This window comes from Perissodus microlepis, chromosome 18, assembly GCF_051167445.1.
Source record: "Perissodus microlepis isolate ML-2025 ecotype Zambia chromosome 18, ASM5116744v1, whole genome shotgun sequence".
NCBI classification, from domain to species: domain Eukaryota; kingdom Metazoa; phylum Chordata; class Actinopteri; order Cichliformes; family Cichlidae; genus Perissodus; species Perissodus microlepis.
Genome location: NC_140478.1, coordinates 22,264,429 through 22,386,897, shown reverse-complemented (window position 1 = coordinate 22,386,897; position 122,469 = coordinate 22,264,429). Strand labels below are relative to the sequence as shown.

The 122,469-nt window shown below is 38.5% G+C and overlaps 7 protein-coding genes and 1 long non-coding RNA gene across 13 annotated transcripts; 3 read left to right on the top strand and 5 right to left on the bottom strand.

Annotated features, from left to right (window-relative positions):
- Nucleotides 1-965: 965 nt before the first annotated feature.
- Nucleotides 966-19,699, top strand: lrrcc1 (leucine rich repeat and coiled-coil centrosomal protein 1). The gene is made up of 19 exons (XM_084913081.1): nt 966-1,366; nt 2,899-3,104; nt 3,274-3,339; nt 3,446-3,613; nt 6,760-6,926; nt 8,009-8,227; nt 8,873-9,066; nt 9,771-9,945; nt 12,734-12,882; nt 13,786-13,990; nt 14,301-14,440; nt 14,865-15,066; nt 15,609-15,794; nt 16,085-16,259; nt 16,645-16,808; nt 16,974-17,182; nt 17,388-17,525; nt 18,074-18,209; nt 19,500-19,699. Exons 1-19 carry the CDS (start codon nt 1,323-1,325, stop codon nt 19,608-19,610), a joined length of 3,054 nt encoding a protein of 1,017 aa, XP_084769207.1. The 5' UTR covers nt 966-1,322; the 3' UTR covers nt 19,611-19,699.
- Nucleotides 19,700-21,094: 1,395 nt separating this feature from the next.
- e2f5 (E2F transcription factor 5) lies at nt 21,095-30,242 on the top strand. 2 transcript variants are annotated; one of them, XM_084913391.1, is made up of 8 exons: nt 21,095-21,398; nt 22,618-22,727; nt 22,907-23,060; nt 23,594-23,710; nt 24,169-24,487; nt 27,789-27,926; nt 28,170-28,208; nt 29,148-30,242. In XM_084913391.1, the coding sequence occupies exons 1-8, from the start codon at nt 21,270-21,272 to the stop codon at nt 29,222-29,224; spliced, it is 1,083 nt and encodes a 360-aa protein (XP_084769517.1). In that variant the 5' UTR covers nt 21,095-21,269; the 3' UTR covers nt 29,225-30,242. The 2 variants fall into 2 exon arrangements, with proteins under 2 accessions (XP_084769517.1, XP_084769518.1); XM_084913392.1 differs by having other exon boundaries at nt 22,907-23,068; nt 23,602-23,710; nt 24,175-24,487.
- Nucleotides 30,243-30,281: 39 nt separating this feature from the next.
- ackr4a (atypical chemokine receptor 4a) lies at nt 30,282-39,757 on the bottom strand. Its single transcript, XM_084913245.1, has 2 exons — nt 39,680-39,757; nt 30,282-34,155 (listed from the first exon to the last, which is right to left on the bottom strand). The coding sequence occupies exon 2, from the start codon at nt 34,138-34,140 to the stop codon at nt 33,034-33,036; it is 1,107 nt and encodes a 368-aa protein (XP_084769371.1). The 5' UTR covers nt 34,141-34,155; nt 39,680-39,757; the 3' UTR covers nt 30,282-33,033.
- Nucleotides 39,758-43,834: 4,077 nt separating this feature from the next.
- On the bottom strand, nt 43,835-45,157 carry LOC146367861 (uncharacterized). The gene is made up of 5 exons (XR_014797652.1): nt 44,949-45,157; nt 44,719-44,823; nt 44,458-44,498; nt 44,223-44,302; nt 43,835-44,104 (listed from the first exon to the last, which is right to left on the bottom strand). It is a non-coding gene; the product is annotated as an uncharacterized LOC146367861 (long non-coding RNA).
- Nucleotides 45,158-49,534: 4,377 nt separating this feature from the next.
- On the bottom strand, nt 49,535-59,799 carry LOC146367860 (uncharacterized). The gene is made up of 7 exons (XM_084912731.1): nt 59,695-59,799; nt 54,163-54,267; nt 50,756-50,878; nt 50,520-50,612; nt 50,365-50,391; nt 50,038-50,120; nt 49,535-49,933 (listed from the first exon to the last, which is right to left on the bottom strand). The coding sequence occupies exons 1-6, from the start codon at nt 59,797-59,799 to the stop codon at nt 50,070-50,072; spliced, it is 504 nt and encodes a 167-aa protein (XP_084768857.1). The 3' UTR covers nt 49,535-49,933; nt 50,038-50,069.
- A 7,437-nt stretch (nt 59,800-67,236) lies between these two features.
- LOC146367859 (uncharacterized) lies at nt 67,237-69,927 on the bottom strand. Its single transcript, XM_084912730.1, has one exon. It carries the CDS (start codon nt 69,490-69,492, stop codon nt 67,237-67,239), a length of 2,256 nt encoding a protein of 751 aa, XP_084768856.1. The 5' UTR covers nt 69,493-69,927.
- A 13,559-nt stretch (nt 69,928-83,486) lies between these two features.
- myripa (myosin VIIA and Rab interacting protein a) lies at nt 83,487-113,656 on the top strand. Of its 4 annotated transcripts, XM_084912614.1 has the most exons (17): nt 83,488-83,713; nt 84,560-84,730; nt 91,813-92,034; nt 95,357-95,493; nt 99,912-99,992; nt 101,626-101,723; nt 102,724-102,804; nt 102,956-103,102; nt 103,660-103,786; nt 104,760-105,295; nt 105,573-107,618; nt 108,471-108,527; nt 109,069-109,248; nt 110,826-110,987; nt 111,208-111,306; nt 111,412-111,472; nt 112,258-113,656. In XM_084912614.1, the coding sequence occupies exons 2-17, from the start codon at nt 84,621-84,623 to the stop codon at nt 112,272-112,274; spliced, it is 4,161 nt and encodes a 1,386-aa protein (XP_084768740.1). In that variant the 5' UTR covers nt 83,488-83,713; nt 84,560-84,620; the 3' UTR covers nt 112,275-113,656. The 4 variants fall into 4 exon arrangements, with proteins under 4 accessions (XP_084768739.1, XP_084768740.1, XP_084768742.1 ...); XM_084912613.1 differs by having other exon boundaries at nt 83,487-83,713; nt 111,412-112,529; XM_084912616.1 differs by lacking the exon at nt 108,471-108,527.
- Nucleotides 112,611-121,889, bottom strand: LOC146367857 (plexin domain-containing protein 2-like). 2 transcript variants are annotated; one of them, XM_084912618.1, is made up of 14 exons: nt 121,559-121,889; nt 119,345-119,571; nt 119,048-119,191; nt 118,770-118,839; nt 118,264-118,386; nt 117,998-118,116; nt 117,827-117,926; nt 117,630-117,725; nt 117,390-117,471; nt 116,439-116,499; nt 116,135-116,354; nt 115,294-115,329; nt 114,679-114,833; nt 112,611-113,683 (listed from the first exon to the last, which is right to left on the bottom strand). In XM_084912618.1, exons 1-14 carry the CDS (start codon nt 121,647-121,649, stop codon nt 113,468-113,470), a joined length of 1,740 nt encoding a protein of 579 aa, XP_084768744.1. In that variant the 5' UTR covers nt 121,650-121,889; the 3' UTR covers nt 112,611-113,467. The 2 variants fall into 2 exon arrangements, with proteins under 2 accessions (XP_084768744.1, XP_084768745.1); XM_084912619.1 differs by having other exon boundaries at nt 114,679-114,830.
- Nucleotides 121,890-122,469: the final 580 nt, after the last annotated feature.

Here is a 122,469-nt window from a genome sequence, read left to right as displayed (position 1 = left end):
GGGCCTTTTCGGGTTGAGGATGGAGTCAAGCTCAACTCCCAGTCCTACTGCCAGTTTCTGGAAGACACCTTCTTCAAGCAGTGGTACAGGAAGAAGTCTGCATCCTTCAAGAAAAACATGATTTTCATGCAGGACAATGCTCCATCACACGCGTCCAAGTACTCCACAGCGTGGCTGGCAAGAAAGGGTATAAAAGAAGAAAAACTAATGACATGGCCACCTTGTTCACCTCATCTGAACCCCATTGAGAACCTGTGGTCCATCATCAAATGTGAGATTTACAAGGAGGGAAAACAGTACACCTCTCTGAACAGTGTCTGGGAGGCTGTGGTTGCTGCTGCACGCAATGTTGATGGTGAACAGATCAAAACACTGACAGAATCCATGGATGGCAGGCTTTTGAGTGTCCTTGCAAAGAAAGGTGGCTATATTGGTCGCTGATTTGTTTTTGTTTTGTTTTTGAATGTCAGAAATGTATATTTGTGAATGTGGAGATGTTATATTGGTTTCACTGGTAAAAATAAATAATTGAAATGGGTATATATTTGTTTTTTGTTAAGTTGCCTAATAATTATGCACAGTAATAGTCACCTGCACACACAGATATCCCCCTAAAATAGCTAAAACTAAAAACAAACTAAAAACTACTTCCAAAAACATTCAGCTTTGATATTAATGAGTTTTTTGGGTTCATTGAGAACATGGTTGTTGTTCAATAATAAAATTATTCCTCAAAAATACAACTTGCCTAATAATTCTGCACTCCCTGTAAATTTAACTGCAGTGTTAAGTACTGTTTATCTTGTATGAACTGTTGTGGATAGTCTTACTAAACTTTAACACACAGGAGCATTGACTGAATTAACCATCTTTGCTTCTAGTTTTGTATCATATATAATGCATTTAGGTACATGTTACGTTTCTAGAGGTGGGCGGAGCAAAGAAGCTGTCCCGGATGTGCCCGTTAGCGACGTCTAGTAAACAGGAAGTATGATGCGAGAAGCGGTTAGTTCAACTGAACTCCAACGAACAATAAATTTACAACACTTTGTTAGAAAATGAAGTACGAAAAGCTTTTGGGCTCTCCCAGAAGTTGCAGTTGTTCTCTGTTGATGGCCTATAATAAGTTTGGCTCCTTTGAGGCCGCTCGGTAGTCGCTAAACTTTGGCTAGCCTGCTGGGTAACTTAGCAGGATTGTTCAGAGGATGTGTTCGTCGACTTTTTTTTAGCGAGTTTTCTACGTGTTTAGCCTGATGTCGGTAGCGGTTCCTTGGTTTATTTTGTTAGTTAGCAGACTTTACGCGTAGCTACATGTCGTCGTTATGGCAGGCAAGGAGCTGAGTCTTATTGACAAGAACATAACAAGGTAAAGTTACCTATTCACAACTAACGTATCAAAATTTACATTACATCAGCCAATAAGGGACTACTATGTACCACTGACGAACCGATTAAGTCTGGCATGAATATTTACTTACTTCATGACGAGCTTTACGTTACAATTTTAATCTGCTGATAAACGTGATGTTTATAAGGAACAATAAGACCCCATACAAAGTAAACTATAACTCATTGCTGTATGAGAATGACACGTGTGAATAACATATGAATAACATTTTGTTGACATCAGTACCATTCTTCAATTGTATAGATCTGATTCTAGATAAGATAAAATAAGATGATACATTCCTGCGAGTGCAGACAAAGAATGCTGTAAATAATGTTGAATTGCGAAATGAAGTAACACAAATATTTTATTTATTTAAAGTAAAGCCTAGATAAGTTAAGCACTGTGGGGAAAAGGCCTATATAGGTTATTAGCGTCATCTACTTCATTATCTAGTGAATACAGATTTTAAAAAGACTGTATGTTAGGTGGACAAAAGCTTTACTACCAAGAATTCAATATCACTGTCTTGCAATATGCAGACAAACAAGTGCAAATAAAAAAGGGCTATGTGGTTGTCAGTTTTAAATTAGTTCTAAATTCCCATCTTCTGTATATAATATGAACTTTCTAGTCACTGTAATAGGCACACCTTTTCATTGCAGGGTAAGATGCATTTTCTCTTAATTCATTGTGGCAATTCATTATTAATATTTTGGTCCATATTGAAATGTTGCAGATGTACAGATCCACATCATATCTCCAATATTCTGTTGTTCAGGTCTGGTGACCATGTATGAACTCTATCCTCAATTTCCTCGAGCCCTACTGGAATGTGATTGGCTGAGTAAATATTTGTGTTAAATAGCAGTAGGACAGGTGTAACTAATACAGTGACTGATGGGTGTATGACAGACTGAAAATCCAAACCCAGAAATATTTTAATAACAGAAACCTATCCTCTTAGCTGAAAAGCTGTAACCAGAGGGCTTGACATTTCTTAATTTATTCGCTGTCAGCACTTGACAGTTATTCTGTTTGATTTCTAGTATTTCATGTTTGATTGCTTTTTCAGTTCTCACAGTTTGCGTAAAGACTATAACTCGTGAATACGGAGAGAATAGTAGAAGTACAAGTAGAATCATCAGTCAACTGAGAGACACTTAGGCAACAGAAACTGTATTTGCATAAATGCCGCGTTTTTAGTACTCCACAAGAGGTTGCTTATCTGGAATATTTTCTTTGTAGTAAAATATGAGAATTGTCTTTAATGTCATTGAAAACTGAATACCTTCTAAGTTTTAAACACTTGGATTGAGTTTTTAGAATTTTCAGAGGAGATTTTACATCATTTAAAGTAAACTGTTAAGCAATTGATTAAATAAATTAACAAATGTATTGTTATTGTTATAATAGTCATTATTTGGTACACATTTACCTTCAGAACATGTACTTATTTGCACAAAGTTTTACCTTCCGCTGTGAATCTGACCTTGTTGCCCTCTTTCTAGCTTGCTAGATATTTCCCTGATACCCACTGTAGCGTCACTTAATCTGCACTGCAATCACATCCCGAGGATCGAGGGCCTGACCTCAGCTTGGCACCTGCGACACTTAGACCTTTCCTCCAATTGCATTTCTAAGATTGAGGGTCTGAGTTCCCTCACTTCCCTGAGGACTTTAAATTTATCCTGCAACTTAATCACCAAGGTTGAAGGTGAGTCTTTAGTCACCATTTAACAGAGATAATAAATGCCTCTGCTCTCTGTGAGTTCTCCAAGTAATAATTCTTTATTAGTGGATCTTGTGTTTACCCTGACATTGCTGTCACTGCTCTATGAGCTGTAAAATCACTCAGTTGTTAATGTCCTCTCCCTTCACTCCAGCACTGAATGGGCTTGTGAATTTAACGAGATTAAACTTGTCCTACAATCAGATAAATGATCTCAGCGGTGAGTTGAATTTTGCCTGAACAGTGTTTTCTTTTTCTGCACCCAAATGAGAATGCTAACAAGTGAATGATGCTTCAATGCTGTCAATTCTTCATGCCTTCATTAGGCTTGTTGTATCTCCATGGCACGGAGTACAAACTGAAACACCTCAGTCTCCATAGCAACTACCTGGACAGCATTGATCACCTCCTGCAGTGCCTTCTGGGAATACAAGGCTTAAGAGAGGTGACTTTAAGTCAGGATGGCAGAGACAACCCTGTCTGTAGGTCACCAGGTAGGAAACCTTAACACTTATAGACAGGAGCCCTGTTCACATCTATGACAAAAAACTGGTACTTAATGATATTCAGGGGGTGAACAGTGATTGTAGAAATACAGATTTAAAATGCTGAGAGAAAGGAAGCAACAAACAAGCCAGAAGCTTTGTTATATGTATTCAATATCTTATCTGAACCACAAGGCCAGCAGACACTTCAGCTGATAGAGTCTGTGACCACTTCTGTATTGGAGTGCAGTTGTATCAAGCAGCTGATTGATGTGATAGCTGTACATGTTGACCTATCAGATGTGTAAATGCACTGGCCTGATGTAGGAGAACCAAACAAGAAGGCTTATGTTTGTTGGAATGGAATTTTCATTAAAACACAACGCATTGAAAACATGGTTTATCTAAAAGGGCATTAACTCAGCATTGAAAGTCATTGTACTTGTATATTTGAGCTGTTTCCCTCTGAATTCATTTGTTTCTGTTCCTTTCATTTTTAGTATGAACCTGTAGCTACACTGAATGTGTAATAACATACGCCCAGCAAGTGCAGCAATACGTTTTCACTGACATCAATGTAAATGGCTATATTAGAGCAGCGCCCTAATGGTGCGTGTGAGACTTGCTCCTCAAGCGGAAAAATATACAAGTCTTCCATATATTTATTTTTTACGCAATTTGTTCAGTCTTTTTTGCATTTAAAAAAAAATGTTTGCGTGTGTGTATGTGTTTTTTAATGGAACCAGCAGTATACAGGAAATGACTTTGGGACTTATTTTGCCAATAGGAGCTCACTGTTGCAAAGTAAATTTGTCACTTAAGTAGTGATAAAACTGTAGTCTGTAATTCAGACTAAATTAGCTTACTCATATTGCATACATTCAGTGTCAAATTTAAAGTTTTAAATATCTACAAATGCTGTGTTGTCATTGTTGTCCAAGTGTATGTTAGTTAGCTAGATGAAACATATCTTGTGGAAGCTTTTTTAGGTGCTTTTTCAGGTGTTACAACAGTGGGGTGAGCTAGTTGAGGTTGGTCTGATCCCAGCTTGTGTCCCACAAGGAATTGTCCATAAATCCACCCTCGTAATTGAAAGCCACATAGTTGCTCTCTCTGTGGTTTTGGCAGCTGATTTAATGGTCCTCCTTTTGTCAGCGGGATCACCTGCCTTTCCTTCGGCACGCATTCACTTGACATGCTTTCAATTTCCTCATCCATATGATGTTCCCAGAGTACTATTATTTCCAGCATAATTACTTCCTTGGTGAATGTGGACACAGCGGTCACGTCTGGCTGCAGTTTTGATAGTAAAATCTGGACTGAGAACTTCGGCTGCTTAACCAAGGCGGTAGTTTCAGCTTAGGGGCGAGATTTCTCTCCAATTCTTATAAAGGTGATAGTCATTGGCAGATGGTTGCATCTGGTGTTTCTAAAAGCATTTACCTTGAAGACCTGGTCATGGCACCAGCAATAGTGCTTGCCTCTAAAGGCTTTTGGACAGCTATTAAAAAGATGCTCGTTGGAACACCTTCCAGAGCAAAGAGGGCAGGGAGGTGTCTCTCTGTTGGCCCTGGAGGTTTTCTAGAGTGGATAGGACATCAAATACACCTTGGACAAAGAAGTCCAGTCTCTCCTAATGCCTTAGGTCATTGTTTTGAGTAAGAAAAGCATCTGGCAAGCTGCTTGGTAGCTGTTCATTCTTTGTTTAAGAACATCTCAAATTCACCTTTTGTCAGGCATTTTGCATGTATCACATAGTGATGTAGATGAAAGTCTGGACTGTCAAAAAGGTGTTTGCTAAGTAGCAAAGAATGGATATAAATTCAGAAGAATAGGGGAAGAAAAACTCCCTTTGACACTTTGCAGACATTTAACATGTACCAACAAAGTCCTATAACACACTGAAGGAATGGAAAAATCCCAGGAAACATAATGAGGGCACTTAAATGGAATGTCAACCATCTAATCTCACAAGTCAGTGAGAAATCATCACATCAGCTACTATGAAAGATTATTATTGCTATTATTATTATTGTAAGATGTTCATTTTGTAATAATACTCTGTTAGTTGTGCTTTATGGTTGTGTCTCTGTTGTGTGCTCCTGGGCAGAGTTAGGCTAACTTCAGATTTGTGCGTAGTTTTGTAAGAAGGAAGACTAGAGTGCAGATGGCACTCCAGGGGGTATGATATTTTGGCTTTATTGATGGAGATAAGCGCTAATGAGGTTTCCTGTTGTGGTGAACCAAAGACTATGATGTGATGTTTACTGCAGACTGGCTGTGGTAACAAGGCCAGGGTCTCTGATGGCAGGGGTGAGAGGAGATGAAAAGTTGGAATTGTAACTTTGTTCCAGGTCTTCCAGGATCGCTTCTTTGGATTACACTTTATTTTGAGCATTTCCGCATCAAATGCTAGTATGTCAGTTCGCTGAATTTGCAAAAAGCAAAAGTTTGTTGTACGTTATCCAATTACAGAAAAAAATAGATCGATACATAAATGATATATATATAATAAAAGATAAACAATTTAATTCATATTTTCCAACTGCAGTTGGATCAAACTTTAATAATAGCACCCAGCATATCAGCTATGAACAGCAGTTTTAGAGGATATTTTTTCCAATTTTGCAGAATAACTGATTTAAAACTCCCCCTGTAATGAAAGTCCAGTGAAAATCAGTCAAACTGACAGCCGCTATTAGTAATGACTGTGATCTTTTAATCTCTTTGTTTATCTTATATTTGGCTTCTTCATTAATTGGATTGGCTGCAGTTAAATTAATGTAAAAAGCTTTTCAGTGATCCTTTGCACCCATTATCCATATCTTCCACTTAATGATTAATTCACAGCACTAGTTGTTGAAGGCGTCTCTTTTCATGTTGTTAAATATGAGAAGGCACTCTTGCAACTCTTGCTGTCTGTATGCGTAGATATACTTGCATAAGTTGTGCTCACTACCTATTAAATAGGGTACATCAATAGTGCATATGAAGGTGACGCACAAAGGTTATTCATTCAGACGTATTTATTTGATCTTTCATGAAGGTCATATGCACCACTGATGTGACATTACTGAATAAGAGGCTCATGGCAATCAGGCAGCTCTAGCCTCGACAGGTTTCTCTGATACACCTGCGTTCCTATCTTACTGCAGGTTACAGGGAGATTGTTTTGCAGTCACTGCCGCAGGTCTCTGTTCTGGATGGCCTAAACCGACTGGGAAACCGATCACCTCAAAGTCTCAGTAGTCTCTGTGATATCCCCGGTCTAGAAGATTACGTGGACCTCCTACTCTCATCTGACACAAGTCACAATGAAGCGGTAATTTTTTATGCTAAGCTACTATCAATTCCAGTGTAGTTCTTTTATTTGTTTAGATATACTCACCATGCTTTAGGGACTTTTGTTATTAAATCCTGTTTTATTTGACCGGAAAGTCTCTCGCAATATGTTTGCTTTTTTGCAGCTGACACAAACAAGTCAAATGGAGCATAAAGTTATTTCCCAACAATTAATTTACAGCTTTCATAACGCAACAGAATGTGAGACGCATGAGAACAAGAAAGTTGTAGAACAGTTTCCACTTATTGTATGAGTGATGCTCAACTGCCTGATAGGCAGCGTATCAAAATCCTGGGCTCCTGATACAAAAGAAAGAAAAACTGAGAATTTTATTGTCATATACACCACAAATAACTGTGGGTATGTTGAGCAATGAGGTTCTTACTTTTCGGGTTCACTACACACAAATAAATAAAATAAATAAATAAAATAGAATAATAGATTAATAAGCACAGAAAAAATTAAATAAAGCACGTACTATTTACAGAAGAGTAGAGTGTGGTTAGTTATGCAAAAAGGGCAGGATGCAGTGTACAGGTCACCAGTCCATCAGAGAACAGACAGACAACCATTCACACCTTTACCTTTGTCCAATTTAAAGTTAACATTTAATGCACCTCTTTGTACCGTCGGAGGAAACTGGTTCACCCGGAGAAACCTCACACAAACACTTTGTATTAACCTAAGACAAAATATCATAATTACACAGCTTTGCTTATAGAAGACCTAGTTATGTAGGTCTGCTTCGCTGCAACGAGGAATATCATCGAGCCAAATAGATTTCCCGGTTGTCACTGAATTATTGGAACATAATGAATTTATGTATACTGGGATGATGAAAGTTTGGTTGCTTTACAATATACTACTTTGCATATTCATTGCACCAGATGGCAGTTTCTGTCTGTTTTTCTACAGGAAAACAAACTGCAGTAGAAGCCATTTGGCTTGCCGTTATTAACTCTTTTCCGCCTCTGCAATGAAGTCCTGTAAATACATTATAATTCAAAACCACACTTTTGCATTTGGAAACTGTGAAATAAAAGTGAAAGTTTCCATTGCAGGTCAGAGGCGATGCTCCTCTCACCACACCCCGCATTGACCAGCTGCTGACCCAGTTTCGTCAGAGGAGTGCTACCTCAGAAGTAATCACAGACCCAGTCACACAACCAGAACCTCCGCGCACACAGCCGGTTCGCTCCACTGTGACTGATAAAGGAGACCCCGTTAATGAAGAGCGCATCAGGAAACTGGAGCACCAGATGTCCCAGCTCATCCAGCAGGTGTACACCTTTTTGAAGATTAATTTTTTGCGCATATGTGCCTTCTTGTTTTTTTTTTTCTTTTGTTTTTTGGCTTTTTTTAAAATAATGAAAGTAGGAAAAGGTGGGAAAGAAAAAGTTGTACTAAATGTTAATGTAATTGATGTTCTCTTAATCTACTGCACTTTGAAGTTATTTGTTCAATATAAATTATTCATGGCAATATTTTGAAGTCATCTTTACATAAATTAATTTTTACACGTTTGGCTCTTAAATGGTGATTTATCCCCAAATAAAGTAGTGTGCAAAAGTCCGAAATCACCTCTCTGCTCTTTATATTTTGCTTATAATGAGCCAGGCTTTCTTGTAATTTTTACCCCTCCCAGCTGTAAGTAGCCTATCTGTTAAACACAGTGGAGGCTCTATCATGGTTTCGGGCAGGGTTTCAGCCACTGATGTTGGGGATCTTGTCCCCAACAAAGTATATTCATATTTGATCCACCATCTGAAAAGAGTCTGATCACAGCTTCAAACTGTAAAAACTCTGTTTTTGTCTTAACTGATGTTGGTGTACCTATTTCCCACTTTTTTTATATTTCCTAGAAAAATATAAAGAACCGGGGGGTGACAAAAAAACTTTTAAGTATTTCTTTGTTATTTACCCAGAACCCTGCAGATAATAAATCCAGAAGATCTGCCCATTCTGTGGTGATGGTACGGAAAGCCAAGCGGGACACAGACCGCACTTCAGAAAGTGAATGTGACAGCGGGAAGGAAAACAGGAGGCAGACGAGAATTCCCAAATACCATGACAGCATAACATCGTCGACAACCACCAAAGAGACCAAGAGATCAGAGAGGTGATTCTGCACCAAAAGAGATTTCTGGTGTCATGTTAGCTGCTTTGAAATGCCATCATGTTTACATTTGGACTCCCTGATTTTGTTATAGCAGCTGAGATCCAACTCAGCAAAGCCTAAAACTTGATGAACCTAAACTATGTGAAGACATTTTCAGCACTGGTGGGCACTACATCAAAATCAGAGAGTGTACCTCTAAGCAATGATAATCACATTCATACATTCACCAAACAATATGCAGCAATGGGTTTTTCCATATTGTTCATCATGCATCAACTTAATATTATCAGGTATCTTGATTAGGGAAAATCCTTTTACCTCCCACTTGAGAGGGGGTGATAAATTTTCCTCAGAGAGATGATATGTTATAGACTTTTCTCCTCTGTGTTAGAAATTACCGCCGGCAGCTCACTCGCATGATTAATGGCCACGCTTCTCCGGTCAACCCCCTCATCTTACTTCATCATCCACTAATGACGTGCTTAAGATTCAGAAATTTAACTTAAGTAATCTCACAATAGCCCTCATCAAAAAAAGGTTACTTTGAAATATTACTTCAAAATTCAAAGTTGTTCAGACTTTGCTTCCCTATAAAACTCAGTAAATTTTCTGCTTTGACCTTTGTTTAGCCAGACATTAGCTGGAGGGTTGTTTAGAATCTATTTTACAGCCAGTTTAATACTTGTGATTTGTTTTATGTGCAGCGATCAGGAGAATCATAAACGGAGGGCTTCAAAGTCTGCCGTTGGATCCAGGACGAAGGCTGGTAGCACAGGGAGTGCAGAGGCAGTGAGGCCAACAAGGAAAGGACCTTTGAGAGCAGCTAAGGCCTCAGGCGATATGAAAACCAGATCCACTGAAGAGGAGGAAACCTACAGGGTACACGATGGACGGGTCACCTAGCTGCTTCTGTTTTTATTGAGTGACTGTAAAATAGAAACGGTTCTGTCCCCATTCAAAAAGAGAGTAAATTGGTGTGTTTGCAGAAACATTTGTGTAAACAAAAAAAAATACAGGAATAGAATAAATGGATAATGCTTCTAGAAGGTGACAGCAGAAATAGGACCACAGTAAACAAAAGGTTTTTCATGTTTTGCTCTTTGTTTCTGAGAGCTTTGTTTCAGTAACCTTGACTTTATCTTTGTGATGTCAATAACTTCTTTGTGGTAACTTTGTTAAATTACGCGCAAAATAGAGTTCAAGCCAGTAGTCCATCATCTTTTTGGTTATTTAATTTCAGTACATTTAATGAAACTCTTGGCTTTTTGTTGTGATAAGAAAACATTCGATTCCTTTCCACAAAGAAAGTTTCTATTTTTTCAATCATTTATTCAACAAAAATATCAACAGATCCAACATTCTTCTGTCAAAGTAACAGAACAAACTTCTTGTAGGCATTTCATGTAGTTCTCTACAAGTCTCTTACATTAGTTTGCTGATATTATTTGACAACCTCCATGTAAAATTCATTCTATTGCAAGAGATTAATGATTTTTCATACTTATACTGTGTGCCCCCAACATCTGAAATGATTTAAATCTGTGCTTCTTGTTCTTTGTCTGCCATTCTTTATCCTGCTGACGGGTCCACTTTTACTTCAACTTTTGGACAAACGCTCGTCTGTTATCTTCAAGCAGAATTCACAGTTCAATCAATTCCTGCAAACTCCCCAATCCTGAGTAGAGATGGACCGATCCGATATTACGTATCGGTATTGGTCCGATACTGACCTAAATTACTGGATCGGATATCGGAGAGAAATAAAAAATGTAATCCGATCCATTAAATATCAAAAAAGCACCTCACAAAACTTGCGACATGGCGTAACTCGGATCATAACCGTAGCACGTTGGAGCAGTATGCATCACGTGATAGAGGGGCTGTGTGTATTTGTAGCCTCGCTACCAATCCGGCATTTCATCTCCGAGGAAGTTATCCCAGAGAAGTAAAGCAAGCCTGTAAGTTCATCTCTGAATGTTTGTAAAGCATTCCCGCGTTAAGCTTAACAACCAATATATGGAGCGACTGCCTCTCTCTCTCTCTCTCTCTCTCTCTCTCCTGTTGCTACTTCAATCGTGAAACTGATCAATGATCAGCTGATCGGCTTTTCTGTCGCGAGTCCGTCTCTCTTGTTTGTTTATCGCCCACTTCGCGCCAGAAAGAGGAAACCAGCGGCTGAACAACAGCAGCACGTTTAAGCTTGATAAGCTGTTGTTAGAATTTATTTAATATTACTTTCTACACCAGGATCCTTGTCTACGTAGCTGACGGCTGGTAACTGTGCAGGGGCGGATCTAGCAAAGTTTAGCCAGGGGGGCCGATAGGGCATGAACAGGGAAAAGGGGGGCACAAAGACATACTTTTCTTTCTTATTCTCATTAAAAATGTCTAGCTTTTAATAAAAAATTATCCCAATCTTACACCCAAAGTTTTAATCTGATGTAAAATGTATAGAAGTCCATTACTGTTTAAAGTAACTGTTAAGTCTAATATACCCTAGTAAGCTATAGTACTTTTTCCTTTGGGAAGGTACCATCTGTGCAGTCTGCAGTTCTGTTGAAGAAAGATGTTGAATCTATTTAATTATTCTTGAAAAATAATTTATTTCTGTGCTTTTTTTTTCACACTGCATCAAATTAAAGTTGATTACGTCGATTAAGCATCATGAGGTGGAGGGTGGGTGGTTCCCTATTTTTTTTTTTTGCTGGGAGTTTGCAGCCCTATTAGTTAGGTTGCTTACTCTTTAAAATACCGGAATAGGGAGGATGGAGTAGGTTTAAGTTTATTAGATTGATCAGTATTGCTGAACTATGAAATATTTTGGGTGCAGTGTATTTTTCGCATACAGGTATAACAGAATAGCTTTAGTGTTTTTTTTTTTTTGTTTTTTTTTTAACTTGAGTATTAACTTATACAAAAAGCAGCAAGATATTAAAAAAACAGTTTTACTGATTAAAAAATACACTATATCGGATTCATATCGGTATCGGCAGATATCCAAATTTATGATATCGGTATCGGTATCGGACATAAAAAAGTGGTATCGTGCCATCTCTAATCCTGAGGCAACAAAGCAACACCAGTCATAATATTTCTACAGTCATAATTCACAGACTCTTTCAGGGTCTCTTCCTGAAAAACTGTGATTCATATGCATCGAGCATATCTGCTGCCACTGTGGTCAAACAACTCTTTTATTTGATCTGCCCGTTCAGAGCATATTATTTAAAAAAAAAGCAGTGTCATGTCCTCCATGTTTATTGGCAGACGGTAGTTGTTCTTTAATGTTTTTTTGGACAGCACAGGCTTTTGTTTCTGGCACGTATCCCATGCAGTAATTTCTAATATTGGATTTATCCTCAAAGCAGATGTAACACGAGAGAAAAATGGTGGAAATATCTTTTATTCCTAATAATATATTTTGGGGGGTACTCACTTGTTTATACAGGGGGGTAAAAATCCTCAATGTTGTTTTCATTGTTCCTACAAAAACAACGAGATGCTTTAAATAAAACTGTAAAAAACACTTGAGCTGTAAGAAGAAATTGGTATTTCAACTTAAAGAAAAAATAATGATGCCTTTTTTTTTCTTCTTTTTTTTTTTTTTTTAAGCGTTCAGTGTGTGTTTACTCTGGAAATTCATGCTTTGTGTATGTGTTCTGCTCAGACGATTGTGGAGGAGCGTGACCAGGAACGGGAAAGACGCTGGAAGGCAGAACAAGCTGTGAGAAAGCTAACAGAGGAGCTCAAGTGCCTGCAGACCAAGGTCAGCGAGGAAAAGGACCTTCAGAGCATGGCCCTGCACACTACAGACAGGTAAGAGGGAGGCACATTTACTGTGGATGCCTCTCATCACAAACCACTTGAATCTGTTAGGCAGCTCTAAAGCAGATATCATGCTGGAAAAAAAAGCGATAATTGAACTCTTCTCTGTGGATTTTAGTTGTCAGCTTCATAATGGATCCTCATCTGTTTCTACTCTCTTCATCTTTTGTATTGGCTCTCTTGAGACCAAGGCCTGCTGCGTGTCTCATTGTTGAACAACGAGTATCCATCCCACCATTAAAATGTCTCACTATCACGGTGCCATAGTCTCTTTAGAAATCATGCTCACATTTTGGCTCCATTACACCATAACTTTCAAATTTCCAGAGGCTTTGATTAAATATTCCTATCTCTGCTGCCACAAGGCCATTTTACTTCTGCTCTGTACGGTCTTCGCTGGCACCACATCCTGCTTAGATAAATCTGCATTATGGTTGTAATTAGAGGCCCGATGACGCGCATATGTCAGCAGAATTACACAAATCAATCTTAACTGTCACTTTCTAATGACACTGAACACGGCTGTTACTGTTGCCGTCCATGCTCAGCGAGAGACAGATTACAGTGACTCATCAAAGCACATTTTAATAGTGGACTACTGTGCGTGAGCTGCTTCTACTGTTTTGTAGTTTCTTAGTTGTCCCCTGTGTGCCTCATTTCCATTTCTACTTCTATTGTCTCTCCCATGAGATAAGATTTTGACTATACTATAGCGTTAGAGTTCTTCAATTTCAAAAGCTATCACATATTTGACACTATGGAAGGACAGCCAAGGGCATCACAGAATTGGGGAGTGCTTTCTGGTACCAATTTCTATATAAAGTGAAAAGAGAAATTCAGGGTATTACCGCGGCTTCTCTTGGACACCCTTATCGTATTTTTCTCCCCGTCCAGACTGAAAGAATTGCTGCTGAAAGAGCGATCGGGGCACTCTGAGCTGCAGGCTCGTGTTGAGGAGCTGGAGGGGAGGTGTCGATCCCTAACCCAGCAGCTGGAGCAGGCCCGCAGCTGTGAGGAGCAGCACAAAACTGCACTGCATAGACTGGAGGAAAGCGTTTCCCACGGAGAGGCGCTTAGGGCTCACCAGCAGGCTGAAGAGGTACAGATGTTCGCTTATTTCCCCTAGAACAAATCATGTTGATAAAGATAAGGTATATTCAGTCAGGCGGTGCTAATCGATGCTCGACATGCAGTTTTTCTCCCATCAAAGCAAGTTTATCACACTGCTTCTGCTACATTCGATTACCTGCCACTGAGCTCCCCTTATCGCTCTAATTTTTGATTGTAACGACGCATTAGTTCACTGATCCAGCCTGGAGTGAATACATTCAGATAGATAAAAGGATTCAGCACAGAGAGGTCATTCAGCTCTGACAGGCTGGTATAAAACATGTGCTGACCTTCCTCAGATAAAAAGGCAACAGGAGCTGCAGAACAAGGCAGCAGCTCTGAAGAGAGAGTTGGACATCCAGAGAGCGTCAGTACGACAGCACAAAGACAAACTGCAGCAGCTGCATGAACTGCTGGCAGCCAGGGAACAAGAGCACAGGTACATCTAAGAAGAAGAACCCATGCTAAATATAAAGTTCATCTTTAGATGCCATGGAAACCATTTCTGTAAAAGAGTTGCTTCTCATGAGCAGTGTGATCCTAGATAAATGCAACATTTTCTCATAAATTTTGAAATATTATAAAATGCTTAGAAGTCTGGAAAAGTTTTATTATTGCTTATTTGTCACGAATCCCCCAAGGTACCTGATTTAATGCCAAGTTTCAAGGGGTTCTAATATCTAATGTTGTTTAATTTAGAAATTTGCATCTAAATTAAATATCGGATGCAAATGCAAAAAAAGATGCAAATGCAAAAACAGATTACAATAAGCAGTTACATGCCTTTAGAGTTTCTGTTGAGGACACAGTCGCCATTTAAAGAGGCTAATGCCTTATCGTCGTTTTCTTCATCCTTCCTACAGAAAACAACTAGAGTTGCGATTACAACCCGGTGGGGCAGATTTTCGTGATGCTGTGGCGAAGGAAGTGGCATCAGTGGAAGAAAGGCACAGCCACAGGGAGGCGGAGCTGCAGGAGAAGCTGGCAGAGGGCAGGAAACAGTACACTGCTCTGGAGGACGAGTTCCGCATGGCGCTAACCATCGAGGCTGCTCGCTTCTCTGAGGTCTGCTAAAAGATGGACCCCTGCCATCCAGATGGCCTATAATCACTGTAATGTTGCCCTGAATTTTACACTACAATCTCTGAGCAGTCCAGCTGATAAATGATTACTTTGAACACTAAAAAGTGAAATGATTGAACTTGATTTCACCCAGTTGGGAGAGACTTGGCTGATGGGTTTTTTTTTCAGCACGATGGGGAAAACTGGTATTGAATTAGGATCTTTTGCCTCTGGACAAGTAGTCTTTGATTGCCACATGGACAGAAGCTTACAAAAGGATTGGGCTCGAATCAATTCAGAATGTTCAAAAATGTAATCTAATTTTTGATTGCTACTGCTTGCACAAATTTCTGCTCTGTCACCCAAACTTTTGACCTTTGAGAAAAGTGTGAAAAAGCTATTGCTGGCCACGTGTTTCTGTAAAGCCATGGCTCTGAAACTGTTCTGACCGATTAAAGTGTCAGGTAATGCTCGGACCTACGCTTTGGTTAACTCCCAAGATTTCTTATTAACATTCAGTTCCACACTCTCACTTTTTTCTGTAGGTAAAGGAGGCGTGTGATCAGATGACTGCAGAGCTGATGGAGCTCAAGGCAACCCTGGCCCAGTCCCAAGAGAGGGAGAGGAAATCAGGCTCTCTAGTGCAGGAGCTCACTGCTATGGTCAAAGAACAGAAGAGCCGCATCTCTGAGCTCATCAAAGCCAAGAGAGACGCTGTCACTGATCTAAAGGTGTGCAGCATTGCAGTAAGAGAGGGAGATGTGGGTGATTTTTATTCCAGCATTTCAACTGGATTTGAGCCCAGGTTGCAGGATTTAAAATATTGAAATATGACTTCATGTGAGATAGCATGGGCACAGATTCATCAGTCACTGCCTTTTCAAAAACATGTTAACCCTGGTCCTGTAGGAGACTGACTACTTTGAGACATCATGAATACTGAATGGTCCAGCTGCCTTCCCATCTGCCATCCATGACAGATGGCCATTGATCATTAATACTGTCTGTCTCTCTCTGCCAGAGCCGTCTGCATTCCTTGGAAGCAGAGGTAGGACAGGACCGGCGTCTTGGCCTACAGCTAGAGTTGCTTAAGAAAGATAAGGCTAGAGTGTTGTCTCAGCTCATGGCTCAGGAGTCGGTGATAGACGGCCTCAAGGTAGAGAGGAAGATTTGGGGCCAGGAGCTCGCTCAGCAAGGTGGGAAAAATTCAGGAGAGTACTTGTTTTGCACCTTGAGTCTGCCCTGCAGTGCACAGAAAAAGCTGATAATGCAGTTTTAGCTGTTTATTGGCAATCAGTGGTGCGGGTCCTCCCTGGAGCCAATCTAATGCACTGACTTGTGCTTAACTCGTAAAATTTTGGAGATTTCCACCTTAGAGGTAATTTAAAAAGAGGCTCAATACAGTACGTGCTGATTTACATTTTTATCAGGTAAAAGTCTGCCATCTAGTGGTTATAGCCCAGATGCACAATTAGAAAACACCGGGCCAGCTTTATTTTTTATATCTCTCTTAACGTTTGTCTTCCACATGTGTTTACATAGAGAGTTAAAGCGACATTTTGATGGGTTATTCTTTTCCAGGAGCGTCTTTGGCTCAGGACCGTGGTCGTTTAGAGGCCAGGATAGAGGTGCTGAGTGCTGAGTTGGAGGCTCAAAGGAAACAGAATGAGAAGGACAATGATACTCTTAGAATCAAAATCAAAATCATGGACGACCAGACAGAAACCATTCGCAGACTCAAAGAGGTAGGTTGAGAACTTGTATTACTCAAGCCAGAGGGCTCAAACTCCAAGCAAAACAACAACAAAACAAAACTTTTGAGTTTTAACCGTCATTGTTGTGCTTTGTAATCATTTATGCATTTATTCATATTATCATGCAGTTTCTCATTATCAGTCACTGCTTTGTAGTCCTTGCAGGAGCGTGATGATCAGATCCGAAGGCTGAAGGAGGAGGCAGCAAAGGCTCAGAAGAGGCTTCAAGAGCAGCTGGAGGAGGAAACAACCCAGCAGGCTGAACTGAAAGAGCGAGTGGAACATCTGAGCCTGCGCAAGGAGGAACTGAAGCAGCAGCTGGAAGACAAGGAAGCAGAGCTCGAGCAGGTCAAAAGAGTTTACAGGCAAGTACCCCAGCATAACCACAAAAAGGAAAAGGGCCTGCTTTAGGCAGAGTACCTTCTGACATTTTAGGGTAACAATTGTGTTTAAATCAAACAAGTTCCAATGTTAGTGCTGCTACTGGCGACCCGAAGATGATCAGACATTAAAGTTTTAAGCTGTTTCTAAACCAGTATGTTTTATGCTTTGTGTCTTTCATCTTTTTAGTGAATCCACTAAGAAGTGGCAGGAGAAGGCAGACTTGCTCACTCGGCTGGAGAGCCAGGTGAAGCGTATGAAGGAGAACTTTGATTCCAGGGAGCGCTTGCTGCTGGAAGAAAGAGAAAAGGCAACAGAAGCACACAGGTATGTTAAATATCAAGTTATTCTCTCCCGGTTGTTCAGAGACTGCCCTTATCAGGGACTTTCAGTGATACTTTTGCACTGCTGCTGGTTCACTCTCTTGGGTCAGACATGTTGAAATGCATTTTATGTGCCTTTCTTGGTGTCTAGAGTGCTGTTGTTTGGTTTCTATCATTGATTGTTGTGTGTTTGATGTTTGCCTGCCTGCTGGGAAGAAGTCAGAAGAAAGATGATATATAGCTTTGTAGATTTTGCACCAGTAAGAAGTAGTTTTTAACAAAGCCCTTATGAAACTGTAATGTTATGGTACTTAAAAAGTCTCAGATGTCATATCAGGATTAGGAAAGTGTTTGAGTCTTTTCCCCATAAAGCAAGGCAAGGTGAATGCTTTTGTTGTAAATAAATGATCACATAAGGCGTTAGTACTTTATACCTGTGGCCCTTCACCTTCAAAAACGCAGACATGTATTTTTCCCAAGGCAGCATTTGGAGAGCATCCAAAGTACCACTCCTTACGCAACCTGTCACGTTTGTGTTGGTCTGTTCCGCAGAGCTGCACTAGAGAAATTACACTGCGTGGACGATGCTTTCCGTCGACAGCTGGAGTCCGTCCAGGCTGCCCATCAAGCTGAGCTTCTGGGACTTGCTAATGAAAAACACCAAAAGATAGAAGAGGCCAATCAGAAGGTAAAATGTGGGCAGCTTTCCCACAAATGTTTTTTCTCCAAAGTGGAAGAAAGAAACTGGTATGTCTTGGTATGAGAAAGGGGAACGCAAGCGTTGGTTCGCCTCCTCTGTGACAGTTCAAAAATAAGGTGTAAGAGAGGCTGCAACGGAAGCATTTCGTAACAGACTTTAGTCGCTTGCTTCACTGTTGGATTCATAATTCGTTATAAATTATGGGGAAGATTCAGTCACTGAAAAACTGAAATTCTTCTCATACTGTAACGGTTTGTTGTTATGCAACAGTTGATGACATTCATCACTTTTTCTGGTCAAAATAAAAGTGACTGTGACAGCGTTAGATTAAAAAATAATGATGAGGAAAATGTTTTAAAGTAAAGCGTGTTTTCTTTTGTCATACCTCCAGTCAAGGGGTGGGTTTTCTTCAGAGGGCTATGTTGTCTAACATAAAGTAAGTAAAGTGCTGCACTTTGATGTAAACATGGTACACACAGCATTGAATGATAGTCCACGGATTTTTGTACACATTACAAATAAGAATGGGACCTCAGTCCAAAAACCAAGAAGTGAGCTTGTGCAACATAGTTTTGTTCTGCATTACATTTTTGAAGTAGTGCTGAATGACAATAAAGTAAATCTTGACACCCCCCCAGAAAAATATGAGTAAAAAGTGCTGTAGTGCACAGAAAAGCTTTGTTTGTTTGGCACACATTCATTTGGAGTCTTACTGAATGGTATTATTGGGGGCGATCGTGGCTCAAGAGTTGGCAGTTCGTCTTGTAATCGGAAGGTTGCCGGTTCGAGCCCCGGACAGTCTCTGTCGTTGTGTCCTTGGGCTGTGGCTGCAATGTAGCTTGCCATCACCAGTGTGTGAATGTGTGTGTGAATGGGTCGATCACTGAATATAGTGTAAAGCGCTTTGGGGTCCATAGGGACTAAGTAAAGCGCTATACAAATACAGGCCATTTACCATTTACAGACATATAAGACTTATTCATCTCAACATAAAATATACATAATAGATAAAATTGATACATAAAATATGCCATTTCCTTTTTTTGTTGGATTGTTTATTTTTCCTTTTAAGACACCCAGGGCCGGGTTGAGATGGTTCAGCGACCGGTTCTGGCCCTCTGGTCATATGTTGCCAATGTGTGCTCTGGTCATAGCCTGGTTTTAATTGCATTTTACCCATCAAGACATGGTTAATAAAATGCTAGTTAACATACAAATGTTTTGAAAAGCAGTTTGTGTTTCTGCTGCTGATGTTGTCTGTCTGTGCTTCTTCCTCAGGTATTTGAAGTGGAGGAGGAGATGCGGCACCTCCTGGAGGAGACAGAAACTAACAAGAGAATCATGGAAGAGAAAATGAAACGTCTCAGCAGTGTACTAAAAGACTTTTAACAAATAACGGGTTTTTTTGTATTTTTGTTTTAGAATAAGTTCTATTTTAGTACTGTATTATTTATTCAATAAATTCTTCTTTGATCTTATTTTTGTTTTCTGTTTCTAACCAGAGACCACAAAAGGCTAATGAGACATAATGATTTAACAGTTTGTGGTTATTTCAGATAGAAAGAAGCTAAATTGTGTTCTTAAATACAGAGTTGCATTAAGAACAATCATAACTACTCCAGTTCCAAGTAAACACAGGAAAGCACAAAACTGACTGCTTTAATGTTATGTCACTACGTTATGCAAACCTGCAGTTTTATTTAAGGCTGAAATGGTTATTAAATTACAGCTTTGTGGTCTAACTGCCCCAAGATTGCTCATGAAAGGCGGATAGACAGAAATTAATTCAGAAGGTTTTCCTTTCATTTAAAATTAAGAAATACAACCTTAATTCCAAAAAGTTTGGGTGCTGTGATGAATGTAAACAAAAACAGAATGCAATTATTTGCACATCTCATGAAGCCATATTGTAGTCATAATAGAAAAAATAAAATACATTAATTGTTTCAAGTGAAAAGATATAATATTTTAAGAAATAAAAAAATAGGATAATTTTCAATTTGATGATTGTCACACATCTCAAAAAAGATGGGCTAGGGCCATGTTTACCACTGTTTGGCATCCATTCTTCTTTAAGCAACAGTCTGTAAATGTCTGGGAACTGAGGAGATCGGTTCTTGCACTTTTGGGAGAATGGTGTTCCATTCTTGTCTGATTCTAACTGCTCAACAGTCCTGGGCCTTCTTGTATCAGATGAAAGGTCTGGACTGTAGGAGGCCAGTTTGGCACATGGCTTTTATTGTCCTACTGCTGTCCTTTTTGGGATATGTTGCTGCCGTCCATCAAACTCAAAATAAGCTAGAACTTGTCATTATAAAACAAAATGTCTCAGTTGTGAATGACAAAAAACCCCATTGGATCATGAGATTTAAAAGTCACTTCACTGTGATTTTACAGATGTCCAAATATTTTTGTAATTTGTGTTAAATAGGTGCTATATATAATCCTGTATATAGGATTAGTTGTTAGGATTAGTTGATTTTCCCCATTTTAAAAATAAAAATGACAAGAATGTTAAGTTACTATGACTTATCAAGTAAAGCTAAAAAAAAAAAGTTAATTTCAATATAGTGTTTGGGAATTTTACCAAAATATGATAAGATATACTTAGATGGTATGAAATCCTTGTTAGGAAAGCTAAAATTAAACACGACCTATAACAAAATAATTTAAATAAGTAGAATAGCTCAATAAAATGTTATGTTTTTTTAATTAGTTAAAAAAAGTTAACCTATATTTTTGGCTGCTATGGGCTTCCATACTAATACTAATCGTACCGATTGGTCAGTGATGTTTGATGTGCGGGGAGGCGGGACTAAGTTGGCACGAGCTCGGCGGTGGGGGTCGACCGTGGCACGAGCCGCAAATGGGTTGCCATAGCAACAGGACCCTAACGTAACGTCCGTTCATTTAAAAACCCTTCAGGTGCTGCTGTCGTCCCGTTAAGGGATCCGACGTTATCTGCTAACTTAAAGAAATTATCGTTATTCGCATTAAAACGTAGGTGGCTGAGTAAAAACAAGTAAGGGTTTCTTTTATAAAAAGAAGATGGAGTTTGAGACGACTGAGACGGCACGCTCGACATCGAGTCGCCATGAGAAAAGTTTGGGGCTCCTCACTATTAAGTTTGTCAGCCTGCTCCAAGAAGCCAAGGACGGCGTCCTTGATTTGAAAGTGGTCAGTAAAACGGAGACGACGGGTTTTGTGGGTTGTTTTGGGGGGAGCATTAAGTGGTGTTTTCCACTGACAACATTAATACAACAGATGCGAACAAAGGGCTGTCGGTCATTACGGGTCCAGTCAGGTATACTGATTTGTTTAACAGGTGGACTAGCAAGCCGCCATTACCCGGACTCCTCCTTTATAGTTCCACTGATACTCAAAAGGTTTTTTTTCTTCATTAAAAAGAAAAAATATTTTTAGAGTATGTGTTGACAGAAAATTAGCTAATCATTGTATTTCATATGCTTTATCAATTTATCGTTTGTTTAATGCTAAATCAGGCCTAATTGAATTGCACTAAAATACACTTAATAAGTTTAATAGCAGACTCCCTTGAAACCTACTTTTAATGAGCGACTGGGGAGATGCCAGAGTGGCACCCTGATCCCCAGTCTTTTTGCATTATGATTAAACATGGCATTATTATCCTGTGACCCAGTGTCACCAGGTTCATATGTCCATGGGCTATAAGATGAAATAGGAATCATCTTCTTTTAAAACAGAAGGCTAAGACTTAACTCCTGAAATTAAGGTTTCTGCCTACCTGTCTTTATGCTCCTGAGACCTAGCAGATATCAATTGACTCCCTGTGGGATCCTGCAGTAACATATAACAATGCGGTACCCAAATCAAGTTTTTTTCCAGTCAGTTTTATATATGTAATTGATTTCATCTATTCAATTTCCCCACTAGCAATGTCCTTAAGTATTGGGCATCCAGTAAAATTTGTAAATGACTTTCACACTCCAGTGCTCTCCTTAGAGACTTCTGTTTCATGTTAACTGCCTTTGTCAATCTCTGATCTACTTGAAGGTTTAATTACTGCAGCTGTTTAGTTATTTATTTATTTATTTTTATCATTGGTAGCATTTTCCCTCTCTTCTTACCCGCCAAACTTGGGCAATGTTTACACAGCAGGTTCCTCAGCCCTTTCCCTCCTCCCTTCGCCTCTGGTATTGTATAACTGGATTCTTCTGCCAAGGAGTTTGATTTGTTATTTTGTGCAGCTTAATTTGCCAAATTCCCTATTTCTTGGATTCACCGATGAAGCATTTCCTGCAGAAACTTCCTGGTATCTATGATGGACCTGCAAGTGTATATCTCAAGATGCTATAAATGAACAGCTGATATGGAAATATGGATGTGATGTTGATATGTCTGTCTGAATTAACAGGCTGCAGACAGCTTGGCAGTGAAGCAGAAGAGGAGGATATATGATATCACCAATGTACTGGAAGGGGTGGGGCTAATTGAGAAGAAAAACAAGAATGTAATCCAGTGGAGGTGTGAGACAAAATGTTTACTATTTCAAAAAGTTGTTATTATTGTAATGTTTCTGTAGATTTAAAAATGCATGCAGAGTTGGTGCTTACATTAATTTAAAGATAAACACACTTTAATTGAAGATGAAGCAGATGGAGCAAATGCTGAGAAAACATCCTTATCCTGTACATTATGTTAAGGGGTGAGAACATAGCCAGCCAAACTGAGGAGGCTTTGGAGCAGGTAAATGTCTTAAAGGCCCAAATTGCTCAGCTGGAAGCCCAAGAGAAAGAGCTGGACAACCAGAAGGCCTGGCTGGAGGAGAACATCAAACACTTGAACCATGATCCCATTGTCAACACATATCCTTTTTATGACTACATTTTTGAAATAAATGTTTTTCTTTAGTTCACTTGGAGACACTGCTTTTGTGCATCTCATGTCATCGCTCTGCCTTTTCTATCATATGTTGGCAGAACAGTAGTTCTGATTTTCTTTTTCATCTTAAGACTTTGTAAAATAACCAAATATTAACTCAGTTTTTTCATATTAAATGAGTAAAATATCTGTTAGTAGGGCTTGCTTTGTTTTGCAGTGAAATATCACCGGGTGTTTTTTGTATTGTTGTCTGCATAGTTTGTAATTCTAGTTCCCTTGAGGCCCCATTTACTCAGTTCAGAGACAACAAATCCTTCTCTGATCCTTTTAACATGGTTTGCCTATTGATCAGAGAAAACACTATAAAGCAGGGATTATAAATATAATTGCCATTGTCAAGCAGTGAAATGACATCCAGGCTAATCCCGATTTGCACAATGCTCACAGTTCTTGTTTTTCAAGTTTATTGTCTCCATTTCCTTCCAACAGTAATCCGGCTTCTTTAACACTTCTACACATATAAATTTGTGACGCATGAAGACATCTGCAGCGCTTTTAGTGGAGAAACCCTTCTAGCTGTTGTGGCTCCTGCTGGAACTCAGCTGGAGGTGCCACTGCCAGAAATGGTAGTATTGCTTTGGTTGTATAGAAATGTACTGTTTTATTTGACTCTGCTTTAATGAGAGCAGACGCCAGACACAGCACAGGCTTTATCTAGCAGATTTTATTACAGGTGGATAAAAGCTTGTGAGTGAGCTGCAAGATTCTCGTTACATTTGGCTTTTTATTTTGTACATAATGGCCTATGTGTGCTCTAACATCAATCAGCTAGCCTGTAACTTTGTGAGCATCTAGATATTGCTGTGATGGTAAACAGTAAAACTGTAAAGTTGCACAGAAACTAAACAGTGCAAACCTAAAAACACTGCACATTTATCTGATAGTTTTCTGTGTTTATCACTGCAAGCATCTTATTTCATGTCCTTGTGATCATGTGATCAGTTTCAAATATTCTTAAAAAAAAGATCAACTATATAACTGCTTTATTAAATGACATACTTAATGACATGCTGCTGTTTTTAAGGGTCAGAGTGGTCAAAAGAAGTACCAGGTGAACCTGCGCAGCCACTCTGCTCCCATTCAGGTCATGCTTATCAACAGAGATTCAGATTCCAGAGTGCCTGTGGTCTTCTCTGTACCCCCCACTGATGACATCTGTCAGATGCCAACTCCACCCAGCACCCCCGCGAGCCTGCAGAGATTCCCTCTTTCAGTTTCCACTTCCAACACCAACACCACCTCCTGCTGCAGCCAGGAGTCTTTCTGCTCAGACCACCAGATGGTGCTGCCAGAACATGATGATGTGCTGACTCCGTCGGCCACCCCTCCTGACGTGCAGATGGGTAAGGATGGGCTTTAGGGTATGTGAATTTTAATGCTGTTGAAGTTCTTCAACAAAACCACCACAGAGTTTTACTGCCTGCTAAAGAAGCTGCGGTGAACACGTGTAATAAAAATTTTTGCATTTGTAGTCAAGAAAAACTTCTACAACTTGAGTCATTTGTGAAATTTAAAGTGGCCTCAGAAGAAACTTCTGACATAGTGACCAATTCAGAAAAACTAGGTTTACTTTCTGATGTTCAGTTTTTGTTGGAACAGTTTTTACTAATTATATAGTCAACCAATTTGTGGTGCTACATAAGGTTTCAGGTTTTTGGTGTCAGAGTCACGCACAGGAGCAAATGTGAAAACCACTGCACTAGGGTAATAAATATTACCTTATATTGTTGTAACTTTATTGCAGTTTATTGTTTGATAACAGCATTTTGGTTATTTTGTAAATGATTTAATTGCTAGCCATATGTTTAGTGAGAGCTGTTAATTATAGATTTAATTTTCTGCTAAAAAAAGAGCATTTAATACGTATTTTCATTAGAAGACTTCCTATCCTTTGTTGTAGACTTGGAAGTTACTCATGTTTAGCTAGGAAAAGGAAGTTTTCAGGAAGCCATTATATGTTGTTCTGATGTCGGTCAGTTTATGTGTTGTACACCCCTTTTTTGAAGTCCTATATAAAGACTATCGTTTCTATAAAAAAAAAAAATGTATCAAACATCATATATTCTTAAAAGAATGAATGTGTCCTAACACACATGATAGTGTGTTTTCTTTTAAGAAAGACACACTGTCGATGTTAAACAAACAGGTCTACTATGAGTGATGGGTGCTTTTGCTGTTACATTTGATTTGTAAGCACTGCCCTTCATTTAACTGCTTTTAACAATGGAGTTTGCGTTCCTCTTCTTTCTGTAGTGCCAGATTGTTATGGATGATAACTATAAATCTATAGTTATAAATCCCATGCATGTTGGCTTAAAGAAAGAAACTGATAAAATATTTTAGATATAATGTGAAGGTGGTATAAACTGGCCTCAAGTTACAGTTGTGCATGTTGTTTCTGAACTTCAGTGCCTATTTTAACAGAATAAACTGCATGTGTGGTCCTGATTTTTAACACTTTAATGTATTTAAGCCTCAGGGGGCCCCAGGCCTGTGTACTGGGAGTGCCAGTCACAAGTCTGGATAAATGGGTGGGGGGTTGTGTCAGTAAGGGTATCCGGCGTGAAATCTGTGTCAGAATAAAACGTGCAGATGTGTCCTCTGTGGTGACCCCTCAGGAGCAGTCAAAAGTGCTTCCTTCTTCATTTAAGGATTTCACTTCTGGTATTTTTGATGTTCACATAGTCATGGCTGGATGCATTGCAACACTTCTTGGCATATTACTGCAACCGGTACTGTGCAGCCTTTGCTGGCATTTATTCAAAAATAGTTCCTTAACAATACCAGACATTACCAAATCCACACCATAACTTTCAAGGTGAAGAAAAACTTGCATTATCATTATTTTTAATGGTACATAGAGGTAAATGTAATTCTTGTAATTCACCGTGTAAAATTCTCAATTTGCTATTTACTTTTTAGTATCTGGTTATAAAGGTGTTTGTCAACAGCACTGGAATGTAAAATGATTGGCCTGTCCGTCTTATAAAAATATCAGAGGATCTCCTGGTTGTTTAACTGTATTGCAGGATGGCTTCAGGGAAATGTTTTGCCTACAGACACAGTCCAGACAGACTCAGCTTCCAGTAAACCACGCACACAACATCAACATGGAAGTCATAGATGTTTTATTGTGAGGTAAACAAGCCTCACTTGACAGGAAGCTGCTTGTCAGTCAGTTGTCTAGTGAGTTCTGAGCCGCTGAATGTGGAGCTTGTGTATTAAAATAGCTGCAATTCCAAAACGGTTGATGCAGTACTTTTCTTAAAAACCCTTTAAAGAAACCGAAAAGTCTGCACGTTAATCAGATTTTCATCAAGTTGCAAAATTATGAAAATGTGTCACTGTCCACGGACAACACTGAAATTGATTATGTAAATGTGATTGATTTATTGTTTTAAAAGTATTGCTGTTTATCAGCTGACTTGGAAGTATTAGCTGTTGTAGAGTCTTGACATGCAAGAACAGCAGAAGTTATTAGTTGCTACTTTCTTCTGTAATACTATACAGTGCTAATATCTTGAAACAAAAAATAAAACTGCTGTCTGTCACGATGTTCCCTCTCTTAGCAAGCTGACTTTCAGAGTTGCATGAACCAGATCTAGGCCATAAGAAAAGAATCTAAAGTCTTAGGAAAACTGTAGCGTCAGTATGCACAGTTTGACCCATTTCTTTGCAGATTTACTTCAATCTCTTGTAGCTTGTAAAAAAATGATAAACAAGGAGAGTATGAACAAAATTTTGCACAGAAAACTTGATCTTCAATAACCTCAAAGTGCTGTTACTATGGGACAGTTTCATTTTTCTTTATCAGATTCTCTGGAATAACATTCTCCACCTAAATGAGTCACAAGATATCAAATTTCTCCCAATGGCAGCTACTTGACAACTTGTTTACACTGCTTAAAGGTTGCCTCACCACCTGCCTAATACTGTGGAAAAATACACTTGTGCAAAACAGCTCTGGCCCCTCTGAGTATGGTCACAGGACCGCTGAAGTTATCCTGTGGTGTCCGTCACCAGGATGCCTGCAGTGGGTCCTGTAGGCGCTCCCTTAATTTAACTTGTTTTTGTACATTTCTGTAATGCTGAGACTGGACTCTAAGTTTTATAGAGGATGAGTCAGAGTTGCACTAAAAGTAGAAGAGTGTCAAAGCGAAACCCAGTCTGACCATCCTTCCAGAAAATAAAAAAATGAGGAATTGCCCCAACAAAATCACAAGACCTTTCACTGAATGATTTTTACTTACTCAACATTTGGAAACACTTGGAATCTGTAAAATGAAAGCTTATGGTATGTTTTGCACAGTGGTGTGTAGATGAGAAGCCAGTGCATAGGGTTGGGTGTGTTTATTTTTTTTGTACATTAAGAATGAGTTAGGTAAAAATAATTCAGATTTAAAGTGGGCCATGTATAGGATTCTTTTCAGGCATGACCTCGTGGACATTAATAAATTAACAGCCTTTTGGCATTAACTTCTTATTTACTGGACAAATGAGAGTGGTGATAATCATGTTTTTCGAACTCTTACATTAAAGTAAACAAGTGCACATTCCAACATTTGTTGTTTTCTGCCTCCAGATAATTTAATCCTTCATTATGAGGTTAAGTGACCTTGTTTCGACTCCTCATTCTGTCTGCAGTCTATCACGGTCGACCAGTGATGGGGTTGGAGCAGCAGGAGATGGACCTGGTGGACCAGGAGTTCCAGTCTGTTCTGGATGTGAGCAGCCTACTGAAGCTCAGTGCCACTGGAGACCACATGAAGGATAACCGAGAGGGTGAGGCCCAGGGATTTGAATACAATCAGAAGAGTCTTTTTTCCTTTTTTTAATGTTTACTTCACATTTGTTTCAGTTCTGATTCAGTTGACGCTCTTAGGTCTAAGCATGCTTTTATTGAATGTTTTTTCTTTCAGTGGGAGGAAAGGAATGAATTCTTTACAGATATGCTACAAATGGTCCAGAACAGTGAACGTTTAACACCACAGTGGAATAGAAACATGTTTTTAATTTTCTTTGTAGGAGCTGTTGACCTGATTGATGAACTCATGTCCACTGATGGTAAGCATCACAGCACCTGTTTTAACTACATTCAGTATCTACGCTTAAATATATATTGCTGCTAACCCCTCCACAGCAGTGCATTGCTTGGCTTCCATTCATTGCCCCAATTTTCTGTAATGCTGTCTAATTGGGGGCACACTTACCCCTAACTACTGGAGGTAGTCTACCTACATATAGACCTCCATAAAGTCCTATTTCAGATAAACTGAGACCCCTAACTCTGTTATAAAGCTCTCTGGTTTTACCTTTCAGACCTTAGGCATCACTAATGTGTCCATTTTAACGATTGGAGGTCAAAGAGAAGACATTCAGATGATGATTAACAGATGATCCTGAGTTAATGCTAACATCCTGATGCTTAATAGGTTTATTATTTGACATATTTAACATCTTAATTTGGCATATTAACATTTCCCAAAAAGTTGCTTCTGTTCTCCTGGGCGTAGTGTTTTCAGTGGGAGAAACATTTCATCAGTCATCCAAGTCATCCACTTCTACAGTCTAAAGAAGAAATGCTGCTCTGACAGCACAACTCTTTGGGCTTAAACTCAGAAATAAAAGTGTAAAATTACAGAAAAAGTTCTGGTAGCTCATTGTTCAAAACATTTTTGTTAATTAAGAAAAGGGAAAATTCTATAGTAGACTATGAAAAAACAGGAATGTTAAACATGAATATAAAATGTTATTTAATTGTTTATCTATTAAAGGAGCTGTAAAACTTATGAAAATACAGATGAAAGTGTAAATGTTTGCCCTCCTTCACATTTTCCAAAGCAGTGCAGTGGGCTGGATTAATGTCTTTGTCGGGCCAATTCTGAACTCTGGGCCTTGCCTTTCACATCCTGATCTAGGTCCTAAATCATCAACAGCTGGAATGTGTGTTCAGTGTGGGTGCCATCTTTTCATTTTTGCACTGATTCCTTTCTCCAAATTCAGGTATAGACTACAGCTTCAACCTGGATGACAACGAGGGAGTGTGTGACCTGTTTGATGTGCAGATCCTGAATTACTGATGTCTGACGGTGACTCTGATGCACACTCTTACAATCTTGAGAAGCACTTTCTGCCTCTTAAAAACTGTAAAGATTTGTCCTATTTTGTTAAAATGTCATAGATGATACTTTGATATACCACTGTCATCTTACAAAAACAAAAAACAAAGACTTCACTGATGTGCACCTCACAGCTAAACATATCCAGACTCTGTCCAGCAAAAACAAGTGCCTGATTTAATGAACCATAAGGTATTTATAAAGCCACGAGGTCTCAAGTAAACAGAGAAATCCTTCACATTCCTCACATTCCTGCTGCACTTTTGTGTCTCTGTATTTTTCCACATCCAGCGGAAAGCTTGAGTTGTTGATAACTGTTTTCCTTTGCACAGCTTATCCACTTTTGGGACTGTAACAGTGTTGTAGATAAGTTGAACTTTGCAATAACATTTCAGTATTTGCTTCTTTGATGATCCGGTTCAGGAGATGTAAGCTTTGTATTCATGCAGTACGTCTTCATCTATTCAATTTCCCAGTTAAATTTCAACCACCGTTTTGTATTTATTGAATTAATGTTTTGGCTACATTTTGTTTACCTTGTTTTTGTGAAAATGTCAGAAAGTTTTCTTTTCTAAATTATTGTGATACTGCCATTTTAGGCCTCAGTTTATCCTATCATTAGTTAAATAATTGAATATTTTTATTTATTTAATTAAAAAAAAAAAAGTAGTTCAGGTTTGAAACTGAAGTTAGTTGACTGCCTTAATCATAATTTAATTTAATTTGTTGCACTTTTGTTCTAAATATAGTACAAATGCAGAGTAGTTTTTTTTTGTATACTTCATTTTTTATTGTAAGAAATATTGTTTATGTTCTCAATAAATCAGTTAAATGAGCACAGTTGTATTTGCAAAGGAAATGCATGTAAGGAAAATGAACAAAAATCACTCGAATGCAAATTTTGAGTCTGAAACAAATAATTGTTTTCAAAATTGTCTTGAATCACACAGAAGGTATGCAACAATTCAAACTGGATCAAACCCCCCCCCCCCCCCCCCCCCCTTTTTTTTTTTTTTTTTCTTTTTTGGCTCAATGAAGTGTTTTGCTCTGTTAACAGATGGATAACATCTCTCAGATGCTTTCCACAGTGTGTAAGTGTGTGACCTGCAGTATACTCCAATACTTGAGTTCCACCAGCTGGGATGCAGGGAAAAAAATACTAAAGAATAATAAATAAACCTCACATCTAATGAATAGAAAATTAATGACACAAGTAAACATTCGATTGTATACATTTTGTCAAATTGGAGCATGCATTTAAAAAAAAAAGAAAAAAAGAAAAAAGAATAAGTTGCAACAGACATCAAAAACATTTGAACTATGCAGTATCCTGTTTATATCTGTCAGGGTTAATGATGCCGATGCTGGACGGTAAGGGTAATGATTAATATCTGAATGTGTCCAGCCCTCCCTCTGTCTGCAGCTACACATTTTCTAAGGAATTTCAGCTCAGTGGTAAACCCATATGTAGTGATAAAGTACGATTACAAACTTGTCGTCATTGCCTCATAAAAAAGTGTTTTTTACCCCGCTGTGCAGCCTCGGCTCTCAGTGCAGAGGAGCGAATCTGTGTGTGGAAAAATGTGTGTTTCAGATGTTCCTAGGAATTCAGGAAACAACAAATGCGGCGTTCCCACATCAAACCAAAGTCCCAGTGGATGTAGATATATCACACGATTCTGAAACACCAGCAGCGCACTACAGCAATTCTGTTGATGGTTAATGTTTGTTTTGGTTTTTTTTGTTTGTTTTGTTTTTTTAAGAGTTTTCAGGATACATCCTGAGCTTAGAAAAACAGATATTTGGCAAACATACAGAGGTTCAAAGTCTTTGCTCACCCTTTCATAGGTGCACGATATAATATCTGGTTTACAGGCTGTGCAGATTATTACATGAAATGGGTCTGGAGTTTTTATTCATGGTTGATTGTAATTAAACAAAGCACTATTTCAACAAAGCTGAAGTTCCAGCAGGTCTGGTTTTTCTTTCCTTTGTGGGTGTTTTTAGTGTGTAATGCAGAGAGAGTTTAGTAATAAATCTTAACTGTGTGGGCAGAGTGCAAGTTTCTGGTGAAATCCCAGAGAAGCACAAGTTAACTTGAAGATCTGGATTAAAAGGATAGTTAGGCCCATAAGTATTTGGAGAATATTTTTATGTAATTTTACCTCTGTTCACCACCTCAGCAGATTTTTAAATCAAACGATAAAACGTGATTAATGTACTGACTTTATAGCTACACATACTCCCATTTTCAGAGGTTTAGATGTAACTGGACAGTTGAGAAGCAGAATAATGGAAAACTAAACAAATATCTGCATTTGGTTCAAAGTGTTGAGCTTGTATTTGGTAAATGTCTACTGAACTCCTTATATTACGTCCCGCAAGATATTAAAAAAGGGTGAGGTAGGACATCATTAGGCTGAAAAAAAAAAACAAAAAACAAAGGTCTACAAATCTCTAACTCTGCAATCTAGTATGTTCTTTAAAAGAAGGCCAGCTCAAAAACAAGACCTGAAAGACCACAGAAAGCAACTAAAGTGGAATATTGCAGAATTCTTTCCTTGGTTTAAAAAAAACAACCAAGAACACTGGGGAGGAGGTAGACATATTATTGGCAAAGTCTACTCTCCAGATACACCCTCATGATAAATGATCAGCACAGTGTGTTTCACAAGGTGCAAACCGCTGGTTACATTCAGCAACATGAAAGACAGATTAGACTTTCCTTTTTTTTCTTTTTTTTTTTGACAAATGAAACCAAGATGAACTTTTATCAGACTGATGCGACAAGAAACATATGGAGGAAGAGAGAAATGACTCGTGATATGAATCAAACCACATCATCTGTCAAACATAGTGGAGGCAGTGTTATGGCATTGGCATGGCTGCCAGTGCAACCGGGTCACTAGTGTTTGATGTGCCTACTTATAGAAGTAGCTGGATGAATTATGAAGTGTACAGGCCTGTACTCTCTGCTCAGATAACATTTTACAGTGCAAATGGAAAAAACCCAAAGCATCCTGGAAAATCAACCCAAGAGTTTCTCGAGGCAGAGAGCTGGGATATTCTTAACTTGCCACTTGGTCACCTGACTTCAACTTTCAAAAGCATGGTTTTTGAATCCAAAAAAACAAGCAGCAACTGAAGTAGCTGTAGTAAGAGCCAAGTGGAGCATCTCAAGAAATGAAATTCAGCAGTTAGTGATGTCCATGGACTTGGATTTTCATCCAGCTATTAAAAATAATCCTTATATCTAAAATTTATTTTAAATATAAAATCAAAAAATGAATTTCCAGATTTTGAAAACGGAGGACTGTGTATAAGAATGTCCGTAATTCTTGAAAAGTTAATGCAATACTTGAATTAGTTCTCAGTGAACCCACTGTGGTGGATGTCATTGTCCAAACACTAATGGATACTACTGTAAATAAATACATCTACTCCTGCAAAGAGTAACTACAAACTGTCTCAGCAGGTCTTTTCATAAAATATATGTGGCTGAAATGATTTTTTTTTCTCTTCCACAGAGGGCAAACGTAATATATATTGGAGCTCTTTGAAACCAGCACATAAACTGTTCGCTTTGGCAGAAAAAGACTGTTTTTAGGAACAGACTGTTAAAACTAGTTGAATTTTTGAACAGTTTAATGATTTGCAAGCATTTTGCTACTGCTGCTACACCCTACATCAACAAAAGCTTTATATGCTCTCCTGCTGGACCTTGTGTGCATATATAGACACATAGACCTCACTGACATTTTAGTCATGTCTCATATTGAGAATGTGTTTGTCTCTTGGGATGCAGTGTGGGAGTTGAATGACATTTCCATCCCCTCCTCCACATTAGTTTCTGTTGTTTTGCTTCCCCTCTTCCTTCGCTTCGCTTCAAACTTCTTGGCCACTCTCATCATGTGCATCTTGAAGGAAGACCCCACAAAGGCATAGAGGATCGGGTTCAGACAGCAGTGAGTGAGAGCCAGGCTTTCTGTCACCTGAGCCGCCTGATCAAGCACCTTACTCGCCCCGCAGTGGGTCACTAAACTGTAGACTGTATCCATTGCCCGATACACCTTAACCACGTTGTAAGGCAGCTGAGTCATCACAAACACCCCTACGACAATGAGAAGGACACGCAGAGCTTTCCACTTCTTCCCTCTGCTCTCATCAGGGAGGCCCCGGAGTGCACAGCCCACCCGCCAGTAGCAGGTCACCATGACCAGCAGAGGAAGTAGGAATCCCAACAACACCTCGACGACCTCTAGGACAGCTTTACCTCCTCGAGCCATAGATGAAGGATAGATGGTTAGACAGATATTTCTATCAGATGCCTGCCTCACTTCTGAGAGTATTAAATCAGGAAGGCCAAGGAGGAAAGCTGTCACCCAAACAGCTAAACACACCTTCCAACAGCATTTCCTGGTGAACGCCCTCTGTAGCCATCGTCTTTGGTCTCTATCCTGTGCTCTGACCAGCGATAAATAACGATCCAAGCTGATGCACGCCAGCAGCAACATGCAGCAGGTGAAATTCACTGTGTAGCAGGCGGACACGATTTTACAAACAACCTCCCCTAGCTCCCAGCCCCTTGCAGCATCAGCAGCCCAGAAAGGGAGCGTGAGGAGCAGGAGCAAGTCGGCCACAGCCAGGTGGGTCAAGAAGGCATCTGTCATGGTCTTCAGGCGTTTGTGGTAGGCATAGACAGCCACGACTAAAACGTTTCCAGCCAGTCCCACCACCAGACACACGGTGTACATGATGGGCAGGAAGAGGGCTGCGAAAGATCGGATGTCCCCTTTCTCGCATACGGCAGGATAGTCATCATAGGTGAAGTTGTAGGTGGTGTTTTCATAGTCGTAGTCTTCCTCTGAGAATTCCATGTTGATGATATAAAACTGTCAAGGGAAATACAGACGTAAACATTCACAAAAATATACATCCCCAGAGTGATACAAACAACAAACACTTGCAGGATTTATATACGAGGCAGATTTAAATCCAGTTCTTGAGATATGACTTAACTGCAGTAATTCAGGGCAGTCATTTAGAATTTCCTTGATTATCCTCTTAGAAAAAACCCAAAAACCCTGAAACCTTAGAGATTAACCAATTGAAACTTTATTTATGTTGTAAGAGCACTGTACTTTTCATTCTCTTTCAAGCTTTTCTTTTTTCCTGTCCTCCGGTCTCTCTTGATCATTCGTAGTAAAAGCTATGACTGCTTGCGTAATGGTGCATTCTCAACAAAACCAAAGAAGAGGGCATAGTACATTTGTGCAAGTTAAAATATTGCAACATTGCTGAAAAACAGCCTAAGCATGAACCAGCTGGGGTTCTCCTGACACCACTGGCAAATCAGAAATGGAGGATGCGGAGATGACGATTGGAGTGGTCTGGTTAAACTTTGCTTTTAGATAAAACACAGAGAAAATGAACTCAGTTTGGAGAAAGGTAGGCTACATTGTAACGGCTGAAAGAATGTTGCTGTAACGTGATTGGTTGCCGTGCTCCTCATCTTTTTAGATTTTGGGGACAAATATCTGAGGGGAAAAGTTGGTTTGCTTTTTGTATGAACACACCATATTATTATTGTAATAATATGGTTAAGTATAGGCTGACCCACTCTCATCAAAACAATAGATATGAGTACAGTGAAATTAATCTGCAAAATGAATAATGATTGTTTATGATCAAAAAAGAAGAAAATGTCACAGGAACCCCAAATTCCAAATTCCAAAACCCAAGTTACAGCATGGTTAATATGTCATATGATGTGCTTCGTATTTTTAAGGTAAGGATGTCAGTAACGCTAGCACAAATTCCCAAAAGCCATACAGCTTTGGGGTTTATGATCACCTCGAATATGCATACAGGAAAACAATGAAAAAGTTTTCCTCATGAAAATTTAATCAACAACTTTAAAGGCAAGTGGCCATTAGTGTTATAGAGAAGGGTGCAACCAGAGGACGCATTCTGCCATGGCTGTAGTTTTAAAACCGAGTGCTGTAGTTCTCATTTCTATTTTCTCTGTTTTCTTCTAAGCTTCAGTTTTTTGGTATTTTCAAGAGTTTCACTTTTGCGAGAAATGAATGAGAGATTGTTCTGAAGGAGTGAAGTCAGTGCAACAGAGGTCAGGATGTATACCACAGTTGATTCATATAACCACTCCTCAAACACAAGAATACTGAACAAATTATATACCTTATTGGTTAAAAGAAGAGAGGGATTTTGTTGTAAAAATACTGAAAAAAGCAAAAAGCATTTCATTTCACCGTGTCTTTAAACATTCTGCTTGAGCAACAGTGTGCACATTACTTGGCAGGGGGACTATCTTAAATCAAGAGGGAACACAAATTAGAAACTGACAAAAATAAATCAATATTTAGCGCCACGATTCCTGTAAAGCTGCAGGCAACTATAGATCTGATGTCTGGATTTTATGTTCCCATTACAATAAAACAGTAAAATACAACACTGCTAAGCTGTAAGCAGAGCTGGAGCCACATTAGGAAACATTTAGAAACTTCACGTTCCCTGGGTTTAAGAAAATACATGTAAAGAAGAAATACTGCAATCTGGAAACAGTTGTGTGATTGTGTGTTAATTATTCTGTCGTGATGCTATCAGTGGTAACATCTGGACACCATGCCCTGACTTGAACTCTTCCTCCCTTTTTGTACCTTCACTTTGATAAATAAAACAAGTTAATTTAGCCTCCGTGCAGACTGATAAGTCCAAAGTGCACTAGTTTCTACCAGTGCATGTTATCAAATTTCCCTGGAGATCCTCTTGCAAAGATTACAGCACATTAATCTCCTCTCCATTGACTTTCACAGGGGAATATTATTGTTGCCACTACATTAATACAACTACATTTATAATTATCTTCAAAGTGTTCCCCTTTTTTAGACATTGATTTCAAGGTTTTTAGAGTCAAGTTCAGAGCATGAGATGCCCACATTTTTTCACTTCTACACACAAATAAATGATCAACAAATAAAGTGCAATGGCACGGGAAATATTTAGAGAACCATGTCAAACATTTGCACAGACTGACTCAATCAAGGTTGTTTGTAATATGTTTTTTTCCCCTTGTAAAATAAACTGTAGACACAACACTACTGGCAGTATCTTCATTACTTTTGCCTCGTTATATGGGTTTATCATGTGGAATGTTTTTCAGTTAACTGTTGGGCATTATTAAAAGGCCATTGGTTGTTTTCTGCAGAGCAACCATATTCAGAAAAGCATCCTTTCTGTATGTAGTGTCATAGTCATGGACACTTACATTAAACATGGCCAAAGTTCTTCATCCTAGACTATTGTCCCAACACCCAACACAGCATTCAGACCATGACTCTCACGGGGTGAGGATGATCATTAGAAAGGTGGTGGATCAGCCCAAAACTACACAGGAAGAGTTGTTAATGATCTGAAGGCATTTGTGACCACAGTCACTAAAATGCCATCCGTAACAAACTATACATTAATAGATAGAAATCTTGCAGTTCCTGCAACGTCCTCCTGCTCAAGAACAGACATGTACAGGCCAGTGAACATTTAAATGATTCAGAGAAGGCTTGGGAGAAAGTGCTGTGATCAGATGAAACCAAAATCAAGCATGGAGCATGGAGGTGGAAAAATGTCCTGGGACTGTTTTTATGCCAAGGGTACAGGACAAAATCTTGGACAAGTACCTTCTTCCCTCAGCAAAAACACTGAAGATGGGTCGTGGATGGTTCTTCCAGCATGACAATGACCCAAAACATGAAACAACAACAACAAAGGAGCACAATATGGTCATGAACCATAAATCCCACTTAATGGTCACTATAGCTTACCCTATATATCTTACCCTATCTCTACCATCCTGTCACACCAATCTCCTGCATGTCCACCTTCACTACATCCATGAATCTTCTCTGTGGTCTTTCGCTTCGTCTTCTGCTCCAAAAGTATTTGCTCGTCTGCCTTCACACCCACATGAACTTGGGTGAGATCCCATTTTTAATCTATAGGGTTTAATGTGATATCAGCCCACCCAATCTATAACAGCTTTAACTCTCCAGGGAAGGCTTTCCACAAGGTTTAGGAGTGCGTGTATGGGAATTTTTAACCATTCTTCCAGAAATACATTTCTCTAATTCATCCCAAAGGTGTTCTGTCAGGTTGAGGTCAGGACTCTGTGCAGGCCATTTAAGTTCTTCCACACCAAATCTGCCCAACCATATCTTTATAGACCTTGCTTTATGCACTGGTGAGATTCCAGTCATGCTGGAACAGGAAGGGACCATCCCCCAACTTTTCCCACAAAGTCAGAAGAATGAAACTGTCCTTTCACTGGAATCACAGGCCTCAGATAAAGTCCTGAAAAAACAACCCCCACCCCCTCCACTAAACTTTACACTTGCACAGTGCAGTCAGGCAAGTAACGTTCAAACCATTTCAGTGTTGCCTCTATAACTTCATCTCAAAACTATTCAACATAAGCTGTCCCTCTGATGTTTTCATTTGTAAAAAATAAATAAATAAACAAAATAAAATAAAATAAAGCATTATCGAGAAAGACAGATACGATTTAGAGAACTACTCTGGCCAAGAGACACGTCAGACATGACATCAGAGCAGTGGAAATTTTTACTCTGGCCCAATTAGTCTTAGTTTAGATCTAACTGTTTCAAGACACAGAGTTGGTTGGATGTTTGTGGATCCTGCTGTGTAGCACTGAGAAGGAACTGTGATGGTTTGAGAGGATCTTTGTGTGACAAGGTTGATTTATTGTAATTTATTCAGAATTCAAAGGAACACCTAAGTCAACAGCTTGGAACAACAAACAATCATCATCTCTTTGGAGTTTATAGTGAACATTATCTCTCCACCATAGCTGGTTATTGCTGTGGTCCACCCTCCTTGAATGTGGTTCTGCCCCAGGTTTCCTCCTCTAGAAATTGTTTTTTTTTCAATGCCACCATTGCTAACTTGAAATGAAGTTGAATCACTTGTCCTTTAACAGGCCAGTGAGCAAACCACCATAACAGATGACCTGGCCTCCTTACTCCCCCAGCACAGACCCAACAGAGATGGCTTGGGATGAGCTGGATTGTAAAGTGACGGAAAAGCAACACGTGTTCAGCATATGTGAGAATGGCTTCAGAATAAACATCTTAAGGCAAAATTACCAAAACTAATTAAAGTAAAACTCTTATCAAAGCGTAATGTTAAGGAATGATTTATTATTTGGTGATTATATATTATATTCTGCTATTCCCTATATCTTAACATATTCTACTGTTAAATAGTCTGGTCTGTTTTTGTTGATGTTACTGTACTGGAGCAACTGTAACCCACATAATTTCCCCAGGAATTAATAAAGTATGCTGATTCTGATTCTGATTAAAGACATATGTTGGTTTACAATGAATCCATATGTGTTATTTACACAACCCCAGTCGGTCCAAGCTCACAACCATCCATAATGAGATCCTGATTCTTGATTGAAGGTTTCTTCAAGATTTCTTGCTATGGAAATGGACTTTTTTACACCCAGCCAACAAAGTGCTGCTCAAGGAGGAAACTGATGATCTTCTTTTTGTGCAATAATGTTCCTGTTTAATGTTTACTGAGTTCTGGGACAGAACAGAATTCGTAGTTGCTCTTTAGTTTTACTCTGCACTGTAGAAAACAGTATTAAAGGAATAATAATAACTGAGTTGATAAGTTCAAAAGTTTCAGTCGTACTATGTTAAAATATAGTCATTTACATGTGAAAGTCCTACACTTAAATAAATGAGAAAAAGGCCATACTCTCACTAATACATGTTTATCTTCGTACAAGCTTGTAAAATACCTTATCATTTCTTTTTAGTGGATCTGGTGTATTTAAAGTATAAATGATAAAGTGAAAGTACCTCATATTACATGCTGTGCTTGAATAAATATCTGCATGTCACTCCACATTGATTCATCAAAACAATCTAAGAACCAGTTACGATAAATCACATTTCTAATATTACTTTAAAATGTACTTGCTGCTGATTATTTTACATTCATTTGCATGTAAGGCTATTTAAATCTTTATTTTACTGAAAACTTTACTGGAATGCGTGACTAAAGTAAATATCTAACTTCTTATTCAATAACTGCTTTGTTATAATGTTTCTGACTTCTGTTCTTAATACCTACATTACGAAAAACTGACAAACAAACAGACTTAAATCACTCAGTAATATAAAATATTACAAAAATAAATGAATAGTGACTGCATAGCACAGGTGGAAAAAACGAACTCACAACAAACCTGTCTCTCGTGTTCACCGTAAATCTAAGCAGCCAATCAGCTTTTAAAACGAAGCTTGCATGAATACAATAGAAACATGAATATGTTTCATAGATACATAAAGATGTTTGATATTTACTCACTGTGTCTTATTAACGATCGGTCCCGTGTGCACAGCGAGCTCCGCTCCAAGCTGCTGACCGGCTTCAGACTGCTCTGAGGAGGTACGTTTGATTTGACACCAGCGCAGCGCGTGTGGGCGGGAAGTAAAACAACAACAACAAAAAAACAAATCTGTATGTGAGTTTGATCGATTCAGATTTTTTATTTTAAAGTTTTTGTTTATTTGAAAGGGTAAGCATGTAACACCACTGCATTTATTTTATTTACCTAAACTATTTTTTTGCAATGCATGTGCAGGAGTGGATTATTGTAAGGGACAGAAACTGCCATTGTGAAGTTTCCATTTGTTTCTCCATTGCAAATTGAATACAACTCTGTATTCATAAATACTAAAATAAAGACTCAAGCTTTGGATTTAACAGAAAGCACATGTGGAGATTTTCGGGGTGCTCAGCGGGCATACCTCGCTCCAGTATTTAAAACAGATGTATGTAGGCCCCACAGTATAAACAAGAAAGAAGCAAAGGATTTACTCAGGGAATCTGGTTGTGCCATCTGGTGCTTTGTTTTCGGGTTTCTCTTCACGTAAATGAAAAACTCCAGCAGAAGCCGGTGGAGAAAATGCACAAAATTCTGCACAAATCAAGGAACTGAACCCTTCTCATGCTCAAATGCTCCCACTGACGTCCCACCAGTGCTTGGAGGAAACCTATGCACATGCCTGGAGATGACACATGCGGACACACTTGTTACTCTGCATTTGAATACTGTATCCCCACTAAGCCACATCCATAACTCCAAACCTTACACTAAACTTACCCGAACACAGTTTTAACACCTTAAAAACCAACTTGCTTTGCAGCAGTTCTCATAAAGCACAAATTGTTCTAAGCATATGGTTTAAAGCTGAAACTCATTTTCCAGCCGGATGAGTTTAATAGTAGGTTTCCTCCATATTTTGTCAGATTTAATTCAAATTTAATGTTTGTTAGCTTGCATCAAATGTACTCTGCCAGCCGGAGTCTTTGATTATATTTGGACTGTCTCTGTGTGAAGGGAGCACCCGCTGAATTCAAATGCATTCACAATTGCAGAAAAAATAAAGGGGACAGGATTTCAAAACAAGTTTTATGTTGCTGTGTGAAGGGAAACAATGTGATGAAAAACCCTTTTATGTAATGCATGTGATATAAAACAAAGAAAAAGTATTTCTGTTTGTATTTCTATTGTTTTCTGACGTTCCAACAACAATATATCACTGACGGAGTTGTTAAAGGATTTGTCTGTCATCGAGTCAGGAACTGTTCTTACCACTGGGAGGAAATCTGTCCAGTTTCAAGTCCAGCTGAATCTTGTAACCGTGCAATTCAATTGCACTTCTGAGAAGGATGACTCAGACAGAGAGAGAAGTCAAGTGACAGGAGACAGAAACCAAGTCACACTAAACCATTTGTTTGTGGTGTTTATTGAGGAATTGTTTCTGTGTCTGAACATGACTGAACATGTTTAGACTGAGTCAGAGTAGACACCCTAAGAACATTTGGACAGGGAGAGTTCAAACAAGGAGGAAGTAGACCAGTGCCACTGAGAGATGTACTGTATTTCACTGTACGCCCATGCCCACGGCGATAACAGCCTGCAGAGTGAAGAGTGAAGATTCGTTTTTCATCTATCCACATTTGGCAGAAGAACAGAGTTTTTTCTCTTCTGTTTGGCGTTCCCACTGAGGCCAGTTGGAGCTGTTCGATCAACAGGAAACCAACAGACACTCAGTTCGCTCTGATTTTATGAATGAAATTGTTTTGCATTTGTTATTTCTCTGAGTGAGCTGCTCTATCAGTGATTATCGCAGAAAAATGACATTGTCTTTTTAATTATTACAAAGCGGCCTGCATGGGGCAAAAATTACATCATTACATCCCGCCACACCACAAAGTTGCCCTGCTAAGTTGCAAAACAGAAGATTCAGCATGAAGATACACCCTCAAAGCACAAGGAATAAACCAGCTTTCTCAGTTTAGTTTATAGTTTATTATAGTTTTGTATTTTCTGTTTATTTTTTATTTCATTTTGACATTTTTCTTTCAATCCAGTTTGGTTTCAGCTAGTTTCCAGAATTTGCTCGTTTCACTTTTGTTTGAATATGTTTAGTTTTTATTAGTTTCAGTGTATTATTGTATTTAGGTCATATGCCAGAGGCAGGATTTCTAAAGTCAGTACAGGAATTTCGATAAAAACACAGAGCTTCTTCAAAGCAGTTGAGTCACCGTCTGGTAGATGTCCAAATTCTCAATAAACATGTCCATTAAGGCCACATTAGGCAAGTTGTTGTAACACATTTGATTGGCATAACAAATACTAAAACTAAGGAGATTTCCTCATGTGTTTTTATTTGGTTTTAGGTTGTTTTAAGCTAGTTTTTATTTGTTCAATATTTTATTAAATTTTTCTGTTTTTGCATTTTTAGTTAAATGAACTTTTTTCGCATATAGTTTTAGTATTTCGTTATTTAACCTTGGTTATTTATTAATCTTGGTGCTGGAGTTTCTAATAACAGTGAATTGGCAGCATATTCTCCAGGCCCTGCGACCTGGCTCTATCACATCCTCTAGAAACTCTGTGGTGATGTAGGATCAGGGGGAGTTGAGTTCGGCAGTTTTTTGTGGTATGGTGAAATGCACTGACCTGTTGGGGGAGAACTTCGAGAAGTGCCTTTGACATAACGTGATGTTGTAGTTTAACACTATAGTGTATTGTTTTTGTGCTCCCTGTGCCTGTGTGGGTTCTCTCCAGATCCTCCAGCTTCCTTCCACAGAAAAAGACATGCATGTTGAGTTAAGTGGTGATTCTGAACTGGTTATAGGTTTGATTATGGTTTGATTATGTAGTCTGTGAGTCTGTTTTGGTTTATCCACTAGTCACTCATGGGACTGATTAACACACCTGTTCCACATGTGGACATCAGGGCTGACTGTTTAAAGCTGAGGAAACCCCTCAGTTGTCACCAGATCTTTGTGTCTGCAAGAGGTATAGTGTTCTGGCTTCTGCGCTGTTTGTGCTGCTCATCAGTTTGTTTTCTGGAGCATTCCCTCTGTGCGGATTTCTCCAGAGTCCCTCAGGTGTTGCTGACAGTGTGTGTGCGCACCTACAAACTTACCTGCAGCTCCTCCATCCAGATTCAGACCCCTTTGCTTCTCAGACAGCGTTTTCTCCCTCTCAGCATTTAAAACTACCTGTAAATACCGTAGTTTTCGGGTCATGAGCCGCTACTTTTTTCCCACACTGTGAACACTGCGGCTTATACTGACATGCGGCTAATGCATATTTTTTTTCATGCGACCAAAAACATTTTGCCTGGTAACAGTAGACCAATCAAAATGATAAGTAGTGTATATATACGGTATATATTTTTATCAGTTGTTAAGAGACGTTGTAATGTTGTTTGTGCGCTGTTCCGTAAAAAAACCATAAGCAACGTAATTTGTGTGCTACGATACGTACGTAGACTTAAAGGTAGCCGTGTTACAGGCGCTGTTTGAGGAAAAAAAGCATTTGCAGTATGTATTTTTGTATGTTACCATAACGTTTATGTTACCATGTTTATGCTGCCTTACAGATTAAATTAAACGTTAAAAATCCTCACATGTAATATTTCTGTGTAAATATCTCATATTATGGGTGAAACGCATACGGCTTAAAATCCGGTGCGGCCTGTTCAAGTACAAAATTGATTTTCTTTCTACAATTAGAGCTTGCGGCTTTTAATCAGGTGCGCTCTGTAGTCCGGGAATTACGGTAAATTTGTGTTAAACTTTTCCTTTGCGTGCAGTCTTGGTGTAAGTCCTCTGTTAGGTCATTTTTATACCAGAGATAAGCTTCAACTAGTCTGTGTTATTAAGCTGGATAAAATGAGGTGGTATTCATGTACTTTTCTTTGTTAATATACACATATGTTTTAGTACAAACAGATATAGTAGGTAGTATGTAAGGATATCAAAAGTGCAAGGTTTTGAGGTTTTCTCTCTCTCTCTCTCACGCTCTCTCTCTCTCTCTCTCTCTCTGTGTGTGTGTGTGTGCGTGTGTAGTACATTCGACAAATAACTAGTTTTTGTGCTTTAACTCTGGATGACTTTATTTGAAACTGAAATTCATGAAACAATAGCAGTTACAGATAGAAGACTGAAAAATTACTCTTTATTTCATCAAAACCAGTAAAACGAATAAGGCCACATTAAAAACTGACTTGTGAACATAAACATCAAATTATAATTGTATCAGATACATTCATTTATGTAGTGCCTTAATAACCTTTTTATATTATACACATATTTCTTATATACCACTGGTCTGAGAAATATTGTGATTTTTATAGTTATAGTGTCGGTCTTCATTTCTGTTTTTCTTTTTATTTCATCATCTTCAGAAGAAACAAAGCAGGAGACTCACTGAGAAGGAGTGGAGGAATAAATACATCAGTTTGAACAATGTTAATCCATCAACCAGATAAAAGTCATTTAATGTGTTAGTAATCGTTCCCATTGTCTTCACTTTTCATGTACTTACGCGCTAGACGTGATCACTCCTTCACTTCATTCCTTTACTGTAGCAAAATTGGAGCCAGACTCCCTCTACGAGTTTTGGGTCTGTTAGGAAAAAAACAAAACAAAATTAAAAAATGAACCAGTCCTGCTGTGTTGATCTTCATACCAAAAATGCCACACATTTCTTCACTGTTGCTGCTGCTCAGCAGAAACTTGGACCTGATTCTTGATTTTTTTTTAATGCACTGGGTGGTTACCTGTAGGGTTGTGGCTTTATGTCTGATCCCTGCTGTGCTTTCTGTAATAAAAAGAGAAAAAGGTTTTAGGGGGAGCAGCTAGTTTCACACACCATGCAGAAGTAAAATGAATGAGATGTAGAGTCAAACTGCTGAGTTTTCTTTTAAACAACAGAAAGAGTAAACTGCTGATTTGCTGCAAATTGTTTTGAGATGTAAATACTGAAATTATTATGATTATTCCTTAATTTATTTTACTTGTTAAACAGAAATTTGCCTTACTGAGTGGTGTCGTCGACATCCTGCTTGTGTCACGCGGCATTTTTTCAGATGTGTAACATTTGGGCTTTTCACCTTTGTGTTGTGTACAGAAGTTATCTCCTCTGTCTGGGAAAAAAGAAGCAAATAGTCAATATTTAAACACCACATCTTCTTATTTCATTTCATTTTGATAGTTTCTGTAACAATTAATGAAAATCTAGACACTAGTTTTGTAAAGTTGTCCTCCTTACCGGTGTCGGCTGTTCAGCTGTCATCTCAGATGAGGCCGTGACGAGCAGGATCGCCTGCAGACTCAAAAGGACCAGCAATGTGTTTTTGTTCATGATGAGTGGCTGAAGAGTTTGATAAAGATGTGAAACAAACACACACACAGGCCTTTATATACTCTTCGCCAACAAATAACTTCCATCTGAAGAGGGAAAAAAATAGGGTGTGTGTGTAGATAAAATGTAGCTTGTCCAAAAACGTGCAGCATATATGAAAGATGTTTGAAGGAGGTTGTTTAACTTATCTTGATTTAATTTGATCACGTCATTTACTCTGTGTTTATTTACCTGATCTCTTGGTTTCCTTCCTGCAGTCCCTCCTTGGGTATTTCACAACAGTTAAAAAAAATGTGTCACTGAACTCAGCAAAGACCAGAAATGAAACACTTAATCAGAATCAGAATCAGAATCAGAATACTTTATTAATCCCTGGGGGAAATTATTTTTTGTTACAGTGCTCCATTATAAACCAACATTAAGACAAGACAGACAATACGCTAACTAAGAATAGTACAATATATACATATATATACATACATAAGTCACTCATAAATAAATAGCTGGAAAAGAAACATGTGTAGTTGTAGCAGTAACCAGTGTGTTAAGTGGATGCGTTGTACAGGGAGATGGCCACAGGCAGGAAAGATTTCCTGTGTCGTTCAGTGGTGCTTTTTGGTAATCTCAGTCTCTCACTGAACGTGCTCCTGTGACTGACCAGCATGTCATGGAGTGGGTGGGAGGTGTTATCCAACATTGTCTTTATCTTGGACAGCATCCGCCTCTCCGACACCACCTTGAGGGAGTCCAGCTCCATCCCCACAACATTACTGGCCTTACGGATTAGTTTATTAAGTCTGTTGGCATCTGCGACCCTCAGCCTGCTCCCCCAGCATGCAACAGCATAGAGGATCGCACTGGCCACAACAGACTCATAGAAAATCCTGAGCATTTTCTGGCAGATGTTGAAGGACCTCAGTCGCCTCAAAAAATAGAGACGACTCTGGCCCTTCCTGTAAAGTGCTGTGGTGTTTTTAGCCCAGTCCAGTTTATTGTCAATGTGTACTCCAAGGTATTTATAGTCCTCCACAATGTCAACACTGACCCCCTGGATTGAAACAGGGGTCAAGTGTTTCCTGGTCTTCCTGAAGTCCACGATCAGTTCCTTGGTCTTTGCCACGTTGAGCTGCAGATGATTCTGCTCACACCACGTGACAAAGGAGTCGACCACAGCCCGGTACTCTGTCTCATCATCCCTGCTGATGCATCCAACCACCGCAGAGTCATCAGAAAACTTCTGAAGATGGCAGGTCTCTGTGCAGTGGCTGAAGTCTGTGGTGTAGAGGGTGAAGAGGAAGGGGGAGAGGACAGTCCCCTGTGGTGCCCCTGTGTTGCTGATCACCTTGTCAGACACACACTGTGGGAGACGTACATATTGTGGTCTTCCTGTCAGGTAATCAACAATCCAGGACACCAGAGAAGCATCCACCTGCATCGCTGCTAACTTATCACCCAGGAGGATCGGCCTGATGGTATTGAAAGCACTAGAAAAGTCAAAAAACATGACCCTCACAGTGCTCGCCGGCTGGTCCAGATGGGTGTAGACACGATTGAGCAGGTAGATGATGGCGTCCTCAGTTCCAAGACGAGGCTGATAAGCGAACTGAAGGGGATCCAGGTGTGGTCTTACTATGGGTCGCAGCTGGTCCAGGATGAGCCTTTCCAGGGTCTTCATGATGTGGGAGGTCAGTGCCACGGGCCTGTAATCCTGGGGGCCACTGGGACGTGGCGTCTTTGGTACAGGGACGAGGCATGATGTCTTCCACATCACTGGGACCCTCTGCAGACTCAGACTCAGCATAAACAGTTTATGAAAGACTCCACACAGCTGGGGGGGCACAGGTCTTGAGGACGAGGGGACTCACTCCATCTGGTCCAGCAGACTTGCCTGAGTGAAGTCTCCTCATTTGCATCTCAACCTGGTATTGAGTGAAGGTGATGGGTGGGGGAGGGGTGTCAGGAATCTCACAGGAGGCAACAGCGCCATGTGAAGAGAGAGGCTGGCACAGTGGTGTGGCTCTGGATTCCAGGCTGACTACAGGTGAGGTTGTGGGGGTGGGAGCAGACACTGTGGTGTCGAATCTATTGAAAAACAGATTCAACTCGTTAGCTCTATTCTCACCTCCCTCAGCTCCCCTGCTGTTGGTTGGCCTGAATCCAGTGATGGTCTTCATGCCATTTTTATAATCTTCATTATAAAAAAAGAATGAATAAACACAGGACTGTCAGAGTTTCACTTTCTATTGAAGACCTTTTTCCACAAGCAACATTCGAGAAGGAAGATTTTAAATTTCAGTCTCTTGAGGTGTTTTCTTAAGGATAACCTGGATATTTGCTTCTATATGTTCTAAACTATATGTTTTAAACAGTAGAGTTAATAATTTGGTAGCTGTTAACCGCTGTGGCCTTAGTTGCATAACAAAGTGTTGCTAACATGCATAAAACCACAACATGCCCTTCACTGTAAGGAAAGTGGTGTGGGTTTAAAGCGGATTTTATCTCTGTTTTACGGTAACAAGCGATATGTTGAGATGGGGAATCTTCAGGGAAATAGTATAACGTAAACCCCACTAGAAAATGAACATTCTTAGATGTTGTTTCATTTATGAGTGGGTGGATGTGGGTTCATTATTGTGAAATGTGCACTTACTAAATGTTTTCGTTCCAACAGCCGGCACACACTGCTGTGTCTGACTGCCACATTACAGCTACAAGAGAAGTGCTTGTTTGTCCTGTAATTCCCCGTAAAGAAAAGGAAAACCTGCTGTTATTTAATACATGTGGACCTTTCTTTTACAACAGGGGTGTCAAACTTATTGCGGGGAGGCCAGAATCGGCCAAGCAAAGACTCCGATTACAAATACAGTTACTCCAATTTCCATTGCAACTGAGCATTACCTCAATGTGCTTGCGGTAGTCATGGTAATGCGTCCAAAAGTCTGTGACATCATTTGTATGCCACACACACTCAACAGAAAAAAACAGAGGACGTCGAGGTGATGGTATACCTGCTGCTCGGCCTGTTGCCCTCGTCACTGAGCGGCCGATTGGTGGCGTGCAGTCTGTTGATGTCACATTTTAAGATTGACTCAACTCTTAGAACCCAGGCCAGAAAAAAAAATCTTGTATCGTGTATTTCCATCTAATGGAAAACCCTAAAAAGTCGAGTCCAGTCGCCTTCTTTCCAAGCTCCTTAGACTTGGAATAAAATCATTATTTCAAGTGATATATTTACTGAATAGAATTATGAATGCTCGTCATGCTTTCCAGCTGTCAGTGTGATTATAACTCAGACCTGTAGCGGTTGATGTGAGTTTGACCTTTTTATGTTAAAATATATGTGTTATACTTCATAACTAGCAGGTACTTGCAAATTATTGATCCTTGATGAAGATAGTGGGCGCTACAGTATACAAATCAATATAAATTATTTACTTTGATATAAAGTTGCAGTGATTAATATTTCTTGCGATAGTCTTTAGTTCTCTGGTCTTGTTTCATCTGGTTTTCTTCTGAAAACACACACACACACACACACACACACACACACACACACACACACACACACACACACACACACACACACACACACACACACGCAAACAGAAAAGAGGAAAACTCATTGCAGAGGAGCTAACATTGGACTGATGTTAATAAAACAGCAGCACTTTTCTTGCATGCACAGATGTTTTCTTTTTCCTCACCTGCACAACAGATGTGATCAAAATTTGATCAAAATGTGTTTCACTGTTTTTTCAGAGCTTCCTGTCGAGGGTTATGTTGTTGCCATAAATTGTAAAAAGAGATCTTTCCACAGCCTGCACTGTTTCCTGTGTGCAGGTGTTCAACATGAAGGCAGCATCATCCAGCTCGGATCTTCTTTTAGCAGACATCAGAACTTCTTTATGCAGTACACATGACCTGATATTGCACACCTGATTTGACTTGTTTCTGTTTCTTACTTACTGCATAAAGTGGTTATAAATTTAATTCAAGTTCTTTATGACTCTGAGGGTGTAATAACTGCACATGTGACACATGACAATTCATTTCAGGGCAAGATAATATTTTGATTTCTGAGTTTACATTCATACATAATTACCTTCACAAAAAGAGGGTCCTGCGCAGTATCTCAGCTCTTCTGAACAGAGATCTCGGATGTTGTTCCTGAGATCTGCTGGAGTCACTCGCCTAGCTTCAGAGTCACTGAACCAAGTGCTCCGATTCCTGCTGGAACCACTGTTACCTTCACCCTAATTTCAATGTGGACAGGGAGGAGGAAGTTGAGAGGCAGCGTCAAAATGAAATAATAACACTGTAGTTAAACATTATACAGACCTCAAGTGCCTCCACTGCTTTGCTTTTAAAACTATGCAGAACTGTACAGGATTTACTGACCCAGCTGAGCACTTATGATGACAGCTTTTTTAAGTTTAATACTTCATGGCTTTCTATTACCGTTAAAGATGATGCACAAAGATGAAAATTTCTACTTCAGTCAGCTTTATTTTGCAGCACAGAATACACAAAGTGAACTGTTATGAAATCAACAGCACTTGGAGAAAGCTTATTATTTCAATGTAGAACATGAGTAAGGCCATAAAACCTTTCTGCAAGTTTGAATGCATCATGCTTTCCTTCAGTCAGGTGTGATAAGTGCAAATGTATACTGGGGATTATTGATTCTTTTAATGCAGATACATATCAGTGAAGAATATAGGGATTTCTTACATCATGCAAAGCATCACTGGATATTGCCTTCATAATAGTACATGGAAACAACGAAAAACATTTCTTGTAACGAAGGAAGAAAGTCTCTCAGAGAGAAGATGTAGTCGGTAAAGGTCTCAGTTTTCAGCTCTCCGGTGGGTCATCTGGTTTTCTTCTGATCACTGAGACACACACAGAAAAAAAGTATTTAACATTTGACTGATCGTAATAGATCAATTACTATAGCAGTTTTCCTGAGTGCATAGATGAGTTCTTTTTTGCTCACTTTTTTTTGTTTTGTATATCGAAAACAACATTTCAGGTTTTCTTCAGAACGGCCCGGGGAGGCATTGATGTTGTTTTACCATTCTATAAAACCAGAGAGAGAAACAGAGTGTGATTACAACACAGCCTGCTTCCACAGGCTGCACGTGTTAGACATGAAAGCAGCGCTGCCTGAGTGAGATGTTCTTTTGGCAACATCTAAACTTCTAAATCAGTTTTTTTTTTAAAAATCTGTAGCATGCACACAAACATACAATGCACAGTGCCTCCCATTAGACACCTCATTTCACTTGTTTATGCTACTTGCAGAAATCTGTGGTAAGTTTACCTTATTACCAGGAATATTAGGGTTGGCCTGTGGCAAAACAACAACAAATAATTAATTTGTGTCATTTATATGCAAGACAATCTCTTTAATGATGAGTTTATTATTAGATTCATTAATTTTACTGTGAATGAAAAAATAAAGAAATCTGGTCTTACTTGGCCAAGGAGGGAACATCCACCAGGCCTCGAGGAACAGGACTGTCGTTTGACTCTTTCTCTTCCCTTTCGTCTGTCATCCCTGGTTATTCCCTTCACCAAAAAGAGAATGCTTTATTCACTATTGGTATTAGAAAATTTAGGAAAAAATAATAAATAAATAAAACATCTAATGCAACAACATGAAACATTCATTAATATGTATCCAGCAGTTCCCAAAGTTTATGACTTCTTACCACATCCAGAGATTGTTTCTGATCGTCTGGCAGTGTGGCTGCATCTGTGGAAGTGAAGGCTGTGATGAGCAGGAAAACCTGCAGACTCAAGACGAGCAGCAGCACTTTTCTGTCCATGGTGAACTGAGGAGTGTAATGCAGTTGTGAAACACTCCAGTATTTATATAATCCCTGCTAAATAATAATTTCTACGTGGACAGAGAGGAGGGAGTTTACAATAAAGATTCTGAAATCCGATATCCGATAGAGGCAGAATCGAGGCATTTAATTTGTCCATACACATGCACATATTTTCATAATGCTGACTCTCTTCTGACTTTTCAGCACATGCAGTTTTCCACAGAAGAATGTTTTCCTAGAACTCAACTGACCCACTTGTAGAACCCCCTTTGGAAACAATAATTTGAAGTAGATGTTTGTGGAAGAATTTGCCCCACTTATCTGCGTCACAAAGTACCTTTGGACAAGATACTGAACCCTGAGTTGTTCACAATGCATCCATCTGATGCATTAGGTGAGTGTCTGTGGTGTAAACACTAGTCTACTATTACTTAGAAGTTAGAGTTAAAAAGTGCGTAGGCATAGAAATGCAAGTGTCAGTGCTTGGATGAGGCTTCCAGTAGAAAGCTGGTTGAGGGCTTAACTGAGCAGAACAGTGCTATTTGTGAACATTTGCTTTTGCACTGCTCTCTAAAGTCCTGACAAATTATTTCAATTCGGTTGAGGTCTGGACTTTGTCTGGGCCTTTTGCAATTTTGGCCAAGCTTTAGCTGTCCCGCAGTTAGCCTCACATTTGACTCTACACTTTCTCATATATTTGAGTTCTTATCAACTCAGTAACTGATAGGTGCCCAGCTCCTGCGGCTACAAAACAAGCCCAAATCATCACCCCACCATCATCATGCTTAAACATTGGTATGAGATCCTTGTGTTGATATTCTGTGTGTGATTTTGCCAAACACAGGGCTGTGCATGATGTCCAAATGTCTCCACTTTGGTCTTGTCTCACTAGAGGACATCGTCCCTGTGCTGCCATGTTCCTTTTAGAAAGACGCGGCTCTCTCCTGGCAGCTGCCACGATCCTGTGTTTTGCATTTAGTCTTACTCCCCTTTGTTGTTCTCTAGATCTTGTTCGCCTGTGCCCTGTTTCCCCCAGTTGTGTTTACTTCTCATGGTCTCATGAGGCTGTTCACAGTCCCTTTTTCACTCTGGATTTTGTTTTATTTGTTTTGTTTTGTTTCTATACCTGACCTAATTAAAGCTTAGTTTTGTTTCCTTGTTGTCCGTGGCTTCTGCATCTGGGCCCTTTTTGACGTAACTGTGACAGAAACCACTCCAAACAAACCAAACTGTACTTATTAGCATACATTTAAAATGTTAACTAATGTCTCTAGAGTCTGAGGCTCTTTTTTCTTTATCTGTAGTTTGTCTGCATGATTGGCCTTGCAGTGAACTTAATCAGACAGCCACGTCTGGAAAAATGATGGACTTATTATTTAGAAATGGTGTTTAATCCTTCCCAGATTGATAGGAAGCAACCGCAGCTTCTCTAGGATTATTGCTGCTGTTTTTCCTCCTTGGCATTGTGTAAGACACACCTGGAAGCAGTAAGAGTGTATTTAGGTTTTCACAAGAAAAACTGTAAATGGTAAACATGTAATTTTCCAGTAGCTTTTGCATAAGAAATATTGGATAATATGTTTCATATCACATCCTGAATATGACTATAAACAAGATGGAAAGTTACAGTAAGTTTAGTAAGACTAAAGTTAGAGTATTTACCACATTTTTCCTTTGATTATATTCATTAGCTGATAATAAATAAATAAATAAACAAGGCTTCTTCTTTGTTTTGATGTTTATTAAAGACAGTTTTTAGGTAAATTGTTATCTGTGTCAACATCTCCAAATAAATAGTTAATTTTGCATGCAACAAACTATACTGAATGAAAATAAAGGTGGACTGACTCCATCTTTTGGTCATAGTACATAGATACACTAAGACAGACCACTACAGCATCTACTTAGGCCAGGGGTAGGCAACTCCAGGCCTTGAATGCCGCTGTCCTGCAGGTTTTATATGTCCTTGATCCAGCACTGCTCATTCAAATTTCTAAATGACCTCCTCAACATGTCATGAAGTTCACCAGAGGCCTGGTAATGAACTAAGCATTTGATTCAGGTGTGTTGACCCAGGGTGAGATTTAAAACCTGAATGGCAAAGGCCTGGAGTTGCCTACCCCTGACTTAGGCTAAGACAAGTAAATATCAACAAATTTAACAACTCCGAGGAATATATATGTGTATATGTGAAGGGATGTTACCTCAAAATACTTCACTTTGTATACAATAGTTAAAAATAAAGACAGACCAACTAAAAATAAGTCAGACTGACTCTGCTTTTGTGCTCACTTGCAGACTGTTTTCTGAATCTTGATGAAAATTACACGACGCCCACGTCACGATGTCCATTTTTTAAAAATCATGTTAATCGAAAAATGTTTGTTTTCCAATTCTTCTGCCATATTTTCTTCCTTAATTTTGAAATCAAAAGTGTAGTTTTGGAGCTGGTTGTCTATTAATTTATGTATTATTACAGTGTGAAACTTTGTGTACATTGCATTACATTTTGAGTGCAGTTTTTAATCTTTACATATGACATGTAGGGGTGGCACATATGACATGAGCACAGCCTCATCAGTTATGTAAGCCAGTTTGGTCTGTGCTGAATATTTCTGTCATACCCTTGTTGGTCATTTATAACTGTTTCCTTGCAACACCGATTTCACCCACCAGAGGTCCTCAGTTGTTCACTCCACACTCCACCATCATTCACATGCTGATTAGTTCCCCTGCAGTTCCCCTGACTTTATCAGTCTTGTAGTGTACATGTACCAGTTTTGTCCATCCTGTTCTTATTGATGACTTTGATCTTTGCTTGACAAAGACCCCCCCACCCACCCCCCCAGTCTTACTGAACACTAGTAACATATTGTGGATATGCTCTGACTGCTGGTGTTACAAAGCAAACAGATTTTCTTGTAGATAGGTTTAACATGTTACATATCAACGCTTGCAAGAATAGATTCAGGTCTTTACTGAAATATGATATATATATTATAGAACAGTTAATTATTAAAGAATAAAACTGTCAAAACCAAACATGTTTACCAGCCACATGCTCTCAATCTAGACTATAGAACTGTCTCTTCTTTTCTAATCAGTCTTACACTAGCTTTTCTGAACTTCCCTCTTCATCACAAATATATAATTGCACATAGCAGATATAATTTTTTTTTATGTTATTAGCGCATTATCATCTATATATTTTAAATACGACTGACTGTCATTTCATGTTTGAATGCTGTTGTGAGTCTTCGTAACTGATATGGATATAAACTACCCACTGTGACCAGAGCAGCTGCAGAAGCAGAAGAAGTCAAGGCAATGATGAGCAGGAAAGCCTGCAGGCCTGACAGGATCAGCATCAAAGTTCTGTCCATGACGACCCACTAAAAATAACACAAAGCCAACCTTTATGTGCTCCTAGAGCTAGTATGGAACACATTGAATGATAACAAAAATGAGGATGAGAGATAATTCACTTTAGTACTAGCAAATTAAATTTTGCCTGTGCGAGAGTTAAGTTGCATGTGTGAAGGTTACTACCTGTAATATAAAAACACTTTTTTATGTTGTAGCCTGTGCAGCAGTCTGCCGATCAGTGACAGGTAAGTCCTGTCGGTCCTGTCCAGGCAGCTGAGACAGAGAGGTAAGATGCTGTGCCATCATTGCACAGGTCTCATCATTTCCCCACGGCTGTCCTTCAATCACTTAACAGTCCTTCAGTGCTGTTACAACAAGGTAGCCAGTGTTAGCATTGGCTAAGGCAATTGACACTGCTCAACTTAAAAAAAAACAAAACAAAAAAACAAACAAAACAAAGCAGGAAAGCAATGGGAAAAATACATTTAGGACTATTTTTTGGTTACTATATACTTACTATTATGATTGTAGTGTATTATGTATACGTGTGTATGGATCCTATCTCCCCCTTAACCAGTGAGCCAGTCTCAATGAAATGCAACACATAAGGCGACTAATGACGTCTGTACGTTTAAAAAAAGATTTTTTATTAATCCCAACTGTTTTGATTTTCATATTTATCAACCACTTGTGATCTTATGCTCTGCTTTTGCATTTGTTTCATGTTCGACATTCATCGTGACATTGTATGCATGTCATGAGATACATCACACATGAACTCCCCCGTCAAACTTGGCTGGACTTCCCCCAATTTATACTTTATACTTGGCTAATAACAGCTCAGGATAAAGAAATCGTTAAAAAACATTTTCAAGAATGTTAAAAATTTTATTAAAATGAAATTAATAGCACTGTTAAGGCATTTCAATTGAATTTAAATAATGGAAGTTTAATTATATCTTCATCTCTTTCATGTTTAAAAAATAGTGCAACTTACTTCCTTCTTAATCGCTTAATTCTTGGAAAGTGTCAGTTGTTTTAACAGGAAACATGTTGTTTATAAATGAAAGTTTATGCACAATTGGCCACTTCTATAAAACAATAATGAGAAAGTCATCATTACAATACTAGTGGTAACTAAGTACAAACTACAGTTGAGTTCATAAGCTTACAAACAGTCATCATTTTTTAAGGATTTTTTTAACAGTTCTTTTTCAGGGTGAATGATTCTACATCTTTAATGTCTTTAAAAATACTAAGTTATCTTGGGTTTTTCTGATCCACACAGGGTTAACAGTACAAGCTCAAACATTTACATACTCTCACTCAAATCTCCTAATAAGTGGTGCTGAAGGACGTACAAAGTCTTTCAGCTTGATAAGACACTAAGCATTTATTTGATCGCACAGAAGTTTTTTTTAACTACTAGACATGACCACAACATGCAAGCTGTTATCAGCATGCAAGTGATAATAATAGTTATTTGGGCAACTGAGGTGACAGCATCTTCCACATACTTTCAGGTATAGACACTATTCGAACGTACATACAAAGTCATTGAACTATTAAACTTGTTTTGATTTTTTGATGTCATTTACAATTTTTATTCAGTTACAGTTTACGTTTTGTTCGTGTTTGAATCTTTGGAGTCAAAGTGGAGGCGTCAGGTGATCCCTTTAAAATGCTGCTTAGCTGTAAATTTTCCCTCTGCACAGGCTAATTTTATAGTAGGATAAAGTTGTACTTAAATTTGTCTTATTTCAAACAATGTGCACCTCAAACAGGCTTACACTCTTTGAGCTGGAGCCAACCTACTAATGAGTCAGAACACTTAGTGCCTCTGATCACTCCTCACTCCTCATGCATTGGTCTCCTAAATACATTTGTGCTGGCAGTTCTAATATTTTTGTGTCACTGATGGTATTAAAGTGTAGAAGTTTACGTTTTTTCTATAAAGGATGATTTAAACAAAGGAATTTCACATTCAGTGGTTTTTACCTCCAGTAAATGAACTACATTGAAGTACACTGGCAGTGTGACAATTGCTGTTTTTGATACTGAAACGACTCAAGTGCTTTTAAGTGTTCGTGTTCTGGGCAACAGAAGTCTTATTTTGTAGTGTTTGCTTGTGGCCACCAGTTATATACTGTGTAATGTGACTGTGACTCTGCTCAAAAAAGTTTGACAGTTTCAGTGAGTGTTACAAAGAAAATAAGGGTTTTTTTTGCATATAGAAAAGCTTCTTCTGTGTTTTGATGTTGCATCCTCAGTGCAAGAACAGATTGTCTGATGAAACTATTTTGTTTTTAGTAAAATCTTCTTTCACTGTCTTAAAACCAAACACAGGTAAGTCAGTAAGTTACTGAATAAAATGTGCAGAAAACATGTGGAAGTTTTACAGTTGTTCAAAGTCAGTGAGTCAGGGGCTTGAAGGAGAAGCAAATATACATCTGATTTTCTGGCGCTGTGTTTAACACCATCTTATCATCTCTTTATTTGTCATCATTGGATAATCTTACAATTAACTACACAACTTCTTTTCAGAATATCAGTCTAATTCACGCAAATGTGCAGTGCTTTAAATATTTTATTAGTCCAGTCCATACTCAGAACATGCAGTACTTAACAAAATTATTATTACTATCCAGTGCAAGGTTCCACACAAGGTACCCACAGCTGCCCTAAATACACAATACTGGTAATTACCAAAACCACTTTTTATGTTCCTGTGGTTAATCCTCACAACATGCAGTGTTTATATATTTATGTAATATCAAAACAGTTATTGTTGTTACCTACGATTTTTCAAATCCATAGTTTTACAAAAAAAAATCTTAAAACAGTTAAGTGCTTTAGGATTTTTTTTTTTAAAAATTAAGATGCCGAGGTTATTTATACGACGTAGTATTAGTGCCGCATTAAGAAAAACAATATTATTCATCATTTTGAGAATAATATTGTAATTCTGTTTTGTTTCAAGACAATCAGCCATGGTTGCTGTACCCTCTGAGTGAAATCGTACTTCAGAATCGACTTAAGTAACAAGGAAGGAAATTATTTCTTTTTTAGCACACAAACATATTATGGTAAATGTAAAAGGATGTTGAAAAGATGGTGCAGACAGCTGCATTCACGTAATGTGAAATGGCTAACTCATCTACACAAAGGTATAAGAAACGTCGCAGTTTGTCTTGAAACAACAAAAGTAATCTCCACATGCTTTTCTCAAAATAGATTTTTGATTTTAATCTTGAAACCTTGACTTTATTCTCAAATTGATCAAAATATTTTATTTTCTTAATGTGGCCCTAATACTCCGCCTCATATTTACTTCCAAAATTAGTTTTAGTGGTTGAATGTTATTTGTGTTTAATTTCTGACTTCTCAGAGAAGTCCAGTGAGCTGGTTCAAATTTAGCATCTGTCTGTTTTGGTGATGTATGCGAGGTGACTGCTGCACCAACTGCAATGTTGCAACATGTTTGCAGAGAATCTGTTGTTGTGATAGTTTATATGCGTAGATTATTGAAGCACCCAGGTCAATGGAAAAATGCAGGAAGGAGTTTCTGGCCGCAGCAATGTGTGATGGGTAAATTACTGGCCCTGCAGAGAGAGAAATGAATAAATAACTGATAAAACAGTCTTTGCTCTGCTTTAGCTTTAAATATCTATGTGCTTGAAATTAAAAAAAAAAAAAAAAATTCAATAGTGATCATAGTAACAGGACCAGCTTTTTCTTTATAAAGAAAAACATGGGCTTTGCAATCCATTATTGTTTTCTGTAATAAGAAAGCTTTGGAAACAGAAGGATAATTCACAAGATGATTCAGTGTTTATCAAGTTGCTGTTCTGTAACAGCAGGAAATAAAGAAAATGTGAATAACAAAACAATTTACCAATGGGCTGCATGCTCCAGGTCTTGTGGAACACCTTCTCTTCTGTGGGCTTTGCTTTGGTGGGTTGACCGTCCTGTTTGCTACCTATAATGAAATGACATGAACATTGCGTTTTTATGTAATGATGATAAATTAAAATCAACATAAAATATAGACACGTTGTTACTGTATAAAGAAATCATGGTCATGACATTTATAGATTAATATACAGAGTCCACAAGGAGTTTGAAAAATTGTGATCCTGTGTAAACAGTAAATAAATACAGAAAGCAATAAATTGCAAATCTCACAATCCCACATTTGATCTAATAAAACAACAGATCAAATGTTTAAACTGAGAAAATGTACCATTTTGGTACAAGTAACGAGTTCTTAGTTACTTGTTCATTTAGTCTGTTTCCTTTTGTGTCCAGATCTCATCTGTGTTCTTCCCACCCCATCATGTCTCCATCGCTGTCTCACTGTCTGGCTCTGTGTTGTGTTTCCTGTTTTATTTTGGTAGTCCTGGTCTCTTGTGCATTTTGCTGAGTTTTTCTTCCCCCGTCTTTTTGTCTCTGATTTGTTCCTCCTGTGTTCCCACCTGTTGCCCATCCCCTTATTATCCTGTGTGTATTTAAATCTTCAGTCGCCCTCTGCTCATTGTCACATTGTCTCTGCTAGCTGTGTAGTCTCTCGTGTGTTCCTAGTTTAACCAGTTAGTTTCTATTGGTATTCCCTAATTGTTTTTTTCTTGTTTTGTTACTAGTTTCAGAGTTTTCAGTTGTTAGTGCTTTTATTTTTGAATATTTTTACACAGCAATAAAGCTTTCTCATTTAGCTTACAACTCTGTTTTTGAGTCCTGCTTTTGCGTCCAACCTCTGCCTGCCACACAGCTGTACGTGACAGTTGTATTTCTTGTTTCACAGTGCACTTAGTTTTCAGTTGGTGAAAGGTCTGGACTGCAGACAGGCCAGTTAGGTACCCGGACTTTGCTTTTACGTAACTGTGCTATTGCAAAGATGCAGTATGTGGCTTAGCAATGTCTTGCTGAAATATCCAAAGGACCCCCTGACAAAATATGTCATATGACTGGGAGCATCTGTTGCTCTTATGCATTTATGTATATAAATGCAGTAATATGCAGTAATGGCAGCTTTAGACATGTGCATGTGTTGACATGTGTCAATTCCATTGGTGCTGAGCACTGATAACAAGCCCGATGGTCCCTCCTCTTTTGTTTGGAGGATACGCCATGCATGTTTTCCAAAAAATTTCAAGTTTTGATGAATCTTTCCAAACACAAGGAATGAACTTAAGGGAGTATAAAACTGCACAAATACCTATTATGATGCTACGTTCCAATTTTGTAATGGAAAAGTAGAAATACACTCAAAATCAAACACATTTGCCAGCCACGTGATCCAGGTCTGTTGATACAACCTAAAACAGCGAGCTTTCTCTTCTGCGGCATTAAGTTCCTCTCTCCACAAAATATAATATGGAATTTGTAGTAAATTCAGACAGATAATTAAAGGTATGTATCCCTACCTTTTTGATTACTGTTGCGGATCTTTTTACCTGATCTGGACCTTTCACCACGACTTGACCAGCTGCGTCCGAAGGAAAGGCAGTGATGAGCAGAACAACCTGCAGGCACAACAGGAGCAGCACAGTTTTGTCCATGGCTGACAAACGAAATGAACAGAAAGCTGATGCTCACTAGACCTGCTGTGGACAAAGATGTGGCAATAACAGACTGCCAGCTGTGTTTTCTTACTAACAGGAAACTGCAAGTCATGTCCACAACATGCAAGTCATAATCAACACGAAACTTACTTACATTAATAAGAGTGCATAAGAGGTGTGACCCAAATACATTGACAGCTGTGGTTTTACTACAGTGAAAACCACTCCTTTAATCTTGGTTTAGAAAAAAATTGAGTTGAGTTTAATTTCATTATGCTTCCTTATATCCTTCCTAGACGATAGATGGAATACTATATTTAAAAAAAAAACAGCTTACAAACTTAATTATGTAGCATAAAGACTGAAGACAGGATGTAACAGCTATCCATGCTATCTCAACAATCACAAGATCTGTTTACAAGCCTTTAAATTAGTATCATAACATGTAAAAAGCTTATGAATATGCAGCCACAATCCTTTCACATCTACTTTCACAAACTTACAAGTAAACAAACTGAAGATATCAAAGTATGCAACTGTTTCTATACTATGAAGGTGAAGGTGTTGCTGCCTACTAACCAATCACTACTCTTAAAAGCAACATCATTATTCCTGGAAGATCCATCAGACCTTCCCTTGATGACTTGCAGTAATAAATGTAGATTTGCAGAGCTTTGATCTGATCTGACTGATGCTGGTGATTTGCCTGCAGTAATGACTTTCAGTACTTAGTGACTGTTTAACCTGTTCATGTATTTGCCAAAGTACAGTTTGCTGTTACAACATCAACAGTTCTCTGTGGCTGTGCACAGAATTAAAGATGTACTCTGTGCAATCATTCTAACCGGGAGAAAGAACACTTCAAACAAATCATTAAAATCCCTGAAATTATTCCTGTGATGTGAATGTAAGCTTTCAACCATAGTTGATGAATAAAACTGGTGTCACAATAAGCCACGTCTACAGAACAATAATGAGGAAACAGCAGTTCACGCAACAGCAATAGACAAAGCAAACAGCCATCTCTTGGCTCATATACGCTCACACAAACCCACAGTCAAAGCCACAGTTTCCATCACTTGTCACGTACTAACTATTGTAAACCTTTGGCTCAATTCTCTCCATCTCTGTGAAAAATATGATTTATGACTAATTCAGTGTTATTAATCCTTTATTTATCCAGGTAAAAAATCTCATTGAGATTAAAAATCTCATTTCCAAGAGAGACCTGGCATCATGGCAACAAAAGTCACATACCACATAGGTATATAACATTTAAAACAAATACAATATCCCATACAAACATGTGTAAAATATACAATAACAGATCAAATTAAGAGTACATTAAAAACAATCACACTGAGTAAAAGAGCTGTTCTCTCGTTCCTTTAAGACAGACTTAAACTCTCCCAAGGTAACCAATTCTGATAATTTCAGTTCCTTCTGCAGATTATTCCAGGAAGCAGGGGCAGCGTATTTAAAAGCCCTTTTCCCCAATTCTGTTCTGATTTTTGGGACAATCAATTGTATGATTTTGTTCGAACGAAGGTTGTATTGGTTGTGGTTTTTACACATATAAACACATAAATAAGATGGAACCAGCCCAAGGAGAGATTTATAGATAAAGATCAACCAATGGGAGAGTCTGCGAATATGCAAAGATGGACATTTAGCAGCAGCATACAAAGAACAATGATGTACATAATTTCCATAGCCAGTAATAAAACGTAAAGCACAATGGTACACAGTATCCAACCTCTTTAGGCAGTGGGCAGGTGCATTCATAAAAAGCAGGTCACCATAATCCAATAAAGGTAAAAAGGTTGCACGAATCAAATGTTTTCTCACTTGGAGGGAGAAACAGGATTGGTTTCTAAAAAAGTAACCTAGTTTTAGTTTTAACTTCGACACAAGCCTTTGAATGTGAGTCTTAAATGACAAATTCTGATCTATAATGATCCCTAGATACTTGTAAGATGTGACCATTTCAATTTCAGATCCTTGAATTGTTTTAATCTTAGGAGATGTAGCTAACAACTCTTTGCCATTTGAGAATAACATGAGCTTGGATTTCTCTGGATTTAACACCAACTTAAGTTGAGTTAAATGGGACTGAACGACATCAAAGGCAGACTGCAGAAATTGCAGGGTTTGTGCTATTGAAGGGGATGAACAATAAATAATTGTATCATCTGCATAAAGATGAAATGCTGCATTTGACAAATTATCACAAAGGTTGTTTATGTAAAGAGAAAATAGCAATGGCCCTAATATGGAGCCCTGCGGAACTCCTTTGGATACTGGGAGAAAAGAGGAAGAAGACTCAGCAGCATGGACACACTGTTTTCTTGCTGACAAGTAATTTGAAAACCAACTTACAGCATTTACAGATAGACCAATATTGTTTAGTCTATTTAATAAAATAGCATGGTCAACTGTATCAAAAGCCTTTGACAAGTCAAGAAAAAGAGCAGCACAGTATTTTTTGCAGTCCATCGAATCAACAATGTCATTAACCACTTTAATAGCAGCAGTTATTGTGCTGTGTTGTTTTCTGAATCCTGACTGATGTTGGGAAAGAACTGAATTTTTGTCCAAAAAGTCTTTCAGTTGTTCACTAATGAACTTTTCTAGAACTTTTGCTAGAACACACAATTTAGATATGGGCCTGTAATTATTAACATCTGAAGGATCACCTCCTTTCAGCAAAGGGAGAACATAGGCAGATTTCCATATTACAGGGATCTCACTGTTCGAGAGGCTAAGATTAAAAATGTAAGTTATTGGTTCTGCTATAAAATCTGCAGCCAACTTAAGAAAATAGGGATCAAGTTGATCTGGTCCTGCAGATTTATTTAGATCCAACAGATTTAAAGCCCTGTGGACCTCAAAAACATTTAGCGGAGAAAAACTGAAGGGTTTGACCACAGATTCAGTTTGAGCGGTTGCAGAGAGAGCCTCTTGTTGATTAAGCTGTTTTAAATCTGGATATAAAGATTCAAATAGAGATCCTGAAGAAACAAAATGCTCATTAAAGCAGTTTAGAATGTCGCATTTCTCTGTTAAAGTGCAGGAGTCTTTTACAACAAAAGTTGGCATCTCATTTGTAGTTATGTCCCCATAAGAAGATTTTATTATTTTCCAGAATTTTTTAGGATCGTTCAAATGTTTAGTAGTATTTGAAAGATAGAATTCTGATTTGGCCTTTTTAATTAAGGAAGTTGAACGGTTTCTGAGCTGTCTAAAAATCAGCCAATCCGCTTCGGATTTAGTTTTTCTGGCCTTAGCCCAGGCAGCATCCCTTTTTTTGAGTAGACTGGAGAGCTGAGGAGAAAACCAAGGGTTGTTTCTGCATTTTACTCTAAATTTGCGGATAGGGGCATGTTTATTTATAATTTTGATAAAAGTATCATAAAAATAATTCCATGCCAGCTCAAGATCAGTTATCAGGTAGATTCTACTCCAGTTATAGTCCCATAAATCATGAAAGAAAGCTTGCTCACAGAAATGCTTAAAATCTCGTTTAAAAGCTATCTGTGGCCTTGATTTTGGGAGCTTCGATTGTCTGACTACAGCTACCACACAGTGGTCACTGATATCATTTGCGAAAACCCCAGTGTGAGAATATTTATACGGCATATTAGTTAAAAATAAATCAATAAGTGATGACTTTTCTGGGCATTTAAGATTTGGACGAGTTGTGCTGTAAATTAGTTGTGTGAGATTATATGAATCACACATGGATTTAAAACTGTCTGAGGCAGAGGACAACCAGTCCCAGTTGAAATCTCCGGCCAGCACAATTTCATTAAAATCTAAAGTAGATAGTTTTTCACTAAGTGAAACTAAAGCCTCACTACTAGCTGAGGGGGGTCTATAACAGCCCACAATGGTAATAAAATAGCCCTTGAAAAGTTGGAGCTTGAGGGCAAGAAGTTCAAACTGTTTACAAACAGATACCGATGAATCGACAGTAACATGGAATTTGCTTTTTACATAAATTGCAACACCGCCACCCTTTCTGGGGCGGTCGCAACGGAAAAGATTATAGCCCGTTATTGCAATGTCTTTGTCAGTAATTGATTTAGTAAGCCAGGTTTCTGATAATATAAGAATATCAGTATCTAACTCTTTCATCCAAATTTTCACAAAATCAAGTTTGGGAAGAAGACTTCTGACATTTAAATGAGTGATACCAAGACCTGTTCGAGTTTTGAAATCACAAGGAGTACTTAAGCATTTGCAATCTGGACCGGGATTAGGTTGCACATTTCCAGATAAAAGAAGCAGAAGAACAATAAAACAATAAAACAATAAAACAGTGTTATCTTAGTTTGTCAGAAAGTCTGGAAAACAAGGAAGTAGGTATTCTCTTTACCAAGGTATCAATAAAGACTGCATGCTAGCAAAAACACATGAAGAAATAACCCCAACAAAATTTTAGGCATTCAGAGAGAAATATGTCTTTTCTTAGTTCATAAAAACTTCTGTCTGGCTTCAAGCTAGTTTTTAGGTTCCAAGATTAAAGGTTATCTGTGCTGAGAAACCACATCATGAGGGTTTATTTTTGAGTTTTTGAGACTTCTACATCACCGGTGTGCCAGATGTAGCAAATGTTATACAAATCAAAACTCATATTGCAAATTAATATTCAATTTCATTTTGAAAAACTTTTGTCAGAAGGTTCAGTAAACTCTTCAAGGTTTTTTGTTTTTTTTTAAATTAAATTTTCTGGCAAATGTTTCATGTTTTAGTAAGTACATCTACACAATCTTAGTGTTTAATGTCTGTGACAGTTCATTGACTGAGACAATGCAGAAGATAAATAGGCATGTAAAACTTGGTCTGTTATACTTATTTCAGACTACTAGATTTGCTTTGCATTCAAAGTAATTCAAAATGATATTTATTTATTTATGCATTTATTTATTATTCTACTGGGCCTTAGTGCATTCAATATGACCCAAAATGTGAGCACACAAACTCACTAGGAAAATGTTTAGAAATCAGTCAGAAAGCCATTTTCCTAGTCACTTATATAGGACTAGAACTACAAATATCACCCCCTGGTGGCCATAGAAATGCAACTTTAAGACACTTCAGCTTTGGCTTAACTTTTCAAAAGTTTGTTTCATGTTGTCTATTGTTCTTCCACATAACTCTCTGATTATTTTGTTGAACTGATGAGCTGTACTGATACCTTTCTCCAAGGTTAAGTCTGACTGCCTGCAGCTTCTGGGACACTTCAGTCTCTGCTATACTGATGACAGTGTGATCAGTGTGACAGTGTCTTTGTTGGTACCAAAGTCACAAATCCGAAGGTGGTTTTTGCCAGTGGTTGTAAAACACCAGTTTCTTCTTAGCAACAGGGGGTTGTCAAGAGTCTCCTACTAGTCTGTAGACATGCATCACTGGGGCCTTAGCCATTATTTACCTAGCAACTGCCACCAGCCTACCTACAGGGACCCCTGATGATCAGTCAGGAAATATTCATTTTTCTCTCATGATTGGTCAATGCCAGATGGTTGGCAGAGCAGTCTATAGGATGATTTTGCAAAACTACAATATCCTTAAAGAATATGTGAAAAGTACAAGACTAAATTATGTTTAGATAAAAATATAAATAATCACATTTACATGAAGTGTATTTGCAAATTCAAATGTAATAATTTTATATATTACACCACCCAGTGGAGGAAAAAAATAGTCAGAGATTACAGTAAATTTAAGCTCGATTTATGAAGACAAATAAATAATATATGTATATATATATATTGATCCAGAACATAGAGAAAATTGTGAGAATTAAAACACAGAAGGTTTTGTAATTGCACAGATCACTTTTAACCTCAGAAATATCAATTTTAAGCGTTCTCTAATAATGCGGTAACAGTTAGTTTAAAGTCTTGATTTTAACATAAATTTGAAACACTTTAATGATAGTGCCTGATGTTGATAAAGAACATTACATCATCTCTTGTTATTACATGATTACTTAATTTCCATTTATTGGTTGACGCATATATAAACAATTCCATATAAGTCAATTGATTAATACTTTTGTTTGATTATATGTTATTGAACAATCAAATTAATTAAGTAGTCTTGCACACAGAAGAGATACATCAGATTACAAACCAATTTTTTTTTAAAAGCTAAAAAATGAAAGAACAACAAGAGGGTGGTACTAAACTTAAAACAACTGGAGCAACATTTTGCAACTAATTATATGAATTGGCAACAGGTCACTAACATGACCGGGTGTTAAAAAAAAGAAAATCTCAGAAGTTAAGATGGGTAGAGGTTCACCAATATGCAAGAAACTGCCTTTAAATTATGGAACTATTTCAGAACAATATAACTATGTCCAAAATTAGAAAGATATGCCAACATCATTAAAAAATTCAGAGTCTGGAAAAAAAAAATTGTACAGTGATCAAAGCAAAAAAAAAATCACAATTGGATATCTTTCCCCCATTAGGCAGCAATAATGGAATTGGCAGCATTCACAAGGCTGCAAATCATTGTATTTGGTTTCTATTTCCATTTTACACAGAATCCCAAATACTTGGAATTGGTTTTGTAAATAAGCAAAACAATATATTCAATGTAATAATCAAATTGCATCGAAAATAAATGACTTTTTTGTTGAAAAAAGATTACATATTAGATAGAGTTACACTATAGGGCAGTAACTGGGAATATACTTGGAAACTGACAACAGAAGGACATATAGACAGGCTAACCTTTCTTTTTTCCTGACTGATTAATAATGCAGTCGACTAAAATATGCTATCCTTTGCTATTGTGTCCTTTATACTTTACTGATTTCTGATCATGTCAAAATTTGTTTGAAGTCTGAAAATAATCTTTTAGAAAGCAATCAAACAGCCCTACCTTACCTAATCCTAAACAGCATTTAGGACTAAGGATTTCTAACAGTATGTATGATTCTTATGCCGTCTTACCTGTATTAAATATGTATGTTTTACTACAGAATCAAAAGATCTAAATTAAAACTAAATTGAAAAATTGCCTCAATGTCCAAATTGAGGTAAATGTGTGGTTTTTTTGTATTTTTTTCTTCAATAAAGTAAAAAAAAAAACTGAATTAAAAGTATCATATCATAATAGAGAGGTCTCTTGATGATGATCAGAGAGGCGGAAGAATTGTTTGATTGTTCACCAGTCTCGTTCTCAGTTGTTGTTACTGGAAAGAAAAGAAAGAAAAAAAAAAACACATCCATCTTGTCAAATCTCGCCACAAATCAAAGTATTGCATGTAACAGCATCATGCACCAATCACATTCATTAAATGTTATAATCCTGCTTTACAAATGTACAATAAATCCATAACTCTACACCAAGGAGCAAAACATAACAATAAAAAATAAAGCACAGTTTTTTTTATTTTAGCTGTAATTTAGTATCATATCAAATGTGATTGTACCTGTTCAGTAGATGACGCTGAGGATTGTGTTCCTTGTTTTTCTTTGTATATTTTTGCCAATCTTGGTATAACTCTACTTTTCCAAACTCTTCCTGGTGTAACCTTTTGCTTTCTTTTATGGCCTTTTTGGGTGCAGCTACTTCTGCCACGTACCAGTCCCCTCCCCTGATTGCTTCAGTCAACTCTTTGTGCTTGAGGAAAGGCTCCCATTGGCCTGGGTTACTGAGGAGAGCATCAGCCTCCACAGATCGAAGGCGGTCTGCTTCCAAAGCGATCTCGGCAGAGCTGCCTTCTGGTTTCATACCCCGTGCCAAAGCATGAAACAAACAGCTCTTGCCCTCACTCTCTATGCTCACTGTCTGGTTATTGATGTGCACATCATAATGGCCATCAGGGTATTGGTCACTCTTTGGTCTGTAGATCAATGTCACAGTTGTATTGGCAGGTCGAGTGTCTGGGCTCAGCTCCTGCATTTTGGTAAGTCTTCCATTGCTGTCCTCTGTTAGGATGACAACTTTAGTGCCAGTGACTTCTGACAGAACTTTGATATCGAGGATGGTGCCTGCAGTCGTGGAGTTCTTGATCTTTTCAGCATGTGATTGTGAGCACTGACCTGCCTCTCCTTTAAGTTTGTGTTTAGAATTCAGCTTTCTTGGCGTGTATATGTTGTTCTGCCCAGCTCTGAGTTTTTCCTCTGTCCTGTCACCCTTTAAGCTGTTTATGATTATATGATGGTCAATATTGCTTTTTATTTGACCGTGAACATGAGAAACAATGTAAGTAGAAAACTTGTGGTCGAAGACTTCCACCAGAGCATCAGCCAATAAAGTACTGATAGTGGATGCTAAGTCGTGCTTGAAGTCTTTCAATAGTTTAATGTCCTCTCCAGATAGATCACTTACTTTCACATTCTCGTTGCTTTTCTTTTCTTTAAATATTTTCAGCTGTTCATGAAGATTTGAGAAAAACTTATATGGGAGGCTGAGCACTGCACTGATGGTATTGTCTGCCAGCCGGCCCATGTAACGAGTTTGGATTGTGGTAAGAATTGCAGATGCATTTTCTTTGGTGTGTGATTTGGCTTTTTCAGTTATTTTGGAGAGAGATGAATTCAGTTTATTCTGCCAACTGAGGTCTGCATAGAATGGCTGCACTGCAGTTTTGCTTAACTCTTTGAAAATGGCCAAGAGATTATTCTTTTTGCTCTCATCCTTTAGGAGATCTTGAAGTTGCTTTTTATCCTCAGGTTGTGAGAGAATGATGAAGTCTGCTAATGTAGCTAAGGGGTCTTTTTCCATGTTTGATTCCACACTGGGGACAATCCTTTCTTTTAAATCAGATTTGATGCTGTTTACTACATCTGCCAGTATTTTCTCTTCTTTATTCCCAAAACCATTAGTAATGATTGTCATTTCTGCATTCTTCATATTTGTCACAGCACTAACATTTTCTTCAGCCTGTCTGGAGAGAAACTTTGGCATCGGCTTCATCTTTTTGCCCATTCCTTTGAGTAATATTTCAGAAGATTTGAAGCTCCTTGCGATCAACTTTCCAACTCCAAACCCAACGAGAGATACACCAAGAGAAATGGCTTTTTCTGTTGCCCATGACTTCCAGCTGAATTCTCCTGTCACCGTAGACTCACTCGTGCTGTCTGTTTTTTCTTCAGTAATGAGTCCCATGCCAACTTGAGCCAATCTATGAAACATACATGCAGTGAGCAATGATCCTCCAATATTCTGTAAAACTGCAAAAAAGGTCACTAGAAGACCTTCCCATGAGAAACGAGGCTCATCTTCCACAGAAAATATATATCTCAGACCTCTATTATAGAGGGTATAGACTTCAACTTGGAGATCTTTATCAGCCCCTGATACCAAGCAGAAAATAGGGGATTTTTTTACCACTGGATTCCTCTTCTGTTGTTTTATTTCATCCAACTTTTTGATGGCCTCAGTAATGTTTTTGTCAAAGTAACTTAGAACGTTGCACTTGGTTGATAACTGTTTTTCCAGGCTGGTTGGGTTGCTGTTGGCTGAGTATGCAGAGGACATTGTTACAAACTGAAGGCAGACTAGTGATTCTTCACTGAGAAACTTCAGAGATTCCTGTGCCTTCATTAGATCATCTATTGCCTTGGTGAGGTAATCTCCTTCCTCCTGTTGTATAGTGCAGTATGCACGAGTGTAAAAAGCTACAGCTGCCCAGCTTTTATCCTCTGTCGTGGCTTTTTCAAACATTATGGCTGCAATATCCCACTTTTTTTCATCCAGTGCAACATTTCCAAACTTGATGGAGTGATAAATGATTTCTTTTCAACTGATCAATTTCTTCTGATTTAGTTTGCAGCCAAATCGCCCAGAACTCATTCATGATGGCAACAACAGCTCTTTCCTCGTCTCCATCAGTGGTGTTATAAATATCTTGAAGTGTTTCACAGTATTCTGAAAAAAGGTCCTCCCGCAGTTTCATCTCAGCAACATCGTTCATCATGTGTTTTATCTTTTCTGCTGCAAGTCGGTCTCTTGTGCTCTTGGCTTCCTCCAGAGAGGACACTGTGCTGAAAGATGGCTGCAGGTGTTCAGTGGAAATGATTATCTGAGCAGATCCAGGTTTACCTTTGCGTGCAGTTCGTCCAAAAGCCTGGAGTTCCACTCTTGTGTTCTCAGAGAGGAACGAGAGGATCACAAATAACCCTCCATTATTGTTCACCTTTGGGGACACTTTAATGTCTGTGCCACGGCCGGCAAGGTTTGTGGCAACAATGACATCACCAGGATGAAGCTCCTTGTCTATTTTACTCAAACTGTCTCTGTCACTGCGGCAGTAGAGAATCAATTTTTTATTTGGGATGCAGCTCTTCAGCTCTTTGTAGATCTCTTTGGCTTTGTTTATAGTTTCACAGATCACCAACGCTGCTCTTCCTTCTCTGTATGAATTTGGGGAAATCTGAGCTGTGACCACATCTTTTATTTCAGATTTCCATTCTTCAGCTGTTTTTTTCAGAGTACCTTTGACCTCAAATAACTTCTTCCTGTTGAATGTTGGTATTTTGCACACAGAGAGATTTGGATACAGGTCCTGCAAAAACTGAATGTCTGCTTTGCTCCCCAGTGTTCCTGTTGTTCCGTATATTTTTCCCTGGTATTTCTCAAAAAAGGAGATGTTGGAAATGTAGTTGGTCACTGTTGAAATTGTGCTCAGTTTGACTTGGTGTTTAATCTCTACAAACTGCTGCAGACCATCACCCCATTTCTTATTCAGTTCAACAAGACCAGTGGATCTGAAGTCCACTGGACAGACGTTGTCATTTTCTACGACATATTCTCGTCCTTCTTTCAGTAACATTGCCAGAAAGGCATTCTGAACCCACACTGAGACTTTCTTCTCCACTAGAGTCTTCAAGAATCCAGGAATGCTGATTTTATCTTTATTGTTTTCACATGGGGTGTACTAAATCCTCTCAGAGATCATTTCTGCAATGGGCTTGATGAGAACTTCTTCTGACTCATAGAGAGGACAACACAATCCTTCCTCCAAGACAAGAAATGAAAGGTCTGGAATGTCCCGGTCATTGTATGGACTGCACTTTTGAAGACAGAGCAGTCCCTTGTCATCTAGTGTGTAAACAGTAAAGCCGTAAGGCACATAGTCCTCAATTTCTTTGAAAAGTCAACCATAGCATCCTGACTCACTGTTTTCAGTTTACTGAGAAGTTCATGTTTTTCACTCTTGTAGATATCTTCTGAAAATCCTTTTGGCACAATGTTGGATTCTTCAGCAATAGTTAAAATATCCATTGGATCACTAATTTCAGTGTCTTCTGTGTTCATTGAGTCATAGATGGCCTTGAAGAATGAAGCAGGAGGACCTCGTACAAATGTCTGATGTCCTGTAGATAGGAAGCCATACTGACTGACGTGGCTCCAGATCATGGTGAGAATAATGTTCAGGTGCTGCATGGAGACCATGGGGCTGGACAGGTATGTCAGCTGCACTCCTTGATCGATCACCAGTGAGTCCACTTCATCGATAATGATGCACTGAAAGTTACGATCAGGCCTCACATCCTTCATCTCAAATATTTGGCGAAGGTGATCTGCAGCAAAGGCTTCGATGGTTCCATAGACCACGTCCTTCTGATAGCATTCTTTCCGATCTTTATCCTCATTTTTATTTGTGTTTGTGTCGACTGTAATGCCAAAGTATTTGTAAAATTTGGCCCATTCTTCAGCATCTCTTTGACATAACACAGAAGAGCTGGACACCACATCCACCTTTTCACCCCTGAACACACGCAGCACGGCAAACATCGCTATGACACAAGACTTCCCTTCTCCAGTTCCCATCTCCAGGAGCTTCCCAGTGTCAGACAAGGCCAACAGGCACCAGCTTATCATTTGAGTTGCCTTGGGAAACCACTTCCTTTCAGCTTTGTGGAGGTGTACAGCATTGCATAAGACTGCAAGTATCTCCTGAAGGTCCTCAGTTTCTTTGCTTTGACACAGAGACCTAACATGTTCCACATCACATGTGTGCTTTTTAATTTCACCATTTTTGATTAGGTTTGTTACATGAGTTACTATGTTGTATGATGTACTCAGTGTTTGTTCATCAATGACTTTCATCTGCTGTATTTCACAGAAAAGGTTGTCAATGTTTCTTTTTTTCTCACCTCTAAGGCTCTTTTCTAGATTCTGGATCAGATTCTGAGTTTTGGATGATTCAAGGAGCTCAAGGAAAGTTTTTTTGTTTTCATCTTCCCACTTGGAAGAAATCTGATATGTTTCCATCAAATGTAAAATCTTCATGATGGAAATACAGCCGTCGTCATGGTGGTTATCAGTTAATGCTCCAAGAAGGTTTAAGACCTCTACTGGTGACCAAAGTCTTTGTTCCCCAAGATTTGAAACCATCGTGAAGACTTCTTTGGTTTCTTTGTCTAAGTTTTGGAATTGTTCCACACAGGCAAATAAATTCTCCAAACACCATTTGCCTGCAGGATCTGTCATGTTTTTAACAGCTTCTGTTTCTCTAGCAAACACTTGCAAGAGATTTTACAGAAAGGTCAAAATAAAGATCTCATTAGAAAGCAATTCCTTTCCTGTGATTTTCTTTGAGACGGTGATGATTTTACTGCCAGTGGTTGTATTTTTGTTTAGGGTACTGTGGAGGACCTGAAAAAGGGCCTTAATAAAGATATGTCTCAGTTCCACATCTTCACTGTGAAATTTACTCATGAGGTTCTGCAGGACCTCCGCAGCAAACACCAGGGAGTCATCGTCTTTGAGTCTTGAAAGTTCCAGAGCATGCAGAACACTGAGACTTCTTCATGTTTGTGTTGAGTGAAATGTCAAGGTGCTTGTAGAAGTCAGACCACTCCTTTGTTTGCTCCTCTATGTGAACATCAGAGCTCAGCACAATGTCCAGTTTGTTTCCCAAGCAGACTTGCATGGCTGCAAACATGGCTGTAACACATGGGTCTTCTTCCACACCAACCAGTTGTACCACTCTACTTTTATGAGTCAGCACCAATCCACACCACCGCACCACCTGCCTCACTGTGGGCCACCAGCCTTTTATATCAAACACTGCTTTGCAGAGCTGACACAGACATTTCTGTATGTTGTCTGCATTCAAAGATTCACATTTAAATGAATCTTTATTAAAAGGTTCTTCTTTTGGTACATTTTCTGTATATTTCAGGACACCAGTGTTAATGTTTTTTATCATATCAATGGCAGAGTCATCCAAATTACACAACATTTGTACTTCTGCTAAAACTGCAGTTACACTGCTCTCATCGTTTCCTCTTAGAGTCTTTTGGAAATCCTGACAAAATCTCTCAGGGGCAGCAGATCCAAGGAGCTGGATTAGAGAGTGCCCACAGTCATCTATCCAGTCTGGTGATATGTCATACACTTGTACCGAGGAAAGGACTTGAGTTATGGAATCATCATCTGCATATTTCTGTGACAGTGTTTTAAGCAATGTAACTGTCTCCATTGGAGTCCATTGGTTTCTTTGTACAAGTTTGAGGAGCATTTCAGTGGATTTTGAGTGGACTTCTTTTCCATTTAGATCTGTGAGTGTGGATAAGAGAAGCTTTAAACACTGGATTTCCATCTTTAAAGTGAACACAGAGGCTCTTCCACCTGCACTCTGCAGTGATGATGTAAGGGTGCTCAGGAATTCAATTATAAAGAGGTTCTCAGTGGAAATCTCGTATTCTGCCCATTGTTTGGCTATGAGGACAGCATCATTATCAGATCTGTCATGGTCATTGAAAATGTGCATCAGGTTCAGATACAGGGCTTGAGTCAAAAGGAAACTCTCAAAAACACCACTTGCTGATTGGCTGATGGATCCCAAATGGGACTGCATATGATTGGAGATGCTTTGTAGGGAAACTTCTTCAGATATCTCCAGAGACAGAGCACAGAGCTCTGTGATGAACACCTGAGTGTGCTGCAGAGTGCTGATGGATGGAGGAGCATTAATCCACTCATCAAACAGAAGTTTGTCCAGGACTGAAAGGATCTCACTGAGCTGATCAGCTATGAGCTGACTCAGACTGAGATTTATAATTGGGAGACTGCATTTCACCGAGAGGAGTTCAAGAAGCTCGTCACTGTCACTGATTGATTCATAGCTGGCTTCAGACTTATGCAGATGCTTTATTAGAACATCTCGCTTAGACTCACATTCCTGTGAAATGTGCCCTCTCACCTGTTTCTCAAACTGCTCTTTAGCCCATTGGTAAGAACTTTCCAGAGTTTCATTGAATTTTTTTCTTCTTTTGTCCTCTTCTCTCCTTTGCCTCTCCTGTTCTCTTCTCTGTTCTTCCTCTCTCCTCTGTCTCTCCTGCCTCTCCGCTTCGCTTCTCCCCCATTGCTCAAAGCAACTTCTACACTCGTACGCATTATCCTGACCAACTGGTCTGTAATATTGACCTCCGTTGAACACATATACATATCGTCCATAAATAGTATTTTGAGAAAGGTTGTTGAAGCTCATGCACGGAGACAGGACATTATAACATTTACAGCATCTCAGGTTGCTGCCCATGTTACTTTCTGATGGTGCATTCCCCATTTTTGATGATTTAGTCAGCAATTAGTCAGTGGCTGTCAAACGTGTCCAGCATTTTTCTGAAAAGCCAATAAATAAATAAAAATTTAATGACTTAATTATATAACAACTTATCCATAATCCATAAAGTTGTGCTGACTATTATTATAGCTCACAAAATAAATAAATAAAGTAGATAATTATAAATATTAAAGTACATAATAATTAATTTTAAAAATTCAGATTTCTTTACCTCTTTGTACAACAAGCCATGATGGCACTGAAGAAACAGTTAAACATATAATAAATTAAAAATACAAAAATTTATTCATTTATAGAACGTAAGTAAACATACATATACATTCCACTTACATGCCTGTTAAGCAAAAAATGCCCAGCAGTTTATATACATATATGTATATGAGGTGCGATGAAGAAGGTGCCTAATAAGTACAGCAAGCTGTCCATACCGGAGGACTTGAAAACTGCCTTGGAAACTCACAGCCTTGTCCAGGTGCTTGAAGAGGTACACCAAAGAGATAAAGGGCAGGAGAATAAACCAGCTTTTCTTCACAGAACCATCCAAGATGCACTCTCAGTGGCTGGGGAACAATATGAGAACAACACCACCAAGGCTGGAGGACGAGCATATGGGAGAAGGACGCAACCCATAACAGCAGTTGGTGGAGCTTAGAGAAGACCACAGCAACCTCCCTGAACAGGACCCAGTAACAATCACAGTGGGAGATATCAAAGAAAGGTTCATATGGTTCACGCCTACTGGCTGAAGAAGCTGACTGCACTCCACAAGCGTCTGGCAGCACTGATGAACCAGCTGCTGGTCAATGAGAGACACCTGGAATGGCTAACAGAAGGCCGGACAGTCCTGATCCTCAAGGACTGCCAGAAGGGACCAGTCCCATCCAACTACAAGCCAATAACCTGCCTCAGTACCACATGGAAGCTCCTATCAGGCATCATAGCCATTACAAGAAGGCCTATGACCCGATGTCCCACACCTGGATCCTGGAATGCCTATAACTATACAAGAGGATACGGGAACTCAATGGGGATGTGGCGTACAACACTGGAGGCTAACTTCAAGCCAATAGCACAAGTCACCATCAAGTGAGGGACCAAGGAGAGGCTCTGTCCCCACTGCCGTTCTGCATAGGCTTGAACCAGTGAGATCATAGACATAGATCATAGTCTCGATAAATGCACGGCGTTTCGGCGGGTACACTGGCTTCCGCGAGTGTGACGCTTATTTTGAGCAATGAAAAAATAATAAAATATAATTTTATTTTTATATTTCAATATCACAATAATCTTCCAATTTAGAAGTACAAGTTTTTTGTTTTTTTTTTGTTTTTGAAGAACTAACATAAATAAAATACACTTCAGCTAAATACTTCTAATTTATTTTCCCAAACCACGAGGAGCCGCACTATAACGCAGGTTGCCGGCCCCTGGTCTATACCTTACCCTAACATTATACTGTTTATACTGTCTTTATACGCAGGGGTGTCAAACTCCAGGCCTCGAGAGCCAGTGTCCTGCAGGTTTTAGATCTCACCCAGGGTCAACACACCTGAATCAAATGATTAGTTCATTAACAGGCTTCCTGAGAACTTCAAGACATGTTGAGGAGGTAATTTAGCCATTTAAATCAGCTGTGTTGGATCAAGGACACATCTAAAACCTGCAGGACACCGGCCCTCGAGGCCTGGAGTTCGACACCTGTGCCATACAGTATAAGGTGTCTATAAAGTTGGAATGTCAGAAAATTAATCTCTGCTATACTAACGCAAAAATTAATTCTCAAACTCCTAACTACATTCACAAAACACACAGTAGTTTCAGATCATGCACACAACCAGTCACAATAACATATCATACTATAAGGACTGTAGTGTATTTTTGTTTCTATCACTGAGGGAACATTGACTGCACACTAAAAAGCACAGTAGCTCAACTATTTTCAGCATCATGTGTCTCTTAAATTCCTCAAAAATATGATAGGAAAAAAGAAATGGACCTCATTCTGTTTGTACATAAACATTCATATAATACACATTGTCCTTCTTCTGTTATTGACATAATAAAATAAAATAAAATGTTAATGTTTATGATTGAAAAATGATTATTTACACTGTTAGTGTAATATATTAGTGTCTTAGCAATTCAGAAAAATGTATACAAAATGTAAAACTTTTACATTACCTTGATCTTCAGAGAGGAAGAAACAATCAGCCCCACAACATCTAGAGAAGTGAAACTGACCTTAAGGCTCACAGCTAAAGCTGCCAGTGATATAAGAGTGAAGGACAGGGGCGTGTCTAAAGGGTTGTCTCTGAGTTTACTTGTAATAGAGTATTTTTACACGGTAATATTGCAACTACTGCTTAAGTAAACGGTCCAAATGTTTTACAAGAGTTGTTCAATACGAATACAAAACACATGAAAACCATGGCCTCTTTTTTACTTAGCTAGTTTTTAATGCTCCATTTATTTCTGAATGAATTTTCAGAAATTTTGAAATTTCTGAATTTTCTTGCCATCTCAGTCCTTCTCTCCTGACTGGTTGCTGGTCTTTCAATGCCATCATATTTGAAAAATTCTATAATTGCCGCTGCATATCCGCATGTCACGAGCATAAATAATGACATTCAAAGGTATTAGAAGTAGGAAGTTTTGCTTCTGAGGCTATATTGCACAAATAATTCATTATAAGAATCAGCACTGCAATGAGCACATTGTCTTCTTGTGGTGTAAAGGTTTCATCCAATATTTCACGATTAGTACCCTGATGTACATGTGGCATAAAAAAACTGAGAAAATAACATTTTCCCTAAAGATGGTCTTTCTCCAGTCCAGGGGTCGGCAACCTTTCTGATGATGAGTGCCAAGTCAATGTGCCATATGATTGCATTAGCAATAAATTTAATAGCACTCTATATTAACAGTTACACGCTATATAGAACAACTTTATAGAATTATATTTGTTCACAGATGCTGGCAGTTATCAGCGAATAGTTATCAGCTATTTATTTTTTTTAAAAAGAGACACTTTTTACCCATAACAAGAACTCTATAACAGCAAATGAACTGTACAACAGAAAATCCAAATGCTATTTATGGTCTCCTCACAACAATGATAAGAAAAAATAAACTGAGCCAGTATGGCATGTTTGTTAATATAGAGATGTTAATGTGATCTCTGGTCTCCCACTCAGAGACACAGGTCTCCCAGTGTCCAGCATTCAGACGGCTACCTGAGGACACTCTCCGTGTGAGAGAAAATCTGCTCACACAGATATGTAGAGCCAAATACTGTAAATAATGTCCCTGCAATGTTCTGAAGACAGTTAACCTTGTCAGGTAGTGATGTCCAGCAGGTGAAAATGCAAGCTCCATGAACACGCACAGCTGTGGATTCCAGCTGCGTTCGTAGTTCTGCAAACTTTGACCCCCACAGAGTCGAGCTTTTCAGTTCAATCAGCTGCATTTCGATGTCCTCTGTGTCCAGACAGTTAATGCGAGGCAAATCCAGCTGCTCATTAAAGCTTTCTGGTTTGATCAGAAAAGAAAACATTGGTCCATACACCTGAAAGTCCCGAAAACACATTGTGAATTCTGTCTCGAGCCTACGGATGTGTTTCCGTGGTGCTGATGCTGTGCTGAGCGGAAAGCTCCTGAAGCATTTGACCTTTAGCTGTTGGATAGATAGCCATAGCATGAAAAAACTGCCAGCTAACAATGTCCGTCTCACCGGTAGGCTAAGTGATTTTTAGCCAATTACAAGATGAATCTGGTAGTTGGGGTTGTTAGCTAAGATACCGTCATTAAGAAGCGGCACAACTAATGTGTCTATGGGAGGAAATTTGCGATTTGCACCGCTGGCCCGGCCATCTATTTTTTTTAAGATAAGATAAGATAACCTTTATTAGTCCCACAAGTGGGAAATTTGTTTTGTATTGCACCTTCTCAGATTAATTCACTGTGTGTTGTGCCCAGGGCTGGACTGGGACAAAAAATCGGCCCGGGCATTTTGACTAGAAACCGGCCCACCAGGTATTATAAGAAAAGCCATAAAGCCTTTGAATGAAAACAAACGCTGTTGTGACAGTGATGTACACTGTCTTGTTGGTATATGTATGATTTCTATACATTTTACATCAAATAAAAACTTTGGTTATAAGATTCAGATAATTATTTATTAAAAGCGAGACATTTTAAATGAGAATAAGAAAGAAAAGTATTTCTTTGTGCCCCCCTTTCCCTGTTAATGCCCTACCTGCCCACCTGGGAAAACTTTGCTAGACCCGCAGCATCTGTAGAGAAAAGAGTAGGAAACAAGTATAAAATCTAACAATAAATTGGCTCATACTACTCTTTCAGAGTTTTAGACATTATTTAGACAGAGATATAGACATTACCTATTACCTATGTTATAGCCTTAACACAGAACGAAAAAAACTTCCATCAATTTTTAAGTTATAAACCTTTCTTTGCCTAATTAGCTATGAGTGTGTGATGTCTCCAGTTCCAGTTACACTCCATCTTGTCCGTTTTTTTGGGTGCATGTTTGTGCAATCTAAATTCATACGCTATAGCCAGGTATTTCACGACATAGAAAGTTGTATGCATCCTTCAATTCATTTATTGAATTGACCAGATATACCAGATAAAGTTAGAAATCTACTATGGAGGTTTATTTGGCTTCTTCAAACTTGTAGCCCGAGACTTCCAGTAAAAAACAAAATGATCAAATGGCTTATTCACAACTAGACAGTTTCTAGTGGGTTGATAAAAGAAATTATAAGTGAAGGCAAACATCCAAAGAGAAATAACTCAAATTGCTGAAAAATTAAATCAAGTCACCCATACATACATACATATTCTAATTTTGATTCTGACATGCAGACATATAGAAACAGAGAAAACAGGGGAAACAACTGTGACGATAGGCCTGAGTAGAAGGTTGTCCACAAGGACAAAAACCTGAAGAATTCTTGTAAAAGCCGAGTAGAAGGTGGACAAGGCACCTCAGAAATTATCTCAGTTGATCTTTACAGTGAAGCTGAAGGGAAAACATAGATAGGCTAAGGCCTGAGAGCAAGACCAGCTGGAAACCAGTTAGATCCAAGTGAAGCTGGCAGACCTAAGGTCCTTGGTCTGCGAGTCTATGGCAATGACTGTCTAGATTGATGGAGGTTGACTGTAGACGTCAAACAACTCTAGGGGATAGACATCATTGGCTGACTCAGGATCAGGATGCACATGGCAGAACAGACTCAGGACAGAATGCCTTCAACTCAGACGGTATAAGGAAAGACATCTGATAAAATAATGACAGTCTGTCGCTGCTTCAAAGAAACGCCAGATTACCCAGATTCACTAACAGTTTCAGGATACATGGGGGACAGAAAGATTGTATGATAATTCAGAAAGAGGAAATTGGTTAGCTGATCCATAGATATTTTCAGGAACCGAAAGGTCATCTACATATTTTGACTCAGAAACAGGAAATCGGTTACCTGACCAAGGGATGGTCTCAGGAACAGAAAGATATTCAGACATAGAAGCAGGAAACCAGCTAGCTGACTCAGGAACAAACTCAGGAACAGGAGGTATGACAAACTCAAGGTCAGGGGAACTTGCAACCTATTCAGGTGCATTCCTTCAAGAAGGGAGAAGAGTCGACTGACCAAAGACAGTATTTATGCTGACCATCCATAAAAGGAGCTCTATGGGTTTAATGTGCAGAGTCAGGCAATAGTTTTGGTGATCATTATTAGTAAAGCTGTTATGAAATGTACACTGTATGTGTTTTTTTTAATTTATTTATTTATTTTACAAATGTTATATTTTAAACCTTATGCACTGAAATCATGTTTAAATAATGTCAATGCCGCTGAGGTTATCTTGCCATCAGTAAAATAAAGCAGACACATCAGTAGTAAATGTCAGGTGTAACAACTATTTGAAATTTGCAGCTTTTTCTTAACTTTTTCTTTGACTGAAAATGTCAGTTTAGTCAAATTGATTTGACTTTACCATCATCTTTCCACAATATGTAAAAAATATTACATGTTGATCGATTGCTGTATTTAGTATAACATGTGCCGATGCTCTGAGACTGACTTCAAATTCAGTGTGAACTAAATATTGATGTTTGGATACAGCTTTTGTAACACAGAAATACCAGAAAGTTACACAGTCATGTGAAAAATAATGTTTTTTTGCATGACTTTGTGCAGTACTGTGAAAAACTAAGTACACCATTAGTGTCTTCATAGGAATTAAGAGGGTAAATAGCTAGGTGTTGCTGATTAATTAATCATCACCAAGTGTGAGCACTTCCATAAAAGCAGAAGGTTTTGAGGTTTGTTAAATCACGCCTGAATGCACCACACAAACAAATACGTTCAACACCAAACTGCTGCTCCAGGTTCAGCTGTTTGATCAGTGCTTGCTGTTTTTAAAGTGGTTTTTCAATAAAGTTGCCTTAGCTTGGCTTAATATTATCTTACAGTCTTCCCAAGATTAGATGTCCCAGCAAATTCACAGCCCCATGTTTGACGAAAACAGAACACAGGGTTTCAGAACATGTCAAGCAAAGTGGTAGAGGATTGATGATTTTGGTTTCTGTTTGAAGCCACAGAACTTAGGCAGCTTGCAGTCACCGAGTCAACCGTCAACTCCTCTGTATATCAAAGTATCTTAAAGTCAAATGTCAGGCAATCTATCCAACAGCTAAAGGTTGGCCAAAATAAAATCATGCAAGAGGATGAAGAGCCCAAGCACAACAGTAAAAGAACAAAATGGCTGAATGTGGCAGGGTGTGGTTTGTGGCTCAGCTGTAGGGGAGGGGTGGAGGAGTGGGTTCAGGGTGTGGTTTCAGGCGAGGCAGTTGTTCTCCATCACCTGATCACATCTGCCCTATTTCAGGAGGATACCAGGACCTGACGACAGAGCTGAGTGCTGCACAGGAACAAGGCAGCTGGAAAGCTGCACAAGCAAAAGAAAACAACATTATAAACTAACTAAAAACACTGATATGATGTAACGCTTTGTGCTTCATTTGTACTATATTGAAAAAAAAAAAAGAATCAGTGGGTTTTAATGACCCAGTCAAAGTCCAGACTTCAACCTGACTGAAATGCCATGGTGGGACCTGTAGAGAGCTCTGCATAAGTGATAGACTATAAACCTCGATGAACTGAAGCAACATTTGTAAAGGAGAAAAGGAAAAGTTTCCTCCACAACAACGTGGGAGACTGTAACATTTCTGGAGAAAACAAAAACCTTTTAAGGAAAAAAGGAAAAAAAACCAACAACCTTATTTTTCACAATTCAGCAGATTCACAAAGAGAGAAAGGGCACAATTAAAAAGCACAGTCGAACAGAAGCCCCAAAGTTACAAAAACTTCAATTAGTAGGTGTGTATTTTATGTATCACTTGATTTTTCTTCCCTGTCGTCTTCTTCTTCTTCTTCTTTTTAAGAAATACTGAAAGGTTATTTTGCTTCCCTTTCAGTTTGTACACACAGCAGTGAACGTGTTTTTCTGTTTTTGTGTACCTGCAGTTTGTGTGCTGATTTGACCACATGTTTGACTCCTGTTGCTGCATCAGCAACTTTTATAGAAAAATAAGGAGGAAGCAACTTCAAAATGAACCATCACTTTGAGATAACAACGGATTACTGCACACTACTCTCTTATGTTTTTTTGCCTCACAGTGGCTTTAAACAATTTCTGAGAAATTAAACCTTTGTAAAAAAAAACAAAGTGTGCAAGTGATTTTTTCTCCAATGAGTACAGTAAATAGCACATCTTAGTTTAAAATGCAATAATTAGGCATGCCATTTTGAGCCGGTGCCCCATACACCATAAGGTTAGTAAAGATGGCTCTGGCTGTTTACTATCTTCCCTTGGTTATTCCCCATGGTCCTATAACATTAAAGGCTAAAAAGCCCCCAAAATGATATTACAAAGAAATGAGTGGTTCATTTGGACCACTCTAATAGATTCTCCTACTGAATTAATAATCAGAAATGACCCTGAGGTAACATGGAAAAATGATCATATTTATGCCTCTATTATACAAACTTTAGTCAGGAATGTCAGGCATTTCTAAACAGGAATCTGTGTTCATTTGACTGGTGTGTTGGGTCTCTTAATGATATTAAAAATTGTATAGGCCTGAATTAAGTTTATTTATCTAATATCATTTTCTTTAACATAATCTGAGTTATTTAAGTATCTCTGCTGTATTGGCACATCCGCAAATATAATATGTAGGTATGTTTGACTTCTTTTATCATGTAGCCGGATGACTTTGGTAATAAAAGTATCGCCTGAGAGCTCTTCCATTCATTCAGAAATGCAGGGTTATGAAGTGTTTAGAGAAAATGTGAGAGAAAAAGTTCTTGTCCTGTCTTGCAAAACTGTACAGAGGACTGGAGCAAAGTAAAACAAAAGAGACGTGGGTCATTGTACAATTCAAACCATCATTGTTTTGTCAGACCACTGCTGATTCCACGGACAGCTGTTCCTACTTACATCAAGAACCTAGAAGGAGAGCCGCTGTTAAAAATACTAAAACATATGCGACACATGTGTGTCTCATAATTCAGAAGGTCTGCCGTGGTTCATGGATGGATGTTTGACATCCTCACAACGGCAACTACAATCTGCAGTTCTCCCGCTGTCCACTAGATGCCCTCAGTTCCCTGCTCTTTATCCATCCATTCCCTTTCCCTCCCAACCCACCAGTTTTAGTTTCTACCTTTAGCTGTTTGTGACTTTATCTTTACACCATGTATCCTAAACTTCTGACTGTTTCTGACCCTCATCACCTGCTTTTTACATTTTTTGTTTGCTGATTCTGCCGCAAGTCCCGTGGAAATAAGACCCATTAAACACTGTTAACAGCACGTGTTACTGAAGCGATTTAAGAATAATATGGTGACAGTGTTTGCAAAGCATCAAGATATGACTCCAAGACTATTGTTCATTTACGACTGAACACAGTCAGAACCTAAGGTTTTTATTATAATCCATGTCCTCTCAATAAGTGATATAAACAAGCTTTCATCACTTCCACGTCGCCTTGGCAAGCGGAGAAACGCTCGGATAGACCCTAATCAGGATTTATCCTGATTTTCTCTCAGAAACCAGGCCTGGCTGCGCAGATCAGGCTGGAAACACTTTTTTTCCTCAATCTTTCATACGAAAAAAACAAAACAAAAAAAAACGATGAAACAAAAATCGCAGACTGACTGGATTATAATAAGCGTTTGGCTTCGTCTCACTGATAATTCTCTCTAGAAGTAAACGGAGTTCAGCTTTAAAGGTGTTTCTCTATTTCAGCCACAGATTCTGGTAAGTTGTTGTAATCAAGCTATGACTTTATCACCTTCAGCCTGAATGAAAACTATTAACTTGCACGTTCGCATTTTTGTTCGTGTTCGTATTTTGCGTTAAAATCGGTACTATTTGTTTCACATTCCAGTAAAATACGTGTGATTGTGAGAGTTATAGTTAATTATTAGTTTCACGTCCGCATTCCGGTTTCAAAAACAAAAACAAAAGTAAGCTGCAGCTTCAGGTCTGACGGAAAGAAAAGAGATTTCTTCTACAGGAAGTGTCATTAGCTCTGATTTTTCTTGTGAATGCTGTAAGTTATGTCAGAGTACTAGATTACAAGTTTACACAAAACCCAGTGAAGTATAATTAATTATACAAATGTATCAAAAGTGAGTAAAAGTACTTTATTTGTAATAAATTAGTCCCTAGGAGTGATATGTGACATGCTGAGAATTATAAAGAAGCCTGAATGGAAAAACATGTTAGCTGGATCCGGTTCACTCTCTCCAGAGAGTCTCAGCATATATTTTAGGAATCATGTCTTAATTAAAGACCCAAGAGAAAAAAAAACGACTCCTTGAACATCAGGCTCAAACATGTTTGATTAACAGTAGTTTAATGTTTGTGTTTTATAATCATATCATGTCTTTAAGAGTAAAATCACAGGCTTAGAACTCGTAACTATAACTGTAAAGTACTATAAAGTAGTGAAGTACTCCTTCATTAGTGAATATATTTCTTTTCCTCCACCAGTTTGCACTAAACCATCCAGCTGTAAACTCAGGTATTCTGGGAACTTTGTCACTGTCAGGTGTTTTTGTTTGTATTTTGTGCATTTTATTTGGCCTGACTCTTTTCCAGATGAAAACAACAAGCTGATTGTTCAGTCGGTGAGTTTGAGACAGCTGGTGGGGTGTCAGCCATGGGTCGAAAGCTTGATCTGACAGGACTGACGGACAATGAGGCGGAGCACGTGCTGCAGGTGGTGCAGAGGGACATGAAGCTGCGCAAGACAGAGGAGGAGAGACTCAGGTGAGTTCTGACCTGTAAATGCAGTGGAGCTCCAGATATTTTATGTTTAGGAAGTGAACTGTACTGACTTTTCCCCCCATCCTGCTGTTTTTCTATTGCAGCTTGGTTACTCTCACTGCTCATATGAGTGTTTGACAGTTTTGAACTTCCTTACCTCTGATGAAATCTTATTTCTTTGAGTCTGCTAGTAAATGTGAAACTGCTGGATAACCAGCTTATCACAGCAGTTTATAAAAGTACACTTTTTCTGTTCTTAGTGTCGCAAGAAACATAAACCTAGGCTTTATTATTGCAGATATTCTTTTATTTTTTGTTGCAATTTAACTAGATCTTGGCGTAGACAGAAAGAAGGATTGTGGAAATTAAAATTGTGCAGAGACCACGGAGACGCACTTGTGTGCAGAGAATTACAGTCATTTTAATACTTTGCCATTTTCAAAGTCCCAGCATTAATTAGACAAACCAACCTAATTTAAACATGAAGGTTATTTTAACTCCTTTGAAATAAATGATTGCTTGATGCCTAGAACTCATGAACATCACAAAATGTTGTTTCCTTCCTTGAGATGCTCTGCTGGGCCTTTACTGCGGCTACCTTTAGATGCTGTTTGTTTGTGGGTTTCTCTGCATCCAGTTTTGCATTTTATTTATTAGTTGAAAAGCCTCCTCTGTTGGATTGAGATCAGGTGACTCACTTGGCCATTGGGAATGGGAACTATATCTCATTTCTTTGCTTTTGCAGTTGCAGTGTTTGGCTGAATCTGTGTAGAGAGATCAGCCCTGTACCCTTCAGAATTCATATTGCTTTTTGTATCCACAGTCACATCATCAATAAACACTAATGACCCAGTTCCAACAGTTCCAATGTCATACCATTGCCTCCACTGTGTTTGACAGATATGTTATGTTTCAGATTATAAACTATTTCTACCATGGTGATGAAAATATAAAGTATGGCAATGAAAACAAAATGAAGAACATATAAGTAAGTAAGGCACTGCATAACCAGTATACCTTTAAGGTCTTTTACACCAATTTTCTCAGGCTGCTTTTCTTTAGCACAATTTAATTCGAGGAATTTTTAGACCTTGGTGGAGATTTCCTTTCCCGCCTCTTTGCTCTGAAGTGTGTCCTAAACACAGTAGCCAGGAAGTGAAGCCTTTTTCCGCTGCACTCAGACCAGCTTCCTCCTTCACCCCAACCTCAACATATATAGATACAAAGGCACAATAACGTGGTAAATAGGTGGGTTTCATTGCCTGTAGCCTCAGCCTGAGAGTTACACAATAGTGGAAAATGATTTGCCTGTTTAACAAAAAAAGTCCTTGCTGGTCCTGGTGCTTTATTTAGAAAAACACTTACCTCTTACGGCATTTTTCCACTGTTTACCAAAATGCTTTCAGTGGACTGAAAACCCATGAGAAGGACCTCACATACAAGATGAATCTAATTGTCAGGATTTCCTTTAGATTTTTATCAGCAAAAGCCCTTTTATGTGGACATCTGGCTTGATTAATTAAGTGTTTATCTGTAGTGTTTCATAATGTAACTTCACAGCTAGATTTTTTTAAAATATATATTCTTAGGAGTATGTCTAGTGTGTGCTTATCAGCCCAGTGTGGTTTATTATAACTTCCCATAAGAACTGTTTATTGTTGTTGCTGTTACCCTCCAGTCTCACTCTGTCCACACACTGAGGACATGAGGTTTCTGCCTGTAGGTCAGACTAAGCATATGTTTTGAAAGTATTTCATATTTAATATGAAATGTTTTACTTTATAATCCACCTACCAGATCAGTTAGCTACATTAGCTACATTCACATTAAAAAAAAAAAGCAGATGGATTTATTTTTCAGTACCACATACTGAAGATGAAACAGGGTCCACAGAATTATCTATGAAACACCATAAAATATCTCTGCATCTCTTCAGACGCAGTCTTTGAGGACCAGCAAACAGATTTTCAACCTGTGGTCATTCCTTTAAACTTTTAATCTATGCTTTTTCAGATTATTTTCCGGTTACATTTTGGAGGAAAGTGTCTGTAAAGTTGAGGAAACAGAGACACCAAAATATAACTGTAAGAAAAATATGCTTTAAAAAAGTGTACTTTAGTACATTAGATGGGCAGGTGGTTGTTACGTACCATACTTTAACTGACACGAGTTAAAGAAATAGTGAAAAACTAAACTATACGACTAAAATTTATGACCCTCAGCTGCATATATATTTTCAGTACATTCACCTTAACTTATTTTCCCAACTCCCAAACTCTAACTCTATCTAAGTCTCTGTGACAGTCTAGTCATAGAACATACGTCTGTGGCCTAAAAACACTGTAGAACTACAGTATCGAACCAATGTTGTGTCCATATTCAAAAATCTGTGTATTTGCTTCACTGTACCTGCATTAATGTTTAAAAAGGCCCATCATCACTATCTGAGGCCACTGAAATGACAACAGTTTCTCTGCTTGAATCATATGTGCAACTGAAAGGAGTTTTTCTGTTAAATCCCCACATGACATGACAAAAAAAGTGATTAGTTAGTGAGCTTTTTACATTCCTTAACTTCAACAAGTGTTGCTAAGCAAAGCGCTTACCACCAGCTAATCTTGTAACTGTTTACCCGGCATGATTACACATTGTTGACATTGTCTGAGTTCTTTACAGATAGACATGCTTTTGCCCAAAAGTTAACTTATTTCTTAGGTCAAAACAATAATAAATTCAATCTATACTGCAGTTTTTAACAGCTGATAAATGTCGCCAAAGATCTCCACGGCTAATCCCCTCTTTAGCAGAAGTGCTTGACACAAAAGGTCACGTACTGCTTTCAGTCATCACACGTATGAGTTTAATCTGTCATGTCATTTCGATTGTTCACTTTTCTGCTTCCTCACTCCCAAACTTGTTACGTGAGCTCTCACTTCATGCAACCTGCTTTTCAATTTCTGCACCGACATCCCTGAGATGAAACCCAGGAGTGTTCATGCATCTGAAACAGCAATCAGAGGGCAGAGATGAAGTTAGGAAAGGAATAGAGATGAGCGAAGAACAGGAGAACACATCAGGATGCTGTTGACTTTCTTTGTGACCTCTGGTGCACGTTTTTCTTATGAAAGGAGGAACTTCTGTGTTAAGACGTTCAGGACTGATTTGGATAACTGAAATGTCACACATGTAGTTTATAACTGATCTGAGATGATATTATGTGCGATAAAAATACTCTTCTGTTTTTCTCAAGAATGTTCAAGCATAACTACTTCATTAGATAATAATAGAAAAGCAAGAAAGACACAAAAAACACAAATAAATACTCCAGATGAGATTTATTTTTAAAGCAGTGTGCTGGGGATTTCTGAAGCTAAATACAGCATCTATTGATTTCACACTTACCCGGGGCTAATACTTAGTTGGACTCCTTTGTGCCCTCAGAACTGCCTCAATTCTTCATGGCATAGAGAGGCAGAAACATTCCTCAGACATTTTGGTCCATATTGACATGACAGCGTCACAGTTGCTGCAGATTTGTAGGCTGCACATCCATAATGCAAATCTCCCATTCTCAGAGCATCCCAAAGGTGCTCTGCTGGATTGACATCTGGTGACTGTGGAGGCAAACTCACTGTTCAAGAAACTAGTTTGACATGATTTGAGTTTTGTGACATCGTGTGCGGTCATAAAGGGATCGAAAAGGGACGAAAATATGAGCACAGAAAAAAAATATTAGAAGTATTCTTGATTGTAATGATTGGTTATTTGAGTTACTATTCCTATCAGCTGAAAGCATACTGGACATTCTCCTCTGACCTCTGGCATCAATGAGGCATTTTCACGCATAGAACTGCTGCTCACTGTTTTTCAAACCCTTGTCTGTAAATCCTTGAGAGTTTCTGAAATACTCTGACCAGCCAACAACCAGGCCACATTCAAGGTCACTTAAATCACCTGTCTTCCTCATTCTGATAAATAGTTTGAACTTCAGTAAGTCATTTGTACATGTCAACATCAGAAATGAACTGAATTGTATCCCAGCTATGATCAGAGACAAGTTAAATGCACATTGCAAAAAAGGTGATTTTGCAAAGCTTTTCTGAGACATGGTTCCCATAATTGAAATGACTGAACTAAAACTGATCAGTAGATGAGAAAATCAGCTATAAATGATGCCTCATAGATGCTAACATGTAAATAAGCTGCTATTTGTCAGACGTTTTCATGCATCAGCCTAGAAGTTGATGATATATGAGAGATTAGCTGTCCTGGAATTGTGAATAGTGAAAACGTCCGTTCACCAGATACAAAAATCCTAAAACTTAAAACAGAGCTGTCCCCTGCTGTTCAGAAGCAGCACAGCAGGCACATTCATTTGGTAAGATACACTGTTTACAGAGAACAACTCATCTTTTTATCTTCTTATGACAAAAGATAACTGATCCCCATTCAAATCTTCAAACACAAGAAAAATAAACTAAGCTCCATTCAGACAAATGCCAGCAGACATTAGTTAGCTTATCACCAAGAAGCAGACTTTATGTGAGGATAACTGCAGCTGACACAGCCTGAGCCTCTTCTTGTTTGTTCTCTTTGAATGACCGAAGCTCAAAAGCTTCTTTCGCTGAGGGTGTGTGAGGATAAAGCTGCAGAGTGCTGCGAAACATTACTGTACATGTCTTATTAGGTCAAAAAAAAAAAGGTCCACAGCTTTTTTGTGTTGAGTATCATGGGATGCTTTATGTTTCAGGTATGTTTGTGCATGTTTCTTCACTTTCTTGCTGTTGTTACCTCACAGTCTCTGTCTGAGTCTGGCTGATGCTGTTCTGTCTGGGAGGTATTTATATCGTCCACTGAGCTTTAGTAATGGATGTGGTGCTGTAGTGAGGGGCATCCGAGGGAGACTGTAAAATGTTTATGGTTTTAAAGTTACAAGTTTCATTTAAATATTTGTGGTTAAATTTTTTAAAGGACTTCTAAGTCATATAACGCTACAGAGCTGAAGTGATTAGCCAACAGAACCAAAGCTTGCTATCATTGTTCTTTTAAAAAAAATAAAATTCATCTTTTTCGTCATCGCTGATGTGACCTTTTGCTTGTTACTATTGATTAACAGAGAAACTGACACATTTTTCTACACTAAAAATATTCATTTGTTGTCTGAGTTTTTGCTTTGAGCTTTTGTCACATATAACATCATCATCTTTTCTTTTAAAGAAACCCCAAAGTTTTCATAAATCACATTCTGTAAACGTACTTTAATAAACATTGTCACATGCAGAATGAGGAATTTATTTTGGTGCTTTGCATTTTGAATTTCACGTCATCAGAAACTGAAATGAAACCAACCTGCATACCTGCAGAAGCAGTTCCTGCCTCTCTCCTCATCTTGTCAGACTCCATCAGTTTCGAGCTGTAATAATTTATAAATGATTCAGTTATGGCTGATGCTCCTGCTGTCATGATGTGAACATAATGGATTTTTTTTTCTAGTGCTACCTACACAGTTACACTTTCTATTTGCCTCTCCTGCTTTGCCTTCATTTGTTTGACTAATTTTATATTCCATCATGTTGGAGATCCTGTCAAATCATCTGCTTCTGTCTGTATTTCTTTGCTGGAAAGCTAATGATAAGAGAAATGAATGCTAAATTGTTACACAATTACCCGTGTTTGTTTGCTGTCACATTTACTGAATGTAACAGAAAACAAATAGCTGGCAGTTATTCAGCTCCCTGGCAGAAAGCAACCAGTCTAAAACAAATTTCTAACAATGTAAATTCAGATAAATGTGATCTAGTAACACCACAAATGAAGAGAGATGTGCATACCAAGTCCAATTAATTTAGATGAGTAAATAAATAAATAAGTCGTTAGATTAATGTGTTTCATTTTAATAAAACAAATAATGAATTTGCATACAGTTTTAATTCTATTACTTTGACCAGTTTGACCAGAACAGATTTGTTCCTCATAAACGCACAGAAACAGAAACACTGTGCCAATGATGTCAAACAGCAACATTAATTTAACTCAACAACAAAAGAAGCAGACTGCTGTCTTTGTATGGCACTGAAACAGATGGTAAAATGGTAAATGGACTGGTCCTTATATAGTGATGCACTCAAAGCACTTAATGTAAGTGCTGTTTGTAGGTTGTAAATGCAGGCTGCTGTAAGTCTGTTAGTGCTTTGTGTTTGCGAAAGGATTATAAATTAAATCAAACGTGTAAAGTCGAGACGGCATGTTAAAAAAAAGTCATATTGAGGCACACAATTACAAAATTACATTACATTAATTAGCATAAATTATTATTGCATTAATCTCCATGGCTTGAGCTCTTCTCACTTCTTTTGCACTTTCATCCAGATTAACCTAAAAAAAGACATCAGGGGTCTCAAATGAACCCCTTTCAGTCCAATGTTACCTGATTTTACATCTCTCTCTTCAAGCCTCAACAAGTTCTCATATATTCATGCCATCATTAACACCATAACTAGTGAAGACACTTGTTCAGTTATTAACATTAGTTAATTATCAGGACAAGTGACTGAATTCATTTGTCTTAGTGAAGATGCACTGAAGACACTGGGGTCTTTGTGTGTGTTTTAACCATGTATTTGTGGTTTAGTCACCACGGCTGTTATTTATTTAATACAGGCTTTCTGGTTAACAAGCAGCTCGATACACATATGAAGTAGCTCCATACTTCTCACCGTATCTATTTATTTTCTGTTTACAAAATGATGAAACGACCTGACCGAATTTTTGAAACCACTTTAATTTCTGCTCCATTTTCATTAAAGGGACGCAGAGGATCAGTGTGCGTTCATCTGTGCACTCTGTGTCCTCATTCACATAATCATCCTATTTGACACAGTAAACCCTGGTCTGGTGCTTTATCCATGTACAGGAACTTCATATGATCCCTGTGGAATACTATACTTCTTATCTTACTCACTGACACATAAGCATCTTTTTCAAACAGATTTTATACATCTCTCTCTCTCTCTCTCTCACACACACACACACACACACACACACATTCCTGGTTTCACTATCTCTCTCCCCCCTCCTCCCCACAGTGAGCTGAAGCAGGAGCTGGACGAGGAGGGCAGTCGCTGCCTCCTGCTGTCACGGCAGAGTTGCTTCAACCAGCGCTGCTGCATCCGCTGCTGCTCGCCTTTCACCTTCCTGCTCAACCCCAAACGCCAGTGTCACGACTGCCACTACAACGTCTGCAAGGCCTGCCGGGTGTACAACAAACGGGACAAGACCTGGCTCTGCTCCGCCTGCCAGAAGAGCAGGTAAGGTCAGCGGTGGTGCCTGGAAGTGCTGTGGTGTTTATCTGTGTGTGTGTGTGTGTGTCTGTGTATGTGTGTGTGTGTGTGTGCGCGATATACAAGGAGACTAAGTGAGGATGAGAGGCCGAGAGTGACGTCAAAGGTTATTAAGGTCTTACTCCACTGTTGGAGAGATGGATTTAGCACTTATTACACATAACATAGACACTAAGATACAGTGCAGGATAAAGTCTCCTTTGGCCCCAACATTTGCACTAATGCAAGATGACAGAGGAGGAGATGAGGTAGGGAGATGTGCAGCAACATAAAATGGATTTTCAAAGACATTTCCCCAAATTTTCCCTTAAGAGGTCTTTTCTCGAACTCAACTTGTTTGTTTAATGTTACAGAAATCCTGAAACGCTCCATTAAGCATGTGAACTTTAAATCCACACGCTCTACTTCACTGTATTTTTGTGTAATTTTATATTTTTTACAGTTTGCTCAGATTGTAAAGCCTTAATGGATAAAATCGAAAGTGTGTCATAATTAAAATTCCCTTTGTTCATGAAACGCTGACATTTCGGGAGTTGACATTTTCTTTTAAAAGGACGAGGCTGTGCTTGTTATATGTTTTTCTCATTGCTGAGGGGTACAAAGCAAAAAACGAGTTTCTATGACAAATTGAATGCTGTCTTGTAAGGCCTGCTGAAAATGCAGCAATCATGAAAAAGGTCGAGACGTGATAATCGTTCAAATGTGTGGAGAACACATTTCTAGACAGGCTCCTAATCAAAAGTGATTGCATGTAGAAGAAAAAAAAAATGGAGCCACCATTCTCACCTCTAAACATGTGAGTATGTTGGTGTTGGTGTTTGAAAGTTACAGACTGTCAGATTTATGGGGTTTTAGTGGGAATGTATTTCTGCAGCCTCTAGTCAAACTCTGAAGTGACCATGTCCGGTCACGTCTGTTGCACAGAGTCCAAATTAAAAGCCTGTGATTTCTGCTAAATGCTTACATTATATACTTCACAATGGCACCTTTTTAAAAGCCTTAATATATTCCAGAAACTTCAAAGACACTGTAGATGTAAATTTTAAACGTTTAAAGCAGTTGCTGGTTTAAATGCCACTCTGTATGCAGTGGATCAGGGTTGTTCTGCTGTCTGACCCAGACATTCAAAATCAACTCAGTAGATAATATGAGAATAAAGAGCCATGACATGCGCTGGTGTCAGGAATCACTGTGATAAGCTTACCTACCTGCCACCTGCCTCCAGATCATTCAATATAGCTTCAGCCGTGGGGTCAACGGGGACTGCAGATATCCAGTCATGCATTGAACGATGTATTTAGGTGCTATGTTAACTTTAGTATTTGTCAGAGAACCTAAAGGTAGAACATCCAAATAGATTTAAAATAAAGAAAAAACTGCAGTGTAATAAAAATGTTATAGTGCTTTGTAGATGTACTTCTTTCTTTCCAGTGAGGCATCATTGCCAGTAGCTGGTAGTTAAAACCTGACTGCTTAGTCTACACCAGGAGGCACCTTACAAAGCCTGTAGAAGTGCAGTAATGATGTGTGACATTTTATGTTGTGCATCTCCTTCCTGTCAAAGCACTCGCTGTGTACACACACTTACAGCCACTCAGAGATCGGAGGGTTCCTCATTAAACATAAACGTGTCATTATACAGTTAATTTAAAAGCAGCAGTGATAGGAATTTCAATCTTAAATATACTTGAAGATAATGCAGCACGTAACTGAGCTAGACTAACAACATCATGCACACATTGGATCATATACTGGGTCTGTTTACAGCCACGTTTCATATGTTACATATAACAATTTTAGTTATAGTATGCAAGGCTATAAACAGACACTTTTCATAGAGTCAGTCACTATTTGTAAATGTTGTAGTTGAGATACATTTTCTGCACACTTACTCAGATTCTGCAGAGTAACATGTCACTTTCACATTAGTCTAATTCATGTGACCTCACTAACTGATAGGTCTACAGAAATCTTCAAATTCTTCACATTGACTTATTTAAGTTTAACATTGCTGAAATACTGTTCACAGCAGCAGTGTTCTGGGTTTGGGTACATAAACGCCCTTCTGTCTGGGGTTTGCATGACCTTACATGATTGTGTGGGTTTTCTCCAGTTAATATGATACAGTAGGTAAAACAAAGAAAACAGCACAGTGTATCTACGAGATGTGTAACATTAAACACCTAGTTTTAGTCTTTTTTTTGGCTGACTGTATTCAGTAGAAGATAACTGCGCAACTATCGTCTGTCTATCTATCTTCCTCTTATCCAGTTCAAGGTTGTCGAGGGGCTGAAGCCTATCTGAGCTGTGGTGTACCCTGGACAGGTTTTGTTTTGGACTGTGGGAGGAAGTCGAAGTAAACCCACGCAGACATGGGGAGCACATTCAAACTCCACACAGAAAGATCCCGGCTAGATTTGAACCCAGGACCCTTTTGCTGTGACAGTGCTAATTACTGCACCACCGGACTGCTCCCAACCATCTTTGCTGCTCCCAACCATCTTCACATTTAGATTTATTGGTGGTTCAGACTTTTCACAGTTAACCAAACAGTGATTTCATATCTACAGATTGCTTCTTAACTTTATGTCAGCAGGACTCTGCTAAGTTTGTGTGAAGTGTTTCTGTAATGCTGCCTTCTTGGTGCAGATCAGATAGTGTCACTGTGATTTGTTGGCTGTGACTTCTTACCCGTCACAAATGATAACAGCTGCTGTGTTTTTCCAACTCACTTCCAGCTTTAAAAACACTTATTTTTTAGGTAGCGTGTAAGATGAAATCAATGCGACAATCCTGCTATTTAATCAGCGTTGTCATTGTATTACCCCCCATGATGACCCAACTTCAGTGTAAACCGGCCCGTGTGATTTCATGCTGTCTTGCAAACATCAAAGTGAGACGCTTATGTGTCTCCTGTCTACCTTTTACTAATGATTAAACCATCTCCTGCTGAGTCTCTCTCAGCCTCCTGATTTATGAAGTAACTCCAGAGAAGTTTTGGCTATTGATGTGAGAGACAGTGGAAATGAATCCACACAGCTGCCAGCAGCTGGTTGTGTTCATCTGTGAGTCAGATGTAGATTGGCACCAGGACTGACTGATGGTTTTGCTTTTTTGTGTTTGACCTGGTTACTGAAATTCTGGTTGAATGTTGCTTGACCAAAATGTGGATAATAACAAATCTGTGGATAATAACAAATGTGAAGAAAACTACATTTTCTTCACATTTGGTAGGGTGATTAGCATAATCTATATTAATTTGTTGTATGTTTGTGTGTTTCTTTCTCAGGTTGTTGAAAACACAGTCACTGGAGTGGTTTTACACTAATGTGAAGAAACGCTTCAAGAGGTTTGGCAGCGCCAAAGTGCTGAAGACTCTTTACAGGAAGCACCTGGCAGAACACAGTGCGCTTTCAGAGCTAACAGGTAAACTACTTCTACTGCGTTAGATGCTTAAGATTCTCAGTTAGGAAACAGTTCCCAGCTTTTACTCCACTAAAACCTCACATATGATTGGCTCGTTTCATAACAGCTTGCTGTAGGGAGAATCTACTCTGATGAGAAATTAGTGTGCTCGCTCAAAGTTGTCTTGATTTTTGCTGTTTCATATCTCAAAGCAGTGGAGAACATGAACTTGGGAAGAGGGTGAAACAGGATTAAGCTCTTGGCTTTCATCCCACATTACTCTGGCAAATCACTCAGGCTGTTGCTACACTTCAAGTCTATTAATGTTTGTTTGCTTCTTTCATATCTTCACTCAGCAGGGACTCAGTGCTGCTGTATGTGTGCAGGTTTTATGATCCACTGTTCAAAAGTGTTTACAGACGTAGATGTGAACATGACGGTGCAGTTACAAGCACAGTTTATGTTAACTCGAATCAGTGGATCACTTTTTAATTTGTTTTCCTCTGTTTTTGGGCTCAGAATTTGTGTAATTTAAAGCTGCAGTGATCAACGTTTTTATATTTATAATCTCTAGTCTTTAATTATTGTTATTAATAGGTGTAATGTGTATTGCAGACAGTAGATGTTCTTTAATTGATGTTAGCGCAGGGCCAGTTATGGCCAGTTATGGTTAGATACCTTCTTCTTGTCAGTTTTTTCTTTGTAATGTGTGATCCTGAAGCATGTGTGAGATTTGTGCAGCAATGAAACATTTCCTCTAAAAGCCTTTCAGCACAGCTCACTGATTCGACAGCTTTGTGGTGGGCTTGAATTTCTGAGGGATGAAAGTCATGCTAGACAGAATCTTTGCACTGCATCAGCAAATCATCTGTGAACAGTGCACCTCGCGCTCCCTGATGACTAATATCAGTGTTGGGTCCAGCTATTTTGAGACGGCAGCTCTTTAGCCCTTTACTTTTTTAGGGATGGACCTGGTTCTAGATTAGAGGAGTTTGTTCTCAGAGGAATTTGATTCAAAAGATTTTCTTTGAAAAGTTCATTACGACCTTCAAACATTGCAATATCTTTTCCTAAAAGTTTTGTTTTTACACGAGATCTTTCAGTTTTAACCTGTTTATATTTTAGTGACAGTAAGAAAAAAAGGCTTTGAGCTTTTCTTTAATGAAAGCAAAGTCAGTGTAGAAGAAGCTTTTTGTGTCTTCACAGCTAAATGAGAAGCTGTCACACTGAAAATGTTTTGGTTCAGACACAGAGAGCTTTGAATAAATGTGTTCATAGTGACATATGCTCAGGCATCTAGGTCTAGTCAGTGACAAAGCACCAGAGCATCTGTGAGCCACTGGTTCAGAGTATGATCTGATTGAACCGACAAGGGATTTCAGAGAATTATGTGTGTTGTGTGGAGGAGAGGTCACCTGCTGCAGATGATGCAGAGCTCTGACCCTGGTGGGAGGAGGACTGATGTGGGCTGGCGTTAGGCCGCCGCTCCTCTGATGTAGGTAGCTTTTTTTATTCTCTGCACACGCACTCTTTAGCACTCTGTTTCTTCCGTTTTTGTACTTTTATGACAGACCGGCACTGAAAACTAAACTCTCTATCCAGTTGCAAAATGCGATCGACTCAGCGTGACTCATGATGTTACTTTGCATATGAATAATGCGTATGACATGAATAGCATCAGAACTAGCGGAGCTGACATTTGAGAACTAAATGCTGTGTGATCCTGAACCTTGTGTGAGATTTGTGCAGCAATGAAACATTTCCCCTCAAGACCTTTCAACACAGTCCACTGATTCAACAAAGCTTGGAGACATTCTCCTCTGAAGAGAGACGCAAAGGAACAAAGTGGCCCTGAGGAGCAGAGGAAGTGAGGCGAACTCATATATATGATTTACTCAAGGCTTTGTATAGTACAGACATACAGGCGTTTTATTATCATCTAAACTAGTGATTACTGTTGTGATTCATCATTTGAGAATTCTGAAACTAGTCGTTACCTAAAGGCTAATGTAATGTTTTTTCTACGAACAGTCAAATCCTGATGATTATAAAATAAATACATCTACAAATCTTTACAACTGTTGTTGTAATTTGCTCTCAGACTGTACTGTTAATGGATTCATATGTGAATCAACAGATTTTACTATAAGAATTTAGTGTTCATCTAAGTGTTAATATACTCATGTAAAATCAGAAATTGTCAACTCATACATATTATTACTGGCTGAGGCAAGTTTACATTTTTCAATTGATTAATCATTTTTTTTATGAAACTCTTGTAGATCTATGAATCTGATCTGAGTGAGTAGGGAGGGCAACATTTAGATAAAACATGGCATTGAATCTACAGTCTTTTTAATGGCCAGCAGAGGGCATATCCTCTGGTAGAGAGGTGTATGAGAAAATTATTCATCTACTCCCTTGAGCTACTACCACATTAAACATTTTCTAGGGATTTTATGTGCCACTGGCTATTTTGATAGATGGATTTTTTTTTAATTGTTCAGTTTTTTAATTTGTTGCTGTAAACATGGAGAACAAATGACATCCTCAGTGTTAAAGATTACTTATATAAGCATACTAACAAGTCAAAAAACATTGTGGGCATAATGATGATTATTAGGATTCTGCTAGCTTTAGCATTTAGCTCTAAGCCCTGCTAGCACGTTAAAGATATCTAAGACTGTAAAATAATAGGTTAGCTTTAGTACTGATTTAATTTTCATTTTAATTCAATTTCAATTAACTTTTATTTACATAGCCCCAAATCAGCCCCAGCAAACAGATGACTACCTATGGCCAAGCACTTAGCAACAGCGGGAAGGAAAAACTCCCTTTAAACAGGAAGAAACCTGGCAGAACTGGGCTAAATCTTCCGCTAGCGGTTGAAAGTGATTAGACGAACACAGGACAAAACACACCATGGAAGAGAGATTAACAATAACTCTTTGATCAGTTAGCTGTTTAACAAATACTCTTTCAAGAAAGTGATAAAAGGATGGTTTGAGATTGGCGTATAATTAGGCCAGTTGACAGCCGGGTCAAGTGATGGCTTTTTAAATGATGGTTTAATATAGATTAATCATACTGAAAATTTAAAAATTAATAATGGTAGGACTTCTCTGAGCAGTTTTGCAGGAATAGGGTCTAAAAGACACGTTGATGGTTTGGAGGAAGTGTATATTGAAGTTAAGTAAATATTAGTAGTGCTGAAAGTAGCTGTATATGATAATGAGTCTGTAAGGTGGTTAGAAATGTTTTCTCTCTAATGGTTTCAGTTTTATTTTTGAAGGAATTCATAAATTCATTGGTAGTTGTGGTTAAAGGAATTTATTGGATTTCTGTAAGATCTAAAGGTGGGATATTGTTGATTGTTGATTATTGATTTGTTATTCAAATCACTGGAATATACTCTGCCATTCATGATACACGGGAGAAGTACTTTCTGCTGCAGAGTTCATATTCTCATGCATGCCTCTGTCAGCTCGCCTTCCCGAGAGATTCATGGCGCCTTCAGGGTTACAGTGACCTCCAGCTGCTGTTCTGGTCATACTTCTTATCGCATGCATCTGTTATGACACAGATGTCTGCAGACATACACGAGGCGTCACTAGAACAAAATCCCCTTTCCTGCAAATAAAACACAAAAAAAATCCTCAGGTTGTCTCTGTTTCAGGATATTTCACATCAAGCTTGTCTCTGGAGTTTTAACCAGTGGAGTAAAGTGCTTGCTTCATTTTAAAAATCTGAACAGTTCATATTACTTAAGTGCTCTTTGGCCTTTTAAATGAATTGAAGTGACCCCGTGTACTCAGCTGTACCCTTGAACCAGGCCCTGCTGTGCACAGATCGGCTGGTAATGCCATGCATGAGGAAACTAATGCACTTATATAACCACAAATGGCCGCATTGTTGCATGAATATTTAAATGATGTGAAAAGAGCTCAGAGCTCAAGAGCTGCAAGGGGAAACTATGTAGAGAGTGACTGAGTGCTCTCTACTGAGCAGTTACCGACATTAAAACCAGATTATTTCAAATATCGGTCAGAGATAGTATACCAGCAAATGTAGTGAGGAAACAAGTAATCAAACCAAGCAAAAAAACATGGTAGAGTGTCATTTTTATCAAAACTTACACTTAATAAATCAAAAATTAAGCTCTCATACGGGAAAGAACATCTCACTTGAGACAGCACAGCTGAGGTTTAGGTATTTGCAATGAAAACTGTTCTTGTCATGATAAAATATCAAAATTAATTCTCATAATTGCACAAATGTAGTTTCCATAACGCAATTTAAAAAATGACAGTGACCAAAAAGATGCTCCTTCATCTCTTCATCTTATTTAAAGGTTATTCCCGTGATCAGGTTCCAGGATAAAAAGGTTAATCCCACGTGGAAGTCTTTTCACGTTCATGTAAACATGTGTGTGTCTGCAGAGGGCAGCGCCTATGAGGAGAGCATCTGCAATGAGGACAGCGTCTGCGGGAGCGACTCAACGTTTTACAGACAAACTGAAGGTGCAGACACATTTAATAATGACTTCACTGATGCTTGATTGTACTGTACACCTGCTGTTGTAATTACACATGCATACACTTGGATTTTAACATATCAAAAGTATGACACTTTGTGGTGACATAAATGCTTTGTTTAATGTGCAAAAGTTACAGATTTCCCCAGTTCAGCTTTCTCCCAGTAACTAGCTAAAATGTTAAACTAATTAGTTTCAGTTTTTGTTTGTTAGCAATGAAGTCAAAAAAAAGAGCTGCCATTCAAGTTTTTCTTGCAGTTCTAAATGTAATTGGTTTTAGTTTTATTTCTGGTATTTGTAAAATACTGAAGTGCCAAAGTAACTTTAAGTACAAGGGTTGGTTAACTCATCAGTGAGCCCTTTGGAGCCGTGCGCCTTTAAGTCCCAGCGTAGCTCTGTTTTTCTTAATTTTTGAGGTTGGGCAAACGCAAATTTAACAATCTGCAGCACAATATTATAACATCAACTTTTATATTGAATATATTAAAGCTGAATTTGGGTTTGCAGGGAAATATTTGCTTTCTTGTGAAGAGTATTAAGATGCACAAAGGTGGATTTTGTTAACTTAACACAGTTCAGATGATCATCTTGTGTTACTCTGCAAAAAAACAATATGTATTGTATTACAATGTTGACTTATTTTTTTAGCCCTTCCTGGAGCATCAGTTTTAGGCCTATTAATTTTATGTTTCTTGATTTAATCTCTTATGGAGTGAATTTAATAGCTTAAACAGAGGTGTTATGGTGCTACATGTTTTATTCATTTAGCTGCATGATAATAATGAAGTTCCAGCCAGGCCAGAAATCCAGAAACTTAATGGCAAAACGGCGTTTGGCAACTTTGTGTTTATATACTATAAGAATACAACTCGTTGGCAAACAGATTGAGTCCTGTATTGCAAAGACACCCATTGCAACTGGGTTGGTCTCATTGGTGCAGACAGACCCAGACAGCAAATATTTGATAACCTTCACCAATATGAGAGTATTTGCAGTCGAATGTGAGAGCTTTTCCATCTTTTACCTAAATCGGTCAGTGAAATGCTCACCATCTATTTGCCATACAGCAGATTTGGCTACTCGAACATTTGGCCTTTTTCTCCTGATTGGTGATCCATTTCCTGTTAAAGTGAATTTCAACAAGAAAAAGATATTTCCCAATATCCAGGTCAAAAATAATCCTCTCATGATTCCACATGAATCCATATTTGTTCCCATGCTGACTTTCATGTAATGCTTTATAGCAGAAGAATTGAGTAGTTTTATGATCTTAGCTGTAATCTTTTGGCACAGGTTCCTAGCTGCATCTCAAACAACTATGTCAGTCTGTTCTCTTCTGTGTCCTGCCTTGCTCTCATTTGTCATCATGCGCCGATTTCACTGCGCTAACAGGATGAGTGACGGCAAACATGAATGAAAAGCTGCTTTGGGCTGGTGGTCATGTCTCAGTCTGCAGAAACTGGGACTGAATGAAGACAGATGCATGTCTTTAAAAGTGAACTGAACTGAAAACTGCTCCTTCTTCATAAAATTTTGCAGAGTAAACAATGTAAACAATTGTTTGATCCAAAAGTCCTTCAAATAACAACAAAACACGTGGTTGTTATTTTCGCATTTAGAGCACAGCATGGCGGAGACGCTCACTGTGGCCAGGCGGGTGGCAGAGGAGGCCATAGACGAGGCCATTTCCAAGGCTGAATTTGACACTTCCAATCAGGTTATTCATGTTTTTCCTCTCATGCAAATAGTTGCTTATTGTTCGAACCTTTATCCACCCATACAGTCTTCTACTGGAAATGCTACATTATCTTGGAGATTATCCTCAATCTGCACTTTGATAAATAGCCTCTAGAGACCTTACATGAAGTTTCTTTTTAATCTGACTATTCTGTTTTTTTGTTTTCTTTCAGTCAGATTAAGTTAAACCATCAGGATTATCCTTCAGTCCAAAAAGCAGATGGTTTAATACTACAATATAAGACAATGGCAGGGCGATTGCTATCTTTGCTCATAGCTGTATGTAAAATGTGGCCGCTCCATGAAATAACCCGAGGAAGTCATGATGTGAATCCTCGATCTGAATGCTTTTGCTGATGTGTTTTGGCTGAGTGACCCTTGTATGGTTATAACTTGTCAATCACAAGGAGGGACTGCCATGAAACCGCATTCTTTTCTTTTCTAACTTGAATCATAATTTAAAAAAATTGTATTCAGTAAGCCTTGAACCCAGTATGTACGACCATAAAGCCACGAGGTTGGGTCGTTAAAGAGGTCATAGCTGAAGGGACATTTTTCCTAAATGTCTTTGTTTCAACCATAGTTGGTCTCTTCAAAGAATGCAGGTTGAAAGTATTTTCTTAAACAAAGTTCATCTAATATCTGCATACCTTTTTTAACTCAACTGAAAACGATTTGCTCATTCACAAGAAACCCCAGTGACATGCTAGCCTTTAAAATGTTATACTTTTTCATATAGGGGGAATTATTTTGGTTTAATTCATCACTTGACCTTTCTAACTTAGATTTCTGATGCTGCTGCATCTTTAAAAACACAGTTATGTTAGAGAAGATTTACTTCTTACTAATCTCTCAAAGTATGCTAAAGCTTTTGGATGCAGCACAGCAAACATGTATATGTAGTGTATATTCAGAGGAGTAATCAGCTTAGAGTGTTTGTTTGCGGCGATGAATAGCTTTTTTATTTGTGTTTACAACAGGAGAAGCAGAATGAAGCACGCTATCTGCGGGAGCACAGAGGAGAGCTCATTGAGGAACTGGCCAAAACCATTGTGCAAAAAGTAAAAAATATAAGAACAATAATTTAGCATGTGAAGGCCTCTTCAAACCTTCCAGTATTAGAAAGGAGTTAATCATTTAATTTTATTTATTTTTTCATCTGCACAGTACTGAGCTGTGTGCAGCACTAATCCTAGTCTCTGTTTATGTAAGATCATTAGTAGGAGAAAGACTTTGGCTGAGATGAGAGCAGAATATGATCACGACTTGGCCCTTGAACGCAACCCTGACCTTCATCATCAACATCAGTCCCCCTCTGATCAAGCGTCCAGCTCACAGAAACATCAACCAAGCCTCTGGGTAAAAATAAATAAATCAGATAATAACTTTACCTTTGTGAATAATTGGTGGGAAATAACTCAAGTAATGTATTTGTATTTATTCTTAATGAGTAAACCAGTTTGCTTAGAAGAAGTTAAAGCTCCAGGAGCACATGTAGTATGAAGAACAAGTTACATTTAAAAATCTCTTTTGTGGGTACCATCCAGGCTGTGTTTTTTTTAAAAAAGAATATTTGGTACTTAGAGTCTGTTCTGTGATGACCCTGATGAAGGCCATGGGCCAAAATGAGCTAGTCAAGTAAAAAGGTTGTTCTTCATATGATAAATGTTGCTGGACCTTTAGGTTCTTCTTCACACGCACATCAGAAGCAGCTGAACATTAAGTCATCAGTTCTTCTTTCACTGAAACAAAGGATGACATGATCATTTCTGTTTCCACATGCTGACCTCTGCTGGTTGAACTATTCAACAGGGAACCTTTATTTTATCATCAGTTTATAGAAATAAAAGATCAATTCAAATATCACCAAACTATTTTTTTTCTAATTTTGCAATGACTTTTATCTTTTTCCCCAGAGGTCACAATCTGCTTTCTCACTGTTGGACAATGACCTTCCGGGCCTTATAGAAGACTCCCCGCAGACATTACAGAAGGAAGGAGCTGGGTCGGCTTGGAAGAGTGTAGAACGGCTGGATAACGCTGGTAAGAGACTCAAAAACTCAACAAGTATGTTAAACTCACAGTTGTAAATTGGATTATTTTATGTATATTTTTCTCCTCACACTGTTTGTCGCAGAAAGCTCTATAATTGTCTTAAAATTTAGACACAGTTACTTTTTCAGCCTCCTCAGACTGCTTATGGATGTATTTTTTACAAAGGATTTGTTGTATATTAAAACCTAGTTTTCATATTTCTAACTTCAAATAAAATCCTGCGCATAAGTGATGAGTCAGGGTTAGTCCAAATCCTTACCCAACATGTCTTTACAGGACCCTGAACCATTAGGCTGAGACATTTTACTTGATAAAAGCAGAATGATTCATGAGGAGCTCTGCTGAGAAACAGAGGAACTAATGAGAAAACCTGATATTTTAATATTCCTTTTACATTAATTATCTTTTCAGTCCACTATTTTATCAGTAGATTGAATTGATTTATTGAGATTTATTGACTTTAATACCTAATGTAATTATCTATATAGCCAACTTTATTAAAAATGTTAGATGTAGGTGATTGTGATTGAATGTATTACCATAAAAAGCTGGAACAGGTTCATTTACATATGATATATACAACATGCGTGCTCCTGTAACTGGAACAACATGATTTAAGTGACAGGTAAACAATGCTACAGTCTCACAATTTTAAGGAAAACGGTCCACATTTGCATCAGCATTTAATGCTTTTTTTCATACTTTATCTCTTTTCAAAGTTTTCATACAAACTGGCTTCATATCCAAATTTTCTCTGCCTTGTTGGGGAACTGCGAGCTGTAATGTCACGCTCTCAGTTCTAGTTAAAGGTGTGGTAGGTAATACTTGTGTGGGTGTTTTTGTTGCATCATTATATGCCTCGTTTGGCACACTGCTCCCTGCTTCTCTGCGTGATATCTGCGTCCTTGTGTGTGTATGTGCATGTCTGTGTAAATGCTTCTATGCGTCGGTGTGTCCGCAGTGCTGAAGAGCCCCGATGGGAACTGGATTGCCCTGCAGAGCGCCCAGCTGTCTCGTCCCAGCCTACTCACTAAAAGGAAGAGCCTGGTCTACAGCGCTTTGGAGAGGGAGTCCGGAGTGGTGTCAGCCTACGAAGGTCTGGGCTCAGACAACGAAAGCAGATCAGAGCCTGACAGCTCCTGGGGTGCCGTCCTCAAGGAGATCCACAGGAAGATGACGGACTCTAACTTTCACCTGCCTGACGCCGGCGACAGCATCCCATCGCCACTAACGGGCGAGCGAGGCAGCCAAGATGGTCTGTTTTCAGACTCTGAGGGGAACTGGAAGCCTAAAAAACCTCTCATGGCTCTCTTAAAGCGGAAGGTGCCGGCAGAGATCAGGAGACCTTCGTCATCCCACAGGACAAACATCATCGATGTGAACTTTAACCTGGAGGAAGCAGGAGGGAATCAGGGAGAGACAAAGGTGACAAAAATGAGGAAGTCACGGAAGAGGAGAAAGAGTAAAAAACAAACGGTGGCTTCTTCTCCTGTGTCGGTAAGAAAGAAATACAGATGAAAGGACACTGGACTATCCAGCTGAGTCATTCAAGGACCTTTAAACATGCAAAGCTGCAGCTCTGAAACTTGTCTAATTTCTGCAGTTGTTTGCATGGAGCTATGATGATAAAGAAATGAGATGATTACTCAGTTAACTGATAAATCAATCAGTCAAGTCTCTGTTTTTCAAGACAACAAACCCACTTCACAAATAATAGCAATGGTAAATATAATAAATGTATATTTTCTAAGTCAAACATTCTTTCTGTTTGCAGGATTTAAATCAAAATGACAACGTCCCACCATATCCTTCTGATGATGTGACCTCTGACACTCTGACGTCTGAAGCCATGACCCCTGAACCGTTTGACTCTGAGGGTAACATCACTGTAAATAAATCCAATCCAGTGGACGATGAGCTTCAGTTAAGTCTGCAGCAGCAAGCGGCACGAGTTTCTGACTTGACCACAAGAAATGAAAAGCTTGATGAAGACGGAGATGATGGACAGACAAAGAAAAGGACTCAAGAAAGTACGGATGTAGAGGAGGAAGATGAGAGGCTGTGGAAAATGGAGATCGATTTGGATGAAAGGAGAATGGAGGATGAGGAAGAGAAAGAAATGGATGAAGAGATGAAATACAGATTTTACAGGCTTGTTGCACAGTCCAGACTCTCATACTTTTCGTCTACTGAAGATAACCTCGACAGAAGTGAAGGAGAGTGGGAAAGAGAGAACGATGAAGATATGGAGGAGGAAGATAAAGAGCAAGACGAGAAAAAGCCAAAAGGACTGACTTACAAAATATGTCAGTTGGAAAAACAAGTCAGAGCTTCACAGTTCTCATCCACAGAGGACAAGCTGGACAAAATTGGCATCGAAGAAAAGGAAAAGGGAGAGGAAGAGGACGAGGAGGAGCTGGTGATGAAAGTGTGTAGATTAGTTAATCAAGTCAGTGCCTCCGAGTTTTCATCTACAGAGGACGAGTTGGACAGAGTGAGCAGAGAAGGAGACGAGACGATGGACGAAGAGTCTCTGTGGAAACTGCCAGCAGAGGAAGCAGCACAGCTACGCGATTTGGTCAGTTTAGTGAGGGCTTCTCAGTTTTCTTCCACTGAGGATGAGCTGGATAGAATTGGAGAGAATGAGGGAGAAATGGAGGAGGAGATGAAACAAGGAGAAACTGAGAACAACATTGAGATGGAAGAGCTTTGGGAGAGAGCAGATAGGGAGAGGACAGAGTCCATTGGAGACCTGGACGTGAACATGTTTGAGTTAATGGCTGATACTGAGAAAACAACGAGAGAGGGCAGGGATGGAAAAGTAATACATGAGGATGCTTTTTACAATCAGATACAAGTCGAGGCTGTCCAGCATGAGGAAAATGAGAGAGCGGAAAATAAAGATTGCACAGTAGAGAGGGTAACAGTGGATGAAACAATAGCCAAGGGGCACTTAGGCGCTGGAAAAGTAGAAGTTTTCAAAGGAAATGAGAGTGAAAACGACTCAGAGAAAAGACAAGAGATTAACTTAAAAACAGGGGTGGAAGCACAGGGAAGCGACTTACAGCAAAAGAATTGGCTTGAGGCAAAGTGGCCCGACCAAGACAGAGAAGACAAGTTTCAGAAAGAAAGCAAAGAAAGCGAGAAAAAGAGGCAATCTTTAGAGGACAGCGATGAAGAATTTGACAGAATAATCAGCAGCATGTTGTTAATGACTTTGGGCGACATGGACGTAGAACCAATAATGGATAATGTCAGAGGAAGAAACAAAGAGCTAAAGGATGAAGAGACATTTGAAAGCAGTGATCGAGGAGGAGAGAAAGGAGAAAAGGTTGGACAAAGCACAGACGCTTCAGAGGAGACGGGACATCTTTCAAAGGAGTCTCAAAGTCAAAGAGGCCACCAGAGGTCTGAGTCAGAGGTGAGAAAACATCCCGAAGAAAATAGAAGTGAGGAAACTGAAGGAGCTATTTCTGCAAAACGGGAGAACACAGACAAGGCAGGCAGAAATGTAAATGAGCAGAAAGAAAGTGAAAAAAGTTTGGCTAAAGAAAAACCTACAGCTTTGACATTTACCAAGATATTTGAGACAAGTGAAGCTAACCTGATGTGTGAAAGAACAGAAGAGGACACGGAGGAAAAAGAGGATGGAAGAGGAAGTCTGGCAGCAGAGCGGCAAGCACTGGAGACATGGGGAGATACTGCAGACATGGAGAAGAAAGACATGAAGGAAGTCAAAGACAAAAGTGCAGACATCATGGAAGAAAGCAGCACTTTGTCTCTGCCCGAGGGTTTACTGTCAGCAGAGGAGATTCAGAATGTAAGCACTCAAGCTGTGAGACCATTTCAGAAGCTTTTTTCTGACACTTATTTCCTTCTAACACTCTGCTGGGTAAAGTGAACCTATGCACCTTAGAAAAAACAAACACACACGTGCACATTTCACCAGTTACAAATGAAAAGGTCAGTTCATAAGAAATAAAACACAGGATTCATTATTTCTATCAGTGCGACAGGATTACACATAATCCTGCATCAGACATAGTCTGTCCCAATAACCAGATTTATTAAAGACCCTCCAAAGAATGTATAATTGTGCTAACAAGTCTGCATGGTGTGTTTTATTTGCCAGAGGGTCCCTGATTAATTCCTGTCTGGCCAAACCTTTATTCTATTTTCTGTCTGTCGTAAAGAAAACAAACGTTTGTGTAAACCTGCTTTACATAACTTCCTGCTTCATCGCTGTTTTCCTCTCACCTCCTGAAAGTTTTCCGTTCATTTGACCTCAAGTGTTTATATTCAGTCCAACAGGCCTGTGCTAAAATTTCATTTGCAAACTTTGCCCCCTTTAAGAGTTTGATTACAGAAGAAGTCTTGATTTGTGTTATTACAGCTTATAGTGCTTCCTGCTGTATTGGACTAGATTATAATAACATAATAAAACAATACTGACAATGCGAAATGCAGAGTTTATGATAGAGCTGTAAGAGCCGACACACCAGTAGAGCTCTCTACGAGTTTAGGTTCTCCTGTGTCTCCTTTACTTGCAGTATATCACTTTAAAGTCCAGTGCAAACTCCCTAAAAATCATGTTTTGAATGCAACTAACTTCTATCTGATGCTTCTTTCTCCTCTGTATGCTTCGTTTCCTCCTGCGCTGTGTGAACTGTAGGGTAGAGACATGGAGCTTTACAAAACAATAGAGTTTATGTCGACTCTGTTGGAGCAGGTGAGAATGAACTTTGTTTTGGTTGAAGACGGGTACTCAGATTAGTTTTTGTTTTTTAATATTTTTCCATGTTTGTCACGCATAACTTATTTTTCAACATGTCATCAACGTTACCTCCCCAAAAAAGAAAATCCATAATATTAATGATTTACTAGCTTTTATAGCTGATTACCATCCACTGTCCCTCCTCCTGAAATGCTTTTGAATTCATTCATGCATCTGGATGTTTTTATTTTGAACTTTATTTAGAGCAGTAAGTGGAGTGGTGCTGCATTTCATTAATCTGAGTCCAGGCTAATGTAAGAGCGTTAATATCCCAGTATGACCTAAAAAAAAAATCAGGATGTGGAGGAAATTCAAACTGCAAGCTTTAAAATCCTTCACACTGAATTCCTATATTTTGGTCACCTGGGTATGAACAGTTGTTCTATTGCACTCTTACTTATTTTTCTAATTTAAATGAAAATAAAGGTATCTTTAATCACACTGCCAGGAGATGTCAGTATTTAGAGTAACACCCGTCTCTGTTTGTGTGCTGTAGAGATACTCAGCCGTGTCCCTGCGCAGCATCACTACTGAGATGCTGAAGGTGCTGAACGCCACTGAAGACCTGCTGCAGGGTGTGGAGGGAGGAGAAAACACCCCACCCCCATCCACCTCCCTGCCCCCCAACACTGACCCCAAAAAACTGGACCAGCAGTTCTCCAGACTGGAGGAAAACGTGAGTTCAGTTTAAAGATATTCTACATCACATGTAGCACAGTTAGCTCTTGTTTTGAAGATGCAGCATTTTAATTTAGGCTTTAAAAGGATCCGCTAAGTATAATTAAATATTACCATAAATCTTTCAACAAACATTAAAAAGAAACAAAGACACTTTATTCACTAGATTTTCACTTGCTGTTGAGATAATTTATTAAAATCATTATTTTTAATAATTTTCAGTTGAGTCCATCAAGTAATTAACACATAAAAAATGTGGTTAATGTAGCTGTTATTCCATCATGCATTGTTTTTTTTTTTGTTTTTTTATTTTGTTTCACACATGGTACAGCAGTAATTCATTTCCTATACACAACCTTCCTTTCAATTAAAGTAACATGAAAAGGAGCAGGAAGAAGAATAAATTCTTATTGACACCTGCCCCCTTTCTGTGATAATACAAGTAGGCACTTACAGCCAAAAATACACTCTGACACTATTCTGCACACAACACAACACAACACAACACAACACAACACAACACAACACAACACAACACAACACAACAAACAGAACAATATACTCAACAATGAGCAATACCACTAAATATCAAACTAAAAGGATCATTCTTTCTACAATTTCTGTTATTTTCAGCTTCTTCATATCGGTTTATCATTTTATTCTTTTAGCAGATTTTAAATTGAGAAACATTTGTACAACCCTTAAAATGATCATGGAGAGAATTCCAGTTTCTTATGCCTATGACTGTTGGACACATTTGCCTTTGTGTGGTTCAAGCAAACCGATGCTTAAAATAAAACTTCCTTCTGCTGTCCCCATTTTCTGAACACAATAGAAATAAACTTTGTAACTTAAGAGGTAGTGTTTTATTTTTTGCCCTAAACATAATAATTAATGTCTGTAATGTCACTATATCGTCTAGTTTTTATAATTTAGATTTTATAAACAAACTATTAGTGTGTTCTCTATATTTAACATTATGCCTAATTCGAAGTGCTCTCTTCTGTAATAAGTATAATGGTTTCATATTACTCACATATGTATTTCCCCATACTTCAACACAATAACTCAGATAGGGTAGAAATAATGAAAAATATAATATTCGCATTGCCTTGTAATCTAATATATACCTAACATTACCCAGGATATAAATACTTTTAGCCAACTTTTTATTTTTATTTTTAACATGTTGTTGAAATTTTTTTAACATCCTGTTAAAGTTTATAACCAAAAACCTTTATGATTATCTAACTGTTCAATAATAGAATAATGTGGAAGTAGTGAAACTTGTTTTTCATTATTGCAGTTATAATTATAGTTATAAATGAGCACATAAATGAGCAAATATGGCTTAATGACATTATTGTGAAGATGAGTATTAAACAAAATCGTCTGCAAAAATGTGTTAAAATGCAGCAAAATCTCCAAAATAAGTGCTTATTTCACTTATCCTTGTTCCATCACTGCAAGCTGCTATTTCCTGTTTTGTGCAATTTTAGTAGTTTTAGAGAAATAAAGTTCAAACGAACGCAGGTTTCAAAAACACTTAAACTTGATTTTTAAAATGTGCTGCAGGTGTACGTGGCAGCAGGATCAGTGTACAGTCTGGAGGCTGAGCTGAGTGACCTGGAGGAGTGTGCCCGGGGAATCTGCAGCTCCACGTCTGACATGGAGTTGTCCTTCCTGGAGGAGCAGGTGGCAGCAGCAGCTGCCAAGGTACAACAATCTGAACTGCAGGTAGGTCGAGGTTGGATTTCTAGTAAAATATGTAAATAGAAGGAGAGATTTTGATTGACAGATATTTGGACGGTATTTCCTTTAAAAAAAAGATTTGGCTGTAAAAACATAAAAATTACACCAACAGATTAAAATGAAAAACAATTCAAATATTGAACAGTGCTGTTTTATTTGTTAAAAAAACAAAATCATTTTAATCCTTTCTCTGCGTCTGCTGTAGATCTGTGACATCTCAGCAAGGATCGCTGCTCTGAAGAATGCCGGTCTCAATGTGGACACACAGTCGCGCTTGATCAAGAGCAGGACTATTCCAGTTATGGTACAGTATCTGTTTACACTAACACACTGCAGTGAGTCCATCAGAACAGGAAGTCAAACTTTGCACGTGCACACAAAACTATTTCTCACATGCATCTCCCTGCAGCCCGTCACCCTCGACTCCTCGAGACAGATGAGAAGGCGATTACCTGCACCCCCAGTGAAAGGTGGAGAAACACTGTCCTACTTCAAACAGTAGAGTTTGAAATACTTCATATGGTTTATGTAAAAAACAAACAAACACATGAAGTGTTTTAGTTATTCATAATGAACTTATATTTATGATGTAATATGTGACTTGTTAGTTTTTATTGACCCAATATCAGCTAAATGCAAAATTACAGCATTTACGTAGAGTATTTTCTAGGAGTACTGCAGTGATATCTATTTATTTTGTAACTTTTCATCTTCCCTGTTTTCCAAATCATATTCTTTTTATTTCACTGCATCATGCAGCTGCTTTTAGACAATATTCAAATTTATGTCCAGTACAGGACATATTTTTTCTTCATGAATTTGATTTTTGACCCTCCCCCAGGAGCATAGCTGTGCAGATGGTTTCTTGCTTGGATACTGCAAAATGTTAGTGGTTGTAGCAGGATTTCCACTTGTTTTGGGGCATCATGGACTTTACATTCATTGCATACTAAATAATATGTATTAATTATACATTATATAAGTTTTGCAATTCATTACGTGTCATGCCAGGAAAAGCATAGGTGAAGCAAGAATTGCTACTCAGTTTGTGTCAGTGACACTGAATCAAATGGGGAGGGGGGTTAGGGATTAGGGGTTCGGGTTAGGTACACCTGAAGGTCTTTTAATGTGTATTTTTCTATTCAAAATATTTTTGTAAAACAGGCCAATTTATGTATGCAGTTGCTCTTTTATAGCAGTACCTGGGTTACAAATTAATGTGTCTTTCTCCTCATTTTCTTTCATTCTGCTTTAGAGTACAAAGACAAATAAGACACCGGACAAGAACGTCTGTAGTACCTCCAACACATCAGTGCCTTGACCTTGCCACACTGCAGCCTACAGGCCAGTCTTAAACAATCCATCTAGACACCATTTGCCTTAATTTAATTTTAAACTACTCACGCCTCAAATCATATACCATAAGACTTTAGTACTGTATGTGTAATATGAGATGTACAAATAATGCAGGAAATAGTTGATTTGCATCATTCTATCAGATACATCCAGCAGATTTCTATCAGCACTGATCACTGTTAAAAAAATCAATCATTTACTTTTTAATTCCCCAAACAGTGAAACAGCAATATGAAATTATTAAACATCAGGTGTAAAAAAGTCGTAATGTTTTATTTAGAAAATGTTTCAGTCTTCATTTCACTGCTGTTACTGGATAAAACCTGCAATTTACACTGTACATTATATAGAAAATACAGTGATTACATTTACACAGGAGCAGTTATAGCATGTTAGAGAAATGTTGTGATACTGCTTTATGTCTACAGTTAATATAAATTTAAACAACTTACAATGTATACCTGTATTTTATTTAAGTGTGCATGTTGAAGTGTACATATCTGCAAAGCAATCAGTAAATGTTGTTTTCTGCCTTTTAAATATAGAAAATAAAGAGAAATAAGCCAAAGTTGCTGCAGTGTGCAAATGTTACACAGGGCTGAAAACACTGTGCATCCTGTTTTCCACCTCAGGTGGATGTGGGTGTAACGGTGAGGAATTTAGTCTGTAATTTTGAGATGAGGAAATGACACTCAAATATGACATTCCTCTTTGTGAAGGTGTGGGAAGGACAGCTGTGGAAAATAAAGGCCGTCTTTGAGAGGTGGTTTAAACCATTCAGCAGCATCACCTCGCGCTCTCTGTGGAGCTGTGGTAAAAATGAGCGGATGACCTGAGCAGAGTAAACTCATTATTTTGTCCTTTATGCTTCATAAAAGTGCTGTGGCTGGCCTAACGGATACAAACAGGAGGTAAAACTGGTGCATAAACATAATCGTAACACTTTCCTCATAGAGGTTTGGTGTTTTTGTGTTTCTGTGTACTCAGCTGTTGTCCTTAAAGTGGAGTGCAACAGCTAAATACAAATAAACTGTAGCATCTGAAAAAGGAAGAAGACGTCCATCGAGAACCAGATCTTTCCCAAAGGATGGTGGGATTTGTAGTTTTGGTCAGGAGCTCTCTGAACTTAGGAAGCGCTCCCTCTGATCAGGAATGATGAATCCTTCTTTCTGTTCGCTCTCTCGTCTGTCGGAAATCACAAAACACTTTTTGGGATCGATGACCACGATGCTGTCTCGGTCCTGACCGGGAGCTTCCACCTCAGCGTAGGAAGGACGACCCGAGCCTCGCCTGAACTTTAGGAATGGCCAGTGGGTTGGGCGTCGCTGTGGGGTTGGTGGAGGGGGGGGGGGGGGGGGGCACAATTAGCAGACAGTTCAAGGAAAAAAAACTATTAAAAATAGTGCCCATTCTATTATCCCCCCATTTCCTGCAGTCATTACAGTCCAACAACAAACACTCATGAAGATCACATAAACATTCATCACATTTCACCTAAAGCAAACATAATGCTCCACTTTAGAAGTGTTCATTTCTGTTTTAACACAGAGCCCATTTTTATCAGACTGACTTCTATTTAGACGTATTTAATGTATGTAAAGTCCATGTGTAGTCCACTGAATATTATAATAACTGATGGAAGAATTTTTGGCTGAGCTCTCACAACAAATGTCGAGTAAAATAAGAGCCATACAATAAAAAGTTAAAGTTCACTTCAAGTATTTTTCTCAATGGGAAATATTTCCACGTTGCTAAAACAGTTCATTTCAATTCAGTTCAATTTTGTTTATATAGCACCAAACAAAAGATATGTATTATTTAATTTTATATAATTACACTGTTTGGAATATGATTGCATGTTTTTGTACATGAGTGTAAAACATACTCAGTAATGTACTTGTAGGTTCAATAGGAAATAAAAACAAGGTGACTCATTGGTGCTGATTCACTTCTCCAAACACACTGAAATAACTGATGAGTAACGTCTGCAAATGTCGAGCAATGTCTGGACATTAATTTAAAATCATGTTTTAAAGGGAAGTTTGAGTAACTAGTTTCATAGTAAATGTGAGTAGTTTCCTCCAAATTAAATCTAACCAAATGTTTACTGTGTTAGGTTTGCTTCTGATAATTTATTAAAATTCACTGTATTTCCAGTTTAATTTTAAAGAGGGGGGAATTAAAAGGATCTAGGAACTCGGGATTTTGCATAAATATAATGTTGGCAAGTGTAGGTTCAAATAAATTAAGCCGTACCACTAGTGCCGTTTTTTTAGGGAAGTCTATTATGGAAACCTTGGCTGATTTTAGGTTGACGCACCTCCATGAAGAAGAGGCTGGCGCTGGACGTGGGGTGGTTATACACGTAGATGTATGTAAAGATGGCTGCTGCCAGCAGGACCATCACTACGAGGACTCCCACCAGCAGACGCATCGGCGATGCCTCATAGATGTCTGTGTTCTCCCCCTCTCCTGCTGTACACAGAGAGTGGTCAGATTCAGCTCATAGACTTAAATGTAAATGCTGCTGCAGTCACGTTAACTTTTCATTTTTCTCGACATAAAAAATTTACCAACTTTGAACAATATCAGGTTCATTAAGTTGCGACATTGTGGGAATTGGTGCTTTTTCACACGAAACCCAATAGGAGGCCTGCCTCAGACACATTCTCACTATGGGGAAACACTGTGTTTGACTAAGGCAGAGGTACTGCTTGGGTAGAGCGCAGAGGAAGCAAGACTGAACACACACACACACTCTCACACACACACACACACTCGCTGGATGTGAATTTGTTAAGGAAATTACGTGCACTATTCTCACATGGGTGCAGTTTAACGTCACACACTTTGTACTAAGGAGCTGGAAAGCAGAGACCGTTTCAGGTCCAATAGAACTGCACGAGGCACTTTCATTCGACTGTGAGTGACTTACGTGCATCACTGATGTGAAAAGCAGTCTCTGCACCATCTAGAAAAGAAAAAACAAAGACTTTTAAATGCACACAGTACATGACATGCTGTGACATGACTTTAAAAAATATTTTGGTTAAATTTCACAAGTGGCGGTTTCTGAGCAATCTGTAAACTTAATTTTCTTTTCCTAAGCTTTCACTTCAGTGGACTTGACTTAAAACGTAGTCTGCAGAAGAAAGAAAAAAGTGATAATCAACAAAATTTTTTGGGTTGAGTCGGATATTGAATCCTTCTCACTCTGCCAGAGTGATGAACGTATATCACGCCATCCTTCAGAACACTGAGGACATCATGCAGTATTTAACATGGCGCTGTATATGCTCAGCTATGAGCTAACAGGGGGCTGGGAAATAGCTGGCCACTTGACCCCCACCCTGTCAGATGTTCCACAACACACCAAGCATGGATACTGTGCAACAACAACAAACATTCATTCATGGGGTTGTAATGATGGCTGCGCTGCAGAGCTGCAGTCTGCACAAACAGCAACAGATTGATCTCAGATGATTCAGCATTCAAGATGATTTATTTTAATGTTAACAATCAAAAGGATTCCATTAAAGGCATCCATGCTCCTCTATGTTAGTAGAAAACTGACATTTGTTTATGAGGCAAACAAAATAAAAGTGTAATCAAGGCAAAGAAATTATTTCAATTATATTTCAAAACCGTTTTTTTATTCTTATTGTTTCTCTGATTAGAGTCAAGTGAAAACATGTGCATGAGGAGTGTGATCAGACAATCAGTCACAACAAACTATGAGTACTATTAAAGCAGAGAAAAAAGCTTTGTGAGTTTACCATCTGCAGATTTGTTGGTGGGATGCTGTGGATGTGATTTTGTTTCTCTGCTGATGCTGTGTGTTGAGGGAATGGTGAAAGTGGGAGTCTCGGGGGTGGAGGTCATGCCAGAGGTCCTCTGCTGCCCTGCAGACACAGTAACTGGAGGGGTTCGGTGTCTCAGGTGATGTGATGTGGCATTTGTGACTTCCGTCATCCGGGGACATCGCAGATTCTGCCCCTGGGAAACAAACGTGTGTTCAGACTCATGCTACTGGTGCTAAGCTCTAATGTGGTCAATCTTTATGTAGAAAAGCAGAAGAACCTCCTCTGGACAGCCGAGGTCAACCCAGTCCTGCCGTTTACGATCAAAACCACTGGAACATCTGAGAAAGAATGAAATGACTGCTGTTACATTTTCACTCTGTGAGAGCACAACCCGCTTTATTCGTGGAGATGAATGTTTCCAAAAGCAGATTTAAGTTATCCACCATGTGCTGGCAGCTGATGCTTTATTTTTTAATTAAAATTAAAATGATTTATTGGAGATGTGGACAATAATCACAAAATATTTAAACCACCATTAGTGATGCTTAAAAACCTTTTCATTGTCACAAATCACTAAATGTATTACAATTATTTATTTAAAAGATAAGTTTATTAGACTCTTCAGTGCTTGACAGGAGATTCAACTGCGTATTCCTGCTAACTGCAGTGAACTTTGTATATTCATCTCTTAAGGTCGCTAGGCCAGATTCGGGTAGTTGGGGCTGCTGACTATCCCGCAGGCTTCCTGTTGACTGTACTGTATGTGAATGACATGCGAATGACTCTGCGAGCCTGCTCTGTTTACTCACAGTGACAGGATATGAGACAGTCTCAGGAAGCACCGCCTATGAATCACTTTTACTGAGCGTGAGTGAGTGAGCGTATCCCTGCACGCGCAACCGCAACTGACTGAGAGCTGAACTGAACAAACTTTGGGCAACAACAAAAAACTCTCGTGGATAAACTGTGAGGTTGAATATGCTGCATGTACAAAATACAAATTCATTATTATTAAAATGAGAGATAATGCAGTTATTGTATTTTCATATTCATCCAAAGTGAGAAATGCCTCAGTTTCACACTGAAAAAAAAAATCTTACTGTAACTGCCTTCAACTAAAAATATTCTCTAATTTTAATGGATCCACATTAGACCATTAAACATTTTCTATTCCTAAAATAGTGGTAAATTCACTGGTAAGATCTCTTTGACTGCTTTTCAATGTTACCTTTGTAGCTTACTGCACCAGCTGCAGTTAAAGCCAATCTGAGAAGTGACACATGGGCCACAGCTGGAGAACTGCAGACACGCTGAGAAGACAGACAAACATAGAGAGAGTGAGGAGGAAGAAACTGCTTTGCCTTCTGCAGATAAAACAGCATAATAGTAGAATACCCTGTAGCACAAAGATTATACATTCTTTGAATACTGACTGGTTCAAATGGTATTTAAAATAGGAATAACTTACTAGGGAGAGGAAGCATCTCCACAGCTGTTAAACGGGAGATTTTGGACACTGGAATGTCGACTTTGTGATACTCATAGATGGTTCTCCGACGAACATCTGACGCATGTCGGATAGAAAATAAAGATGTCACATATAAGCTGCTAATAATTAAAGAAAGTATTTTGATGAAATTTTAACAGGACACATTTTCAACTTACTGGGAATCTGCTCTAGCTCACGAAGCACCATAAACGCATCGGACAAGCCCACTTTGACAGGATGATTCTCAGAGCTGATGTCGCTGATGCTAATAGGAATCTATGAGGTAAATGCATGAATAAATTTACTTCGTTTTATAAGATGGACACAAAAGAGAGAAGAAAAGCCACCTCTTTGTAGGCAAAGACAATCCGCCCGTCACTGTGCAGAACGGCTTGGAAGGTGAAAGCTCCCACGCTGATGTTGTCCTGGAGGTGAAGGTGGTTCCACTGAACCACCAATGCTGTGCCTAATGGATGGACATGGACACACACAATACTGTAATGTTTTGTACGCATGTTTGCATGTTCCCTGCCAACCGTATGCAGCACATGTTAGGGCGTCTATTCAGTAAAAATATTTAGTCTAGTAAATAAATAAAATCAACAGCTCCTACCGTTATCGAAGTAAAACACAGATGAGTTTTTCGACAGGCTCGGGTCGAAATTCGCCATCAGAGGAGCGACGTACTGAGTGGCTGTGAGCATCCGATGGATTATGTCTCCAGTGTAAATAAAACCTGGTAGGAAAAGATGTGCAGCTGTTAGCATCAGTAACTTATTATACATTATAATCAGTTGACACTGACAGCTGTCATGTAAATTGCTTGTAGACACAGTCATTAATTTAACTTATGTACTTTGTTCCTATCAATGCAACGGTCAGATCTTTGAATCACTAAAGCTCAGGGATTGATACTGCCCCAATAAAACTTCAAAATATGCAAGTAACAATTATTTATTACCATTTAATAAACTAATATATTTATTAAGTAGGTGGAATTCCAACTAACAAAAGTGTGTTTATTCTTAGATTTGAAGAAGGTGATGGGATTTCCTGACACGTGCAGCTTTGGGCTCACAACCTCCACAGAAACAACACTGAGTGTAGTTAAAGACTCACCTCCAGTTGCAACTGTGATTTCTTTGAGTAAATGGCCATAAAAAGGAAAGTCAAAGGAAAGATTCACTCTCTGGAAGCACAGAAACATAAAGCAGGAAATTAGGTAAAACAAAGTTGTTGTTTTTTTGTCTTTATTTAGGAAGAAGATGAAACTATAAAACTAATATGAAAGGTGTACAAGACAGTCTGGACATCATACCTGGAAAATAAACCACTTCACTCACCACAAATTTGAAATGTTCCTATTTTAGTTATTTCTTCACAGACTGATCTCTTACCTCAGCTTGTCGGTGAGTGCTGGGCAGGAAGCCACGGACCTTTTGCTGATCCGCCTCCATTTTACTGATGTTGACCCACAGCTCTTTACCAGCTGCATCTCCAGAAGCATAGATTTTAGATGTGTAGTAGACATTATCCATATCCTACAACAGCAGATATTATTATATATGTTATTATATGTTCTTATCACATCTTTGCATGTACCCTTTTTTAAACACTAAATCAGTAATACAGTAATATTTATATTATATTAACTCTATCTGCTGTTGAATGTCTTTGCAGCAGAATAACCTTACTACGATCTGTGTAGAATTACTGGGCTCATCCTCCATCATTACATTTGGATCTGACTCCTCTGACTGGTGTTGGTTTCTGTAGTGGCCTCGTTTATCTGCAGTCCTGTCAGGGGCCTCAGACCTGGGCCTAGATGCCCACCTCCGTTCTCTGGGCTGGTGGTTCACAGAAATTATATATAACCTCTGCTCTGGAGGAGACGGCTCCTGCATGTTGGCAGGGTAGACTCCTAAGAAGTAACAGATGAGAGCAAAGAAAATAGGTTGATTAGATTTGAATTTTTAATGAGACAACAACAATGTAGCCAAATAAAAAAAGTATGCATTTGTTGTATGAAGCATTTTATAGGGCTTCATATGTATCTTATCATAAATCAATTTATTATAAACCAGTGCTTTTAGTTCTGTCTTTTTGTTGTTGTTTTGCTTTGTTTTTGTTTTTTTGCAATTTTCTCTTTTATTCTGATATAAAAAAAACCTTTTAAAAATCTATACTTATAAAAGACAAAGGGGTTCTAATCAAACATCATAACAAATCTAATTAAACATCTATTGACTGAAGGCTTTAGACAACATTTCACTGAAGAGTCCAGTGAACAGATTTAGTGGATTTAGCAGATGTAGTAGATAAAGAAAAATCTGACAATATAATATTCAGCAGATCACTAACTGACTGTAACTTGAGCGCTTACAAAAATACCAAACTGACAAAGTTTTAAATAAAATCGAAAATATTAAATGTACCTCTCAAATATGATCTCTTGAGGCTTTTCTTTTACTTCTCTCCATTTTAAGGTACTGATTTGTTTTCCAAATCAGTAAACAAACAAACACATAATTTAAAATGAAAAATTTTGTTTTCTAATTACAATTTCGCTTTTCTAATTAACTCTGTAAAGTCTGATCTGATTGAACCTTCAAACAAATTTTAAAAAAGAAATGAAATGAGTATTAATTTGTATAACTTCTCTACATCTGTCATTTTTTGCCAAATGTATTCCTAAAAAATGTGTTTGTGCAACGTATTAATTGTTTTCAACAACAACAAAAATTGACTGACAATGCTGAAAAACTCACAAAAACCTGTGTATCACAGTAGGCATTAAATAATTAAGAACATCAATTGTATTTTAACACGACGTGCTGTCATAAACTCAGTTTTTTATATGAACTTTTCAGAAAGTTCTGGCTTTTCTTACGTCACTTCAGAGGGTGTGGTTTGTCTGCTGAATTGCATTATGTCGTATTGAGCACATTTCCAAGAACAAAATATTACTATTTTATTTAAGCATTTTTAACAGTAGCACAAACCAAATCCTGTAAAACAACACCTTGCCAAAAACAGTCTGTATGCTGTGAGGCTGCTGTATTAGAGTGCATCAGCTTTACTGAAACACCCCAAACTAAAAGGCTTAAACAGATTAAAAGATTATTTTAACACCATTAAAAGAATCTTTGATTATTAGATATTAAAGAGATTAGATATGGACAATACGATGTCTAAAACGTAAGAAAGCAAACTCGCTCTTTTACGTGTCCGGCTGGATGTAAACAGTTCCTCAGTGGGTGCCATGTGGCAAACATGTGGTCACTCTTCCCTTCCAGTGACAACAGTGTCCTAACTTTTCCTTTCACAGCGGACAGTGAAGGCATGCTTCACATTCTTCACACCAGGAGCTCCAGGACCTGGCGTGTGAGGCCAGACATCAGTGGGTGATGTGTCCATGAATCTGTCACACGGTGACTGTCGGGGCTCAAAACACGCCACAGCAAATGCCAATAGGTGCTCCCACGCAAGATGTGTTAGATTTTCTTACAGACATGAACTCTATTACACAAAGCAGCAGCAAGAAAACAGCGTGGTTAAACATTTCATTAGTTTGCCGTCTTAAAATAATAAATAAATAAATCACTGCTTTCAAAGCAGGAGGTTAAATTTGTGATTTGGTACTGAAATAACTGAAAGGCCATCGGGCTGTCAGTACTATGGTAAGAAATATGGACACTGTAAGCATATTCAGAAAATGTATCACCAGATAAAGGTTACACTTTATGACAGCCAACCCATTATTAGCCTAATGACAACAAATAAATGTTAAAAAGGAAAAAATGATTTAAAAATTGTCTAAATAAAATTAATAATATAATTAACACTTAATTCACGATGTGGGTCTGTGCTTTTTGTAGCTGGTGTCAATTACATTTTTAATGACTCACCGTAGGCAGATTTTAGCCTCATGAAGCTGATTTCAAGCTGGAGAACAAAGACCAGACATCTGACGAGATAAACCGTCTTTGTCGTCGCCATCCTTCCTGTAGCTCCAGTTTCTGAGCGCAGAAAAACTCATTAATTATCCCGAACAGATTCTTCACTCTTTCACTGATGGCAGTTATCTATTTAAAAAGACAAATGCAGTCCAGTGTTTTGAAGAGAAAAAAAAGAGAGAAAAAAAAGCAGACGAAGCAAAGTTAGATATTTATGTATCCTCGTGTGATGTTGATGTCCAACTCCATCGGTGTTCATCATCAGCAAGCCTTCTCTGCATCAGTTCAGTCTGCAACAAAGTCAAACGCTGCAGGGAACGTTGCATTCAGGCACTGTCGTATTGATCAGCATCTTCAACGTCATTTCATTGATTTAATTTAATTTCTTTTTTATTTGTCTGAATTTTATTTGAATAAATCAAAATGTTTTTGAAAAAGAATCTGTGCATCTCAACCAGTTTACTGCATTGGCCTAAGGTACTGACTGAAAACTTAGGCTTAGGCTACTAACTATATCATTCCTGTGACTGTGTTAACTTGTGATGTGCACAGTGCACAATTCTGCAATTACAATGTTTGACAAATACATAAAAATCCATGCATGCATGAGTATTATAAGGTAACCAAAAGCACCAAAATTAAAACTAAAGTGTCCCACATCATAATCGTCTTGCAGATATAAAGAGCAAAAGAAATCACACACACTGCCAGGATGTATCTTAACTCAATCATACACTCAAATTTCTAACTGTTAGAAGACGTTATGAGAGTTTGCTCTTTTTTCACCTGCACCTACATTCACATTAATAACAACCTGAGTATCCTCTGTCTATCTCACTCTTCTATCCAAAGAACGTTGAATG

Excerpts from the sequence above, each read along its gene's own strand:
- LOC146367860 (XM_084912731.1), bottom strand. The coding sequence starts at position 59,799 with ATGGACAAAACTGTGCTGCTCCTGTTGTGCCTGCAGGTTGTTCTGCTC. Across the intron at positions 50,392-50,519 it reads GATGTTCCCTCCTTGGCCAA|GCCAACCCTAATATTCCTGG; the intron begins GTAAGACCAGAT and ends GTTTTGCCACAG. Across the intron at positions 50,121-50,364 it reads CTAATATTCCTGGTAATAAG|AATGGTAAAACAACATCAAT; the intron begins GTAAACTTACCA and ends CTGGTTTTATAG.
- lrrcc1 (XM_084913081.1), top strand. The coding sequence starts at position 1,323 with ATGGCAGGCAAGGAGCTGAGTCTTATTGACAAGAACATAACAAG. Across the intron at positions 1,367-2,898 it reads ATTGACAAGAACATAACAAG|CTTGCTAGATATTTCCCTGA; the intron begins GTAAAGTTACCT and ends CCCTCTTTCTAG. Across the intron at positions 6,927-8,008 it reads ACACAAGTCACAATGAAGCG|GTCAGAGGCGATGCTCCTCT; the intron begins GTAATTTTTTAT and ends TTTCCATTGCAG.
- ackr4a (XM_084913245.1), bottom strand. The coding sequence starts at position 34,140 with ATGGAATTCTCAGAGGAAGACTACGACTATGAAAACACCACCTACAAC.
- LOC146367857 (XM_084912618.1), bottom strand. The coding sequence starts at position 121,649 with ATGGCGACGACAAAGACGGTTTATCTCGTCAGATGTCTGGTCTTTGTT. Across the intron at positions 118,387-118,769 it reads AATCACAGTTGCAACTGGAG|GTTTTATTTACACTGGAGAC; the intron begins GTGAGTCTTTAA and ends TTTTCCTACCAG. Across the intron at positions 114,834-115,293 it reads TTTTCACATCAGTGATGCAC|CAGGAGAGGGGGAGAACACA; the intron begins GTAAGTCACTCA and ends CTCTGTGTACAG.
- e2f5 (XM_084913391.1), top strand. The coding sequence starts at position 21,270 with ATGGAGTTTGAGACGACTGAGACGGCACGCTCGACATCGAGTCGCCAT. Across the intron at positions 21,399-22,617 it reads GCGTCCTTGATTTGAAAGTG|GCTGCAGACAGCTTGGCAGT; the intron begins GTCAGTAAAACG and ends CTGAATTAACAG. Across the intron at positions 24,488-27,788 it reads CCCTCCTGACGTGCAGATGG|TCTATCACGGTCGACCAGTG; the intron begins GTAAGGATGGGC and ends TTCTGTCTGCAG.
- LOC146367859 (XM_084912730.1), bottom strand. The coding sequence starts at position 69,492 with ATGTTTGAAAAAGCCACGACAGAGGATAAAAGCTGGGCAGCTGTAGCT.
- myripa (XM_084912613.1), top strand. The coding sequence starts at position 84,621 with ATGGGTCGAAAGCTTGATCTGACAGGACTGACGGACAATGAGGCGGAG. Across the intron at positions 103,787-104,759 it reads AGAACGGCTGGATAACGCTG|TGCTGAAGAGCCCCGATGGG; the intron begins GTAAGAGACTCA and ends GTGTGTCCGCAG. Across the intron at positions 108,528-109,068 it reads TGTCGACTCTGTTGGAGCAG|AGATACTCAGCCGTGTCCCT; the intron begins GTGAGAATGAAC and ends TGTGTGCTGTAG.